We start from the raw sequence: 144179 nt of genomic DNA, 5'->3' as shown, positions 1-144179 counted from the left end.
CTCCAAATGGAAGCAATTGCCAGGTGCTACACATGGATGGCTGAACCAGATCAGAAATGTCAGGATCTCTCGCTGGTCAGAGTGACCCTGAGAAAAGTTGGAAAGTCTCTTTTCCCAGCCCGGCATCTGAAGAAAGAGCCAAAACTCTTCATTTCTCAGTCTCAAGGTTATTTATTGTTCCTTATCTATAAAATTCCTTCCCCTGTCTTGCCAAGGTCTGCTCAGCAGGACAGACAGAGGCACTCTGCCTGCCCTGAGGTGGTGTTGTGTCTTTATACTAAAAACTACGTGTACAATGTTTACAGTTACTTTCCAATACCGATCACCTGTGTTAGACAGTGAGCTTCTCTCTAAACCAATCTAAAAATGCCAACATCACAGTAGAAGATGGAGGCCAAGAAGAAGAAGGAGAAAGGCTGGACACGCCCAGATCCCTCCATCTTGCCCCCTGAACCCCCATTTTAGAAACCCCAAAATCTACTTTTCGACTCCATGATAACTTCACTATTATTCTACTTAAACTGTTGTGGCTTGCAGATCTTCATATAAGGTTGGTAACTTGCTCCAGGGGTCATAATCAAAACCACAGGCATTTTGGGCTCTGTGCCAGGGTCTCTGAGACCCCTGGCAGAGGTCTTGGCTGCTCAGGACAGCCAGAGGGATGTCCTGAGGGGTCCTGACACAGAAATAGGCTCTAAAGCCTGTAGAGACCTCACAACTGAGAGAGCTTGGGACCAGGTTTTTGTCATTATACCAGTGGCAGAAGGACTCACAGCACTTTGTGATCATCTGGTCATGAAGAAAGGACCATCCCCCAGCACTGCTGCTGTTTGGGGTCACTGATGGCAGGCAGATGGATTTCAGAAACCCTCTCCCAGGCCTGGACCCTGTGATTCAGTCACCAGCTGATGCTGCAGCAGCCGTGCCAGCCCCGTAAGCCCCGGAGGCATGTCCCCTCCATGCCAGCAGTGTGTCTGTGTGACACCCAGCCCTGCCCTGCCCTGCCTCTCATATCACAGCCCTGAAATACCTGCTGAGCACCACCAGCACCAGCAAATCCACGTCAGTTCCCACACTGGTTTACACCAGCAGCACAAACTCAGGCTTTGAGCACAATCCTGAGGTATTCTGGAACTTTGCCATCAGCAATGTCTAAAGCTCCCTCACCCAGTTATTCTTCCCAAATTCAGGAGAGAAATCACAGCCCATCATCACCCCTCTTTCTACCTACCCATCATCATCCAAATTTGACTTTGTTAGCATCCTTCCCCAGGCATGTTCAGGTTGCTGTTGCCTTTCTCCCCCTTACACACCAAACAACCTGGCAGGTCCAGATCAGGTTCAGGCAGGGGTCTCTCTAAACTCACTGTGCTGGGTTTTGGCACAGGCAGCCAAACTACCCTGATGAATTCCAGGGCTGTCTTGGTTTGTAACACCTGATTGCTCCTGTTCCAGGCCATCACTGCTGGCCAGCATCTCCAGACTGTGCTACAAGGTTTGTCCCTGGGGGACATCTGAAGAGCAGCTGCTCCCCTGTTCATCCCTCTCCTCCCAGAGCACCATGGCATGACCAGGTCCAACACAGATGGAAAGGCTGCCCTGCCCCTGGGCTTTAAATAAACCTTGGGTCTCAGTGTCATGGAGCCCTGCTTGGGATCTTCATACAGTGAAACAGACAAGTGCAATCAATCAAAGAAACAAGAAATACTGTGTACAGCAAAAAGTTTCATTTTCTACAAACAACACCTTAAAGGTGAAGCTCAGTTCTTACCAGACACCCAGAGAAAGATGAGTTGTTGTTCCTCTCCTGTGTTAGGAATGGTAACAGGTCTTCATATTCATAAAATTTAGGGAACTCAGCATTTCTGAGGTCCCTGAAATTTTGTACCATTTGGTCAAATGAGTTAAAGATCTGAAGGGGACGGAGTGATAATATGAGCACATAGTATCCCTTGCATAGTGGCCATTTAGCCTGAGTCACAAACACCTTTCCTGCAACTTCTGCTCCTCTGTGAGAGCTGAGGGCAGGACAGCAGCACTTGTGCCACCTGGATCTTTCATGGTGGGAAGTTTTCCCATGTGCTGAGCAAGAGCTCAGCAAAGTGTGTGTGACAGAGCTCTCTGGGGCATCTCTCTGTGGGCATGAATTCATCTCTGGTTTTTCCCTGCTGGCCCGCTAACACCAGGGGGACAGTTCACAACCAGGAGCTCCCATTCACTGCTGCACAAGAAGTAACATCCTGCAAAGCCTGGGGGGGTCCATTCAGACTTCAAACCACCACCACAGGGCCTCCAAGAGATCCTCTGATAAAGCCCTTGGTCACTGTGGCTTAGTGGTTCTCATGAATATAAAACTGCTCTCCTTTCCTGTTTTCAGTTTTCTGGCTCTCACAGTAAGAGCAGAGGTTCAAAAGGCATGCAGGAGAGCACCCCAAAAACCTGAGGTTTGTTTCCTCATTTTTTGTTTCAGTATCAGAAATGCATATGAATTTGCAAGTGGTTGGCTGATTCATGTTTTCACAAGGATATCTTTTCCTTCCTGAGCATTCCCACCTTCCCCAGATATGGGTCACACCTCTCAGAAACACCCTTAAGGAAATGCAGCTCATTGCAACCTCCTTCAGCTGGAATATCTCAGACTGGCTCTTAAGAGATAGCAAACAATGCCAGCAAAGTCCTTTTCAAGTGATACAACTGCATCAGCACTGGGACATTTGCCAGCACAGATATTTTCTGGCAACAGAAGAGTGAAAACCCAACCAGCATAACAGCACTGGCAAAACAGCAGGACAGACCATCACACCCCTGAAAACATCCATCTCCTCTGTGCCCCTTCCCCTGGCCCCATTTTCCCCCACCATCACTTACACACAGTTTGGGGTCTGCCCAGGAAGGGGAGGGAAGCACTGCTATCTCCTCATGTAGATAAAATGTCTCATGCAAACAAGCCCAAGGGGTCTGTGGGAGGTGTGGGCTGTCTGCTGCAAGACAATTCATTCACTCATCAGCTCACTGAGCCCCTAACCATCTCCTCAGATCTGATCTGACTACAAAGGCTTTATTTCCAAGGGGAAAGCTTTGAATGATCTCTGTGCAAGAAGAGATGCCATGTTGGCACTGAGAGCTGCAGCGCTGCTGCTCGGTCTGTGGGGCACTGCTGAAGGCACTGAGAGCCAGCGTGGCTGCAGCCCTGTCCCTTTAATGAGCAGGGAACTTCATGGGGGGGTTGGGGCTATTTCATCAATAACATTTGCCCCCCTACCTCCTGCCTGTGAAAAAAAAGGAGAGAAGTTCAGTTCTGGACTCTGCACTGATGCAACTGTAAAATTACGGTTTAAAAAAAGCTCAGAAAGGGGAAGCTGAGGGGCTGTTTCAGCAGCAGCCATAGTCCAGCCTTGCTGCAGTGACCCAGGTGGGCTCCCCTGGGTGTTGCAGCTTCTGTCATGATGCTTTGGCAGAGCACAGAGCTCAGGGAGGCTTGGCACAGCCTGGATGCAACTTCCAGAGCCTCTGCAGGCTCACGCCTTGGCTCTCCTTTTAGCAGCCAGCACATGGTGCAGCCTGACAGTGCCTGGAAGGAGCCTGTGCCACACATGCATGCAAGCAAACTGAGGAACAGGTAGGAAAAACAAAGTGTAGGAAGTCACATCTCTGCTGGCATGCAGGTGAATCCTCATGATAGACTCTAATCCTTCTTGTTAACATACCTAAATTTCTTACTGCCGTTTAGCAAGTTGATGCTATTTGGACAAAATGCCACAATCAACATATAAGTTGGCAGGCACTGCAAATTGAAAAGGCTTTGAATAATGTCGTTCCAATTCCTGGCTTGAAAGCTTATAGCTTACAAACAACATAACATGCAACAACATTGTGTATTGATTTCATTAAATAATAGCATCGGGTGGGGGGGGGAATTGCTCTGAATAGCAGCTTTTAGGAAAATCACTTTATAGTCCGTAGCATCTGATAAGAAACAGTGCTAGCAATCGAGACCAAGGGGAGAAAGAGCTGAATCAGAGGCCCTCGGGATGCAGTGCCAGTCTCTGCTGCAAGGGTGTGGGAATCCTGCAGCAAATTTTACTAATTCTCCTCCAGCCCTGCAGTAGCAGCATGTGACTGCAATCCCCCAGCCCGGCTCGGCCCTGCGTGCCCAGGGAGAGCTGCTGGAATCCTGCATGGCTAGGCACAGCACCAACCCTGCCCAGCAGCGCCTGGGCTCATGGCAGGGCGTGCCACAATTCATTCTGCCAGAGTAAAACACTTCAGACTAGAAGGAGAGAGATTTAGAACAGATGTTAGGAGGAAATTCTTCACTGCGAGGGTGGTGAGGCACTCGCACAGGGTACCCAGAGAAGCTGGGCTGCTCCAGCCCTGGAGTTGTTGAAGCCCAGGTTGGATGGGGCTTTGAGAAACCTGGAAAAGTGCTCTTCAAGGTCCCCTCCACCCCAAGCCATTCCATGATTCTATAATTCAGATAGGGGCTAGAGCAGCACTGCTGGGGTTTTACCAGGACAGCTAGACCAGACTATCAGCAAAAGGTCTTAGGTGCAGGTGCTGGTCATCTGCAAAAGTGAATTTCTGACAGATAAATGTACCCAACAACTCCTCTGCTCCCCTTACCCCAAACAAGCCCCAGCAGGAAAAATGCTGCCTAGTGCATATCCAAATGGCATTTTCCATCACTTCTATCTCCATTACCTGCTGGATCTCATAACATTTCCACTGGGCTGGCTCTGTGGGGATAAGGCCAGAGCCTGGCCTCCAGTAAGACAAGTGGGAAAAGCCTCAAAAATGGACGAATTAGTTCGTGCTCAGAGCAGCACGAGCTGTGTTGGGTCTGTGAGGCAGCCATTTGACCTCACCATTACGTTTCCATCAGGTGACACCAGTGCCCCTGCCAGGGGGGATCCCAGTTAATGGGGCTTGTCACCTCCCCGTCCCTGGCTCCTCTCATTCACAGCAGTCTGTAAAGGCACAGACCTTGCCAGCCAGAAGCACACTATTAGTAGCACAAGCAGTGGCACTGTTATTATTAGCCAGTCTTGTATTTATTTTTTAGGAAGTTCTACTGCTGGACTGCAGACCTGCCTGCAATGCTCTTCCAAGGGGGGGCTGGGGAGGGCAGACTCCCCGGCACCAAACCCATCATTAATCTATTTTGAAAACAAGATTGTGTTTTCCAAATAGCACTGCATGACTCGCTCCCATTCTGCCAACACATTTTTATGGTGGTTTGGGATTTTTAGGGGGTTTCTTGGTGATGGGGGAGGAGCTTAATGACTGATAAGTGCACTAGCCTGCTTGCAGCCAGCCTGGAATAGAGCCTGTGCCCCTCACCCTGGGCTGCTGAGGGAGTAAAGCCCTCCTGCATGGGGTGGGCAGCAGAAATCCCCTTCCCAGGCCCTGGCTGTAATCCATCCAGATGCAGATGTGCCCATTGCAATTGCAGCAGCATCTGGAGGCAGCAGCATCACTGGCCACGCAGCAGTGCAGGGGTCCCACCTGTCTGTCTGTCTGTCCCTGCTGGGACTGAGGATGAGGCTGCATGCCAGAGCCGCTCTGAAGGGTTTGCAGTGCCTGAGCACGCAGCGCTGCTCCACATGCCGAGATTTGCCTGCACCTCAGTGCACAGCAGCTCAGGATGGCTCAGAGAGCTGGTTGGGGGTCCCAGCTGCTGCTGTTAAAGGAGATGTGTGCTGTCCCGATGGGAAGGATCGGGAGGGACGGGCACAGACCACGGGCTGTGCAGTGAACGCAGCACGGAAAGTGAAACTCCGCATTTTAGCTCATGGCTCCGGACCCCTTTGGGGAATTCCCGGCATTCAAGAGCTGTTTGCTGCCTCCGGGGTGCCCTGGGGAGCCTCGGGGCAATTACAAAGGAGCGTGGTGAAGCACAAATCCTGAATTCTCCCTGGGAGAGGGGAGGCAGCCGGGTCTGCAGCGAGGGCTGGAGGAGCCCAGGGTGAGCCCAGGGTGAGCTCAGGGAGAGCTCCTGCTCCATCCCTGCCCTCCGAGGATTCCCGTGCCCAGGGAGAGCTCAGGGAGAGCTCAGGGAGAGCTCCTGCTCCTTCCCTGCCCTCCGAGGATTCCCGTGCCCAGGGAGAGCTCAGGGAGAGCTCAGGGAGAGCTCCTGCTCCGTCCCTGCCTCCAGCCTGCCCTAGGATGTGTATCACACCCCAGCAAGTGCTGGCAGAGGTGAGCACACGCCTACAGCTCAGGAAACAGAAGTTCTGCTTCCAGCAGCACCTTTGCCTCCTGATGATCCTGTACAAGGCTCCCGGCTCCCTGCCTCAGTTTCCCCTCTCTGTAAAACGGGCTGGCAGCCACTCCTGGTGAGCTCTGAGACCGGCAGGGAGGGGAGGCCCTACAAGAGCCATCACCCGGCTCTGCCCTGGAGAGAGGCAGGGAGAGGGAGGGGGAGATGTAGATGTGCCAGCTCTGTAGCAGGAGCAGCAGAAAGGGCCTTAGAACATGGGGTTTCCATAACATCAATTTTAAAAAACGAGGAAACCTGGGTGAAGGGGAAGAAATTAAGAAAGGCAGGTGGGAAACCAGGTGGCTGGTGAAGTCACACAACTCGGGAAACTGAGGCAGAGACAAGCTTCACTCGGGAATCAATTCAGTGACAGTGAAAAGCCTTCTCAGCAGAGGCTCTCATCTCCACTTGAGACTCAGACATTCCTGGCAATGAGAATTCCATATGCTACTTCTAAATATTGCAGGAAGTCCCAGCTGCTGCAAGGAAAGGAGTCTTCCCCCCAGGACAGAGCCGGGCCGGCTCAGGAGAACGTGAGTGTGCTGCAAAACCAACCTCTGAGAGAGGCCACTGGGTGCTTTGCTGATTTAGAGCAGCATTGTGCTTATTCATCTTTGTGCAGTGTCCCCTGTGATTGCACACGGCTGCGTGCAATGCTGGGCAAGTTGGGAGAAATTCAATTATATTGATTTACGGAAGAAAGCGACAATAACAAATGGAATGGGTGGTTGCTATTCCATATTTTATCATGAGCCATTAAGACTTCGGGTTCTAATATCCTCTGCCTTTAGAATGAAATTAAAACAATCATTTTCAGGATGAGGTGCTTCTCCATGCAGAGCCTGGAGCTGCCGGCTAACCAAGCATTGACACACATCAGTCAAGACCTCCTCAACCCTGGGTGCCCCCAGGGACTTGCTGGAAATCAGTTGGAGAAGGTTCCTCTCAGTAAAGGTGCCAAGCAGGTTGCTCACTCATATTGCACACCCAGTCATGGGCTGCATAAATGCACAGAGGGAATCTGAGGCTGTTTAATGTCCATGCTTCAGACCTACCTTCTACTTGCTGTTTAGGACAGCAGGGTCTACAGCAGGGAAACGGAAAACTCAAAGTTTAGCTGAAGCAAGTAGAGAATTGTACTGTAGCATGTTCCAGCTCCCAATGACCAAAGCCTGATTGATTTTAGGGGACACTTGGGGGGAAAAAATAGATTTTTTGAGAAGGGTAACAAAACCAGTCACCCAGAACTTGAGGCTACCAGCTGAGAAATGCCTGGTGTCTCCCACTGCTGGATACACATATCACTAGAGGCAGCTTGATGTGCTGCTGCTCTGACACCAGGTGTAATCCCACAAGGAATAAATCCCTGAGCCTCTCCTGACCAGCTTTCCTCCTCTGCCTCATCTCTCATCAGGTTTAGCAGTACCATGATGGCCCAGATGGAAAACAAAGTGCAAGTGATTCTCCAAAGCTCCTCCTTTCGGCAAGCACGGTGTGAAACCACTTCATGGATCGGTGTGCTGCCAGTGGAGGAGTTTTCCTCTCCAACATTCAGGTTCTGCTGGGGACACACAGCCAGGCAGCTGCCCTGTCTTGCAATGGCTGAAAACATTTGTTCTTTTTATGGGCAAGGGCTAAAAGGCTGTTGAGACACATTCCAGCATTGTAATGTTGCTCTGAATAGAAAACAATAGAACAAAACTCTGGTTTCATGAAGTAGAGCATATTTATGTTAATTGTGGTTTAGAAGCTCTGCTCAGGACTTGAGTGAGTGACCATTTGTTTGCAACATCTTAAGCTACCACTGCAAGCAGTTTATGGCAATTTAACAGAGTATTTATAGCCAAGGTTAATAATTTCCCTGCAGTTTTTCTTTGCTCCTTGCCACCACCTGACACCTTGAATGGCTCCTGCCCACCCACTGCCTCACTGAGCAGCAATGTGCTGCCAAAAAGGCACTGAGGCCTCTTCCAGCTCACCTCGTCCCAGCTGAGTGATGGGAGCCACTTCTCTGACCCAAAGCACAGCCCCTGATGCTGTCAGTGCTGAGGGCTTCCCAAAAGCCACCCTTAATAAACGCCACAGCAGCCTGCACACCCCCTCAGGGGGCTGGTGGGGCTCTGGTGCAGCTCCCACAGGACAAGAGGAAGACTCTGAAGGCACCCAGCCTTCCTCCAGTGAACAGAGCAGGGTGCTGCCACAGCTCACAGCTGTCTGGCTCTCCTCCAGGCGATGCTTGCTTGCTTTTCACAAGCAAGCCACCCACAGCCAGGTCCTGCCACAGGGGCTTTCCCCAGCACTGCTTTCTGCACAAACCCCAGAGGCAGCTCGTGCTCCAAAACCTGGGGTGGGTGGAAAGTGACCATGGGCACTGCCCAGAGCTCTGCTCCTCAACAACCGCCCAAGGGCTTGTGGCTTCTACCAGCAAAGTCCTGGCTCTGGATGGGGAGAGCCCTGAGGGCAGCTACCTCCATCAGGCGGATGGGTGGATGGATGCATGGATGGATGGATGGATGGATGGATGGATGGATGGATGGATGGATGGATGGATGATGGATGGGTGGATGGATGGATGGATGGATGGATGGATGGATGGATGGATGGATGGATGGATGGATGGATGATGGGTGGGTGGATGGATGGATGGATGGATGGATGGATGGATGGATGGATGGATGGATGGATGGATGGATGGATGGATGGATGGATGGATGGATGGATGGATGGATGGATGATGGGTGGGTGGATGGATGGATGGATGGATGGATGGATGGATGGATGGATGATGGGTGGGTGGATGGATGGATGGATGGATGGATGGATGGATGGATGGATGGATGGATGAATGGATGGGTGGATGGATGGATGATTGGGTGGGTGGATGGATGGATGGATGGATGGATGGATGGATGGATGGATGGATAGGTGGATGGATGGATGATGGATGGATGGATGGATGGATGGATGGATGGATGGATGGATGGATGGATGAATGGATAGGTGGATGGATGGATGATGGGTGGGTGGATGGATGGATGGATGGATGGATGGATGGATGGATGGATGGATAGGTGGATGGATGGATGATGGATGGATGGATGGATGGATGCATGGATGCATGGATGGATGGATGGATGGATGAATGGATAGGTGGATGGATGGATGGATGGATGGATGGATGGATGGATGGATGGATGATGGATGGATGGATAGGTGGATGATGGATGGATGGATGGATGGATGCATGGATGCATGGATGGATGGATGGATGGATGAATGGATGGGTGGATGGATGGATGGATGGATGGATGGATGGATGGATGGATGGATGGATGGATGGATGGATGGATGCCCTGCAGGGCACCTCACTGAGGGCTCTCTCTGTCCCATCCTGAGCCTGAAGCTCTCTCCTCTCACCCCTTCAGGCATCTCTGGGGAGAGAGGACCTGATGTTTGGGTGGGGGCCAGGCAGGTGGGAGGGGGCTCTGGGGCATCCCTGGGGTGCAGGGCAGAGGTGTGAGGGGAAGCAGCAGCTGCACGCCTTCCCTAGGGAGCAGAGAGCTTAGCTGCAAGTTTCAGTGCCAGTTTCAAAGGCAATGCTTCTCACAATTAACCCTCTGACCTCCCTGCACGCCCTGGCAGGGTCAGACAGGGTAGGTTGCTCAGCTGGGCTTTGTACATCTCTGAGGGGAGAGATGCTGTGCTCTCTCTGAGGGCCTTGTTCACATGTTTGCCACTGGTAACATCCATAACATCCAGGCAGGCTGGAATTTAATCTCAGTCAATATCTGAAAATGTCATCAAAGCTGGAGCAGAGCTGGTCTCTCTCACCCTTAGCCCAAGTCTCCTCTGCTTCTGTGTAAAGCTGTCACCCTCTGCTCCTTGGGAGCCTGCAGCAGGACAGAGGGGCACCAGGACAGACAGTCTCTCAGCCAGACCTACTCCCCTCTCTGAGCTCACCATCCACGTGACAATTCACAGAGTCAAATATTCTACCTCTTGCCATTTAACCTTTTTGGGCAGAGTTAATTTGCAGAGGCAGATTGTGAGCTCTGTGGGACAGAAACCACATTTTTCTACTGAGTTGTACATAGTAACAGTTTCTATGTAATATTCCATAGAAATAATAGTCTTTATAAGACAGGCTAAATATAACAGCTCTAATGAAGTTACCTCTGGTCTTAAACATAACATGCCACCTTTCCAGCCTGCAGGGCTTCAGCACACACATTGTTCCCCTTTAGCAAAAATAGGGGAGTAGGATGGTTGTTTTTCTGTCCTCAGGCAGCTTTACCTGCTTGCTTTTTGCCTGCAAGCTGCTTAAACACATCCTTTAGTTTCTAAATATCACATGGTGACCCTCAGGACATGCCACATTTCTCTTTTGCCTCCTCCTCCTGCCCAGGCCGTTTCCCAGCCCTGTCCCACCACTCCATGACCTCCTCATCCTCACCCCTGCCACTGCCTTTCTTGGCATCTCCATCCCTCACTACTTCCCAGCACTACCCAAATCTCAGCAGAAAACAGCTCTGCCACTTTTTGCTGCGCTCTTTTTTTTTTTTTAATTTCCTGTGAGTATACCTAAAAACAAGGAGATAACTCTTCTATGAAAGAAAACAAAATCATCCCCCAACCTCAGGAAAAACAAAATGAAGCCTTTTCTGGTTAGCTTGAGCAGAATTGAAACTTCCCTCTAAAAGCTGTCAGCATAATAGCTTCAAAACTAAGGAAACTAATGACTTCAGCTGATGAATTAGGCAGCTCGGGTTGATTGCTACTTGTGAGTTACATGGAATCACACACAGTGCAGCAACACAGCCATCCAGGCTAAAAACATCCACAGCCATCTCCAGGGCTGCAGACAGTAATGGAAGACAAGGGATTCCTTCCTGGCCCGAATTGGGAGTGCCTTGGATCGCTGCACCCTAAAGATGTGAAGTTATTAGATGTGTTTGTTGGGACCATGTGCTCCCCGTGGCAGGGGAGGCTGCCTGCCGTGGCTGGGTGTCTGCAGCTGCTTCTCTGGAACCCCAGTCACAGTTGGCTGCTGGTCCAGAACTGAGAAGTGAAAGACACCCAAATGAAATGTTGTCAGCTCAGGCTTTGGCAATTCACTCATGGCCTGCCTTGCTTCAAATCACTCACAACTTCTGCTGCACATGCAGGGGAAAAGAGCACTCCAGAAGTTACAGATGCTCTACAGATACACAAAACCAAACAGTGGCTCAGCTAAAATTGAGTGTAGATGTGGGGAGGTGGGGCAGGAGGGAGAGCTCAGTATTCCTATTATGCATTTCAGGCTCACAGATAATGAGTCTCATTTTCCTTTCCCACCATTTGCATTCTCGCCCACTGCAGGCAGAGTTTGGAGAACCCAAACAAGCAAAGAGTGCCCAGATGATGTGCCAGTGCAGATGCAGTGGTGGCACTTGCTGTATGCACACAAGTGCCTTCAGTGTGTAAAACTGACTCCATGCTCCTGTAAAACAAGCCAGACACCCTGTCCCACACTCCTCCATGGGAGCAGGTACAGCTCTGGCTGTACCTACAGAACTCTGTCCATTCTATGGGTAAAGAAGGGACATTCCTTATTTGTACCCAAAGATGGGCTGGATGAAACAGGAAAGCAGTTCCCTTAAAGTTCCCATTTTTCATTCCCTGCAAGGCCAGGCCCAGGTAAGAGGTCTCTGTTCTGTGGATCCCTGTGTGCCATGGGGGTGTCCTGCACCCTGCCAGGCTGCCCAGGAGCAGAGACAGGAGACCTCAGAGCCTCCAGCCACCCCAATGAGTTCAGCACCTGCAGGGCACAGTGCCCTCCCCACTGCTTACCCCAGCCAGGAGGTCACTCTCTTTGGCACCAGTGACAAACACAAGTCACTGCCAAAAGCCCTGTGGCTGAGGTTGTTTTGTGCAGCCCCTGTGACTCCCTTTGAAAGGGGAACCCAGCAGGGAGGGGGTTAATGCCACTGGTCACTGGCTGGCTCCTGAAGGGTGTCCCAGAGGGCAGGGGGGTTACCTGCTGTAGGCTGACCCTGGCTGGGCACCAGGTGCCCACTCAGTCACTCTATCACTCCCTTTGCCACTGGGACAGGGGACAGAATAAGATGGACAATGACCAGCAGGGTGAGATAAGGCAGTTTTATCTCAGCAAAAGGAAACAAGAGGAGATCTGTGCCTGCAGGAGCTGAAGAGGAAAAAGGTCAGTGTGTACTTCCCATCAGCTGTGATGTTCAGACACTTCCTGGGAAGCAGGAATCAGCACACAAAACAGTTCCTCTGGAAGGCAAACACTGAAAACTCACTGAAATGAAACTCATTGAAATCCCCCCTTCCTCCTGTCTCCCTTAGCTTATATCTCTGAGCTGACATCTTACAGTGTGGAATATCCCTTTGGCTAATTTGGGTCTGCTGGGCTGGTTGTGTCCCCTCCCAGGATCTTGCCCACTGCCATTCCCTTTGGTGGGAGAAGGAATGCTAGAAGGACACAAGGACACTGGGCTGCTGTCATCAACACCATGCAGCTACCAGTGCAAAGCACAGCCCTGGGAGCGCTGTGAGCTCTGCCTCAGTCAAATCCAAACAGCTGCCTCATGGGATCCCAGCTTGGGATGTTCAAGTTACAAGTAGCAGGTCAGTTTAGGGAGCTAGACCTGGAGCTCTGTGCTTGCAGGAGCTTGAGATGCTCTTCTGAGCATGACACTGTCACGAGGAACAGCCACCTACCAGGCCCAAGGTCTCCAGGCTGGGGCTGTAACTTGACTCCAAAAAACCCAAAAACCCATGTAATGTTCTCATTTTCTGTTTTACCGCTCAAGAAATGCTGAGTTCTCTCATGTGGCCAGCAGCACCCAGCTGTCACTGCTGAGCAAAGGCAGCCACAGCCACCCTGGCACAGCAGGCTGGGAGTGTGGCCACAGCCAGGGCAAGAGCTGCACCAGCAGGACTGTGGAGAGGCAGCATCTTCCTTCTGCTTTGCTTTCTGTTCAGTGTTTTCTCCTTTTATCACTTTCATTCCTTCCCTAATCTTTTCCTGCTGTTGTCTTCCTCCTCTCTCCTTGATCTGAACCCACCCATGGTTCCTACCAAAGCCAGTGGATTCAGCCTCCCAGCACTGATCCAAGCTGATTCTCTCAGGCAAGGATCATCAGCTCCCACCAAGGCTGCTCCCCAATCTCTGCACTTCATTTCCCCCACAGATTTTCCCTCCCCAGTCCCCAGAGCCCCCAGCTGTCTGGGTGGGGTTGGATTTGGGAACTGCGAGCAGATGCCCATGGGGCAGAGGACAGCCTTTGGCTGGATCACTGGAGCAGAGCTCAGTGGCTGCCTGAGCTTTGATGCCAGCTCTGTGGGTCCCCCCTGGGTGCACATGGCCCATCCCTCTGTCCAGCTGGGCTGGACCCACAGCTCTCCCCTGCCAAGCTCTGCTCACACCATCACCCCCTGCTCAAGAGTCAAACCATGCTCAAAGTCAAATGACATTCACAGTGATTGGCACCTATGTCCTTCATTCCCACTCTGTTTCACTGTGGCACAGTGAGAAAACACTCCTCAGGTTCAGCTTAGTGCAAGAAATTCTTTCATTAAAGGGCAGGGGTTTCTTTCACCAGAAACCCCTGCCCTTATCCATGGTGCTTATGCAGCACAGGACTCGGCACTAATCCAACCTGCAGCCACCAACAAACCAAATTTGTTGCTAACAAACATGCAGAAATGCCTGGCAGCTGATGCATCCATGACCTTGTCTCTGGCATCACAAGGAATTGCTGTTTTCCCTTTAGCTGATGCCTTCTGTTCCATTTCCCAGGACGTTGAACAATCAATCATGAGGTGGGGAGGGAAGAGGGGAAGGAAGGAGCTGCAGGACATTTCCAGCCCAAGTGAAAAGCATCAGGACAACAGTCTGGCACCGAGTCATTCTACAGAAAAATTAGCAACGATCCCCACTGCAACAGGAACAGGAGCTGGCTGGATATTTGTCAGGGTTTTGGCATGTGTGGGTTGGGGTTGGTTGGGGTTTTTTGCTTTTACACAAATTAATTTAGAAATTGAATGCAGAGGTGCCTCTGTTATAGTAGCTCAGCTCAGAAAAATGTCGATTTGCAGTTTTTGTGAGAGTTTAGGTGATAATGTTCCTCTTGCTTTCGCTGTAGCAGTTCATTTCTACAGCATGGACACACCAGTTTCCTTGCTCTTTGCTCATTTGTGAGGAATATATGTCAGCTATATATATGTTGTTTGTTTTCTGTGTTTGTATTTCAGACCTCCTTTTTTCCCTCTTCAGGCAATCCTTATTGACAGACTAATAAATATTACAGCCTCTCTTTCCTGTGGATTAGGAGGGCTGCAACTCTCAGTTCAAATGCTCAGAATAAGCCATTTTTTCACTGCACATAACAGGGGAGGGGAACAAAAAGCATCATAAGGCACGAGGGCAATCAGGCAGGGGCACACAAAACACTCTGTGGCAGCTCTGGATTTACACTGTACCTGTTCCTGAAAGCTTCATTTGTCATTTCAGGGTTTTGTATAGCAGAGGATCCAGCTGCAGGCTTGAATCACTGTATTCCCATCTGGGCAGCTCACAGAAATCATCCAGGAGGAAAGACAGACAGCAGGCACCACAGGGTTTGTTGTTTGCAGCAGGCCAGCTAAGAATGGGTGCAGAACACCAGTGTGCCTGCATTTCTGAGCACACAGAGCTGGGGCTGAGGTTCCTGAGTCACAGGCAATCTTCTGGTCTTCTCAAGCACCCAAATATGTCAGGATGCCACAGCCTCACCTGCTGTCCCAGAGCCAGTGCTGCATTAGTTAATCCCATGCTGCAGTGTGGGACAATTCAGGGAAAGCCACACCAGATGTGCAGGCAGGATTTACATCACTGATGCAAATTATTATGGCTGCAAAATTCAATGCTCTAGGAGAGGCCAAGGCATTGGCACTTACTAAAATCACTGCTTTTCCTCAAAAAAAAAAATTGTTCCTTCCCTTTCCTGCAGGGAAATTACCCACAGGCTCATGGAGCTTTGAGAGCACAGGGAATCAAATGGATAAAACTGACAGGAGTAAAGGAGAAATGAGATATGAAATTAAATAATGGATTATAACACTTGTCTCTTGTCTGTAAGAATTTGGAAAATAAGAGACAGGAAGGTGCCCAGCACCAGAAATACCATCAATAAAAGCTCATGCAAGATTTTATTTTTATGAAGACATGCTCCAAAGGAAGACAAGCAAAGCATGGCTCTAAAACAAATATAATTTTTCACAGTCAAAAAAGATTAGTCTTGCTCAATAGTCTACAGCTAAGTGGGAAGAGCTGGTAATTAGGTGACACTAAAAAAGAAAGAGAACACTGCAGTCTCACAGAAAAATGTTTGGGGGATATCACTCTCATATAAAGACAGACATTTCTGAGGTCTGAGATGGGAGATTAACATCTAACTCAGTATACTGAAATGCCTAGTTTGACAGTAGGTTATAAGGGCTGTCAGGGACACTAGAGTGGAAAAGATCCTGCTGAAAAAAGCCCAGTAAGGATTCCCTATTGCTGAGAATCACAGCTGCAAATCCTGGCCAGAAACCCATGGTGGACTGAGTGAGTACATCCCAGCACCAGGGGCTGGTGCAGAAGCAGAACTGCAAACCCAAGAGAAGATTTGCAAAGCCCAAAGTGTCTTTGAGAAAGGGTGAAAGTGCACGTGGGCTTCTGCAGCTCTGCAGCTCTGCCAAGAGCCCAGTGCAGACCCTTGGAGCTGCCCCAAAGCCACCAGGAGCACCAGGAGCAGGTGGCCCCAGCACAGAGGGGAGCAGGGGAACCACTGCAGGGATCTCTCCAGAAGTCAAAGCTCTCAGTGAGTGAAACACCAGGGTGAGGGCCTCTTATCACCTGGATACCCCTGTGAGTGGGTAAAGGCTCAGTACAAGGGCTGGAAAGAAAATGTGATTGAGCTCATTGCTGAACTCAGCTGGCACAGTTGGAAATAATTTCTGTCATAGGCAGAAGGAAGCTAGAGGTCTGAGGAAGACAAAATGTTGAGCAGTTTGTTTCAAGTAGAAAGTTTCTATCCCAGAGCTGAAAACGTACGAAGGTTCAGCACCTGGACTCCTCTCCCCCAGCCTGGATGGAAACGTGAGTCTGCACTGACTGTCCAGCACCCCTCATGGGTTAAGGGAATAGGCATTTTTGGGATGCAGTCCAGCTCCCCTAGGTTAGAGATCTAACTCAGGAGAGCATAAGTTGTGTCCTAGAAGAGGATATTTTTCTTCATCAGATCAAAAGGGAGCCTTTACAACACAGGTAAACACGAGTTGGTCACATGAATGATATGGTCTACACAGGAGTTGGTCACCATCATCTGAAACCAGGATGGGATTCATCTCACCTAACTGAAGAAAATTTCCTATCACAGTACAGGAGCTTGCAGAGAAAAAATAAAGAGAAGCAGAACCAAACAAGGGAACAAAAACAAGATAAAAGCCCAATTCCCAGCAGCAGGTAAAGACAATGTAGAAAGAAATACCTCTAAAGTTAAATGAAAAAGAGACAGAATAAAAGAAAAACTTAAGCTAGTGTTTCTGAACATGCTGGAGGAAGCCAGATTCACAGGCCAAGGCTGGCAAAGACCTGCTTATTCTGGGAAAATATATATATTGATTTTGGATCATTGTCCTTAACATCCCAAAATAGTGTGATTAAAGATTACAAAACAGTAACCATGTGTCGAAAGTGTATGTGCCAGTCACAGCAGAACAGCCATGGAAACAACAGATAAACAAAGCTCAGCTCGTCTGTTACAACTTCAATTGTTCCAGGAGGGGAATTATTGTGAATAAAATCCTCTGAGCCCAAAGCGATTTGGCTCAGTCTGGGATCTCAGCTTATCTACCTCAAGGGAAGCAATGCCTGCTGTCCCAGAACACAGAAATGTGTTCTGAGGTGTTCCTCTGCGTGCTGGGGCAATCCCACCCCCTCTAAAGGGATTACCAGAGGGGCCAGGCCAGTAAGAGAGCAGCAAACCCTGATCGGGTCGATGCAGGGACAAGGGAAAGGGCAGCTCTGGCTCTCTGGGATGGAGAGTGGGGCTGGCCAGGCTCGTGGCACCTGGAGGGGCACCGAGGGGGCAGCACAGGGACACCTGGGGTGCACAGGGGTGAGGAGGCCAGCCCTGAGAACATCCAAGTCCTGCTGAATTGCTTGTTCAATGCAAGTCTGTCCTTCTGTCCCTCCGAACAGTGGGGCTGAACTGCAGTGTCCCAGAGCAACCCAGCCAGGGCAGTTTTGGGAACAGCTTGGGTCTGCAGCCAGGGACAAGCAGAAGATGCTTTTCTTCAGCTGGCAGGAGGATTTTTTTAGATTTATCTCCTACACTGTGAGATGCATCCAAGTCATTATTCCAGTCAGGCATTATTCCCCCTCCTCCTACACACACAGCCTGAGCAGCAGCCAGAGCTGGGCACCCCCAGCCAGCCCTGTGGCTCCATCCCAGCTCCCTGCAGGGGGAGCAGGCTGCTCCCAGGGCATCCAGCTCTGGCCCTGGGGCTGCAGCTCCTCTGGCTCTCCCGGGGCTCCTCTGCATCCAGAGCTCTGCAGCCTCAGGCTCTGCTGCAAGCTTGATGTTCATGTTTGGAAAGCAGGAATTTTTAGCCCCTGGCACAGGCACAAGAAAGAATGGAGAAGGGAGAGGATGATGGAGAAGAATTTGACGCTGCTCTGAGCACAGTGAAAACTATAGAAAGAAAAAATAATCCTGCAGAGGTAGAAAAACTGATTTACAGCTGAGCTCATTCTTAGAGTGGCAGCCACCAACATCTGCTAATGGCAGTGAAAGTCCTCCCACTTTGGCTACACATCAGCTTCTGTATAAACTCATCTCAAGGCTGGCAGGCATTCTGGGATGGCTCTTCCAGTGTGTTTTATTGCTTTGGCTCTTGCAAAGGGAGCAAATTTGTGTTCCTGATGGCCAAGGGCCACACGTAACCTTCAGCCTCCCCTCTCACAGAGATTTGAACCCTCTCTGTCCCACACTGACTCAGGGATGCTGCTCCAGGCTGATGAGTCCTGCCCCAGCACCCACCAAGCCCCTGCCTCCCAGAGCAGGATGACAGCACAGCATCCAACCTTCCTTCACCTGCTCAGGAGCAGGGCTCAGGTACCCAGCCCAGGGCACACAGCAGCCACCAGGGCACTGCCAGCAACTCCTGCTCAGATTCCTCTGCAAAGGACCCAAGATGCTAATGGGTTTTAATTTTCCATGAATTTGCAAAAGCAGTATCCTGTAAAGCTGCAGATGATTGTTCATGCTTCCTCACCTAGTCTAACATTTATTATATTTTTCAAACAGACATTAGTATTAATTTAATCTTGATTTTTTTTTTCCTGAAGCAGGCTATAATTAAATATGCTTTTCCCTGTGACATTTGCTGGGATATAGTGAGGCCAGGGCATTTTTAAAGACTCATTCAATATAACTAGCATTTCAATTAGTGTAAGCACATGAAGTAAACATTTAAAAAAACCAGCCTAGTCATTTGAACTCATCCACATGGGACAATTTTATTTTTAATTGACTGCAGTTTTTTTATTTTTTCAAAGGATAGGAAGTCTGATTGAGCGCTGGAAGTCCTAGCAGAGTGTGCATGCTAAAGCATGCTGAATTACATCTCATTTTCTCCTCAGAGCTGTCATTTATTTTCCTTTCCACAACTGAAGCTTCATGTTGACACTTAATCTCTGTGTTCCTGCCCTTGCTTGGGGAGGTTTTCATATAGGAAATTTCCTACTGAGCAGCAGTGTTTCACTGAAGAAAGCTTCTCTTTTGGTCCATCCCATCAACATGCCTGAGCATTGACTGGGAAAAGCATGAGTAATATTTTCAATGGCTTACCCTTCCTCTTTAAAAACTGTAACAGAGAAATATGGTATTCATCTCATTCCTCTATTTAAGGGAACATCTCTTAAAAAATACAATAAAGGCCTCCTTTGGGAGTTCACAGGTCCCAGCTACCTACTGAGAAGTAGGTTATTAAAGCAGGAGTGACATCTCAGTGTGTATCAGTGCAGCATCACACACAGACCCCTGACCCTGCTCGGGGTGCTGGGCAGAGGCAGCAGCACTCTGCAGCAGGAGCAGCCAGCGAGCCTTTAATAAGTTGTCTCCAATTACCATAGGAGACATTAAGGAAAGAGACATTTAATTACAGTTCTCTGTTAGAGGGAAAAAAATAAAAACCAAACCCGAGCATCATTTTAACCCATCTCCCAGAAGCATGGGAAAGGAAGGCCTCCTCCCCTGTGCCAGGTCTCCCTTCTGTGCCACGGTGACCCAGGGTCACTGGGAAAGGACACCAGTGACTCCTGGAGAGCAACAGGGAAGGCTTCACTTTTCCAACCCACTATAAAGGCAGCTGCAATACAGCACTGGAGAGGTTCTCCTGCTTGGAGAAGGCTCCCTGTGACCCTGCAAGCACCTGATGTTTTAGGGGTGGCATATTTGTGAGAGAGCTCCACACTTGTGGGCTTGTCCCAGGAGCCACAGGGAGAAACTCTGGCTGAAGCTGAAGGGACAGGCCTGGGGAAAAGGTGACCCTGATCTTTCCCTGCAGAAGCAGAGACCTGGGGGTTACAGGGCAAGGGGGGCCTGTCCCTGAAGCGACTGCTCACAGGCACCTGCAGGAGGCTCCCACCCTGGCAGCAGCAGCTCATCCTCGAGCAAACCAACTGGGCTGCAGTGAATTGGGCAGGGCTTGGCTCCAGTTCTCCCCAAGACCTGGAGAAACATGGGGAGAGACAGCACTCAGGAAGAAACTCAGCACCTGCACCATTTCTCTTCCCAACAATACTGCTGCCATACCAAAATGAAGCACGATTACAAAAGCCAGCAGTGTTTCTACAAATAAAGAAATACCAGTAAATGCCTCCATATGAAATGCAGCATTTTATCTAACGCTCCCAATTGAGCTAAACTCTGCGCTGCTCACTCTGCCATTCCCAGGAAAAGCACAGTGCATCTCCAATTGATTTACCCTTATTACTCATTTTGTACTGGGCTTTGCAAATTCCTCTCCCAGCACAGCGCAGAATTTTTCTCCTTTGCTGACAAATGGCAGCTGGCTGACTCCAATAAATCCCACTTGGTCACTACCAAGTATCTCCATAATCATTCCTCCTAACCCAGCGGGTGAAACACTGCATTAGTGGGAGACAATTTCAGCAGTTGCCTTTGTCCTTCCTCTAGCCTCTTTCACAGATCCCAGAGCTTTCCCTTATTTCAGATGCTGGAGATGCTTTCCTCAACTTAGGTGCAGGAGGAGATTTCAATGCCATCTCTTTAGAAAAGCTCAACCCAGAATCATCAGCCGCTTCCAAGGGGAACAGAACATCCCTCTGCCCTTTTCCCATTTCACACAGAGGTGCTTGGCTTGAGCTGGAACCCAAGGGACCCCATGGTTGGAAGAAGATTTGTGAGCAGTTTAGCACCGTGTTTGGTTTTGTGCTGCCAGCTCCTACACACTGACAAGTGTCCTTAACATGACACTTCTGGGGCTGCCATTTCCTGCCCAACAGGAAAACTGCTGACCCAGGGGCTCTACTAATTTATCCCTGGCCATGCTCAATATTTGCTGACAAGACCCCAGAGGGAGGGTCCAGGCTTCCTTTTCCTGGGTGTGAATAACTCACCTCCCCCTTTTCTTTTGACTGAACTTGCAGCACGGGAATACCAGATATAAACAGGGTAGAAGGAGCAAGATGACGAGTTAAACATGGAAGCAGACCTGCCTGCCATGCCAGTGAAGCTCCTCCACTGGCAAACCACTTCCCCACCTCTCCCTGTGGCAGCAGAGAGGTGGCACAGGAGGGCACTAGAGGGAGTGCAGAGCTGTGAGCTGTGTCTGGAGAGAAAGGTGACATCCAGAAAGCTCCCTGCTGCAGGAAGAGTGGCACTCCTGGCTCACTAAGCCACTGGAGCCAACCCCATACCCCTCCCAGAGGAGCCTCCATCCACCTCCCTGCCCCTGGGCTGGTTTTGCCTCGAGATCCTCGTGCCCCCCAGGCCTCCCAAGGAAACCACGTTGTTTTTTTTTTTCAGGAACACCTGGGGCCTTGCCTGGACTTTGCCAATTAGAGGCAGAGTTGCACAGATTGCAGAACTGCTCTCATTTTGTATTTCATTTTTTCATTTAGATTAGTTCAGGGATCAAAAAATGAATGAGCTTAGCTCAAGTCCCACAAGCCTGCTTTTCCTCCAGGCAGCCAAACACGCTGCTTGACTTGCTAGGCAAACATTTAATCACTCTCTGCACCCAGCATCCTCTGTCACACAGGAGGAGGGCTCTGCCTGAGCTCCTCAAAGAGGCAAAGCAGCCACACAATTATTTCCCAAGCAAGCTGTGGCCAAGGCACGAGGACAAACACAAAGAAAGGAAATCACCTTTTGGGAAGAAGAAACCTTGGACTGGGTTAAATGGATTTCTTGACTTCCAGAGCATCTTCAATGCAGCCATGAAACAGGAACCAGGGAACTGCCTGTCTGATAATTCATCCCAGGAAACACAGGAGAAGGGAGATTCACCTCTGCAGGTCACCAGTGCCAAATACCATGAGTTGTGTGGAGGACATTTAAATTCTGTAAAATCCTCCCTCCAATGAGAGCAGCAGCAAACTCACACTACTTGGTTTATCCAAAGTAAGACAGGGGTAGCTGCCCCCTCATTTACAAGTAGCAGGCTGGGAAGAAGTGGCTGATCAGTGTTTTTAACCTGGCAGAAGGCGATGCAATGAGATATGCTAAGTAGAAAACAAAAAAGATGCTGGGCAAATTAAGGCAGCAAAGGTAACAAAATTGAAGCCACTTGCTTAGGGACCTTGTGAATTCATCATTGCTTGAAGTCAAACCTGGGCATCATTCCAAGAGCTACGTTACTGCTCGAGAATAAATTACAGGTGTGACAGAGCTGATGTTCTGGAAGCACAGAGATATGGTAAAGGCCGTGGAAACAGCCACATCGAGCGGATGCTATTCGGAATAAATTGGCATTGCTCACCTGATGGGAGCTGCTGAAGTCTGTGGGAGAGGAAAGGGGAGACAGGCATAATTAGGGCAAGCTCCCACAATTGCCTGTACAGATGGCCCATCCACCTGAGGCATCTCCTCCCAAAGAGAACAGCACTGCTTGGCCTGGCAGGCTGGATGGAGCCTTTGAGGTAAATAGCAGCGGTGCTGGGCTTGGGAGAGCACTCCTCACTCGGGTACCAAAAGCCAAACACTCCTCCCTTAGGTACCAAATGCCAAACACCTGCTCCACATGCACCACCTGCTCCCTCTGCTGACCTGGGCAAATGGGGACCTGCTTTGTGGGACCCTCTGCCCCCACCTGAGCATGTTGGGCTGGCATCCAACACCTGCAACCTACCATGTTATATGTGAAGGCAGCTGCATGTTTAGAACCCCACTCCTTGGTCTCCAGCCTTCCAAACCTACAAGAAGCCATCCCACTTGATCATTTATCACTAGACATGTGGGTCCCTCATGCATCCCAGCACAGCTTATGCCTCCCCTTCAAATTATATTCATCTGGACTTTTTTTCAGAGAAATCCCCCAAATAAATCATTAGTGATTCATAACTTAGTGAAACAGTCCCCAATCCTTCAGAATAGGTATTGCTTAGGCTGTCATTTGACAGGATTAATCACTTTCCAGGGCCACTGGGAACACTTTCCCCATCCCTGCCCCCTCAGAGCTTTGCTGACTCTGGCTAGGTACAGGCTGGAAGTGCCTCCTGGCACTCCTGCATTGAACACAGGCTCTGTCGAGAAAGAGTTTCTATACAAAGATAATCAAACTCAAAGTTTCACAGCAATAAAGAATGTGGCACATCTGTCACTCAGCTCTGCTAATGATTAATTCCCTCTGCTGCCTCATTTCCAGAAGTTCATCAAGAGCCGATTTCTAGCCCTACCACACAGCCTGGGCTGAAGCATCCACCTGTTCACCCTCCCTGGCCAAAAAACCATCTCCTGCAAAAATTCAGTCCAGGGCTCCAAGCTGCTCCCTGCTCCAGGGGCACAGCCTCCACTCAGTGCCTCCTTTCCATCCCCCAAGGACTCACACCACCTCCCTCCAGCCCCTTGCTGTTCCTGCCATCACCCTCTGCAGCCTCAGCCTCACCACTGGACAAGAGTTGGATCTTTTGCCAGCAGACTTCAGTAGCTTTGAATGGCCAGAGTAATGCAGATTCATGCCAAGCTTCCCACATGGAAGGCCTCCTCATAAGGGGGGCCAGGAAGGAGTGCAGAGGAAATGCAAGGACACATCCATGCCCCTTCCTCCTCTAGGGTTGACAATTTCTTCCCTAGTTCTGCTGCAGGTGCTATGCAAGGCAGCAGCCTGCACACACTGCCCAGCTTCCAGCCACAAACACATGGCTTCCAAAGGCTTCTGTGAGCATTAATCAAACACTTCAGGACACAGTTTTCACATACTAATTTACTTAAATGACATGTTACTTTGTCTTCTCATCTGAGACACCTAAACAGATGAACAGAAATCACAAAGTGAATCTCAAAGGAATAATTAGTACACAAAAAATAAACCAAGCCAAGCTAAAGCCACCCAGGCAAGTGGCCCTTGGGGGTCTGCCTGCAAAACAACTCATTTAGAACAAAACAGTCACACACTGAAGAGATTTGGACACTGTTCTCCGAAGCTCCAGCTATTCTAGGAGAACAACCCGCTATAAAAGGCTGTCATGAAAAAAGGGAACTTGTGATGTGCAGCCAGACTCAGCAGGGAAAACAACCCAAACTTTTCATCCATTACTCAGGAATGGCCTTAGAGACAGGATCATGGCAGCAGTCCCAAGCCCAAACTCCCCCACAGACTGCAATGGGGCTTCCACTGCTCCCAGCATAGGTTCCAGGTACCTTCTGTTGATTTCTAGACACCCACGCTAATCTGCAGCTGGAGCACAGCCCAGCAACCTTGTTGATGTGTATAATATCAAGACATTCTTCATGTGCTCTCCAACTTTACTCTGTGCTTTGATTATGCCTGGTTAGGAATTTCCAGAAAAACCTGCTAAAAATACCATCATTGCCAAGGAGCAAGCCCACCTCAAGGGCAGCATCCTTCTAGTGTCAGAGACCTTCAGCCTTCAGAGAGCAAGTCCACGCTGACATCTCTCTAGAAGCCTCTTGCATCCAGCTAAGGACCCATTCCTCCAGGCTGCTGCACAACCTCAGCCTGTGATGTTCCTCCAACAGGGACATGGAGCTCAGGTCAGCCCCTTCCCACCAGCACTGACTTTTCATGGGGCTTGTCTTACACCAACCAAAAATAACCCTTTGCTATTAGACAAGATCCACCACAAACCTCTTTTACAACACCTTGCTAGATCACACTGCCTATAATGACATCTCTGGGGCTTTTGGTAGCCATGTACCACAAGGATTAATAATTGTCTCTTCCTTAGGTACACAACTGCTTTTCTATTACTGTGAAACATTAGCTAAAGGTTTTACCTCCCAAACACCCACAGGCTGGCAATGCCAGCCCTAACTGGTCATTATTCTAGGACTAATCCATGGGAAGGACACAGCCTAACACTGCCCATCTGCAGATGGCAGCTCACAGATGAGTTAACCCTGCCTTAGGTTTGGCAGAATTAGCAGCAATTATAGTTTTGCTCCACCTCCATGAGCATGTTAGCAACTCACAGCAATGCTCTGAGTCCCCCCAAGCAACCAGCAGCTGTTTGAAGCCTTTAGCAGGTTCTGAATTTTAAAACAAAGACATATTCTCCTGAGGGTTTACAGGCCATTAAGTAAACATTTAACTTTTTAGTAAAATGTAAAAACATTGAAAACCATCTCAATTACTCAGCTTTCATTTATACAGCACTGTGACCTCTCCATCCCAGGAGGCTGTAGAAACAAAACTGAGTTACTAAATGAAAAAACACACCTTTACAAGAAAAAGAGAGATGAGTCCACTGCTTTATGGCAATCTTTAAATGCAAGAACAGCAACAAAAATCACAAACATCCTCTTAGTTTCATTTTACAGATAACTTTTTCTTTTCATAACAGAAGCAAAACATTGCAGAAGGATGGAAAACAGGACCACATTCACTGCCCTCCTGTTAGTACAATTACTAGTGAAATCCTTGAGATCCACCCAGGTCAATCCACCAAATTACCATCTCCAGTGGACAAAGTGAAAAGGAAGATGTTTCATGAATGCAACAGAATTCCCTGCTCTGTGTCTTCAAACAAACAGCCATTTGAGGAGCTGGACATTCTCTCCAGTCAATAAAGCATTGCTGAAGCCTTGCTGCTCCCCAAAGAACACCAACACATCCCCTCATTAGCAAAGCACATCCTTGTCAAGTTTCTGCCTGACCCACACCTAATGAGAAGCTAACAGGTAATAATTTAAAACTAAAACTGCATTTGGTCTAACATTATGAAGTTATTTACTATCCATCCAATCCAACTCTCCCTGCAGACTATGTAAATGCACCTAACAAAATTCGTATTAGGCTCCCTATTTTTTCAATGCCTACAGCAGGGGCTACACCCCCTCATTTGGAGGACTTATGGTTTAAAGCATTAATACAAAAAATACCTTGGGAAATCCAGCAGAAGTTAGGGAGTCATAGGTTATTTTTATATATACATATACACACACAGATACACACACACAAAAAATCAAGTTTTCTCCTCTTATTGTAAGGGATTTTCTCTGCACCTTGAGAGCCAGGCTGGCAGAAGAGGAGTTGGTGTATTTCTCATTCTGGAGGCCCTAGGCAGTGCACGTTTGAGGGAAGAGAAGATGTAAGTCAGTTGATATTTATTATGATCTTTTTTCTTGACACTGAATGCTGAACCACAAATCTGGAGCCCTGGCAGATCCCAGCACTCACTGCTAACAATGCACTAAAATAAAACCATGAGGAAGAGAAGTTTTCCATCCATGCCTTGGGCTAAAGGCATTGTTCACAACAAATTGCTTGACTAGTTTATCTTCCCTGTGTGCATGGAACAGTTCTCTTAAATTATTTTTCTGCTGCTAAATCCCACAGTGGTTCTGGGTCACTCATTGAAAGTCAAAGCAAGAGGCTGCCTGTGATGGAGCACAGGAGCAGGGTATTGTTTGCTTCCCGAGCAAAGCACGGCACTGAACCCACGGCCTCCCCTGATTAATTGCAGAAACTGAAATCTTTATACAAATACTTTTAAAGGATAATTTGTTTAAGCTTAAAAGTTATCTTCTCAGAATATTTGTGCCAGTGAGACTTGACCGTACAGGGGGGAGAACCAGTCACGCAGCAAAAGGGAATTAGCTTAAAGGAGAACATCCAATTGACTGCTTTTGGCTTTGGTTTATTAATAGTTGGTTTTAATTTATTTTTTGGGAGCATTAACAGCACAGCATATTGATAAGAGACACAAAGCTACTTTTGGCATTAGAAAAGCTGCCCCTAAAGTTGTAGTGGAAAGGCTAAACATAGTAGAAAATATACCATTACAACATTTTCAACATTAGCGACACTGCTTCTTCACAGGACACTTCTTACCTGAGCTGTCCCTTCAAGAGAGGTGGGACACAGGGCTCAAAGGAATTGAAATTTGGCCCAGTGGGGTTCCCCATACAATAAATCTACATTTACAGAGCACTCACAAGGTTCCAAGCCACCGGGGAGCTAGTTCTGTAAACAGAGGCGAATTCCAACAAGCAACAAAAATCTGCGATCTTGAGGGCACACTTGTCTAGAAGCTCCAGAAGTTTCCAACCATTCCAGATTCCCCACTGTATCTTGTGTAAAGAACACAATACCCCAGAGGACCTTTCCAAAGCATTGGTATGAGGCTTCAACATTTCTTCGTCCAGCTTCGAGCACGATGCCCACCACTGCAGTGAGGGGTCCAAGTCCTTGTCCCCTCCTGGGTTAAGGCCAGGCAGCCATGGAACAAGTGTGGTTAATGGCCAGCTCCCACACCAGAGCCCGAGCCCTAGGCTCTACCTTGATCTATAATAAGGAAGGGAATAAGCACTTTCAGGATGTAATACATTAGATCAGTTTTCAACACCTAATTTAGGATTAAATTAATTATACCCTAGAAAAGCTTATTTCTCTCTAAGGGATTCTGGACAGCGAGCTCAGGCAGTGATATCCTTATCCACTGATGAATCCTGCACCTTGCCATAGACTAATCAGGCACACGTGGATCTCTGGCAAACCCACTGCACTCATTCTTCTATTTCATTAATTCACTTTCCATTGTGTTTTATTCTAAACCTTGAATACACAAGGCAGCATCAGGAAGACTGCAGCTGCTGAGATCTCCTATTCATCTTTTTCTAATAGAAATCAGCCTGGTTTTGTCACACACACAGTCTCATCTTCCATTTCAAAAGGAAATCCAGGTCTTGCTAAGCCATGGTCTCATGCATTACATGTCAGACACATTAGGTCTGTGCCCCTAAAGTGTGCAGAGAGGGAAAAGCATCTCCCACTTCACATTTTATTGCCATCACTCCACACACTCTCCTGTTGCAAAGTACCTTCATGAAAACAAAGAACACATCCAGAATCAGAACAAACAACGCACCTCTCCCTCACCCTTCTCTCCAGATACAAACTTATCAGTCAGCATGACCTGACTCCCACTTCCTCATCTGCCCAGTGTGAACTCCTTACCTGGTCAATGTTTTTATCCAAATCAGAAAATCCTGCCCTTTAGTGCCCTTGTTAGGCTAGGCTGCAGCCTGCCTCCATATAAACTTCTCCCCATTCAGCAGGGGAAACTTCCAGGTGATTTGTCCATCTATCAAAGTTCAGATCTCCTCTACTCTACTGTCCTCAATAATTCCCTTCTTGATAACCCTAGAAACTTTGTCCTCAATAATTCCCTTCTTGATAATCTTAGAAACTTTGTTCCCATAAAATTTTACAGTGATTCCTCCTTAGTTCTTCTGCAACAAAACAATTTCTCTACCACTCTCAGCAGGCTCTTTGCAGAAATGTTTTTGTTTGATTTTTTTTGTACAAATACATTTTGTTGACTGTTTATTAGAAGCATGACCAGAAATTACATTTGCTTTTACTATTTCAAAGGCTATTTGGTGGCTGAGCCAGAGCATGCTTTAGAAGTGAATAATAGGTTTGATACTTGGTTTTCTCTCTCAAACATCAGTCTGCATCTTTCAGACTGGAAGATGGTTTATGAAATTAAATCCAGGTTTATACTATTACTTCATAAAGCCGATACTTGGGGATCATATTAAGATCTTGGCACACTTAGCAGCACCAAGAGTGAACTCTTCCCTTTCAGCCTGAACTCCAGCTTGTACCACATCATGCCAGGCAGCTCCTGCTCTAAGGGAGAAGTGCTTGGTGCCACCATGTTCAGATTCCAATTTGTTTATGTAGGACAGGCTATAACACAGCATTAACTCAACACTGCATTCCCATTTACAAACACATACCATTACCAGGTACAGGTGCATCACCTGTGTTTCCAAAACCAGTGGCATTATCCCTACTTTACCTTTGCTTCTCAGCCACTTTTTCAGGCAGGGGAAGTCCCCATTTCCTCATCTTTTTGTGCTCCCTGATTGAAAGGAAGGTCCTTCCTTTTTATTTGTTTCTCTTTGTTTTACTTTGGGGTTGGGGGGCACAAGGGCAAGAAAGGTTGGTTTGTATTGAAGATTTAAGTGCTTGGAGTCAAATAACTCCCCTAAGAAAGCAGACTGCTACCTTACAATATTGGTACCATATTCTCTACCAGCAGGAAAATTACAAGGAATGTTTTCCAGTAAGGAAACACCCTCAGCTCTCAAAAATGCTGCTTGTGCTTCCAAAACCCCAAATCAGTCTCTATCCCTACCACTTTGCTTTACAATATAGAAATGCATGACTAATTCCTGCCCTCCATAGGCTGCAGAGCTGGAAACCACCAGTGTCCTGCTGTAGGAGTTCTGCTGCCTTTAACACACATGAGCAAAGCACAGAACTTCTTGTCTCCTGTCCTGTGCTAACTCTGGGCTCCCAGAGCACTGCTGGGAAATCTGCTCAAAGCACTTTCCCCCAAACAGCCCCACAAAATCCTGTCTGTGCTTTTGTGTTTAGTGCTCAGCAGCACTCCAGCATGTGAAGTCAAAAAACATGATCTTGTGAGAATTCTAAGGTGCAAAATTTCCTGGCCTTCTGAGCACCTTCAATAGCAACACTGCACACTGCTCAGCTTTGAGGGCAAGTGTTGCCTTTTCCTATGGATTTAAATGTGTTTCTTTCATGGGAAAGATGACAATCTTGTTAACTTGTACAGCCAAGTGCTTTGTACATGAAGCAAAGGGCCAGCAGTTTATTCTACAGATTCCCCTTATCTGAGGGATGACACTGTCAGGAAAGGGAAACACCTTTTGTATTTCCTGATCAAAATCTGAAAGGTAGGGGGTCAGTTACACATCAGAACCACATTTTACATCAATAACATTTTACTACATATTTTATTACATCAATGGCTTGAAAAAATTTTATTTGATGTCAGCAAACATTGGAAATCATAGAAAAATGAATTATGTAGAATTTCACAAAGGAATTTACCCCACTATAATTCCTCATACAGTAAAATAATCCAAAACCAAATGTTACTTTTCAGTGGCTAAGCAATTTTATAATGCTATGAACATTCATCACAGTAAGTGTGCTGAATAATAGAAAACAGGCAAAAAAGACATTTAAAATATTACTTACAACAGCATTATTACAACATACTTTCTTTAAAATCCCAACGAGTATTTCATCACTTCAAAAGCTATACAGCATTTCCATTATATTTGCAAACTTAACCTTATACATCTTTAAAATCTTGAAAAACTTCTTTTAAGCAATCTATAAGCAGTTAACAAAATTGATAAAATCTACATAATGGAATACTATACACTCCAGTATAAATTTCATTTTAGGAGAATATGAATGTAAACACTCATTATTATACAACATGCATAGACTATACTGACCTTCCATCTTCTGAACTGTAACTTTCACTGCAATTGTGCTTTACTATCAACAGGAAAAGCTGCATTAATCCAGGGAGTGGCAGAAAGTATTTGCTTTAGGGGCATTGCACAAGATCACGAGATTTTGACTTACTGAAGACAAGCTGGAGCTAATAAAATAATTTTTCTCCTTTTTTTTTGTAAAATATCAGCCCACTCATCACTGAATGGGCTATGTACAAATTCATACCAATTTGAAAAATAAACACATCATCAAAAAAAATCTCCTATGATATTTTTGCATTTCATTGACTTGGAGATTTTTGTTCACAAATCCAGTGATCAAGTTAGTGTAATGCACTGTTTGGCTCATATTTGGTGTGCAAGAATACCAACAGCATATTAGCGAATTCACAGAATAAAAACTGAAATTTAAAGTGACAATGAGCATATTTTAATACATAATGTTTCTGATGTATTTGTACAGGAAAGAAAAATGTTTGTCAGGACATTGCTTTAAGAGAGTAAGAGTTTCACTCTTATTTTTAACTATTAAAAAAGTGTTCTAGTGGATATTTATGGGGTCTTCCTGGTTGCAAACTTGTAAAAATATATTAAGAAACCATTATCCCCATAGGTATTAAATATATTGAGACACAACCATTGTGGTTGCACTACCAGGTATGGCTACTACGGTCTTAAGCATCTGATTGTACATTGTTGCTTTACTGTTAAGCACAACTGAGGCATGTATTTTTTTCCCTTGGTTATAAGATTATATTACAAAAATTGATCACTGTTTCAAACCAGTTAAACACGAATATTCAAGTAACAAGGTTGTTTTAATGGTTAAGTGAAAAAAGAAGTTACCTAGCACTTTACACAACTACATAAAAATTAAATAGAACAAATGAAATTTGTTTATGCATATGCAATACACTTTTATATCTTTAAGATTTCTAAAACTAAAACTTAAACTATCATTTTCTTTAACGATACCATATTTTGCACAATAACTTATACTTAGGAGAAATAATTTCCCATTTTCCACAAAATATATATAATTATGACATTCACATCGATAGTTTAAGAAACAAAATTTAAGTGAATATTCTTATTTTATGCAGTTATCTTTGTGGACCCTTCTAGTCAGAATGCAACCAGTTGATGTATCTAATGCTTGACCCATTTAACAAAAGAAAAAGAGGGTCTTCACCTAAACAAGGTCAAACCATTTCAAAAGCTAAAATGATTTTATCGCATTTAAAAACATAGTTCAAGAGAATGTAAAAAACTAAACGTTTAAAATACAGTGCTATTATATTGCATGTATCAACTACAATAAGATAGCAGTAAACTGAAAAATAATGAAACAACTTTTTTCTTCCTAATATCACAAATGATACACATTTCCCCCTACCCCATGGGGATGAAGCCAAAACACAACTTTTCTGATAAGATGGACAGATTTGAGGGCAAAAAACCAATGAGAAGTCCTCACAGGTACCTAAGTCTCCGGCAGAAGCCTGTCCTGATGAGCTCCCCCAGCTGGGATGCAAGCTCCCACACCGGTGAGGACCTCCATGCATTGGTACCAGCAGGAGGTTTAATATTTAATACTAGAGTGTTTCTAAAGAGCAGCATTGCTTTACACCACAACTGTAACTGGATTCACAGTGCTATTTGCCCGGTCTTTATTCCTAATTCACACTGGCTAACTCCTAGCATTCCTTCCCATGAGAGACTCCCAGCTCCAACTGGCACAGGTCTGAAGGAACATTTGAGCCACCAGAGCTGCCAGTTCACAGCAGCAGCTAGGCAATACAGAGGACAGGGAATAGCTCCCTTCCATCCTCCCATCACCTCAGAGGATCTCTCTGGAGCTACTAGACTGGAACTGCTCAGAAACAGCTGCCAAGTGGCTGAAAGGGCCCTTTTGGGGCTCCACCTGCCCTAGGAAATCCCTACCTGCGCTGTGCCTGTGTGTTGCTGCCCAGTTTCTGACAGGGAACTTTCCTCCAAGGGTAAGACCACACCTCAGTGCTACAAGAGGCCACATAACCTGCCTTTCCTGGGGCTGTGACCACATTGCAGGAGGTGCCAGAGCCAGCTCTGTTGCCCAGCATTAGCCTGCCCTGCTCGGGTACAGAGGGCAGAGCCACCATAGCACACAGCACAGCACAGCAGCCAAACCTCAGCACCAAGTCCAGGGCCCAGCCCCAGCTCCACCAACCTCACCCGTGGGCCAGGCCATAGGCTAGCTCATTTCAAGTTGTGTAAGAATGGTGCTGTACATCACTGTGTGCCATCTTGGCCTCAATCCTCTGTACAGGAAGAGAGGCAAGAAAGGTCCTTTTTTCCACCTGCAAAGACATCTGGTGGTTTCTTCCAACATCATTGAATTAACCATTTTTAAATGCTTTGTGACTAGTGTTATTTTGCAGCTTTCCACTGGACAAGAAGTAATACTGCTGCTTCTAGCTTCCCTGGACACTGTCTGCTTGGCACTCAGCAACCACCTTGTTCAAGGTGCAAAGTCCTCCCACAGGACTTGCAAGAACAGTTCCAGTTCAAGCCAGCTAGACAGGCCACAGCACGAGCCATCTGAGCAGAGGGCTGGGATTTGAAAGCTGCATGCACCAAGTATTTGGAAAAGCACCTCTTAGATTTTAAATTGCATATTTTGGTTCAGAACATGACAGCGATGTGTGCTTCAGAAGGGTTAAAATGGCCAATGAAAATTAACCCGGTTCTTCTCCATTACACTTGCAAGAAACCAAAAACTCCTGAAGGCTGAATTTTTGTGCTCCAACCATCATCCAAACTTCCAGTGGGAGAAGCAGTTTGATGTCTTTGGCAAACAGCGCTCTGAAGAGGAATGAGACACTGGGACAGAAAGTGATCTATGGTAGCCAAATGCAAAAAGGCACATATTCCCCAAAAGGAGAGGCACCAGAGAAAGTTGTTTTGACTTAATCCCACAGAGGATCAGGAAAAAGAAAGTTGTGTAGCACTCACTTAACAAGTTACAATGCAAATGCTGAATGCCAGGGGTTAAATAGCGTATCAAACAGTTTCAGGTTAAGTATTCCCTTTTGCACTAAATAAAAGCCATTAAAATATACAGGAATAAAATGCTCAATTAGGGAGCTTTCTATGAAGCAAGAACACACAAATACAGTGGAAAAAATTGCACAAACCAGAAGTGTAATGAGTTACATCTACAACCTTGGACTGACCAAACCTTAGAAATAACATTTCCTATCACTTTGCATTATTCATGATTGCTTGCTAACATGTCCTGCCACTGCAGAACAAACCTGCCACGGCTGGCGTGTGCACAGGCCCCTCCTTTATAGAAAGCTCACTAATCATAGTGTCATCGTAAGAATACACAGGAAGCGGAGACCACGAGGCCATGCAGCAATACATACTTATACCCTAAGGACCAAGTGTTATAAGAACTCCTAACGTGTAGAGTTACTGTGGGGCTGCTAAGGAGCTCCTTGTTTTGCAGGTTGGTCAAAATTTATAGACAGGTGTTACTGGTTCTAGAAGTCCCCATGCTTAAGCATGACGTTGGTGAAATGGAGAGCTGAGCTACCTGGGTGCTTTTGAAAGAAAGTGGAGGCAGTATGGAGGAATGAGGGGAGATTAAGGCAGATGTAGCACAGGACTGGAAGCGTTTGCCTTTTTTTTGGTAATAGCTGCTTGTCCACAGATATGATGCAGATGGCTGTCTGAGGTTTGCTAATACCTGATATCCTGGATAACACAGTAGTCAACACAAATTGTTCTAGGCTACAGCACCTTCTCACGAAGCAGATGCATATCTGACATCAAGAACAGAAGTAGCCTGGAGGGAAGAGGAGAGAAAAAGCAGACATTTAGTTTAAAATGAATACACATAGACTTTCTAGCATCTCCAAACTCCAACCCAAATCTATAGTACTGACAGTGACAAAACATACAACCCTGCCACATGGGGGGAATTCCAACAGCTTTCCCTGTTCTGAGGCACACTGGGATGTGTTGTTGGGAATCTAAACACATATGAATTAAGACTGGAGTTGATGCTGCTTTACAACCAGCAGCCTCACCTCACCCCTTCAAATAAAAGGAACTGTGGCCACTTGCCATGGGAGAGCCCAAAGCCCTCAGAAGCCTGATGAACCCTTCAGGAGGCTGGTGGCCAGACAGCCAAGGCATGCCAGGGAAGAAAGTACCCAAGGGATTTCAGTGTTAGGCCAGCAAAATCTTCTGGCTACTGCTGAGTCCACCTGATTTGACCAGACACTGCCTGTCCCAGTGCCCTCAAGAGCAGGCACCAGCCATGCAGCACTGCACAAGGAGGGACCAGGAACCCTCTCCCAGCCCATGGAGGTCACTTGTGTCACAAGCCCAGTGATGTTTCACCTTGGCCCCAGAACCACTGAGACAGACACCCCGCCAGCACTTTGCTTATGCCACCTCTGAAGGCAGGAGCTCCACATGCACAGCTTTTTTTGGTCTGGTTCCCACTACTCAGCACTTGTCTGCTTCAGAGTGGGCACCTTCCATCACTAATCTCAGGATCACAACTGCTGCTGTAGTAGTCATTTTACCAGACCTTGCTGTCTTGCCTCCATTCTCCCAACTCATTTGGGATCCTCACTGCTCCAGTATCCACCCACCTGGCCACATCAGCCCACTCCAGCTCCTGCTGAAGCCATTGCTTCCCTATGTCAAGTGAGATTCCCCTTTTTGACCTCAGCTTTCAGAAGCAAGGATGTATTTGAAGAGAGAAAGAATCTCAGAGGGCTCAGAGAAGAAAAGCTCTGCATTACCAGCAGAGTATAACATAATTCTACAGGACACAGGAAAAGACAGTGGCAAGAGCCACATATCTTTCAAATTGGTGGCTATGGACTAGCACCAATGCTGGTTTGCTCCATCTCTCAATTCTGGAAGAATGGGACAATTTCACTCACACACACCTGTGAAGGCAAGTGTTCTGAGTTTGGTTTTGTTCATTTCTCATACCTTTGGACTTAGCTCCCAAATATAAGCATCTTTGAATTGCATGTTATTAGGTTTTGTGAAGCAGTGAAGTTCTGCTTTTTGAATGTCCAAGTGATCCAGCCCTAATCAGAGCAACAAAAATATACAGCACATTGAGAAGTCTTTACTCCATGTTCAACCAAGATTTGCCTTATGCTGTTGACTGTGCTTGCATTTACAATGCATTTTTTTCAACAAGTTGTCTTATATTAGGCCAAAGGGAGTACTTGATCAGACTTTTTAACACACAAACCTCTACCATGGTTTTCTTCTACTAGATTAAGTATTAATCTTTATTGTTAATACTAAATTTTTGTAACTAACTTCCATACTTAAACATCCTACAGTCGCTTTGTTAATTTCAAACCTACATGGCCGTTGGAAAAGTGTTAACTCTGAACCTCCATCAAGAAGAGGCTGTTCCTAAAATTTGCCTTTACAGAAATAGTTGTAAACTGAAAGAAACTTTGCCTTTAGGTAGCTCCAGAGTGAAGTTCCACACACTCATGTTGCTTATAGCTTTCTTCCCTTCATTCAAGTGAAACCACTCACCAAAAATGAAAGAGCAAGCTTTGGCTCAAGATTCTATGATCCCACAAAGCCAAACCTAGAAGAGCTGGAAGAACTGAGTGCAGGGAAAAAATCCAAGATAAAGATGCAAGGGGTTTCAGCAGAAAGAGGTATTAAAACATCTATGTTCTGATGAGATACACATACTGTCAGAGGGCTGCAAATTTAATGTTCTCCTTCCACTTTCATACAAGCCTGGATCTCCCAATTCCCCAAATCAGTACTGGAATTGTATACCCAGATGAAGTGAAATATGCACTGACTGAAGATTGACAAAAATGGCTTTTGCAAAGACTACATATATATATATAAATACACACATACATCTATTTGAACTGAGCTCAGATTGGGAATTTGATGTGACTTTTGAATTGGATTTACCTCATCTTCCTCTTCAGACATTTTAGTGGAATTATCAGGAGATTTTACAGGCTTCTGGCTATTGGTTCCATTTGTCTCCTCTTTGCCATGCTCTGCCTCCCACTCCTGTAGGACTTCATCTATGTTGAAACGACGTCGATAATTTACAAAAAAGTTTTTCACTTGCACCACAGATTTGTTTCCAATCACATCAGAGATTGCCTGAAAGTCTCGGCCGTATTTCCTGATTGCTAAAAGCAACAAAAATAAAAACAAAAACTGTGTTATTTCCATAAAGACCAAAAATCAGGCTCAAGACACAACATAAAGATCCAAAGCTGAACTTCTGTCAAGGTTTCAAACCTTCTTCAGATTAATGCAGAATAAAAAAAAAAAGGTTTAAACCGGGAAAGAGACACAGTTAAAACCAGTCCTGGAGAAGAGAATAGAGGTGTAGTAAAAGATGGGTGGAGTCAAATGTACAAGGCCTGTTTAAATCTGGCTGTACTGCTTGAAAAGTTAGACAGACAAAGATGACAGCAGTGACTCCAGCTGAGAGTCACTTTCTGAAAGCTTGGACAAGCAGACACTATTTGCCAACATTCATATGACGCCATTTATGTTGCCCAGGGAGGGAAAGGGGGAAAATTGCATCCCTGCTCAAATACATTCTTTGGGCATTAGTATATGGCAGTGTCCAAGTCCTCCTTCCTTACCTTCTGAAGAGAAACTCAGCTCTGACATGCACCAGGGTTTTGACTATCAACAACTGAAGTACAAATAAACTTGTAGTGCCATACCTTGTACAGCAAGAAGCTGCTCATCTGTGGTCCAACGTGCATTAAATTTCTGGACGACCTAGACAACAACAGCAACAAAAATTCATTTATATACTTTCACTTGTATCTGAGCTCATAAAAACCTCTCAAAATTGCAACAAGGAATTAACTGTTAGTCAAAGTACATCACTAGCATTTATCTTCACAATTAACAAAAGTCAGAAAATGATCTCACCTCTGGAAGTCTGTATTGTTCTATACCACCTTCAAGCTTTTCTTTGAGCGCGCTGTTTGTCTGTTTGATATTCTGAATCTGAAAAGAAAGTTACATCCCTTTAAGAAGGATTAAAAAAAAAAATCTTTGGACAAGCCCTTTTCCAGCAGCCTTGGCAGGAACCTCACAAGCTCAGCCTTCCAGTTTTTCTCACAATCTGCCTTCTCCAAAAAGAAAGCTTGCTATATTGGAATAATGTACAGCAAGAGCAGCTGGCAAATCAGGAGATCCCATTTAATTTATTCTCCACTGTCTACAAGTCATTTGGAGCAAGAACTGCCCCAACTTCCAGGCCTGTATAAAGCCCAGCATAAGAAGACCAAACCCATCTGCAGCAAGCAATGAATCAAAGACTGTTAAAGAGTTCAGCTTCTCCCGGAGTGCCAGGAAAAAGGCTTCAGGCCAAAATACCAATTCTATTAAGTTTAATAAAAAGCTTGAGACAGATCTCTGCTTTAGAAACAGCAAAATGCTCAGATCTAGGCAACAAACTCATGTAGCAAACCTGTATTTACTCACAGATACTTGAAAAACATTTGTTTAAAAGGCAGATCCATCAGGGAAGCAAAAGGTACATAAGGAGTCTGTATGATACCTGTCTAGGAAAGACTAAGCCAAACATCTCTGTGACTTCTAAAAGTACCACATGAAAAGGCAAAGGAAAGAGCTGCTGCAGATGGAAATTGCATACTACTGAAATAAATGTCACCTGAGGAAAGTTACAGTTAAAACTGTAGACAGACTTCTGAACTGCAAGAAAAGCTAGGTGCCAACAAATGTTCCTTCAAGTCCTGCTATGAACTTTCCCTTGTTTTACTTCAGGTCGAAAGGAGGCTTGCCCACAGAACTAAAACCTAAGAGATGTAAAACCCAGAGCTGCATTCAGAGCACAAGGACAGCAGCCTGTCAACATTGTGCATCATCACTGCGCCAGAGCTTTACAGGAATTCCTGCCAGCTTTGCAGGAATTTGCCTGTTTGCAACAGGCACTGCCAGCAAACCCAGCAGTCACTCCTGTGCGATCCCGCTCGTACCTGCCGTTTGATGGAGACCAACTCCATGTCCAGTTGTCTGAGTACAGTGGTAGCAGCTGTGGCATTGGCAGAAACAGCTTCCACATCTTCCTGGGAAAGGAACATTCCTTTGGGAGGTTTCCTCTTTGCTCTGTTCTTGGCCTGTGTACTGTGCTTCTCCTTCTTCACCTGAGGGACAGTTTCAGCAGGTGGCACCTGGCAAACAGCAGTCGGTCATTTTACAAAACCAAGTATCCTTAGAGATCCCTTCCAGCTCACGCCATTCTGTGACTCTGATTTTTCAGCCACAACAACGTCAGTATGCAGACAGGAGGACATTTTTGCTTTAAGTGGCATGTCATACAAACTGTCTTATACAAATTTCTCCTTTCCTTTAGCAGCTTTCAGTGTTTACAGAGATATCGTGGTTGCCTTCTCTGCCCATTCTCATTTTGGGAGACAGATGCCCAGTTTTGCTCTATTAAATGTTCTGGTTATTTTCAAACCTTCAAAACCCTTCTTCTTGTTTTCATCATCAGATCTGAACACACCACCAGAAGGAAACAAAGTGAAGTGTGGAAACAGAAAGAACACAACTAAAACAGTTTACTGAGAGTTGTTTTACTACCTGACAGACACAGGAAGGAATAAATCAAAGGATAAAGGAGTGAGGTGACAACAGGGTAATTCTTAGATTGTTACACCATTTCTTGGAAGCCAGGTTTTCTTGCATAGCACTTGAATATCAACTGTTCCATCAAAATGGTGCAGTTTTACCTAAAATAAATTTTAAGTCTTTTTTTTTTGAAAAAGGAGTATTTCAAAGAGCACTTGCCATTTTTATCCTTTATGTCTAAAGCAAAGACAAGTAGATTAGCCAGGACACTTACTACAGATCCTTCATGAGCACAGCTGATTCTAAGACAGCAAAACCATTTCTTGCAGAAGTTATACTCAACAATCAACTCATACTTAAGATTTTTTACCCTCCCCAGTGACTGGAGCCTGGCCAAGAACACAGAACAGAAGAGTGGCAAGGAGAGAAAAAGCAGAGGGGAGGCAGTACATATGAATCCTCTGCTTGATCACTGCAAGCTTTAAACACATTGGCTTCACTTGGTGCTATTGTTTTCCTCCTAATGTGCAGCTACATGGAGTTTCTACACAGTTTTTGGCATTTGCCCATTAGTATTGAATGCTTGCATTTGAAACCACACGAAGCTGGGCACCAAACCCCAAGTAGGTATGAGGTTCTGACTCCCAAAGGACTCCAGCACAGCTGCCACAGATAAAAGCTTTCACCCTCCTCATGGGCACAATGGCCAGAGCCCCACAGCAGCAGCAGCAATGCGGACAGTTGCCTGCTCTCAACTTTTTTCTTCCATCCATTGGTGCACAGTATTCCACGAGATCTAATGCCTAGGGCAAGCCCAGAGGCAAGAGGTAACTCAGGGGTATCCCTCCTGCAATGGCCAATGTCTCTTTGCAGACAGGAAAGCAGGTGGTGAGCAGGAGAAACCAGACTGGCTTAGCTATGAACAAGTGAAGTAAGCTCTGCTCTCTGCTTCAGAAGGGAGCACTTTGATAACTGAGCCAGGTAAATTATTCAGCATGGATAGACATTTCAGATCCACTCATATTTCATCTACATACACTGCTTCCCAGGACTACACAGCAATGCCTCACTGCAGGTTCAGCCTGTCTGCTGACCAACAGGCAATGCCTGCAGTGCAAACATCCCAGAAGCTTCAACATTAAAGAAAAATGAAAGCAGTTTCAAATTACTGTTTTACACAGTTCAAAAAATGCAAAGCTCTTTTGTGCTGCAGACAAGAACCAGAGCTCCAGCAGAACAATTTCTGACAGCTCCAAATGCCTCTAGGCCCCAGGAAAAATTGGAACATCTAGTCTGTCCTGGAAACTCTTCTTTCCTGGCCACACACATTTCTCTTGAGAATTAAACCAATTTTTGAAAACCAGAGAGAATTAAAATGCAGGGATTTAGAAGGGATTTAGCAGTGCTCCTGTTTATTTAGATATTGCCACTGCTATCCAGCACACTTCAGTCTTACAAACTCCTTAATACAATGTTCCCTTCCTCAGATTTCACTGTGTAAAAAGGAAATAAAGCTATCTCAAGCTACATAGAAACAGAGCATGAAGTGGGAGGCACTTTCAGGAACAAGGAAGATACAGAGGAAGCAGGTCTAGGTCATGACCTCAGTATTACAGAGTCGCTATGCAAGGAAATCCAAACAGTTGCACTAACAATTAAATTAAAAAAAAAAAAAAAGGAAAAAGGATTCTTCTTCCAATGATCCTCAAAGGAGGAAACAGATGAACACCACCACTTCAGATACTCTGAGAAATCCCAGTATTACTGGGTAAGTCAGAGAGCAACCAACAGGTCTCAGAGCTGAAAGAACATCTCTGCAGATCTGGGACAGGGAGGTTCCTTCCAGTAAGAGTCCCGGGCTGCTGGCACATCACAGCCCCTGCATGTCTGACCACATCATTACAGAAACCTAATGACCAAGGACAAACTTGTCCCCTCCTGGTTACCTGCTCTCTCTCTCAAGGCATTTCAAATAAGCCCTAAATTCAGGTACTGTAAAATCAGAATCACTGAATCCTTAAGTTGGAGAAGGCCTCCAAGATCATGGAGTCCAATTTTTGACCAAACACTTATCAACTAAACCACAGCACTAACTGCCCTGTCCAGTCATTTCTTGAACACCTCCAGGGATGGTGACTCTGCTATGTTCCCAGGCAGCCCCTTTCAGTGCTTGACCACCCTTTCAGTGAAAAAATTATTTCTGATGTCCAATCTGAATCCCCCTTAAGGACATTTTCTCTCATTGCGTCCCTGGATGCCTGGGACCAACCTCCACCTTGCCAAAATCTTCTCTCAGGCAGCTGCAGAGAGTGATAGAGGTCTCCCCTGAGACTCCTCCTCTCCAGAATGAACAAGCACAGCTGAACTCTGAACAGGCTGTGAAGGCTGTCAGCCCCATTTTGTCCTCCAGCACAATCCTGTCCTGAAAAGTCCCCACAAGGCTGCCATGGCACACACAGCCAGATTGAATACACTGCATGAGTTTCAGATTGGTTTGAGCGCCATGGCCTGTACCAGTGTGACAAGGAGGGCACAAAGCCTCCTCCCACACTAAGATTTTCTGCAAAAATGTCTTCATGGTAACTGTCCAAACCAGACATCTGATCTGGTTTGGCCTTACATGCAGCCAAGTTGGTGAAGAGCTACCTTTCTTCCCTCTTCTGCAGCAAGTTCAGGACATGTCAGCATTGGTTGGGAAGGAAGAAATAATAAAGGGGGTTGAAGAGAGTTCTTTTACAGATGCAAGCTTTTGAAGAGCTTACAGAAAAATCTTAACTGTAAATTCATTAAAATAATGGGAAATGGGACAATAGCATTATTTACAAAACACTAGAGAGCTGCAAGTACACAGCTGGAACTTAGCCAAGTGAGAATCCTTCCTGTCTGAGTGTTGCTGAGGCTTCTGAGAACTCAGTTTCTTGTAAGGATTAATATAAATGGCTTCACATCCACTCTGCCCCTAGGAAGACATCAGGAACATGCTGGTTCCATCAGTGGAAACAACAGCAAAACTTTCCTGGAAAGTCTAGAGAGCACCCTCACGTGGGTGAAGAGTAGATGGAATGTTGTGATTTTTCAGTTATTTCCATGCAAAATTATTTGTTGGAGGAATTAATCTCACTGAGAGTGACTGACAAAACCATTACTCTGGAACCTTTTTATGACTGTGTGGGATCCTGTCTTTAAATACATCTAGTGGATTTTCCCTAAATATAATCTTTTAAAAAATGAAGAAGTAGAATGACTGGGAGAGAGAGACTGGGAGAGAAATCAGGCTAGAAAAACCAGGAAAGGGAGCTAACTTCAAGGAAAGAAGGTCTTAATCATCTTCCTGTAACTCACACATTCAACCCACACTGCTGCTGAACAAGGTGTTTTTATTTAGTAACAGGTAACCTGCAGGTTATGCACATGGAGATTAAATATATGATCTCCTGCAGGGCATCACAGGCTGGGTTTTCAGAACTGTGGTATTTGTGTAGCTATTTTCATCCAGAATTCTATGCCCACAGAAAATGAAGTACTTGAAGTGAAACACAAGTACTACATTTTGAGCTGATGTAACAACAGGTTAAGGTCACCCTGCCAGACAAAATTAACTAGGCACAAAAGCTTTCTCCTTTACTTTTCACCAGTACAGCTGCAATCCTGGTGCTGCTGAAGTGACAAGGATTGCTGGGGAATTCAATACATCAGGAATGTACCTTAGAGACTAACCTGTACATAAATGCACTTTTGTTGGTCTACCTAGAACAAAAGGACGGATCCCCCCTCCACCAAGCCATCTCCATAGGGGCTTGTGCTTCTACTCCCTCTCCATGCAGTTAGGTTGATTTAAACCACTGAGGGTGGTTTAAGCTAACACAGACAAAGAGAAGACAAAAGAGACTGGAAACAATCACATAGTACATTAGCATGGGATAGTGAAGTGTTAAATTTTCCCAGCTCTATTCATAACAACTTCTTTATCTATACTTGTCTTGATCTATGAATAATTCTGAAGACAATTCTTTTCTTGTATGACAACTAGACAAAGTACTGAAGAAAATTAGATACTGTCATGAAGTAGCTAGTAAATAAAACACTTTAATTTGTACAAGAGTAAGAAACAGAATTATACCTCCTTTTTGCTCTCCTTGTTTTGTTCAACTTCAATGTCAATAGGGTTATTTCCATTTGCTTCCTCCATTTCATCCTCACTGGAAGACAAAAGCAAACAGTACTGTATTAGTTTGTGAGGCTCTCTTTTTCTATAAACAGCATGCTAAAACAAAAGCATGAATGCCACAGCAAACCCAAAACCTCTCCTTAGTTTTATTCCCAGGATGTGGGTTTTTTGGGGGGATTGGTGTTGATTTTATTTGGTATCAGTTTAAGTCAATAAATTCTTAATTCTGAGGATAGTGCATAGAGGGACACTTCTCAGCGTACTTAGGCAAAATAAATCTACACAAATGAAGGCAAAAGACATGAAATTAATTCCACAAGTTATCTTTCAAAGAACATGGGACACCAAGCATTTTTACTTTAGGCAAACTGAGACAGAAAGAAAGACTTAAAAATACAGCAAGTAGCTAAAACACAGATTTCATGAAACTCCTTAATATTTAGCAAAACAGAGATGCACAAGATGAACTCCCTCAAGAACAAGCATAAAAAATGCTTGGTTTTTTTTTTTTTTTTCAGTGACAGCCTCACATTTTATTCTCCCCTGGAAAAGCAAAAGATGTTATCAGTTACAGAGTAATAATAGGCATGAAATTGAGGCCATATTGAAAGCAACCTTGGCATACCTGTCCAGTCTGGCTTAGGTGGAATTTTAATCAGACATCAAATCAAATGTGTTTTCATGATTTAGAATTTTGTACTGTACACAACCAAAGTAAATTGCATTGGCCATTTGAAATGATGCCCAGAAACAGAAGAAATAAGCTGATGTAATCAAAGCATTTTTATTAATCAAAAAATTAACCTATTTTGTCATACCAAACTTCATAGCTGGTGCAGATATGTCCCAGCTCCAGGACACGGCATGGCTGTGCTCACAGGGAGGAGGAGCCAGCAGGCACAGCATGTGCTGCTGAGCTTGGCTGTGGCATCAGCTCTCACCTGGCCATGTCCCTGCTACAGCCACATCCCAAGGAGGAATGGGCTGCCATCCTTCTCCACAAGAGCAGGCACTTGTACAAACCACTTCTGCTCTCCCAAGCCACCTGGCTCAGCAGCTGATTGACAATTTAGTTTGGGTAATGATGATTCCAGGGAATCCACTCCCAAGCATCCCTTCCCAGAGCTGCACACAAAGTCCCTCACATACAACTTAGAACAAGTGCTGAAAACCTGGTCCCAAATGCACTGAGAGCTGTGTTAGTGGCAATCTGAGGGGTTGGGGAATTTCCCTGCCTAGCCACAAAAGGGATATAGAGGTATTTGAGTGAGGTACCTCAGACTGCCTCTTCTCTTAACCCCAAAAGAACTTCTTTGTGTTCTCACCTAGGTTCAGATTTCAGCCTTTTCACAACAGTCTTTGCTGTGCTGATAGTTTGTTCTTGTATTCTATTCTAGCAAGTGCCCCTAGACATGAGCTGAATTAAAGCCCACCTCCTCAATTCTGCAGCTGTAGACACCGATTGCCATAACCAAAGAACACTTCTGAAGCTCTGCCAACACCAAATGGCACAGTACAACCTGAAAATCCAGGCACCCTAAACTCACCCAGAGTGGATTCCACACCCTGCATGGCTGCACTGACAAATCCTTTGAGGGTGCAGGGGTTTGACTATTTTACATAATGGAGGGGAAGAACAGAAATCAAACATCAAGCTGACAGCCTGGTGCTTAGCTTCCTGCAGATGTAAACCAAGTTAAGCACTCCCAATCCAGCTGCCCTCCTCAAAGGTTACAAAATTACAGCACATGGCAGCCCACACAGTTCTTTCCCATTCACCAGATGGTCTGAGGTGCTACTTTTCCTAGCAAACAGGCACAGGTACTGAAATGTGTGTTTCTAAACTCCAGTAATTTCATTTGTGAGCACAGAACAAAAAGAGAGATGAGTATTAAAAGACCTTAAACTACATGGTACAAGACAAACACACACTCCATATAAAAGATCCCCCCCTCCAATCAATAACTTCAATCAATAACTAGTAGGAAAGCTGAAAAACTAAACAAACAAAAAGCCCCAACAATCAGGATGGGGAGCAGAAAAATAGACAGTCTTTGCAGAGAAGAGAAAATAATGGAAAAAGAGACAGGTCAAAGAAAGCCAACCAAATACTGGACAAGCTGGCTGTCAGTATTCTCCCTGGCCCTGCCTGCTAAGCAAGTATTGCTGACCTAATGGAGAGATGGGAGAGGCTAAGTGAGTCATTGGTATAGCACAGCTCAACCCTAGAAACACATTTCTTCCCCCTTCCCAAACAAGAGTTGCTCACATGCAGTGGAGCCAGCAAACAGTCAATGGGAAATGCAACAAGCCCTCTGAGGGGAAAGGTGTTTGCAGAATTTTGCCCAATTATGTCAGAAGTCTTCCAAAGGCAGGCACACTTAAAGTCTGGTTTGCAATTGCAAACCTTAATTGCATTTTAGAGCAGGTTGAGAAGGCACCTGCATCAAGCAGTTGGAGTTGCTGCTGTTCAGAGTGGTTGTTTTTGCCACAGTCACGTGAAACCTCTGCATTTCTGAGGCTCTTTCAGCTCCAGAGCTAGGTGAATTGACAGTAACTGTACAGATACTTACACTGCTGACCTGCCTTCAAGGGCTTGCATGGCTATCCAGGAGGGTGAGCTTGCAGAAAAGGCATGACTCAAGCTCATTTGCTAAATCTCAGTGTCTAATGACCTCCTGAACACCACCAGCCTCACCCAAACGCCAAAGCACCCAGCACTCCCTGGAACAGCTCAGCCAGAGAGCTCATCCTAAGTTCCCCTGTGCTACCCTCTTCTCAGTCACTCAAAATCAGACCCTTAACTTCATCTTTCTCAGGAAACAGAGCTTGGTCTGGCAGCCTTTTTTTGGTCACAGTTTTCTAAGAGGCAGGAGGAAGAGTCTGTGTGTGTACAGTCACAGGCTCAGAGGGCTCCTGCACTGGAGCCTGTTTCCTGTAGCAGGTGCACGTTCTCACTCTGCTGAGCATCACGTGGAGGAAATAAAGGCAGACTTCAGCTCTTTCATTAATTCCTTTTACTGTCCTTCTTATCAGCTTATCAGCTTTTCTGGTTCTGCTGACAACAGTGCCAATCAGATTGTAAACAGATTTAATTTCAATTTTCCAACCCTCAAGCAGTATCACAGAAAAAGTTCTAGAATGGTGGGACTGTAACCAGGGCACTGGAGGGCAATCAGGAACTGCAGTGTCAAAAAGGGAACACAGCTAACTGCCAACTGCCTTTTGCTTTTAAGCAAAGCAAAACATAGCAGGGAAGAAGGGTGGGGAAAGGTGTGGTACCAGGAAACATTTTGGGGAAAATCCTACATCTGGTTTCTTACAAGCTAACAGGAATTTCTGGGACAGACTAAAGAAATCAGTGTGTGCAATACATGACCTTTCTGCTTGCAAACCTACCTTTCCTCACGTTCCCTTTTTTGCTTACGAGCATGACGGTCCATCACACTGGTTTTAGTCCTTGTCTTCTTCCAGGAGTAGTAAAATTTCACCAGGCTGGCTATTGATTTGTCAGGAAGCTGTAAATTAAACATGTATTCTTTTATATGTTTATATGTAAAGTATCCCCAGAAGTTCACAAACAATTGGTCTGTTTTTCCAAGGAACATCAGACCTCTTAACATTGGATTCTCTCAAAGGCTCAAGCAAGGCAGTTCTGTAACCTTTCCAGAAATGTTCTATGGGGGAGCATTTCAGGTTAGTGCCTACTATTTAGGACATCAAGGTCTCCAAAGAGCATCTCAGCAAGCTTCCACTCACCAGTCAAGCAGCTGGTTCCCTCCAGAATAGGGCAACACAGCAAGAGCAAATCTGAAATGAGGCCTCAAAACTGAGGTAACAGTTTTAAAGCCAGAACAGACCTAAAACAGTTTTAAAGCCAACACAGAGACATGTAAACAATCACAGAAACTCCTGAATTGCAAACATCCCAAGCATGTCTTTCATGTTTGGTTAAATAGGTTTATTCACACCATTCACATGACAAAGTCTATTCAAAGGTCTCAAAAAGGATCTTTTCAAAAGGTGAAATGCTACTGAGGGTGAACTGAGGGTACAGGAAAATGGAAATTTTTTTTGTTCTCTTACACATTCTAACTAGGAATGAAAAGTCTGCCTCCAAAAAGCACAGAACTACATTAAGACTAATTCTCTACTTTTGAGGCACTCTACATGGATGCTCTTACACAGGACTTTTAAAAGGTGAAAGTCCAGTCTTTTCTGATGAATAAAACATTTTTTACTTAAGTGTCTGATTCAGTTTGGAGGGCAGAGCAGGTGAGGAGGAAAACAAAACTCTGAGCAAGAGTCAGATATCTTTCACTCAAATACTGCTGTTTAAGTCTTCACCTGAGACAAGCCTGGTTCTCAAACTGCAGACTGACTTTAGGTTCTAATAACAGATCACACCAGCATTCCCACTCTGGCCCACAGCTGCACACAGGCAGAAATCCACAGGTGCTAAGTCAATGTTGTGTTGCCAACAGCCATGCAACAGGCTGGTGTTCTTAAAGAGTTCCACAGAACCAAATCAGGGACAAGGCTGCTCATGACAAACATCCACTTGGCTATAAACCGGTACTAAGAGTGCCAAAATATCAGAACCAGCTCTGATAAATACTATAACTTGCCTTTCATTCTCTGGCTTTGGAGATTTCTCCCCTCAGTTCCAGTCTGCAGGGGTACTAATGGGGCAGCATCTATAAACCAAAAACTAACATGCTCCTGAGCCATTGATTCCTGTCCCCTGCTACACACAAAGCTTCATGCCATTTAATTCCTTTCATGCAGAATCGCTTTCCTGGGAGTAACAGTAAAAAAATATCATTACCTAGGGAACAGTGCATGAGCTTGGCATCCCTGTATTGGAATGAACTTCACTCAGGGACAGAGCCATGCTTCTGCACATAAACCAAATTGAGAATTTCTTGCTTTGGCAGTTAACCGACCAACAGGACGGGCTTTATGTTCTTTTTTCCCCAGGACATTCCCCTGCCCTATTTTGCCTTCTATAGAAGAACTCAGGAATAAAGCAGCTCCACTCTTCAACAGTTCCATCACCTGACCCAAGGAATGGGAGACCCTAGGACTCCAAGAATATTTGGAAATCAATGTCAGTGAAGGACAAGGAACATCAAGGAAGACATGATGAAAACAAGCCTCTTTCTGCCATCCTTTTGAAAAGGGACCTTCATCCTTGGAAGGCAAGTCACCTTTTGCTTTTCAGCAGGATCAGCAATACAGACTTGTGTCACATGTACTTTAAAGAGGCTCAACACTGCAACAGCCTAGGCTCACTTCAAAGGGTCACAGACAGTGGAACTGGGTCCTGCTGGAACACTCAAGAGACTACTTTACTGAAGGAGAGCAAAGAACAAAGTCTAGTTCCCACCTAGGTGATGAACCACTTGAAAACACTCAAGATACAATTAATAAAAATTTTTACAACCCATCCTCTCCCTCTTTCAAAAGAAAACTGCACATTCCGTAGCACTTTCCTTTCAGGCAGAAACCTATCCCTGAAGTTTTCAATCATACATCTAAAACATATCATTACCAACCTAAAGCAAAGGACTGAAGCTTGCAAGGATGTATAAGCCTCCATCACAGCATCTGCTGACAGTCCCAAATCACATTAAGCACAGACTTCATCATTCAATAAAATTAATTCCTAAAAATCAGACTGTAAGAAAGGAAATCAACTTTGCACAGAGATGATCTTTACTGTATATGTGTGGGCATGTCTACAGATCATGCCTGAACTGCAGCTGAGACAAACACTACCATAGCACACAGGGGACTGAAAACTGTAATTTCCAACCAAAAAAAAAAAAATCACACAGTCATAGTTTATCCTGAACCAGTAAAGCACTTCAGGAAAACACTTCTACAGAGACTCTGGGAATAATATTGTTTCTTTCTATTCATGGCAGCATTCTCCCTCTAACATCCCCTTTGGCCTGTTCTCTCTCAAGAGCATTAGACACACATTCAGCACAAACAGCACTGAAGACAACAGTCTGTTCTGCTTTCCCACTCCTGCAACACCACTTACCATCTGCTGGATCCTGTGAAAGGTTTTCCCATGGAAACTGAAGGCCTGTTCAAACAAGACCTTGTCTTCCACTGTCCACTCATCTGGGAATGGAGTAAAGTTTGGCAAATCTGCCAAAGACTTCTCAATGTTGTGCTTGTGCCAAAACAGCATCCCAAGAGCCTAGAAATAACACAGACACCAAGGTGACAATTGTAATCAAAAGAAGCATTACTGGAAGACGGAAAGGGAGAGCTATGACATTTTTCTCAGGCAACATGTTCAACATAATTTTAATTCTCAGCTACATCAGGTGCTTTTCTGAGTGCAAGAAACCTGGAGTCCTAGGCTGTGAAGACCAGCCTGAAGTTTATCAAAACGACACAGGTCATCACGTAATAAAAGATTAGCAACAGAAAGGTGGGAGAAAAAACTTAAGAAATTACTTCAGCTTTACTGATCATGGTATGCACAGATAACCTGAGCAAAGGCTTGGGAAGTCTACCTGAAAGAGACTGGAGGCAGCTTCTTTCCTGTGCTGGACTCCACTTCCTGGCAATTAGAAGGATGGTTTCTTTGACTGGGGGTTTTTATAATTGTTTATGGGGTTCCTTCTGAGGGGGACTGGGAAAAGAGAAGAGAATGAAACAAGAACTGGAAGAAGGAAAGGCAGAGAACATGCATCACCTTGACTTACTGCTAAAAAGTCCCTGGCCAAAGGAGGAATAAATCTCACACATTCTGGGGGCTGCTCTTTCGTTCCCTTGAGAGAACAAGGGAACAAAATGAGAGACCTCATTTTGCTGTTGCAGTCTCTGCTTCTCAGTTCCAAAGTGCCTGTGCTGCACTTCACCACCTGCAAACCCTTCCCCTTCTGCTGTCTCTGAGACACTCATGCACAGCCCCCCTCTCCCAGAGCTCCACAACCCCTGTGTGTTATGACACAACACTACCTCTGGCATGCCAGCAAAAAAACAAGTCATTTTGGGAAGGCCTGACTCTGCAGAGCTAAAAACCAGCCTTTCACAATTGCTGTGAAGTGAAAACAATCCCTAACATGCTGAGTAAAACGTAAGAGTAACCCTCTCATCATATGCAAACTCAGCTCAGGTTTCACAGCCATACGTACCCTTATCTAGTAGTTTCACCCTGGCTGCCCAGCGTTACAAAATCCCTCCAAAATCGGGGTTTCCCCATTACTTTGCTATGCAAAAAAGTAGTTCCTTTATGGGATCTCACACCCCTGAGATTCTGCACAGAGCATGCATATAAATGTTAGTGTTATCCAAGATCTTGGCCAGATCCTACTGGACTCAGTGCTGCCTGGACACCTTCTCCTCCCTTCTGCCATCACACAGAACAGGTAGCAATCTCAGTTGTAGCACGGTCACTTGGTCTGTCACAGAAGCCACACAGCCATTCTGGCAAGGATGGGTCAAAGAAACTATTGTGCAGCCATGAAGGACTGAGTTTCCCCTCCCCTGACAATCTCATTCAGCTTCAAATATGAGATCTACCCAACATCCCTATGAGGAAACAAGGGATAAACAAGGAGCGAGACATTTTGGGAGGGCAGGGTAGCATTATATAGCACTGTGGTGTTAGTGAGGACTGAGGGAAGAGCTGCTTATATAAAGCAAGAGGTAAACAAGAAGATTTCCCTTATAGGCTTGTTTAAGAGGAGATCAGTATTCATCTTCCACCTGTGCTGCCCTGGAAGAACTCTGCACTCACACACAGGTGAGCACAGGGCCTTCCCAGGCTCCTTTGTCCCAGGGTGTCTGACAAAGGCTGGCAGGAAAGGCCAGGTCACAGCCAGATATACTGTGGTGCTTCTAAAAGTCTGTGACTACCACAGCACAGCACAACAGCCCACAGCTGAAGTGCCTGCCCTGCCAGAGCTCACTGGCCTGTGGGGAGCCTGCCCTTTGCCTGCCCTGGCTGCAGGGACTCCCAGCAGCACAGCCCTGAGCCTCCAGCCATGATCCAAGAGCAGCAGAGCCAACAGCAGGGCACTGAGCCACGGGCAAGGGGAGTGAAAGGACAGGGATGGGAGCTGGGCTGGCACGGATCGGGCAGCTGGACAGGAACCCTGCCGGGCACAGCAGCACCAGCCAGCACACAGCCCAGCAGCCTGCCAGCAGCCCCCACCTCCTGCAGCAGACTGGCACATCTCAGCCTTTAAAGAGATGCATTGGGCAGTGGGCACAGGTGGCAAAAAGGCAAACTCTGTATGATTGTCAGGCAAGCCCCCTGGACAGAGGAGCAAAGTGACCACCTGTCAGGGGAATGCACATGTGGGACAGGGCGGCCTTGGCCAGCAGAGCCCAGAGACAGTGGCCAACTGCTAAAGTGAGCTTTTACTGGCTTCCAGGGAGTCTGCATCAGCTTGTCCAGTTACTCAGCCAACAGCCACTCTGATGATACCTGCTGAAGACAGGGTTTCCCTTGGTGACACAAATAATCATCCTGATTTGAAAGCCTTGACACTTGTCCCTGTAATACAAAATGAACGTGTGCTTTCCAGAGCAACACAAGCTAGATCCTCTCCAGTTATTTCCTGAAAATGCCCAGCACAGCTCTCTAGGAAATCCCAAAGGACATGGCAAACATGTTTAACTCCAGAGTACTATGTGAGAGTGCTACAGAAGGAATGAGAAAATTTTTAGGAGCAGGGACACTTTTACAAGCTGCTCAGTCACTTTACGTTCTGATGTGGCAAGTCATGCAACTTCTGTACACAGAGGGGGAGAGAAAAATGAAGAAAAAGACTCAAAGGAATGAGTGGGAGGTCTGTATTTTCAACATTAAAATTAATGCAAATCTCTGTTAGCTAAATTTAAGTTTTTCAAACCACAAGAATTCAGTGGATTTTTTTTAAATCACAAGCTTCATTTTCATCATTCTTCTGTATCAGTCTTTCCAAACAACACTTCTCCACTAAAATAATAAAACCAATTTCTACTATTCCAAGACCATCTCTCTTGAAAAATGTTATCCACAATAACCAATACTAGAGTATACCAATATCAGCTGAAGAGAGTTACCACCTTTATCTTCATTTTAAGTTCACAGCCTCCTGATGCCTTTACATTCATTTTGTTGCTGTTTTCTGCTCTTAGAAACTACAATTATCAAGCCTGATCATTCCTGGTTTTGCCAGAAATTTTGCTGGCTATCTCAACCTCAGTTTTCTTGTTCAGCAAGAAGTCTTTTTGAGCATGAGTATCAACCACTGAAAGTCTGACTCAAGGATGACAGCAGAATCATTTACATAGAAGCCCTTTCCCATCCCACCATTTGTTTCTATGCTCACAGCCTCTGTCTGAACAATTTCATAAACTTTCAGGTTTTTGTACTTGTAGAGACAGTATGTGATTTGCCAATACACTGAGTTGTGAGATTCCCTGCCTTCCCTTTCCGAGCAAGTGAGTGCATGAGGAAACTCCACAGAATTCAGAAAAGTTTCCCAGGCACAGATCTACTCATCTCCCCAGCATGTTTTGAAATCACTGTCAGTTAACACAGGAAAGATTAGTACACAATCCTAGACCACAGGGAATAAAGGAGAGGTCTGTTCCTCACACCAGGGTTTCCAGCCCTAGGTTACAGGTCATGGCTAAGGTCAGTGGCCACTGGCAGTCATCCCCTGTTTACTGCACTAACAGCCAAGGTGCTCATCTGTGAAATGCAAAATGATTTGCAGCACAGTTTTAAGGTAAATAACTGTGGGTATCAGTTTGCCTCAGAAAAGCACATGATGGTTCAATAGCTCATTAATAACTGGCAAGACATCCATGAAGCAGAGACGGAGCAGTCAGCTGGAAACTGCAGTGCAATCAGGCAGCTGTCCAAAGATAAGCCAATCTTTTTAACATTTTTAGGGGGTCTGAAAGTGCTCAAGAAGCAGTCACCAGAAGAAGCATAATACTCATGACCAGACTCCATTAGAAATGATAATGGTTTTGTTTTTCTTCTTTTGACTCTTGATGTAAAACTAGAGGTAAACTCTGTATCCACAGAGTACAGGCTACTATTAGGAACAGTCAGTTTTGGGACAAGTAGTAGAGGAGAAAACATAGAAGGTACAGAAAGAAGCAGTTCTAGGCAGTTGCTTGAAGTCATGTTTGAATGCTTGCTGAAAAATATTTTAAAATAAAGTATTCAGAGGTTTGTTACCTGCTCCATATTGTATCCATGCTTCTCTTTAGCAATGGCAATATATTCATCCACTGAAAAACAAAGAGAAGGTGTAAGTGCATTTCATATAATGATCTCATCTCCCCTTCGCTTTTCCAGTCTAAAACCCAGATCTGCAGCTCTGACTTCAGCCCTCCACAGAGAACTCTCATGAACAGCTCCTGTTTCCAACAATTCAGGAACAGAAGGCAAGGTAAGAAAAACAAGCCACCTGACAAACTATGTATTTTCCTTAAGCCTATATGGTCCGTGATATCCAATCCAATTCCAGTACTTCTGAAACACAGCCTCTGGTATTTCAGTACTTGTTCATCAAAACTGTAGACATGACTCTGTCAGCTGCTTTTTGGGGTGTGTGTTTATTTTGTGGTGGGTTTTTTATTGGTTGGTTCACTGGTTGGTGGTGATTTTTTTAATAGACCCAAAGTAGTTGTTTTCTTAAGGAAAAACATCCCCAGACACAATCCATACCTTCCAATACTGCCAGAATCCTAGTGTTGCACAACCACTGCAGACACCTTAGTAAATTTTTCAATTCTTAGGTCTCAGCAATTTTTATCTTGGACCAAACCCTATGCTCTTGTATCATCATGACCCATGAGCTTTTAATCTTTACAATGTGAACGTGCACTGAGAAGTTATATTTTGTATAGATGCTACTAAACCAAATGTCTTCACCCAGAGTGACTGAGCCCACATTATGTCCAACAGCACCCATTTGAGAGGAATGGATCAAAGTTAGTAACAGTGGCGGTGTTGTGAAGTCTGTGCCCTTGTGTCTGATCATTATTAACCACACTGTAATGACAGTAACACCCTTGAAAACAGATTAATCTAAAAGGTGAGGCTCCTGCTTCACCTTTTACAGGTTGCCTGTATGGTCCCCAGCAACACGCTAGTAGTACCCTCACCTAAAACTGATACACACAGCAAAAGTTTTCATCCTTATACAAAAATCAGACTTCACAATGAGTCACATAGCAATGAACTCAAAAATTATTCCCCCTTCTTTTTCTACAGATACCCAGGGAGGGATGAAAGCAAGTTACAGTGCTGAGCATCAGACTTATGGAGAGCGTGCGCAGCAAGGAAATGGTTCTGTGCACTCTGCAGCTAAGGAAGCCACATTTCCCACAGTCTGGACCTCAAATGTGCTTCTTGCCTATTTTCTACCTTTATGAATACTCTTATGGAATAGCACAGTATTCTTTAAAGCTTTTTCATAAAGCTGGGACAGCCCTCGATTATTCCTTCAGCTTATTAACCAAGCTATAAGCTCAAAAGGTACTGGGAAAACAGAAAGGATAAATCAGAAAACGCACAGCAGGAGAGCAGCAGCCTCTTATTTTCAACTTGTCATTAATAAGAAGAATTTAGATCCAGGTACTTAAAGTAGACATCTCATCTTTAGACTAGCCAATGTGACATGTGACAGACCTTCACATGAAAAGTACAAAAACTTTGCATTATTTTTCACAAAAAGATGTTGGAAAAGACGGACTTGTTAAGTGCCCTGCAAAAGTACATAAGAATATTAATACAGCCACATGTTGTGCCAGGAAAAGAGCATGCTATAAACACAGGCACAGCTCCACATGAGCAAGGACATTCCATAAGGTTCTTGTCCTTCCAGGCTCCCACCAGCACACCACGGCAACTCCCAACAGGCTGAGAAACGTGTTCACTGCTCCACGTTCTAGACCCACTCAGTGAAAGTTTTATTAGCCTGTTGGAAAAAGGTTTAGCCACAACCATTCATTTGCACTGCTACAACACAAACACATCTGTCTCTCTAAGTCAACAAATTATTTCTAAGAACCACATTGAACTGAGATGAAAATCATCCATTCTTGCAAACAACCTTTTCTTGCACAAGGGAAACATAATAAAATAGTTGCAAAGGCAGTGGAGGTGCTTGGGACAATGACCAACTTCCTAGGCTGAATTTGCCGCATTGCCTAATAGAACATCCTGAGGGCTACCAATGCCTAGTACAAACCCTGAAAATCAGCTTCACCACAGGAAAAAAAAACAACTTGCAAAACCACATCACAAGCAGAGAACATGATCCAGAAGAGACATACAGGGTAAAGAGGGGCAGAGAAGGGAACTGCCTCGTATACACACCATCCCTTCCCTCCACATGCCCAATGGGGCAGGGAACCTCAGTAGGATGGGGGGCAGAACAGCAACTTCAGGTGCTTCCAGAGTTACAAAACCACATTGAAAGCAAAGGCTGCCAGGAAACCCTACATGCAGCATTTCCCTGTAGTTCAGCTAAATGCTCTCTGCTTCCTTAAAAAACAGGTATTGCACATGCAGTGTTATATATTTTGTTTAAGGAGGACGTGAAGGAAGGAGGAGGGAAAGGAGCTGAATTCTCTCAAGTCCAAGGCTGAATTAAGCTCCTGAATGCTAAGTACTACTGCATTAACTACCCTGCTTTCACTGTGGAAAGATCTACAGCTCCTCATTTGACTTCAGCACCTGATCCTTTAATACATACAGAGAAGAGATGAGGTCGTTCTCCTTTCCAGCGTATTATCTTTCTTATGCCTGATGTTGTTAAGTAATGAAAACATACTTGCTCCCCAAAAAATCATTACAGCATTTTCTCTCCTAACTTAAACAACAATATTAGCAAGGTCCCCACATAGCAATATAATTTCTCTTCAAACCAGGCAATACACCACTGAGCCAAACAGTAGATTATGAGTGACTAGACAACATGAAAGTAAGCTTTCAGGAAAAGATGCTTTTACTGTCACGGTAGGTTCTGTAATGCCTCAGTATCAGATCTCATTGTTACAGTGGAGGAAGAGAAAAGAAGAATAAGAAAAAGGCAATAAGGCAGTAAACCGACTATGAGCACACAGCAGTAGTACTCCTAAACACTAAAAGAGCATGTGTGGGCGAAGGACAGACAAGGAGTACACCACCGTGCTCTCCTCTTGGCTTGTTTCCTGCCTGCTTACTGCCCCTCCTGCTCGTCATTTCTTGGCTAATTGTGAGCTCACTCACTCTGATGCTGGCACCAGAGGAATGACAGCCCCTTGAGCAATCCTTCCGATTGCTCTTTCTTTACCTTCCCCCTCCATATGAAGTAAGCAAGGAAGAGCACGGCACCAGCTGAGTCACAGGATCCCTTCAGCCTCCGATACCAGTAGAGCCTGGAATTGCCACAAGCTCAATGCTTTACATGCCACACCAGATAAAGTGTCCTGTTCCATCCCTGCCTTCCCTGTGCACCTCTAGCAAGCACAGGCAGCGGGCACGTGGAGTTGTGCTCGCTGTGTTTCAGTGGCATTCATTCAGTCACGCTCAGTGTGTAACCCAGCAATCTGCTTGGACATCACAGCTCACAGCCACAGGAGCCTGGGGCAGAGCCCTGCTTACACCACAGAGACAGCTTGCCAGCACAGCTCTGAGCCGCCTTCCAGAAGAGAACAAGCAAGAGGAGCAGAGCAATCCCAGCTCACTTCCCCCAGCAGAAAATACACCACCAAGCACTCTTCCTACCAGCTTAACTTTTTCCTCAACAGGGTAGGTAAGAGTATCCTCATCTCCCACCCAACTCATTTCCCTACACCAAGAAAGATATTTCAACACAGAAAAGGCCAAAAATACAATGAAACTTGAATAGAGACAGTTGTGTGACAGGAGATGCATTGCTCCTGTGAAGGCTCTTGTTGCTACTAGAAACCAGATGGGAGGAGGGACAGAGAACAGAACCATAAAATGTATTTCTTCACCTACTTGGCTACACTTCTCTTATGTGCATTTTAGCTGTGTTGGGGTGAGCAGGATCCCTCTGTCCACCCCACACCCAAAATGGAGTGAGCATTGGCCCAAAGAGCCCCTTCCTACAGCCAGTCATGCTCAGGAAAGCAGGAGTAGCACAAAAGGCAGGGATGCAAAGGGAACAGAGCCTCACATACACACTGTCACCAGCAAAGAGGGCACAGAGTGCTCAGATGCTAAAAGACATCTCCCAAATAAGAGATAACTGAAGGACCCTGGGTGTAGCACTAAGACAGCCAAAGAGGTAAGGGAAATGGAAGGGAGCGGCAAAGGAAGCACAGAAAGACGTTTCCTGCCCTCTAGAGAGGGGAGTTTGACCAAAATGGTGCCCTTAACCCCCTGAATTGTTTTCCTGTTCCCAGCCAGCCTTCTCATAAAGATCTGCCTTTTGCTAACTCACCTCCCTGCAAAAATTCCTCACCAGAGGCAAAAGAAAGAGGAACCTCTTGGCTGACACAGGGAAGGAGGAAAAAGACCAAACAACTGCATTGCTGATTTTCAGTCCTACATCCTTGAACAGCGAACTGAGACGTAAAACATGAGCATTTGTTTCAGGAAGGCGGGAGAACTGTGAAAAGAGAAATGCCTGAAAAGAATGACTCCCCTTATCACCATTTGATCACATTTCAATCTCTGAGTGGGTCCTTCTGGAGAATTTCTCCCTCCACCCAAATTGCTTGTCAATGACCCCACAAGAATCACATTGTGTTCAGCAGACTCAGTGACCCCAAGGCAGGTTTGCAGCATGAGTGAGTGTGCTAAAGCCTATAGAAAGCAACAGGAATGCAGAGGTAGAGCTGTTGCTGCAACCTCAGTTCACCCCTATTACTAGGGTACTGCAGGAGCTCTGAACACTTTGCATATTACGTGATGCAATACCCTGGCAGAAGAGGGTGAAATGAGGACAAAAGCAGCATCCTTTGCAGCCTCAGTAATGTGCTTCACGGGGTTTGATCAATGCTGGAACCTGCAAGGAATTCTGGATGTTGCCATACATCTTTCCCTCCCCTCCATCTCCCCTGAGAACAGGAAAAAAAAATGAAAGAAAAAAAAAAGAGAGAGAGTCAAGACTAAAATAAATCTATACTATATAAAAAAAACAAGGACATGTAGACACGTGAAACTTTTCCAAATTCCAAAACACAATTATGACGGTACGCAAACAACGGAGCAGTTTTCGCCTCGCCTATAAAACCGAGCAGCTGCATTGCCGTGCCGCTGCCCTGGCAATGGCACCCGTGGAACGCTCCTGCCACCTCGTGGTCCCAGCTCGGCAGAGAAAGCTGCCAAAAGCACGCCAGCCTGCTCAACTGGCTCCCCAAAGTTAGCTGCAACTGGAAACGGGAAGCAGGCAAAGATCCTGAACAAAATCACTTGAATGAAACTAAACCCCACCTGATCTTAGAGGTCGTTCTAACCTTAATTACTCTGTGCTTCTATTCCAAAGGTTCTTATGCCTTGGAAAAGCTATTTTCTCTTCTTGGTAAGATGTGATGTAACAGGCAGGAGAAGAGAGGGAGACAGAGCACAGAGGTGTTTTGTGTCCTGTGCTGACCCACCTGGGCAGGCATAGAGCCTCCTTTAACATCTTTTATAAGAACAGAGAGTGTTAGTTACACAGACACAAAGGCCACTCAAAAACCTCTTCACACAACTGAAGGCACAAGAGGATTTGGGCTTCAACTCCACTGCATCTGCAGCAGGTGAGGATAAAGTCTGAATGCAACTGCAAGGCAAAGGAAAAGTTACCCCTTACCAGGAGAAACTTACTTGGATAGGACCAAGAGAAAATCTGCTGCAGCAGGGCACGGCAACTTGAGTCATGGGACTCCACAGTATCTATCAACCTCCCACCCAGTCACTCCCTGTTGCTCAGATTTTACTTCTGTATCATCTCTTGTCCACGTACCAAGGGCCACAGGGTGCCAGTGCATTAGAAGTCTCCTATGGCAGCAGGAGCAGACTAAGCACTCCTACCCTCCATCCACCCCTTTCCACTTGTGAGCACAAGCACCTGCCTGGAATGCCAGGGAAGCAGACTGGCAAACTGTGCCACCCAAAAGCTCTTTCCCAGCACAACGGTTTCCTCACCCAAGCATGCAGTTAAAGGCATACAAGCACTGAGTGGTGGCTGGCAGTATGGAGATGCTCTGACCTCCGAGGGGCAGTCCTGGACTGTCCTGCCACCAGCCCTACCCACACAGGCTGCCCCTTTGTCCTGTGCCAGCTCTGCAGCCACTCAAGCACCACGAGAGCTGAAAGCTACTCACAGAAGTTTTATATGGCCGTGTACCATATAAAAATCTCTTTTATTGGGAGGTTGCACAAGCCTGAGAAATGATGAGCCCTCCTAGTTTCAGCAAGGAATGAGACTGACTCAAGCCAAAAGTGAGACTCATTCCTTGCCCCGCACAGCACAGTGGCAGGGATGAGCAGGCAGGTAGGAACAGGTCTACATAAACTTACACTGGTGAGGAAAAATCTGTTCACAGAACCACACCTGGAGCACAGAAACTGCAGCCTGAGAGAGAACAAATCAAGGGATAAAATAGAGTGCCCCACTGCTGGGAGATTTATCCCTTTAAAAACCCTAATACCTACTGAGAGTTTCCTTTGTCACACAAAGGCAATCAGTCCCCAAGCAGTGCACACTAATAAACTAAAAAGAAACACTGTATTTCCTACCTCCTTTTTTAATATTTTTAATTCTGCTCTTTGCATGGCCTGCACCTAAGGACAAGTTCAAAGCTGAAACCTCAGTGATGGTTAAAGACACCACTCATCTGCCTTTAGATTTTGCTACACCAGCTAGAAAGCTGTAATACAAACACTATGTACTGACTAATTAGCATCATTTTTGTGGCTTGCCAAAACTATTAAACTTTTTATCAGGAAAGGCCTTTTGTTAGTACACATGTAACTTTTAAAGCCTTTACCAATGCATGTTCCTTTCTGAAGCTGCACCATGCTGACACCATCACACCATGAAGTCTCAACAGACTGCATGCACACAGGGCAGTGTGTTAATGAGGACTGCCAGAAGGACAGCCAGATGGGTGATGCTCTCTGCTGCTGCTGCTCTCCTTCAGAAAGGCCATGTGGATGCCCATGGTAAGGACATCCACAGAGGATCCTCTGGGAAAAAAGACTGCTTCTTACACATCCATCACATTCAACCTACAGTCAGAACTTTGCTCTGCCATAGCAAATGAGTTAGCTTTAGCATAGCTTGCCATAGCAAATCAACACCACTTTACTGGAGGGATGACACAGGTTTAAGTATCTACAGAGCCCTGGGTGAGCCCTGGGTACCACAAACCCAGATGTTGCCAGATGTGCTATAGAAAAGGATGAGAGAGATCTGACAGGGCAGTAACAAAGAGGAAATATTGTCTTTGGGAACAAGAACAGAACAAGGAAGAGCCAAATGAGATAACCATGGGACCTAAACTGTGACCATATGAGATGCGAGCATGGCTATCATTTAGCACTGCAAGCCTGATCCTAAATCAGACACAGACACTGGACTGTATTAAATGTAATTATCGGAGCCATTGATATTGAGCTTAAAGCCCATGTGAGAAACAGAACACATTAGCTTCTGGCAGGGAGAAAACATTCATTCCCATGTACAACAACAAATTACAGACAGGATAAATGCATACAGAAAACACTGGAACAACAAAGTGAGTTTATGGCAGAATAACTCTTTGCATTATTCAGTACAGTGCTCTCAATTCAGTCCGAGAAGCCCTAAAGCCAGATTTATTCTGCTGTTAAACTTTGGCTTGAGTTCACTCCACTGGGAGGTCACAGCCTAGGATTATACACTTCAACTACAGGCAGCAACACACCCAAGCAACTCAAGTAACAACTTGAGCATTATCAATACAGTTGTGGCAAGAGGTAGATTATTTTTAAAAAATCGTATTGTTCAGTGCAGGGATTCTAACTTGGGTTAGAAGAAACTCCTTTGCACAGATTTTTGTATAGAAATTATCATGCTCACTTCTTGAGAATGCCTGATCCAGTGAATGCTTTCCAAAAGCCATATTTGCTAATTTGAAAACAAACAAACAAACAAACACCCCAACAAACAAACACCACCACACCAATCTGACACACACTAATGACACAATCAGTAGGGGAGGCCACAGAGTCAGGTTACTAGCAATCCCATACAAGGTTTCAATACCCTGCCTAGGAACATTCTCAGCTCTTCCTCCACATCATGCTTTATACATACATGGAAATTCTTGGTCTGCAAAACAGTCAGCAGGAATACCATAAAGCTTGAGTAACCTGCTGCCAACCAGCTTCAGAAGCCACCAAGGAATATCCAGACTGAAAACACTCTATAGAGGGTGAAACCTTCCACAAGGTCCATTTTCCGACCTCGAAGAGATTTTGAAAGCTCCTAAAACCCAGAACTATTACATTCTCTGCTGTTGGAGGAATGCAGACTAATGAAAGCCCTGTATCAGAGCCAGGCTTCCTAAAGAGCATGTGTAACTCCACTTCCCCACAAGACAGGGTCTTTGTGCAGCATGAGGGAACATGCACAAGGGGCATGCAGGAGCAGAACAGCCATCAGGTTAAATTACAGCTCATTATTATTGTTACTGATAATAAGGCCTGTGACAAGAAAGGAGTAGGCACGCTGACTCCCTTTATATTGGACACAAAAGCAAAAGAAATTATCAATTTGTCCCATGGCTACCTCCTTGAGGGATGCCACTTGGGCAGAAAGGAAGCATCAGGCAAGCCAGCAGCCAGCAAGAGGAAGGAGACAAGTCTGAGTCACACAGTTGCTGCCCTCAACAGATGTGGATCACCCCACCACAGACAGGTCAGCCTTTGGGAGACACTAACATTCAGTGCATCCCTTCTTGCACTTATCTGCTTCCTATAGGCTTAGAAGCAGAAGAGGCGCAAAGCTGTGTCTGACCTCTAAGAAGTCCATGCAGAAAGGCAGCAAAGTTCTACAGCCAGATCTTGAATGACATCATCCTTACAGCAGCCTCTAAACCAAAGCAGTGGTGTTGTGTTGAGGGATATTAAGGTAATAAAATACTGCCAAATTAAGTCGTTTTAGAAAAAATCAAGTTACAGATTCATACAGCACATGCTGAAACCTGGACTGCATGAAGGCTCTCGGCCCTCAAGGCTGACCCTAAGACACTCTGTGGAAAAGCCTGTGATAAATCAATGTTACTAAAACAGACCCTGGAATATCAGTGGTGGGTTACCACGGTTTTAGTCAGGAGTTAGAAACCCAGTTCTTACTGAGAAGTTATTATGTACTTATATTACCACTAATGCTTGCAGTGCTAGAAAATTCACTACAACCCTACCACACGAAGCACATGAACAGGGAAGTAACTTAAGGTAGAGTGCAAAAGTAAGAGTACAGGAAAATTAAGTAGTAGGAGTGGCTCCTAATTAGAGCAAATGATGCCACAGCAAACACATAACGATGAGGGAAGCTCTGGCACATGTCCTGGAGAAAGCCAAGCTGCTTTGCCTCCTGCACTAGCAGGTCTGTAAAGGTCACACTTGGCAGCATATGAACTCATCATAGCAAGCTGTTAGGGCTATGACCTCCTCAAGCATTCCTCCATGAAGACATCTCCCACAAGAGCTCCTACCTGCCTGTGCACAGCTTCCATCACATACCTATAAACATGCACTTGCTGACTAATTTTGCTCTAAGGAAAAAATTAAACAAAAAAACATAGAAAGTTACCCTCAGCTTTCTGACCCTTCCTATTTTCTGCTCACAGCTACCATAAGAGACCAGAGAAAACAACCCAGTCCTCTGCAATGCCCCATGCCATTCCCATCAGGGCTGGAGCACGCTCAGCCTGTCCCAGGGCTGGGCCAAGCAGCGTGAAGCAGCTGCAGCTCCTCCTTCTCGTCATACTGGTCCTACAACTCACACAGCGCCCATCGGGCTGGCTAAGGCTGCTCCCAAACGAATTTCAGACCAAGGCTCCCTGCCAGGTAACTCTTAACACAGCCACCATCACTCCATTACATCCACGTCATCCTGTCTCTAAACTTCTCTCAGGAAAAAGCTTCCTCTGAGCCCAGCACCGGCTCAATCCCGCAGCAGCAGCAGCATTTCAAAGTGGGTCAGCCTGACACGATCAGAGAAGGCCTGGATCACACTGCAGGGAAAAGGAGGCACTAACAGGTGGCACGAGAGAACAAGGCACATGAAGAAACTGGTGATTGCCTCCCCCCTCCTAGCACAGCAGCAAGAATTCCTCCAGGAAAACACAGCTACCTTAGATAAGACATCCTTTTCCTGGATAGTCTCCAACACATTCTCATCTTCAGACTTTTTTTTTGTTGTTTATGGGCTTAGGGAAAAAAAAAAGCAAAACAAACCAAACAACAAAACAAACCACAACAACACAATCCACTGTACCTTTGTTACAATCCATCCAAATACGCACCCTAGCTCTCTCAAACTAAATTGCTCTCCTGACTCCACTACTGTGAAAGGGTTAAACATTCATCTTAATTTAAATATGCATTCAGGATGCAGATACATCAACCTGCAGCAATAACGATGAAAGAACTGCTCTGAGATTTCCACACAGAGCTGCAACAGCAACTAGCACAGCAGATGACAAACAAAGGGGAAACTGCAGCTAAGTTTGAGGCAACTCAGCCGTTTCAGGGATACACCCACAGCCTTCGAATGCTGGTTATCATCTTTTTGCTATTCATAATATGCTACTATAAGCATCAAAAGTTGACTTAGTTAAAACTAAAAATTGCATTCCTTCACCTTTGTCTTTTGAGCATTTTCTGAAGTGTAGTGACTGCAGCTGCTGGGAAAAGTGTCCATGACATTTATATTATTTCTATTCTATTTCTATTTTATATTATTCATTTATATTATTTCTACAGCTAAATTCAAGCAGAACCTTAAATTAAACACTAATTCTTTCATTTCTGAATTCATGGAAATGCATTCTTCAGCTACTGTATTTACATCCAAGCTTCACAGCTGCCAGTTTCACTGCATGATATGAAATTTGGATTAGGGATAAACATAAACCCAATTCTGCTTCTACATTAATCCTTTTTGCTGCCACTGGGACAGACAACAAACTGATATTTCTAGGTAAGGAGCACACACAAACAGCACAAACCTAAGTTTGGATTTTTTTGCCATCTTTATTTGAGCAACAAAAGGTCAGCATGTACCTTCAGGAGACAATCACAGCTCCTGAAGTCCACTCCTTAGAGACCTAGCAGCTCTTTTTTCAGTACTCATACTTTTACTACTACCAAAAAAACAAGGAAACCAATACATCAACAAGTAAAAGCTTGGACACAAACAAGCAGAAAAATCCCAAAACAGAAGCACAATAGACACACATCTTCCTCCACAACCTCCCACAGCCCTCAGCCAACTACAAAAAAACTCCCAAGTATAACCTTAGCTGAGAGTTCAACAATACTTTTTTCCCTCTGGTAGCAAAGCCCAAGCAGCTCCTACTCTCCCATCCCTGGCCAAGGCAGCTGCACTTTCACTGAGCATCAACACAACCTTTTGTGGAGCCACAAACCAGGTCACGACAGAGGATGGAGGGGAGAGCAGATTCAAAATAAAACAACAATTTCAACTGTTTCAAGGACCCTGATTAGGGCATGATGGAGAGGAGGGACTTAAGAACAGCTTTTCTGATGCATACAAGACTGTATCCTCTGCCTCACTGCTGCTGCCTGAGGAAGGGTGCCTGTGTGCTGGGGAGGACGTGGCTCTCAAATATCCCTGAAGGAATATTCCCTTCCATTTTAAATGCATCCTGTAAATAGGGGCTTTATTTTCTAAAAGGGAGATTTTAAGATCAGCACTTTCCCCAGTCTACACTCTCCCATTTGTGGTTTTCTGCTCATATTTATTTATTGCACTCTACACCCCATGGAAAATGAGAGCTAATGACAATAGTGACAGAGTCACATGTTCACAGAATTCACAGGACTAAATAAGTAAGCCAGGGTAAAAGGCTATGTCCAAACATAAGCTCTTCTTAAAACAGCTATGGCCCAGATACACACTGAGAACAGAGACCGGCTACACAAACCATGACCAGACACATGCAGTAAACCTTAGAAGACATTTTCATATTCTTTATTCTGATAGTCATTTTAAATTAGAGAATAGACAAAATAGATTCCCAAGCTGGCTCAACATTCTCTTTGGAAGAAAAACTAGAGTAATCCAGAGTCCATTTTATGCAAAGATTAACCCTTGAACTAAAGCAAGAGACAGACTCTGGCCACCTAAACCTGCAACCTGCCCTCAGAAATTCTGGCATTCACCATCACAACACAGAGGAGCTACCAAAACTCACTGGCACCCTTAGAAGGCTGCTGACACACTAAGGACTAGGGCACACTTAAAAAATGTTGTTGGGACATGGGCTTGTCAAATCCTGAATGCCAGCTCATAACTTCTTAGGGTGGAGCACCACACACTCCCAAACAGTTACCCAGCCTGTGGCACAGTTAACTAAACCTTGCCCATCCAAACACCACAGGGTTAATATCTTTAGTAACCATAGCAACCAGCACTTCTTCCTCCATCAGAGCCTCAGCTGGCACATTACTGCCTTCCCAGCATCAGGTTTTGCAGCACATTTAGGGACTGCTCCCTTTCCCCCAGCCACAGGGTGTGGCCAGGCACATTAGGAGGATGTTGGAGCACTGAGCTGTTTCACCTAATTCTGGCATTTCTCTGTCCCTATGTCTCCTGGGTCTTTCCATTTCCCCTCCACAGAGGGAAGGAGGATGTGTGAATTCCCCCCATGTGCACCAAGGCAGGCATAATGTAAAGCAGGGAGCCAGCTGCAGCCTCAAAAGAGGAGATATCACAGGATAACACAGGAAGGGACTGGTGAATGCTGAAGTTGGCAATGCCAATCAGCCATCAGGTCAAAAGGAAGCAGCACTGCAAGACCAGAAGATCCAGCTGCCATCCATGATCCAGTGTCCCACAGGTATTAGGAACAGTGTTTGCCTGCTCACTGACACCCCATAAACTGTAAATCCACTGGAGATATCCACCAAGATATCAGTGAGAAAACAAAACTCCCATCTAGCAGCACAAATATTCTGTCAAGAAGAGAGACAAAAAAATTAGTTTCAAAGCAGAGCTTATCACTAGCAAAACAATACATCTTTTCTTCTTGTGTGCACCTCTGAACTGCACATGCAGAAAAGGAATAATCACATCCTACCCCTCTCTCCTGGTGTCCATGCCTCACTCCTGGGCAGCTGCTGCATGCCAACACCTGCTCATTTCTACACCAACCCAAAGTCATTTATTTGGTTCCACTCACTGGTGTGCTTGGCACAGAGAGACACACTGCTGTTTTATTAATAGCTTCATGCTGGCCCAGCTCGATCCTGTGCAGGGTTTCCACAGCATCATTACAATGCATTTTTCACTATCTCCCCTCCTCCTTCACCACATGCCACTCCAAGAGAGCAGATGCCTGTCTTCCACCTAGCTGTTCCTGCTCCTCAATGTCACCTTGCTCAAGGCATCATTCTTCCTCCTGTGTCCTTCCCCACCCTCTGTGACAGAGTCCCAGCACAGCCAGAACAGCTGCCCTCCACGGCACCAAGTCCACAGAGCCTGTTGGGTCTCACTTGGACAGCAAGCTCTTTGTGAGAGGTGTGACCCAGCCACAGCACCGGGTATTTGGAGCAGAACTAGAAGGGGAGCAGCTATTTTAAGTCCAAATGTTCAGTTACTATATAGTGACATTTCTTTCTTTCATCTTCAAAAGAGAAAGGACAAACTTCTAGTTTTGGGCTAACTTTGTGACTACTATGGTGGCACTGCTATGCAAGTGACCCCTCAAAGGCACAAGTCTGGCAGTAGATATGGACCATGTTGGCAGCATTCAACTTTGGTATTAATATGGGCAAGGCAGTAAGTGTCTGTACCCAGGATTAATGGTTAGCAAGGCAAAGGATAAAAAAAAAAAAACCAGCAATATGCCAACACATACTTTTGCTTTCATGTTCTCTATACATTCATCACTTCCTGAGATCCAGGTAAAAGGCTTCTCCAGTGTGATTAAAACATTTCTTCAGCACACAGGGTGCATGGGACCCCAACAAGCTTTTAACTAATTGTGCGAGCCTGGAGCATCAGGTGTGCAGATACCCACCAGGTCTTGGCTGACACACTGGTCTTTCTGGGATTCATTTCAGCAGCTTACAGGAGACCCTCCCACAACCTCCAACAGTTTAGCCAGCCCTCTGCCAAACCCATCAGGTGCACTGCTCTGAGCACTGTCACAGATCTGCTCAGTGCTTTTTAGCACAGATTCCCCTTTAACAAGGGTGGAATGCACTGATTGCACAGAACTCTCCTGCTCACAAGAGCTACAGTTCACTCTGAGGAAGAGCTAAATGTGCTGCTTCCATCTTCTTGCTGAACCCCAGCCACAGGAACAGAGAAGAGCTCTGTGATTCTCAGGCACAGGATGGATTCAAGGCTTTCGAGTACAAACCAAAGTAATCACAGGTACCAATGTGTGCTGATTGGAAGGATTTGTTCACCCACACTTCAGCCTGAGGAGCAGCATTGAAATGGATGTGCTAGCTGGGACTCACTAATGTACAGCCCAAGGGGCTACACCAACCTCCTGGAGACCACAGGAGAACTCCTTCCACCTGCAATTTCACATTGCCGCAAATTATCTCCCCCACCAAGGAAAATACATCACCAAAATCCATGGTTTAAAAAGGCATCAAGAAATACAAGAATCCATCACTTCCCTGGATAACTTCCAGTAGTCAATCTCCAAAAAAAACCTCCACACACTCGGACATTTCATTTCAAACTGTGTGGGTGTATTTTGCAGCCATCTATTTGTATTATGTGCGTCTCTTATTATGTCAAAATTTCTCTTTGAGAGAATAATTGACAATAGTCCCCTTTCAATCTCTTTTCAGTAAGCTAAACAGATGGAGTTTGCTTCAGCTTCTGTTTCCAAATTGTTCCAGCAGCTCCTGTCTCCACCCTTTTCTCAGTTTTTAAACACTAAGGCAAGGTTCATTCCCCTGAACGCTGCTGGGTGGAGAGGCAGCTAACTGTTCAGTGACTACCTCACTCATTACACCCACACCATCTTCTGGGTCAAGCAGGACACTGGGAAGCTTTGCTGAATTACCTGCCCACTGTTTCCCCAAGATTGCTCTCTAAGCCATTTCCTTCCAAACCCCAGGCTGGATGTAGAAAGCCAGAGATTTCAGCACTGAGATTCACAACCCTGCAGTTGGGTCATTAAGAGCCCACTGCATTGGCAGCAGTCCAAGTAAGGAAAAGACCCAAAGCACTCTACAAGACTGTCAGTAGCATTAATTTTATTTACCATTCTGTCAGTCTACAGGCTCATCCACAATTCCATATCAATTCCCACATCACTGATGGAAATGCTGATCATCATCAGTCCTCTCACACATCCCCCTGGATGTCATTTAACTCGGATTCGCTATCAACGATGCCAAGACTCGTCAGTGAACCTGAGAGACACTGGAGAGACCTCCTGTCTCCTGATGTTCTTTCACCATAAACCATAAAGCAGATTAGAGAACTCTGCTTGTGATACATTTAGTAAGTGCTCTACAGCCATTGCAGAGTACTGGTGTTCTGGAGGAAGTTCCCATCCTTTGCAAGGAAGGGAATCAGGCTCTCATGCAATCAGTGCCTAACAGCTCTCTTGAATACATTAGAGCAATAAACTTATTTCTACCAATCAACCCATTTCTCGTTTCAAAAAAACCAAAGCTCCTACCTTCAGCAGCGTTTGTTTTTCGCAGCTCATTTTTAAGAAGTGCCAGATAGAGACAGGAATACCTGATTCCTTTCAAAAGGATCAGCTCAGATTGACACAAAACAAAGCTATGACCAACCAGCCCCGCCCCGTTCTCTCATTCCCTGCACAGCTGCCCTCTTCCCATGCCACCTCTCACCTCTCACAATGCTCCTTTGGATTTTTACTATTACTAGATATCTAATTTCTTAACTCCATCCCTCTGTATCAAACAGGCACCTGGGAGGTATTTTTTGTGCCATGTATGGTGCACTAACCTCATACTTCACTTCCCCAAACTCCAAATGAGTATTGCTATTTTTTTTGCTGTACCTCTTTTATAAGGTGAACTCACTGGTGAGTCTTATACTCTTACTAAAATATTCAATATTTTGAGAAATTAATTCTAGCCCCCGTCTTATATTCACATTGTTTTCCCCAACTCTTTTACTGTACTAACAGACAACTGCCACCTAGTTTTTATTTATTATTTAATTACCTCTTATGTTCATGACATCTTCTTAGCATGACATCTTCTTAGCATCTAAGAAGATGTCATGAACATCTATGAGTATATTTCTCATCCTCATAGAGCCTAGAGAGGATGAGAAATATACTCATCCTCTCTAGGCACTCTGAGTATATTTCTGTGCCAACTACCACAGAATACTCAGTTAAGGATTATTTTACTCAATTCCTCCTTTTCCTTCTGCATTCTGTCTTCCCTCTTCAAGAAACCAGTTTCCTATCGGGCAGGAGCTAAAGGTTCCAAAGTTGAGCTGAGAGTCAAAAGACATTCAGACTTGAGAGGCAGCTACAGGAATCCTGTGTCACAGACAGCCTATGAACACTCACTCTTCTGGGTGGTGGCAACTATTTCTTGCTGTTATACCTTTTAAGAGGTTTCTAATAACTGTCAAATACATTCCTCTCCTCATCAGTCTTATTTATTTCAGCACCCAATAGCCAGCAGGGAGCAGACAAGGAGAGAAGGCAAATATGATCCTTCCAAAGCCCTTTTTATCTGCAGATCAGTACCATCATCATTCTGTAACTTAAGGGGTAACTTGCCCAGTGGAACAAATGCCCCAGGGCAGAGCACAGGCCCTTCATGACAGAACCAGCTGGTGCACAGTCTCTGCTGCCTTAATTTGCAAATGCCACTACATCTTCACATGTGCCTTATCATGCATCCCAGGCCTTGGGTCTACAGGAAAATCAGGTATTCACTTAATAGTGCCACCACAAAAACTGCAGAGGAACAGGAATGCATGATTCTCATTCTTGGCCCCCGAAATCAGAAAGGATAAAATTTAAAAAAAAAAAACCCCAAGGTATAAGCACAAAGTCAATATAAGCTCTTTTCAGCTCCCTCCCCCAAAAGCGCTTAGGTTTAGCTACTGCATTCAAACAGCAGCCCTTTAATCAAGGAGCCCTACTTATTCATGAGGAGAACTGTAGCTAGACAAGCCTTTCAAACACTGGTTCTGCCATCTGGCAGCAGCACTGAGACTTGTTCCCAGACACACACAGAGTGCTGTTAATTGCCCTCACGTGGACTTGCAAGGCACTGCAATTGTTCTGGAATTTAAAACCTCCATGGGCTCCAGATGTGGATTTGTCTTTGTAGAGGAAAAGGTACTACTAATTACCAAATATTTCCCGGACCCCCAGGCCCCAAGCACTTTTCATTTTGCTCTCCCCCCGTTATTTTTGTGGTCTTCTACAGCACCAACAGCAAAAAAAAAAAAAAAAAAAGCCCATTGTGTAGGTCTGCAGATGAGCAGCTTAAAGAATTCATACCATGGAATAGTATTTGTCACATTTCTCTTGCTTTCCCTGTCCCCGTGGATTTGACACTGAGCAGCTGCCCAGTGGAGAACAAAGATCATCTGGGGATTGCTTTGTAGGCTTTCCTTTTTTCAAATTAATTTTAATTCATAATGGAAAGGTCACAGACATAAGCTCTCTACCAAAAGTGGCAACTTTGCATTCTTGAAGTGATACACGTAAGGAAAGAAGGGAATAAAAGTAGTGGAAGAGACTTACATTTTGCTTCAGACAGATTCTGGTTAGGTGACCAGACCAGCATGCCGAGATTCTCTCTCTCCTGACTTCGCCTTGCAAGTTTGGCTTAAGAGAAAACAGACACAAACCAAGTTACAGAGAACGTAATTTCAGATGCAAAATGGATACAAAAGCGACTTATCACACATCTGCAACTTTTAATCAAGATATAAAACCCATCCACAAAGTTAAAACCCCATCTTCTCATTCAGACCTGAGGCTTTTCCTTGTTTCTTCAAATGCATCACCCTCTAAATAACATGACAGATACTGCACACTCTCATGCAGTACACTAAGCAGCATACGTTAGATCTAAATTAAAAGTTAATTAATGTTTCTCTTCCAGCACACTTGATTATTTTTCTTCCAGCCATCATTAAATGAAAAAGGGAGGAGCTAGGCTCAGGCAGCAGGCTCCAAGCTCTGGACATCATGAGACTGCAGAGTGCACACAGATTAACCCTTCAGGGTAGGCACATGCATAAAACCTCCCACACAACACTTCTGAGCACCTCCTGCACTGTCCCAGCAGCCCCTCTGTGCCTCCATGCCCCATACAATCAGGAATGCCCACCCAGGTGACACTGGGTCCCTCAGGTCACAGTCAGGACCCAGTCTCAACTGCTCCAGAGAAATCCAAATGCATCCACACCCACACTGAGACACGAACTCACACTCTGACAACCAGTCTGTTTTTAACCAGCTTAACACCTGGCTGGCAGCAGAGCTCTGAAAATCCCAAGTGAAGATCTACAGCTGCACATAGTTCAAAAAAGCAACTTCAAACTAAGGTATGGTTCAAGAGCAAGCTCTTATCAATTCTGATGATGTTCGGTCACAAGCAGTCAAAAGAGGAGGAGGAGGAAGAGGACGAGAAGAGGAAAAAAAGGACCTCCCTCCTTTGACTCCTTTGAGTCAGCACACACACGGCCAGCCCAACCACCCGCCCTGGCAGAGAGAAACTTGCAAATCTTGTTATAAATGAGTACCTGCAGTACTATTTCCACTACAAAATGCCACATAACGCTCAAGTTTTATGCAATATTTCAACACGATGCTATTTTCTCTGTGCTGTGCAATTAAGACATATAACCACCACTTCATGATGCATTAAAACAGGTCAGAAAAGATCTAGTAACACAAAGTTACATTACAGTACTATGAACACTCATGGTTTCCACCACTGTTTTTAACCTGAAATCTGCTCAGCTAAGAACAGTCAGGATTCAGATGACCAAAATATTTTAACATTAAATTTAAAGTACAAATAGCACGTATTAAAAATAACCACCTGTCAGCAACATATTTACACTGAACTAGCAGGTTTCTTTCATAACAGACGCCATGATTATCTTTCACTCAGGTTTTTGGGAAGGTTTGGGAAGGTTTCATGTTGTTTTAGGATGGTTAGCAACTGCACATACAAGATATTTTGCATGCTCTGCATGCTCATTACTTCCTAAACTAGGCAAAAAAAAAAGGAGTGAGAAGAGACAACATCCTCTGTTGGCAAGAGATGGGAGGTGAAGACCAGACACAGAACACAAAGAGTGTCTGAAATTAAAATTACAAGTCTTGAAACATTTGGCATTAAATTTTACCTTCTTCCTCATTTCAAGTCTAGGCTGGAATGCAAAGAAGGAGTCAACCCTAAGCCTCCCCTTTATCAAATTTTTCTCTTCAGTCTCCTTATCCAGGACGGCCTGTTCTACTGAAGTCTAACATGGGCTTCATAGAACAGAAGAGTAAGAATTCTCTCTCCTTACTTTAACCTTACTGAAAAGCACATTCTTATCTCATAAAAATACTCAAAGACAGTAATCATCAGTCAGGTCTCCAAGAATTTAAACACTTCCATCCAAATCCCAACACACCCCCAGTATCCGCTGCAGCTCAGGAGCCTGATGCCCAAACACTGACAAGTGAGGTGGGACACCAGAGAATGGCAGCCTGCCTTTAGCAGAGAACCCACCTCGATCAGGAAAAGGAAAGTTTTCTCCCAGTTTAGCAGCCTGAACCTGCTCTGCTCTGGGACACATCAGGTGCACATGCCAGCCCAGCTGCCTGTCAGGAGCAGTGCTCCATTAGCTCAGCTCACCCACACTAGGTAGGGTGAAGTTTCACCCTCCGTGGTTAAAAGCCCAAGTCAGGCTTTGGGGCATTGCAGAGGGAGCCCCCACAGCCCTTCCAGGCTGTGACTTGAACCAGCCCTGGGAGGTGATACCCAGAGCGGGGAGGTGCTGCAGGACCTCACAGCACCCAAAAGCAGCGTGGCCAAATGTGTTCCTCATGCTGCTCACAGCTCCACAACAGGAACGCAGGAACCCCTCTGCCAAGGAAATGCCGTGGGTTAGGAGCTACCTCCTTCCAGCCAGGCATTCCCTCCCTGGGCATCACACACAGAGGTGCCTGCAGATGCTGGGCTTCATGCCACCCTCAGGACCCCCTTCTGCCCAATCCCCACAGCCCAGTGCCAGTTCCTCTCTCCAGCCCTTCTGTAGCACCAACCAGCCAAGTTACACTGGGCTCATGAATGGATGTGAAGCAGCACCTCCAGTGTTCCTGCAACTTGTCCCCTGCTCCACCTCTCCACCCAAGCCCACACCTATCCACCCTCAGGCCTCATTCCTTGACAGTCCAAGGCACACAGTAGGGTTATGCTGAAACTCATGCTTTTCTGCTAAGGGCAGAAGCACCTAAAGGCCAACACACATAGAAAGATGGGAGTGGGGATGTGCCTCAAGCATCCATAAAGGCTGATTCTCCCTCCCTACATTCCAAGATGCTTGCCAGGTCCTTCACCTTCTGGCACCACATCCTCCCCAGCACCCCTTCTCGAGCCCACAGCCCCACATTTACTGTGCCTCATATGTAAGGCAGAAATGACAGGCATTCTTCCAGTACAGCGCTGACCCCACCATAAATATACACAGCATAAGTACTCTTACTGCATGATGTACCAACAAAAAGCTTAAGAGCTTGCTCAGAATTTGGAATCACACTGAAATGAAATGACTGCTTCAGAGCAACAGCCACGAGAGCAGAAGAGGGGCCTCAGAGCAGAGTGGCTGTTCCATCCCTTTATAGCACCATTCCAAGCACAGCTGCAATGCTCACCAACACTGCCCCATGCTTCTGAACAAGGACTACCAGGACGAATTCTGACGCTCTGCACTTCACTAGATAAGATAAAGATAATTCAATTTAATCTGTTGCATATTTCATGTAAAAATAGCCACGTAAGAAGTGCAAGGGTTACTCTTTTTTTAGGAGAGCAGATCAATTTAGGATCAATGAGGTTTGCTTGTTTAAGCAACTGCAGTTAAACCAGTGCAACCTGTGCTTAGAGAAGCTGTATAGTGGCAGACAAGAAGATCTGACATTTCAGGTAATCCTGCACTTTCATCTAGCTACCCACCAGGTATTTGTAAAGTCTCTACCACAGCTATTAGCTCCAGGTCAGTTTTGTGGGAGTGAACACACTGTAACCACTTTCCCACTGCTGGCTTTCCCATTTGTCCCAAGTCTGTCAGGAATCATGGTTGCTTCCTCCAAGAGGAAAACTTTCTACTAACAAGCAGCACACCCTAAATTTTGTTCCACTATCAGAATTCACAGAGAATGCAAACTTCCAATGCCTTTACCCAGGCAGAGAATGCAGCCCCAACCAGGCACAGTATCATGTTGCTTTTTCCACAGCAATTACCACATCTCTGTCTTTTCTTACCACTAGAATACAACCCTACTCCACAGACTGTACACTAAAACTCAGGAGAGAACCAATCCAGCTTAAAATTTACTTTGAGAAGAAAATGTTATTTTAAAAGTTCGTCCCATTTTACAGATGTGGTTTACTGCACAAGCCCAAAAAGTTCTACTGTGGAAGGGAGGAAATGAAGCAGAGCAGAAGACATATATATCAATATTATTCTAATGTATTGTGGGGGCTTTTGGGTTCCTCCCCCCAGAGTTGTGAGGACACATCTCAAAACCAGTGTGCAGAAATACCTTGATTTGCATAGGAGAGAAATGACACAGCCCCTTAATTTCCCATCACTTCTACCCAAAGACTGAGGCTCTCCATCCCTGGGGGCTCCCTGAGCTAATGCACAGGCCTGGCACATGCAAGAGCAGCACACTGCAAGATTTGGAACCCTGATCCACAGCAGCTAAGGCTCTCCTCACCTCTACCCAGGAGCTGTCAAGCCAGGACATCTGCTAGGGAAAGGAAACAGGGATTTCTCCAAACAGGAGCTACCAAAAGTCACTGTAACAGTGTACATCCATCAAGTCCCCCCTAGAGGTCAGAGAGTACCTTCCCTGTCCTTCTGACCCCTCCCAAATTTCAAGTTAGCCATGGAAAAAGTGGTATCAGAAGGAAATAATCAGAAAGTTCAAGAGTACACTGCAAAAGAGCATTGTTTCCCCTTCCACCATCTACTTGACAAATCAAAGCAGGGGATCTACCTGAGCTTTAAAAAAATAAAAGTAATCCAACAAAAAAGCCATTAGCTTTAACTCAATACCAGTTCCTGGATTTCTACCACATATATTTAGAGACAAGAACAAGAGTAAGGAAGCAGGGACAGCCAGGATACCTCCCTCACCCACAGCACCAGTTTAAACCACCTTAAGGACCACGGGTGCAATGGACACCATACACAAGGAGCGTGCAGGAAGGCAAAACACTGCCTGCAAGCAAGAGCCCAGCACTGAGCAGCTCCAGCCTGACACATCACATTTTATTTTTCTTCTCTAAGTTAGAGAAGAAACATGCCAGAATAAACTCAGTAGGAGCAGAGGCCTCTCAAAGAGCCACCAATCACTCTGTCATCTGTTATTTTGCTTCTGTGCAAGGCAGCAGTGCCAGCTCCCACTCAAGTTCCTGCACTTGAGGGACCTGCTCCGTCTCACCGCTCTCCCCAAGGATGCTGCATGATCCAACCACAGCTGTGAGCCATTCAGGAGCTTTACATTTCCTCTGGACACCTGGACTGACCCCCCTGGAGAAATGATACTCACCTCCTGCAGATGACAAGACACATTTTGCTCCTTGTTGCATCCATCCTGCCCAAGTCAAAGTGAGGCTTGGGCAGGATGCCTCCAGCCTTTTTCCTCCTCCGTAACCCTCTCAGTAGTCTCTGATGTTTTTGCTGTTGCTGTTTGCACAAGGCATTTCAGAGCTATTGAAACCCTCTGGATTTCAAAGCAAAGCACAGTAACACATGACTCTGTGAGGGTACTGCAACACACACCATGAAGAGTGGGACCTTGCTCTAGTCAGCTGCTTCTGTTATTTAGAATAAGGTAACTCAGAAGAGTAGGTCCACAGTCAGGTGCTGGATACAAACACATCCTTCTGTACCTTCTCTGGGAAGCAAACGTGAGCCTTAAACCAAAATTTAAAAGCACTTGCCATAAAACTACAGGCAATTCTTCAGGCACTGATCTTTTGCAAAACAACAGGTAAGAATATACTTCCAGATCTGAACAATGTCTTCCATGAAGTTAATGAAGGTTATACAACAACTGAAACACCCAAGGTGAAGGATGGCAAGATTCCCACCTACAAAAGCCACTGCTTTACTAACAGCACTTACTGATCTCCCCCAACTGGTACTAACTCATTTTTAAATCACACATTGCAGACCTTAAAAGAAGTGTAAGAAATACCTCTTCCTTTTAATATGCAACCCTGAGCATTATATATAAAACATGCATTGTGTAATATCCAAAGGTGAATAGATGCTTTTATTGTTTGGAAGAGCTGGAGCTGCCATACAATAACTTAGCTGCTGAATGCTTCTTAAAGCAGTTTTGGATCAAGTCTAATGTATTTACATCTAGTGAAGTGAGATTAAACAAGTGCTTCGACTCCCAACCCTGCATTTTCTTTATCAATGCAGAACTTAAATTTATTGCATAGTGTAAAATTCCCTGTTTACAGTACCCATGATGGCTGTTAAACAAAATAAGACAAGGGAGGCACAGGCTCCGATAGTACAAAAAAAACTCTCTTATGGGTTCACTGGTATTACTCAAGCTCACAGTGTAATTGTAAATGCACAGCTGTGGTGCAACAGCACACCACCTATGTGACACAAGAGAATTCAAACAAAATTCAGAGTCGGAAGAAAAGCTTTTTCCACCTTCCTTCCCCACTACTGGCACTAGTGTCCCAAGCAGCAACTCAAAGACATTTGAAGAACTTCGCCGCTCATCTCCACTTCCTCCTGCATGTGACTTCTCCCTGAGTCAGCAGATAATGCTTGTGATCCCCTTTCATTCGTGTTTTCCAAGGACTGCCTAGTCATAGCAGCTGGTACTTCATCAAAATACCATCACTGAACAGACTATAGCAGCATTAAATGAAACAGAACTGGAATCCTGCAAACTGAGAAACATTTTTTAATTAAAAACCTATAAATGAAGCAGCAGTTAGCTCTTCCTATACATGACTACACCCGGCTGGCACTATAATCTATATGCAAATAAAGTTCTGAGGGCATTTTTGTATCTGCCTAGGGAGATAAAAGCAACTATTTGGGTTTCTATACAGAGCAGCAGCACTGGAAACATGGGGTGAAGAGCATTACTGCCTCAAAGTGACTGTAGGTTCTGTGCTACAAAACCCCACAGTATCATGTTACAACTGTGAACAAAATATTGCGTTAAAAATTACCCAGTTAAAGATTAATCACCCAGCAATGATTACAAAGGTCACTTTGCAGTGATAAAAATTATTACCATTAGAAGACCTAAAAGAGAAAAAGCATAGATAGCAATAGTTGCCTTTTCTCTAAAGTAATCAAGTTCAACCCATCCTAAGTTTAAACTTTGCATCTTTATACTATTATTTTCAAACCTTTTAAGAACACATCTGATCCAAGATGCCTTTCCAGTTTAACACCCAGCAGTAACACAAAAGCTGTGCCCTACATTCTGCCAATAGCCCAGGCCAGACCGAACAATAAAGCCAGAACAGATGTTGAGGCCTTGCCTTGTATTTTCTTCTTGAATAATATGAGTCTGCTCATTCTCTCCTGCAAGCAGGTGGCACCAATGTGCAGCCATAGATGAGGTCTGAATAACTATACAAGCAAACAGCCTTTCAATATGCACTTCAAGTGTGCAAAATTTTCTACACCCATACAATTCCAACCTGAGCTCTTCAGTGAGTTCTGCACACATAAGCCCTGCAATCCATACATGAGCAGGAAGCACATTACCCCACCAGGAGCATGAATATAGCCCTGCACATGCTTAGCATTGAGCAGCACACCTCTGCTAATCACAACAGGCTTTTGTCTAGACATGGCTGGGGTTTTGTACTGAAAGCTGAAAGGGTTAGGGTTTTTTTAAAGAGAAAGTATAAAATTAAGAGGACAGAAAATGCACATTTGATCAAGATTTTATCAGACATCTCTTGCAAGCCTTTTAAAAACACCATCCACTTTTTTTTTTTTAAGGAGGACAGCTGCTAACTATACCACAGCAATCCTGAATGCACAGCCAGAAAGCAGCAATCAGAACAAAGCCAAAGCCTGCAGCACTCGTGTCACACTGAGCTGATGAGGCTCACCTGCCCTCCCATGCACATGTCTCCCTGATCCATGGCTGCTGTTCTCCCCAGAACTGACCCAACAAGATGACATTTCTTTCCTTCCTTCCTTTTTTCCTTTCCACACTATTCCCCTTCCAGTCTCATTCAGGTGACCAAAAAGTTACACAGGAATGCCTACATGCACTCAAGTTAAGATACACATACAGAATTGAATACACAGAAAAGGAACAACAATAACACAGCAGTTTCCTCAAGTGCAAGGTCTTGTGCTGCTGACAAACATCTACACACTGCTAAATCTATTTGAAGCCAAAGAACCTACTGATGAGGAAGCAAAGATAAGGCAAACAAATCCTCTTTCCATCACAGATCTTGGTTCTGCTGCCTCCCCTGATCTTTGACAATCAGCAACTCCTACATGCACAGCTCCACATTCATACAGCCTCCCAATTCTTTACTAAGCTAGCCCTCAGCTCTTCCCACCCACTGAACATGGTCCTCTCTTGTGTTCCCTTAAGAACAAGAGCAGCTGCTTGGGCCAGTCCTGCCCATTATTCACAGGCAGCACTTAGGAATAACAAGACCAGGACCAACAGAGAGACTTCCTGAGCCTGGTACTGTATCTGCATCACTGGATTTAATGGCCCTTCATGGAAAGAGGGAGTAAAAAAAAAAAAAAAATCCATCAAATAGACTAATCCTTTTTGAACCCATTTGTAATTTTGGCATCTACAACATCCTGTGGCAGAGTGCTTCAATTTAATTATATGTTTGTTGTCTGAAGGAGAACAAAGAAAGCCCATGCACACATTCCCTTCTCTACTCTGAAGCTGCTACCCAGTCATTTCATTTGGTAGCTCCATTTCCTGCCTTATGAGAAGCAGAGAATAACTGTGCCCTGTTCACCTCATTTGTGCCTCTTGTTGTTTTACAGATCTCCTACTACACATTCTCAGTCATCTGCTTTCCAAGAGAGACAGTCCAGGCTTTTCTGCTTCTCCCTCATATGGCGATGGGAAACAAGAACAATTCCTGTACTTTAGTTATCTTACAGCTCTCAGCAGCATGTACACATGGGGGAGGGATGGGAATGGGACACAACCAGAACTGTACACAGTGTTCAAAGAGAGGGTACAACATAGGATTTATAAAACATGCCATAATGAGGTGTTATTTTGTTCTCAGACACTTTCACAACAGCTTTTAACAATACACTTGCTTTTCCATTATTACCATTGAGTTGATGCAAAAAAACACTGTCTACCAAGATCTTTATCTGGAAAGGCAATACCAGATTTAAAGACCACTGCTGTACAAACAGTTATGGTCAGTTTAGAGACCACTACTGTACACATACAGTTAAGGGCTGTTCCACCCTACCCTCCCCCTCAGTATTGGTTAGCACATAACAAGTGCCACCTGTCATAAGACTGAACACGTTGCCCATTCCCTCCATCCAGCAGATGCCCACACTCCCTCCCCCCTGCTGCCCCCTCCTCCCATTCATATACTGTTTTCTGACAAGAGGACAATCCAGCTGTTAGTAGTAAAAATAAGGTGAGAAACAGAAATAACAAGATACATAATTTGAAATGGGGAATACACAAGTGCTGCTTTACTTGGAGAGTGACAAGTGCAGAGTGACTCCTCTCCAACCCTCAGGTACAGGACACCCTTGGCTTCCTAAGGCTTCTTTCCTTGGGAAAAGTGGCACAAGGAGCAAGAAGCCAACAGAAAAGTTTCTCAGACCTTGCATCTCCCCCTCTTCCCTTTCCTGTTAGACAGCAATGCTGCCTAGACCACCCATTCAAGTAGTCTCCATTGCTCAACCCAGGCCACCCTTTTCCATTCCCTGGCAAGACATACAGGCAGCATTTTACTCATCTTTCCCACACATTAAGAACCAGCTGGCCTGTTTCTATTGCCCAATGCAAGAAGAAACTAAAGAAGTCTCAAGTGCTCACTAAGCACAAACTACTTTTTGGTATTTTTAGCAACACCTCTTCCCTTCCCACCCATCAAAAGTTCATGACAGCCTTCTTTTCAGATAGCTTAAACTGATTAGTGGAAGTAACAAGTGGCTAGGAACCTAGCACCAGTGACATAAAATGTAGATTCCTGGCGAACAGAGTGACTGGTTGCTTTTTTTTTCCACTTCCAAAAACTGTGCCAGGATGACAGTCAGGAACAGATCCGACTAACTAGAACCCAGTCTCCAAAGAATACGGGATGTGGGCACCTCTCATCCTCACCCTACACCTCAGGAGATCAGAATACATTTAAAAAAACTAATGACCAGCGATTCTCAATGGCTTACAAAATAAGGGTGCTGGGCACACATGTTACTGCTTGGCAAGACAGTACAGTGAAGGACAAGCAGACAGGACAGACTCATGTCTGCATCCAGATAAGAGTCCACCCAAAAGAACAACTGAGAGAAATTCCATGTTACTCTGCTCTTCCAGTACCAAATAATTTTACACAGTCAAATGAACCAACAGTCAGCTCTCAAAAGACAGTAAAGGTTTGTCACATTATTATTCTTTAAAACCTGGGTCAAACACCAACACTTTTCAAGGCCAAAGGCAGGAAAATCCATCACACAACAGCGGCAAACACATCTTCAAAACTCAGCTGAGCGCTCTGCACAGGCTGGACATCCATCAAGGAAGGCCCCACCACGGCACCTCCCTGATGGAGACAGTGCCCTCCAGGAGCAGCAGAATCAGGCCCTGCCAGCATGCCCAGGAGAGGCCACACCTCAGTGCTGAAGTCACCTAAACTATCCCATTTCTACCCAAAGCTGGTTTTATAGAGGTGGCCTCGCTGGCAGAGCTGTGGAGACAGCAGCCTCTGAAAAGGGGACACGGTGTCCTCTCCCAGCACAGCCACCTCCAGAAACAGGTACCTGTCCTCAGGCCAACGCCAGCATACAAGAAGCTTATACATCAAATCCCACCCAGCACTGAGTCATGCACGATGTGGTGAGCAACTGCAATCAACAGGCTGCAAGCATGCCCAGTTTAACCCACACAAATCCGACTTCTAAACGTCTGTGACAGTTGCATATCCTCCTCTCACCCCCATCCATGACACTCTTCCAGGTCCTTATCCTCACAGCACCCCTACCAGCAGATGAGAGCTTTTATCAACACACACACACGCAAAGCTGACTGCCGGGCTCGCAGAGGCTGAGTGAGGTTTCCCCAACCCCATATAAGAGCCCTAACTGTGGCTCATCCTCCCTCATCACCCCACTCTCAGAAATGCTAAAATCAAATAGGGACCCACAGATAACACATTTGTGATATTTCAAACCAGACCTTGAAAACTCAGTCTGCTTCCAGCTCTCCTCAGAGATGACTGGTGCATTCATTAGCCCACAAGCTCCCCAAGGTACAGACAGTCCCTCTCCTTTTGTCTGCATGGGGCCCACCTCCACAGGGTGCTGTAAGGATAATATTCATACCCAAAAACACAAAGTCAGATTTAACATGCCCTTGAAATGCAGGCGGCTCCCGGATCACAATTTTCCAACAGATTTCACAAGTTAGTTTGTTTTTTCCCCATTTCTGCCAAACTCAGAGGCGCAGTACTGACTATAATTAAAACATAGCTAACAACCATGGCATCCTCGTTTTAACATTCAACTTTTAGTAAAAGACTATCCAAAACAACTTATCTGGTTTCTCTCCTTCTCCCGCCTTCAAAGAATCTCAGAACTAGTTTGTCCTGCATCTACATTAATAATCAGAGCAAGAACGCCGTGTGATAACAGGAGAGGCTAAGCAATCCATCACAGCTGCACACCAAGCACTGCCTTGCACTCACCCTGCAGATTCCCACTTCGTGCTGAGCCTAGCTGATCCTAAAAGGTGCCAAGTAACAGTGAGCCAAGCCCTGGAGACACAGGGCTCTGGGCATTAAGCAGCAGCAAGTACACTTGCAGCCCAGAGGAACAAAACAGGGGCAGAGCTCTGCAAAGGCGCTGGATTTTCCTGAGCTGCCTCTGCTTTAGGATTACAAACGCTCCTTCTGCAGTGCCAGCATTTGCATACCACAGCATATTTACAAAGAAATCAATCGGGACACAAGCCCAGAGGTGAACACGGAGAAGAGGGAGGCCCACAGCACTCGGGGCAGCCTGCAGAAAAGCTCGTGGCTTTCTGCTCAGTCGCTTCAGGGAAGAGCAAACCGGCAGTGAAATAACAGGCAGGATCCCCTTCCCCACCCTGCTTAACAAAGAGCACACAAGTTTCAGGCGCAGGGCCCTACAGGCTCTCAAACGCAGCCACCACGTGGTGAGCGAGCATCAGGAGCAGAGCTCACACAAAGAGCCCAGAAGCAGCAGGAGACGGGGGAGAGGGCTGGGAAAGCCTCGGCAGCCAGGAGGCAGACGGGGGAAGGGGAGAGGCAGGCTCCTTCCCCAGCCGTGGCCAGCAGGAAGCGAGCACAAAGGGGACAGCGAGGCCAGGCAGATAAGGAGAAGCCCGCGGAATGCCAGGCTGGCAGTGCAGATAAACTGAGGAGCCAGGACGCTGCTGGAAGGAGCCGAGTGTGGTTTGGTGGAGAGCTGAAGGAGGAACCCGGCTTGGCACTGGAGGCAGGGGAAAGGTTTGCACAGCACTCACCTGTGCCAGAGCATGTCGCTCGCACGCTGCAGCACAGCACACACAGCTACAAAATTAACTTCATTTTACTGTGTTGGGGGCCATTAGTCTTTCCAATCCGAGGAGTGAGACCCTATTCAGCACAAAAAGGCGTCTTTATTGAGGCCAAAAATTCTTGTATTCTCCAATTTGGAATATCTTTTAGGCATAATGTATGTTCAGGCCAAAATAACCCCTCTCTCCTTTTCTTCCAAAAACCATCATCATCATGAAAGCAACTAGATCATCCCTGCATATGTTAAGAGCCCAGAGGTCTTATTTTCCCTTTCCACAAATTAGAGAATGGAAAAAGCAACAGCAGCAAAAAAAGTAGTGGCCATTCCCAAGCAGCTGTTTGAGAGGAATACAGATGTGCCTCCCTGCACATCAGTTATGCTGCCCCAACTGCTCTCAATAAACTCAGTGTGGCTTCCCAGTTTATTTGCTTCACCCAGTGACTACTGGGTAACTCCACAAAAGCAACCAGTGACCTCCATGCTGCACCATATTGAGCTCCAGACACCTAAAGAGGCATTAGGCAATTGTCCCTGTCCTCCTACCTTCAGTGCTACCACCCTGGCCACTGGAACAGATTCCATATTAACACCTTCTGAGCATCAGCGACCCAAAGCAGTTCATTGTTCTGCCACCAGTTTGCTTCAAATCCCAACCTCAGTTCCCCCCAGCTTGTACAGAAGTGCTTAATGGGGCTTGTACACATGAAAGCAGAAGTTAAAAAAAAAAGCGCAGCAACAAGAACAAGGCAGCAAGGGAAACAAAACACGCAGGGACATAAAGAGGACAGAGAGCCTCAGGGGAGGGCCAGTACTTAGAGTTACTAGAGACTGAGAAGCTAAACCATGCTAAGGTTGCTGGGTCTTCAAAGGGGGAAAAAGTCTGCAGAGCATCTTTGAGAACACAACAGCCATAGAGGTGCATATGCAGGCTGGAGCACAGAATAGCTGAGACATACTGGCACCAGAGAAGAAAGCAGACTGTCAAAACTACAAGACAAGACAGGCCAGTGAATACATATCATTTACCTGTAGCAAGGGGCTCTGCCAAGCATTCTGAGACACTTCTATACTCCTCAGCAGAAGAGCTGTGTCCTCTTCACTTCTGTCCTGGCCTGCATTTTCTCTGTAACTTTCCCAGCACTATCTATTGCTTTTACTGAAAGATGACCATTTTCCCTGACATCTGATTTTCACAGGCTGCTCTTTCAATAAAATACTTTAAAGCACAGACTACAAGAACAGGTACCATGAAACAGGTTGTAGCAACCTCTATTCTTAGTTCAGCTGAGCTCTGATCTGTGACCAGGAGCTGCAGGTACTGCTGCAACCCGTGCATTTGAAAGTCTTTAGTCTTCTGCTCTGTGTCACCACCCAAATAAAAATTGCTACAAGTCCAGTTATATCTATGTTGAAAGGCAAGAGTAAGTGTCAAAATAATTCAGGGTACATTGGTTCCACATACTTCTACTCTTCCTTCTACCTCAGAAAATCCTTCAGTCTCACCTCCCCCCTTGCACACACACAACCCCTCAGCAAGAGCTTTGCACACATTAAACCAACGCTTGTTAGCATAGCCAGGGACCCTGCTGAGAGCCTCAGCTCCCTTAAGACTCCAATTGGTCTGACTTTCTAACAACAAAACTATTTGTAGTCAGATATTTATTATACTGGCAGTGATTCTTGGTATAATTACTAATACCTAGCCTGGATAGACAACAGCAAAGGTGGAAGAGCCCATAGCCTGTAAAAAATACTCAGGAGTAAACCAGCCTCACCAAACAAAACAACTAAAGCTCTTTTCCTGTACCAGATTTCTGCAGCATGGTTTTACTGAGCAGAACAGCAAGAACACCTTCCTCTACTTGTTCCTAAGATCCCACCCAAGTGATGCCCACAGAAGGCACTCTTTGGCTGTACTGGCCCCAAATGCAAGACTCCAAACCTGCCTTTGTTAACATTTCCTACACCTCTACTGCTGCATGAGGGCATCCAGCTGCAACACTAACATGCTGACCCTCCCACACCTCCACAGACAGCTCTCCACTGTCCTGCAACAGCTGTGGGAGCTTCCTGCAGGAGAAGATACACCAGGTGCTCTGTGCAAGACACAGAAGGAGCAGGGAAATGGGATTCCTTGAAGCCCAAGACATATACCATCATTCAGTAGGAACATGGTCTAAGTTTTCTCAGCAGCTGAATGCTAGATCTTTGCATCCAGATATTTTTCTGGTATATTAGAAATACATTACATAAGACTCAAACACCATATATACGTGTGTTTTATAGATATATGTGTATGTATATATATATATAGAGTATATATACACACACTTTCAATATTACATAGGACTCAAACACAAACGTTTCTGCTCCAGCAAGGCCTCAACACCAGTAATGCTTGCAAGATTATTGGCACAAGGCAGGGAGACAGAAAAACCCCTGACAATTCCCAGAAATACAGGATATTCTTTTCCTCCAGGTCATGATTATCAGAGGTACCAGAACAGGTATTCAGGCTGGTAAGGCGCATGCTTGATCAACTCACATGGCCTCCAGAAAAACAGTCCCAACAACAGTCTGAGACCTGTAACCACCTTCGGCACAGTACCTCAGACTGCCAAACTGCTGACAGCTGGGCCCTGCCTGTTTCCCTGCCCCCACAGAGAAAGACAGAAGAAAGCTGCTTACAACACTCCATAAAAAACCACTTTCTCGTAGCAGCGTTCCAGGTCCACTGCCAGCTGTTCCAGACTTGCAGAACAGGACAATCCCACGGCATCTGATGCTGTCCTGAACCAGAGGCATCAACTTGCATGCAGGAGAGTTTAGGTGTTTGTTGCTGCTGAGTTTGGTCTAAATCTGCAAACAGAGTCCCCTCCAAAAGCTTCTGTTTCTCCTTCTTCCCCCTACCTCACTCCCCCGCCCCTAGACACAACAGTTTGACTACATGTACGAACAGGTTCATCAAAAGACATGATCAGTGCAAGAACAGTTCAACAAGTCCCAGAACCCTGGCATGTCCCCTGACAACCTCAGCAGCTCCTTATGCAACTACCCCGTCAGTATGCAGAAGAGTCACATGAGACAAGCACAGATCCTGGGAGAGCAGGTTTTAAGTTATTCCTGCACAAGAAAAAGGAGTGATAATTAAGCAATGTCTAGTAAGATTCCTGGACACTCTTTGACAGTCCTTCCTCCCTTGACTAGAGCAGTACACCAAGAAAACTACACTCCCTTTTACACGGTTTGTTTAAATATCAGTGCTATCTCCACCAGAGAACTCTGCAGCAATTTCTAGGAAAGATGACACCAGAGCACAGTTTCCACATCCCTGGCTTAGTGCCCTTGAACAGTTCTTTCTGTGCAGAGTCGGCAAGGTTGAAAACTTGTTTCCGTCTGACACTGACTCACGATGCAGCCTCCCCTCCCTTGCAGCCTAACCACGAGCAGAGCCCTGCTCAAGTCCCAATGTCCGCAGGAACACAGGAACTACACATTTTTTCACCAAGCCTCACTTTGCTCAGTTGATGCTACTGAAAAGTTAAAGCTTTCACAAAGGTTCTCCTTTGCCTCTCAATGCCTAGAACTGGAGGTCATGTGGCAGCAGGCTCAGCGAGTGCCCTGCAGCTCAGGCTCTGTGTAAGGCAAGGGCAGCGCCTTTGCTCTGCTGCTCACCCCCTGCAAGGAAACATTTCCCCTGCAGGAGCAGGGCACAGACAAAAGGCACAGGAAACATACCAGGCATGGTATGTAGGAACAAAATGTAAACATTTGTCTCTTACAGCCATCTCCCGACAGAATACTGCCCAGCGCACACATGTTAGGTGGTCAGTTGTTGCTCCCTCGTCAAGTTTATGATCTGTCATGTCCAAGTGTGCTCTGTGATGCTGGCACCTTCCAGAACAGGGAACTCAGTTAATTGTAGCAGCCAAGGACGTGCTACCAATACCACTAGGAAAGCAGATTTTTGTGCTTTCAGAAGCAATTCCTCTGCTGTTCGTACAGAACCATCAATTTTGACCACTAAAACCTTGCCACAAGGGGATGAACTACCTTTTTTTTTTTTTTAATAGAGGCAGCAATTACCCTCCCTAGTTTTGCCAGTTAGCTATCCTAAGAATCTTCCAGGCTTCTTGGCTCTCCTGCATAAAAACTGAAACTATGGCACATTCCTACCACTTCTGCTGTTATTAAAAAATGTTGTGAGGTTCCCTGGTTCCTCCCATTTCTTTTGGGTGATTTCAGTATCATTCTCAGCACTGCCACTAAAAGTACCACTTGGGATCTGAAAGGGGAACTTCCCCAGCATCTAAATTCTGGCAGAACAATGTACATATGTAGAGGATAGAAGGAATGGTTGGGGCATGTGCTGTCTCCTTACGTCATCATGTAAAGACAATCAGTCTTGTTCCCCTCATGTGTCATCCAGAGGTGTAATTATTTCTGGAAGTTTGGAAACATGGGGAGTGAAAACTACTTTTTTCTTTCTACCTTTCACAGAAGTTTTCAAAGGAATCAGCTGTAAGAACTTGGAACTTCACTGTCTCATTTAGGAATGAGAAACATGTCATGCTTATTTGAGTTAGCTTATAAATTTCCACCAGGTATGCTTTCAAATAAAGCTCTTTAATACAGGGTACATTTGTCACTGTTCAGAGGTGAGACTAGAACATCACAGCACACTGCAGTAATAAATGTATTTGTTGCCAGTTGGTGAATCTCTAAAATGAGACAAAGGAGGGACAAAAAGTGTCAGAAATAGGAAGTATCAATATTGTTAACTCAAACAGAAGGTTAAATATCCTGGGGGCTCTGAAATGGTACATAAATAAAGACCTGGTGTCATAATGCAAACATAAAGAAACAAGCACAACATCTCAGTCTGCATGGAAGTGTCCTTCACTGTGACATGAAAACATCAAGGACAAAAAGTAAATCTGATCCCATGTTATCACTAATTAAATTCATATGTACCAATTTTCTTTTTTTAAATGAAACATACATTCAAATTCATTAGTGACAGAAAACATTATGAATAACTTAATTTCAACCGTCATTTCCATTTTAAAGCTTTTCACTTTTAATCTTAAATGTATCTCTTCTGATTTTTCCACAATGGGCATGGTGAGAGAGGAAAGTGGACTCAGAGCTTATAAATTACTCTCTTTCCCTGTCGAGTCTTCACATCAAATACATAACATCCATGACTTTTCCATTATTAAGAGGTATTTCATGTACTGAATCTTGCCTAGAGAAGTATCTGGCCTTCATGAAACACAATGCCATCATCCATTAATCAGTCCTAGGTGTCTTTTACTTCCAGTTATAAGGATATGTGTTAGTCTGACCTTCTGACTTTGAGCCCAGAGTTCGCAAGACACCCATAAAACCATTTTATTCATTTATTAAAACAAACAATTAACCCAAGGGTATTATTATTTTCTTCTCATAGACCTAAAAGATCTGATCCTTGGAATGGGACTCTCTACATTTCATTACTGATTCATGAAGAGCTACCCTGCTAAGTTGCTTTGTGGCCAGAAGCCCCATGTTTTCTCCTCTGAAGCAGCACTACAAACAAAAGCTTAGATCACCTGCTAGAATGCTTATGCAGTGCAGTTCTGAAGAAAAAGCTGTATAAAAATGGATTTATTTCTGACTACCATAGGAAGTGACTGAGCATGGAACTAGGATGCTATTGGAAAACCATGTTTTGTTCCCTGGAGCAGAAGTAAGTCATTTTACCTCAGTGCCTCAATTTGCTCCTGCCTTCAACACTGGTGATACTCAGCACTTTGCAGACATGCATGCTGAGGGCCAGAAAGCCTAAGGGCCATGATCAGGACATTCCACACTCCAGGGCAAAAAGAATTCCTGCACTTCCACAGCCAGGCAAGGACTGATCTTGGGGGATTTCTCACAATGCAGTTCAAAGCGAGAAGACCACAGAAAGTCAATTCCAGTTACCTCCTGGTGGCCACAGCATCCATCACACCCAAAGAATGAATCAGCCCCTGTTAACAGCTCACCAACACAGGCAGATCACTGGGCCTGCTGAAGAACAACTTCCTCAGTAGACTCAACTACAAAAATGTCTTTTCTGAGGTGAAAGGAAAAAAACAACAAACAAAAAGGTAGAGTCCTGCAGGAGTGCTATTGCGCTTTGAAGTCACATCCCCAGTTATGGCTAATTTTTCCAGTACAGACACCACCAGCAGTTGCATATCTGGTTCCCGTGCTAATGAGAGCAGACACCAGGGTCAGGCCAGTGAACTGGGCAAGTCTCTTGGAAGCTTTGTCCCTTTTGCTTCAGACAAAGGCCTTTCCAGGGACCCACATATCATAAAATGGCTCCCAGCCAGAGGGGGCAAAACAAAAACAAAACCAGTCACTTCAGCCAGACAAAAGAAAGGTGTCTTTGGGCTCACAGCCTCAGAACGGAGTCTAGTAGGAAATGAAAAGCCTTGACTACCTAGGAAAGTCCACAGGTACCCAAATATTACTTAAGGTTGCACAAAACCCCCTTCTAAATAAGAGACCCCATAAGGAAATGAAAAGGAAGGAAGACAAAAGCAAGCTATTTAAAAGTGACTGGACTTCCTCTGTGAGGGTTATAAAGCCTTAACTACAACAGATTAAATTCACAGCCTAGTTCAGCTCTCACAGGAGAAGATTTCTAGTATAGACCAAGAGTTAGAACCGCATGCAGATCTGCAGCCAGAGATGTGCTACACAGCTCAAGCTTTACTTAAACTACTACAAGAATATAGCAGGACAGTGATACCCATATACCTGAGCTACCAACAGGAGTTCATTAAGTTCTTTCTTACACCCAGGAGTCTCACTGCACAGTACAGTTAACTTACCTGTAGCTGCTAAGCCAAGCTAGGACAGTTATGACATAACTCAAATCTCTGTACATACAGGAGATGAGAGCAAGTTAAACTGGTGAAAAAGGAGCCTCACCACACTATGCCCACTCTAGCACTGCAGGGAGATTGCTCCATGGTTATACTGGCATGATTGTGTCAATACAGCAGCAGAACTTCACCAGGAAGCCAGAATCCTCTGTGTCCTTTGGGTGTGCTCCTCAGAAGCTGCTGAACTAAACCTTCCTTTCCTACAGTCAGGTCAAAACAGACAGCAACCTTCAGGCTGAGTCCAAAGATGCTGTGACATTCTGCAATGTCTTTACATATGGTATCTTTGGAGGGAATACTGCCAAAATACAACAGAAGGACAAGGCAGGACCAATCCCACCCTCCCTCAAATCCCATATTTCTCCATAATGAAACTTGATAAATTATTATATGCCAAGAGAAAGTCCAGCCCTAGCTCAGGATGACTGATGGAAAAGGAATTTAACTCTGTCTGGTAAAGTGTTGGATGGAAAAAAATCTGAACCACCCAGTTATTTACAGCATTGCAGACTTCCTGTTTTGATGCAAGTCAGCAAGATCATCTGGAAAACCCAGGAACAAAGAGCAGTAGTTAAGGGTGATAAGTTAGTTACAGAGAAGCTAATGATCTATCTCTGTTAAGACTTCAGAACAGAGGAAACTGCATCTATGCCTCTCCTTTTCTAGCACTATTTCAAAAACTAATGCACAGGCAAAAGAATTAATAAAGAAGTAATAAAGTAATGAACTAGGTACCAGTCATAACAAAGGAGACTATCCCTGCCTTTGGAGTTTCAGATGCAGTTCTCCTCCCCTGCTTCCCCGTCCATCCTTCTGTATGTGCCTGAATAAACATCAGGTTATTCCAACCAGGCACTGCCACTCTGTGGTTCCAAGTGCAGAACACCTTTGGGAGGCAAGTGGGCAGAAGTGACTCTGAAAAGTTCAGAACAGTCTTACCTCCCCACCAGGTGAACTGCCTGAAAAAGATCTGCTATTGAAGCAAAAAACTAAACAAATGAAGACATGACATTTAGGTTCTAGCAATCTTTTTGTTCTTGTCATAAAAGCTCTTAGACTACTAAAAAACATTTTAACATATCACTAGGCTTTAATCAAGTCTCTTGCCAACTTAGGATTGTAGTGAATCACAGGTGATAGGATAAGACAATATCGTGGATTAAAACTAGCTACGTAAAAGTGATAGGACGGGGAAAAAAACCACAATTCTTTCACATCATAAATTGGAAAAGAGGATAAATGGCAATACAAGGCCCAGCCTGCAGTCCTCCAACCCACAGAGACTTGTTCCACTGACCTAGCTGGGCTCTGGGTTATGGCATTTACACTCTGAAGTTCATGGATTCACTCCATAGCAGTTAAGTACAAAAGCATCCCCGGAGCATTCCCACTATGTACCCTGCTATATTGGCAGAGCTGTGCTCCGTACAGTTAATCACCTCCCAGCAAGTTCTGCTGCAGAAGGGTGTGATTTGCTGGTCACACAGCACCTACATGGGGGATTTCTGATTGCCAGCAGATGATTCATACTTTTACCTCAATATAAACTAACAGTGTATCCCACCATCGCAAGCCTGCACACAGTCAGTAACTCCAAAAATTTTTAAAGCTGTAATTGACAAAGCCGTGAGGAAAGACCTTTGCATGGTGACAGAATCAGTCACAGTGTCACTTAAGAATGATGTGCCTCAAGGACTGCTCTCAAAATACTAGCAACATTGCTCCCTGCTTCCCTGAAAGCACCTCTACAGCAGAACGTGGTGCTGCACACCTCTCTCTTCCAAGGCCCTAGAAAAATTACTGAGAAAGATCATTCACTTAAATGCATAAAATTTCACAGAGCTGAGAAGACGCAAGCAGCAGGCAGCCAGACTTCCAGCAACTGCTCCTGCACCCGGAGGCTCCATCCGGGATCCTCTGCACACACTGTGCCAAGCAGGGACCAAGCCAGCACAACACACTTCAGACTTGCTGCTTAGCCCACCAGTGTTCAAACTCTGACAATTCAAAAGCAAGTTTCCAGGAATAAGTAGCGGGGATTTTTGTCACTAGATGGATGGATAACTTTTGTTAGCGTGCTAAACATACCCTGCAAAAAGTCTTCTGATAACCAAGGAACAGCTACAGACCAATCTGTCTGATACATGAAATGCCCTGCATAGCTAGGAATGCACCTTACAGAAATACAATTGCCAGAACCCTTGAGTGCATACTTAGCAAGCAGGTTGATGAGCCAGAGTTTGTTTCATTCTTCTCTCTGCAAGCCATTCTCACAGGTACTGATTAGGACAATGTCTGCTTGGCTGCAGGATCTAGGAGAAGCTCTTCTAGCTACTCTGACCTCTTGCCCTCTTCTTGGCTCACCTGTGTGCCCATCTGTCAGAACACACGTCAAACTCCAGCCTGATGTAATTGGTCATAGCCTTGGAGCAGCTCCTGCTTGTCCATGTCATGACAGCATCTCTTCATGGTAAAGTAGGTCACCAGGAGGCCTTGAACCCTGAGAGGGGCCTCCTTAAATTATGCTTCAGCATCAGAGTAACAAGAGCTTATTCCCCTCAGGATGCCCTAAGGCTCCATTATAACTGAACCCAGGAAGATAATTTCACTATCCAATAGACCGCGGTTTTCGCAGACCACAGCAGACACATTCAGGACCTGCTTTTAATCTCTCCCTTCCCAGAGCCAACTGAACACGAGTTCTGTTAAAGTTTGCAAATAACAGGCGTGCTGTGCAGACACACCTTGCACAGAGTGGGCTGGAACAAACCTGAGATGCACTACCAAGGACTCCTGATGAACATGGCAGGCACCCAGCACCCTCTGGCTACCTTGCACATGGCCGAGTGACAAATGCTGTGGTGTCTCTGTAGACCAGCTGTCCCCTCATCACTTCCTAGGGGGTAGTTCTGTAGTTGTCACTCAATGAAGGTTCTGAATTCATTTCCTGTTTTACACCATCACGGGGAGAATCAGCATAGCTCAGAGGCATAAGACAATGAACGGTGTGACTGATGCAGAGGGTGTTTATTTAGGCAGGCAGCTAGAGAGAAATCTGGAAGAACTGAACATGCTTCTATTAGCATCACTTGGCATTCCCTTCTCCAGTTTTTGCAGTAGATCAGACTACTGAGTGCTGGAAATTCTGGGCTTTAGGCACTTGCTTGAATCCAGTCTGCCAGAACACTTACCTGAAGAGTTTCCCTATCTTCTCTGATACCTTGGTATTCCCCTCACAGATTTCCAGGGCAGAGGTCTCCAGATTTTCAGAAACTCTCTTCTGTGACTATTTCACAAACAAGAAGCATGGAACACAAATTGCCAGGAAACACCCTTCAAAACCTTTGTGTAAGGGGTGAGCAGGTTTCTCCTGAATCAGTGAAACCCCCTGGCTCCAGGCCTGCGGCTGCTCTACGATGCCAGGCTGCACCCACAGAAGTGACATTCAGAAAGAGGGACAACACCAAAGCAGTCAGACCTGAGAACTCCCCCAACTTCAGTGGTTCCTGGGAGCAGTTTTTCTCTCATGAGCAAGCAAGAGAGGCAGCACCATGAACTACAAAGTTAAGCTAACCCAGAGAGATGTGCCCATACAAGAGCAGCACTGGACAGTGCAGGGAATCTGCACTCCAGATTACAGGCAGGGGGAAGGAGTTAAACTTTGAGACGTGTCAAGGATTCTCATAAGGCACAGAACAGGTCTGGCACAACAGAGTCTAAACCCAACACACATTTACTGCTTATGTATTTCTCCTCCTTCCAAGCAGCCTGAAGGGGAAATGTGTAAATTTAGCCTCTGCTTTCCCTGGTAGAGACATCTCTCCCTCTCGCCCAGTGCACAAATGCAAGCTCCTCCCAGAGGTAGCCAGGCAAGCCAAGCACTGCTGCACCTGCTTTGCTTAGCAATAAAGCCAGATGAAGCACACTGTCTCCATAAGGAATTCACAGTGGAATTAGTTAGTGCACCTTAGTTAGCCTGCAGCCAGAAACACTTCTGACTTTTGGAAGACAGATTACAAAGGAACATTTCTTCCTGTTCTACCTCCAGAAGGTGTATTAGTCTATTGTGGTCGGACCAGACCTCAGATGCATCAGTTCTGCTCCAATGACAGACCACAAACACTGACATCTCCTCTTCCCATGTTACTTGTTACCAAATCAGATGGGGAATTCCAACCCTGCCTCATAAAGTACAAACTCTTCCCAGGCTGCTGTTTTCTTCTCTGATGTTTCTACATTCACACACATTTGTCCACTCCACTCTCATCCCCACAATGAACAACACAGGTAGTTTTAACATAAAATGGAGAAAGCTAAAAGGTTCAGCTTTCTGCCCAAGGTCACACTGGAAGTCAAGCAATGAGTTTCCTATGGTGAAACACCTGTCATCATTTCCACCAAGTGGCAATGATTCTCACGTGTCAGGATTTCAGGTGACTTTGCTTAATGAAACCAAGCTCTTCTTGGAGTGCTCTCCCTGCCACCACCTCTTACTTTCAGATCTTCTTTGCTGCAGGGCAGAGTACTCTAAACAAAGTTTACCTTCTCTTATTAAGGGAAGATTTGTCTGATGTCCCATCTGAAAAATCAACTGGAGGATACTTTTTCAGAATAAGGTTTTAAACCACTGAGTCAAAAGGAGGAAGGGGAAGAAACACCATCACATTATCTGTATACCACACTGGCTCACCTCCCAGCTGATTTCTCATTCATTCAAGTCCAGCCTCCATTGTACAAAGAGCAGTGACCCAGCTGGGGGCTAAGAGAATGCAAAACTTAAGAACCTGATGAATACTTAGCTGTGGAAAGCATACAGGCAGAGTAGAGGTACTAATTACTCATCTTATTACCCAGATTAACTGTATTCTGAAAGTTCTGTCCTGAATAGGAACAGTTTCTACTTTTCCTGTGGCACACAAATGTCCCAAGCTCCTCTATGTGGGCTGAAGTTAAGTACCAAGAGCTGTAAATGCTGCAGGCAAGAGCATTTATTTTCCCCAATCCCAGCACAAGCTCATACTCTGACAGTCCAAATGACTGAAAGAGGGGAACAGGTTATTTTTCTTCCCTTGCCACTGCCCACCTCTTGTTCCTACACATCTAAGGCCTGGAAGGAACCTATCAGTCAGCTTCAGTTATCAGTCAAGCCACTGGCAGTGGTCAGATGTGCCCGAGAGCCCTCCAGAGGCTTGTGTCACATCCCAGCATCCTACGTGTGCTTTCCCCCATCACTGCCAATTAGTCAGACATCTATACAGAAGGGCCATTTTTGGTGTGCTGACAGCTTCCCCTGTCCAGCTCATTCCAGGCTCTGTCCAGGATCATTACTTCATCCTCTCCCTCACTTCACTAACACTCTAGCTGTGCCTGGCCATGACCAAAGACTATTTATTTATGGCCATTTGGAGGCATTATTCCCACCACTTCCAGTGCTAGCCCATGGTCCTACTCCACTCAGCTGTAGTTGCATGGAGGTAGCTCACTGCAATGCAAGTTAAATAGCCACTTAAACATCTGTTTTAACAAGAAAAGCTTTGTCATCCTACAGCTGTGCGACACCAATGCATCTGTGAAACAACAGGGTGTGTCTGTACCAAAATCCAAGTACAACAGGGGTCTCATGCCTGTATAGCAATGGCACTAAGTGCCTGTTCTTACTGAAGAACATCTGATGAAATTCACACCAGAGTGACCATCTGCTGCATCAAGGACACCCCAATGGCAAAGGAGGGTCCTGGGCTGGACATGTGCCATGGGGACAGTGCACAAGTGACTGACTGCTTGTTTTCCAGAAGGGGTAGATCTGTCAAACAGCCTAAGAACAGGAACTAACATGACTCAAGATCTGAGTTAGACAAAGCCGTCCCAGCCTCTTAGAGGTCCAGAAATGTGGATGAAAACAGTATTTCCAGCAAATATTTCCATCATATCTCCAAAAAAGATACAGTGCTTTGTGCTGCTCAGGCATGAAGCAAGGTGTCTGTAAAGAAGGGAGGTTAGAGGTGGAAAGAGAGAAAGCTTAAGGGCTCCTTAAGCCAAACAAATGGAGTAAAACACAGAGGTGGAAGAAAAGGACCTCTACTGCAAAACTCAAGCCTGAACAGAAGTAACAAGACTTCAGAAATGCACTCAGAGCTGAATCCAGACTCAAGAGCCTGCAAAGCACATGTCTTGCAACTTTACTCAGCTGAATGCTGTGCCAAGAGCTGGCCTGCATGGTGACTTACAGTGTTTGGCTCTTCCTGCATCTGGCTCGGGCACATTCCCTGGAGCCAGCAGTTCATTTGGCTCACTCACACTTCCAGCAGCCTGCCACAATCCAGGGAATCACACACAGACCCCATGTCCTGACAGCAGTACAAAGGGACACTGCCTGGCTTCAAAGGACAGGCAGGACAACCAACAGGAGAGTAAAATACACTGGCAGGACAGTAGAAACACACAGTTGCAATCCCCCACACACCTTTTCACAGGCTATGGCAAACAAGTCATGAGCTCCATGGTGACCAAGACCAGCTCAGCAGGGCCACGTAAATAGTGCTGTGGAGGACATCATACTGCTGATGGTCACGGGAAATCACAGTGCCAGCAACAACAGCAGGTGCCAAACACAACACATACCCCACTACTTAAGCCCTCAACTTCTAAGCACACTGCTTCTGGAAAGGGTAAAACAGAAGTCACAGCAAAGAGGACCTCCAGCTGAATGGCCAGATCAGCTGCAGGTCTGGCAGAGGGCATGTGAGCAGAGAAAGCCACAAGTCTCCTTGCCTGGGAGGAAAGCAAGCAAGGACAGGCCTGGCTCTCCCATCACCAGGCAAGCTGCCTCTTTGCTCAGGGTGCCAGGGCAGTACCCAGCCATGTATGTAAGCCTCTAATACAGACAAGAGCTGCTGCAGGCAGAAGTAGCAGCTCAGCTCAAGACTGAGCTAGTTCAAGACTGTCATCAGTGTAGCTTCCCTTCCAACACCACCCCACTAGCCTTGGCTTTCTGATGTCAGAAATTCAATTCAAGATCACATTCTACAAAGTTCAGGAAAGTGGATTTGCACTCACCTGAACTGAGAAGTGTGTGTTTAATCTATCAAATCACAAAACAACAGAAAGAATAGCCAAGTATCTTCAGAAGAGGACACTAAAAACATGAGATATTTTTTAACTTATATTTTGCCCAGTGTCACTTTCCAGCTGATCTTGGTTTTCTTCCTCCTTCTATTAGCCATCTCCCATCTTAGACACTTAAGTTTCCAGCTCTGCTGACCTCACAAGTTCTTCTCACATCATTCTTGAATCTTCACCGATTTCTCTCTCCCTACAGTTGCCCTCCAGGACTACAAAATCTTGCCAAAATGCAGAAGATAAAACACATTGTTGTTGTCAAGTCAGCTTGTCCTTTTAACATATGGCACACAGAGTTTTGTTTCATCTCAAACTCAAAGCAATGAAGTTTAGCAGTCAGCTCTCATTACAGTATTGCAGGAGGAGAAATTTTAGGCTCATTAGAAAACAGTGCATTGAAATTTCTGTATGAAAATCATGAACACTGGAAGTAACTTAAAAAAAATCAAAGGCAACAGAAAGACACATTTCATACAGCCTGAAAGCGATTCTGCCATTTGTTTTAAGCTTTCCAGTAACATAAACATGGCCTTTGAGTTAGCATTTCATTTCAAACCACTTTAGAAATATGTGACTGCTCTGTGATTGTTCTTTTGTTGTGGACATTTTTACTGGAAAAAGTAAACCTGGATACATATGTTCTCTAAGTCAGTGGCCACTGATTCCCTAAAACAAAGGGCAAAAAACCCAAGGGCATCAAAATATGCTTTTAATTACTTTTACACTATTGATGAGAATGAGGTATTTACTCCCTACTGCATAATCTCCATGTGTCAGGGACTGTACAACTCACCAGGATGTTCTGTTTCAAACTTGTTTAAAAATGCTTTTGTATTTTGACCAAGTTCTCCACCAAGCCCACACAACAGTTACTAATCAAACAGGGGGAACGTGACATGCAATAGAATTGTTTTGCCGAAATTCACTACAACTGTCATTCCTAAAGTTTCCAGGTACTTCCTGAAAACATCCCCTTCCCTCCATTCCTATGAGATGCAGAGATTGATGAAATACACCTCTGCAAAGGAAACTCCAGAGGTAAGCCCTGCTCAGATCTTGGCTACAGCTTCGCTTAGTCACAAAGTGAATTTTAGTTAGAGCGAATATGCCCATAAAGATAGGGAAAGATGGATTTCTTTTGAAGGCAGTATCCCATATCAAATCTGTTTCCACCTAGAGCACAGCTACTTAGAACATTTTGTTCAAACTGAAAAATTTCCAGCCCTTTGATTACAAAGGCAACCTGCCAAGTAAGAGTATAAAATTAGCACATTAGTGCAGTAGTGTCTTCCTTAGTTTGGATGCAGCTTCAGTGCCTCAACTGCATGCCATGGTTTTACTGGGGTAAAACTGAGCTAAGAGGAACTAGATTCATTCTTCTCTACTCCAGAGGCTGAGAATCACTTTTACAGCAGTGAAATACAGATATCAAGCTAGATTATGTCTACTGATGAACAACTAAGAGCAGAACAGCACTAAGAGTGCAAAGACAATCCTAGCACACAAGGAGAGCCCTGCTGCAAGAGCCAACAAGCACCAGGGTAAGCAGCAGCACCCGACCCTGGCAGCCCTTCCTGCTGCAGGGCATATTGCAGCACAGGTGTTTCCCACTGTGGCTTGCAAGTGCCAAGTCCATTTTTCAAACCCTGGTTGTAACTGCTGCTGACTTTAGAAACATAAGCTATTTTTAAAATGCATCATCGAAAAAAGGTTAAATACAACTTTTTTCCTTTTATTCTCATGTTTGACAAACATTTCAGCAGGCATCTATACAACTTAAGCAAGCTGTGGGTGTGCACCTGCTCCAAGCTTTGTCCCAGTCCTGGCTGCATGAATTAAATCCACTGCCTATATTAATATACAAACAATGTCTCCTACCCCATCACATCTCCTCATACCTCCCCCCACCCAGCAGACACTGAAATCATTTCACAAGCACCACTCCTGCACCCAGTGGTTTCCTTCTCTCCAGCTGAAGGATGTGGCTGCTGTGACAGAGGTACTGCTGTGGGCAACACAGTGAAGGGAGTGATAAGCAGACAGGACAGCATACCACCAAACTGAGCTGGAGGTGGCTGCTCCAAGAGGAGCCAGTGTGGGCTCCCAGAGCCTCTTTCACAAGGGCTCAGCTAAGAGGGCATCAAACAGAACCCTGCCCAGCAAGTGTCTGAGCAACAAGGACTGCATCTAAACATCTAACTCTCCAAAAGCTCATTTATTTGCTTTTATGGTCTCTAAAAATATTATTAGGGGTTCAAGAAGTTCTGTCTTTATTTTTCCTCCATCCTTCAAAATAACTTCAGCAAGATGAGTACAATAAACAACATGAATCTGCCTAACATAACTACTCACACACACACTTTGAACAGCTTTAGCATTTATAAATGTTTTCCCAATCTCCATCCTTTCAAACCAGCAGTGGTCAGTTTCAGGTTGCCATCTCCACTCTGCACCAGTACAATGATGTTCCCCAGCCACTAGCTGCACCAGATCTCCAAAACTGCAAGACCTTCCAACTCCAATAATCTTTGCATCTGCTCCAGTAGAAAAAGTAATTTTTCACCCAAATCTACAAATACACTCCTAAACCCTTGCCAAATTTTCAGCCTGCTGGCAGAATGGCTGGATTTGTGCCTGCCCTGTTTGCACCACAAGGACTGCACCTGACTTGTGTGTGGAGGACAGCTTGCTGTTTCACCTGAAACTGCCCAAGAAAAGAAACGGATCCCATGCACTCACAATCCAGGCAAATCTTGGGGGAGAATCATCTTAAAAACCAAACCAAGAGGACTAAAAATCCATCCAAAATATAGAAAGAGCTAGAGCACAACGCAGCAGTTTCCCAGAGAGCAGTCCCACTTCTCAGAGCCAGTACACACAGGAAGAAATTATTTGCCAAGCAACTCAGCTCTTGGGCTGAAATCCAGAGGACAGCTCTGAAAAATCACCCTTCCACCACCAAGTTCCCACCAGCAAGCCTCTCTCCCAAGTTATCTGATACTTGTATAAAGCTGAGCAGGAGAAGAGAGGTGCTGAGAAGTTCAGATAAGATCCAGCTGTACCCTCGGAGCCTCCGCTCAGCACACGCAGCGATGAGCCCGAGGCTGAGACTACAGCCAAGAGAAAAGCTCCTGCATTTCCTCACTGCCTGCAGATTTGAGTCAGCCAGCAACCTCAGGCTTTGCTTTATTCACAGAACAGGCAAGGAGACCTCCCCTCTCCCTCCAAATTCATAGGACAGACTTCAGAGCTACTCTCAGCAGCTCAGCCTCAGTGCTCAGCAGGCAGGGGCCAGCTCAAGGCTCCAGACAAGCACTGAGCCAGGCCCAGGGCAGCCCTGGCTGAAGGGAAGATCAGCTCTCTCACCTCTCTTGCACAGCTGCCTGCTCACAGCACAACGGTTCAGAAGAGTGACATGACTGGCCAAAGTGACAAATACTCCACCAGCTAAAGTGGGGGGGAGCATTTGCTCCTACAAGAACAAGTGGCTTCTACAGGAGAAGCTGAGGCAGAAATTCTTCAGTGATGAAACAAAAGCCTTAAGGAGCCTGAAAAGGCAAGAACATCACTGCTACACAAATGCTTGAAAAGCAGGCAGACACTATGTCCAGAGAGGCATGCAAGTTAGAAAAGAGGTTAAGGGACAGATTTCTGATATATTTTCCTCTCTTACGGAGCAAAATGATAATAAAGTAAAAATCATGACCACTTTCTTCCAGCCTGAGGGAACACAACTACAATGAAGATCAGACTTGGCTGTCTCTCCTGGATGAACAAAGTACCAAGAAAGAGGACTCAGGAGCACAGAGATGAGCACAGAAATCCAAGCAGGGCTGGGTTAGTAAGCGGGTGGAGAATCTGTAAACTGTAGTAAAACTCTAATGGAAGTTGGAGAACCACAAATAGCACTCAGGAAACAAAAAAAAGGGGCTGAGACATACTAAAGGAAAGAAATCTTTTCTTGTAGGAGTTGACTGCAGAAGTGTTTGGGGCAAATTAAACAGGTAGGCTTCCTCCCCAGAAGCAGGTAATTTATGGAAGGACAAACAAGGACAACTGCAGTTTGTTAGGGTGGTCAGTAAGAAAAGGTATAGCAGTGAGCCAAGATGCAATGAGAAAACAACTTCAAAGCAATTGCTGTGGGAGGTTAAATTAGGTAAGAGTGTATTTTGCTAAGAAAGAAAAAGAGCAGGTGGTAATTGGGAGCATCTCTATAAATGGCCTTCTTCCAACAGGAATGACAGTTACTGCAGAGCAAATGCTTATAAAATAAAAAAGATCCATTTAAACCAGTGGCCAGAGCATAACTAATTACTGCTGTGATACAGGAAGCCAACAGCTGCAGGGACAAAGACATGCTGGAGCTCAGCCCTCAAGTAGCATAGAGTGGCTATCCCCCTCTGAAAGTTTGGGTCTCCAGTTCCCTCTGGGCCCCATAATGTGCAACACATCCTTCGTCACACATTGACAACGAAAATAACTTGAGGAAACAGGCTGCCCTTGTTTCTTGAACATAAAATGTTAAAACACAAGCTTGGGACAGAACAGCTTATCAACAAGTTAAAAGGTCTACACCAGCTAATGCAGCACACAGAGCACCTATGCTAACAGTGTCCAAAAGCAGCGTGATTTTTGCAGGTGTTTACCTTGCCTTAGTCATAATTTTAATTTTTACAGACAGAGTTTAAAAGTGATCTTGTGATATTTTAAGCCCATGACCTTTGTTTAGAGCGTATGTCACTTGTAGCAGTACCTATTTTAATGCAGGCTAAAACTTTTAGACTGAGCGGCACAAAGGTTTTGCATTGGGAGGCAACATGGCTTTCCTCCACAGCACTTGGTTTTTTACAAAAGGTTGTGTCAAAACCTACCTGCTGAAACTGCCACCCCCCCAGCCACCACCTACTCATGATTCAGATGTAACAGAGGGGTTTCCCCCAAGGCTGGCTGGTGTCAGGGGACTCTTCTGGGGCTGGCTTCATTCTGCCAGCCTAAACAAAGACCCAAAGTTAGGAGTAAGCCCAGTTATCTTCCCCCACAGAAGTGGCAGAATATCTGGAGTGGGTTTTTTTGTTGTTGTTAAGACTACTTAATCCACACATTGAGCTGGGTCTGCCTAGCAACAAGTTAGAGTTTTAAACTTGTATCATCCTACTTGTGTTCCCATGGCTACTGTCACGAACAGTGCAGTAGCAGCTGCACAAATCAGCACAAGGGTCCCAGGAGGGACATCTTTAAGATTCCCAGACAGAAAACAATACTGAGAAAGTACAAATGCTACACCTGGTATGCCTGCCTGCCTTCACAGTCCTATCTATACTCCTCCCAGAAGCACCTACACCAGCTCCCTCCTAAGGATGGAGCCAAAGGAATAGATGCACACACTGCTATCACTTGAACGTTTTACATTCTTTAGAACAAAAAAGCTTGGGTTGCAGATGTGACACTTTTAGCTTCTCACCCAGCTGTTAGCAACCTAAATGCAGAACTGCACAACTCCAGCCAACAGCACCTGCTGCATGGGGCAGTGGGCTCTCAGCACAGGGTGGGAGGAGAAAAATTCCCCCCATCTTCATTTACACAGGGCCAAAACTCAAACCAGTGTTACTGATGAGAACAGGGGACAAGTTAGATACCCAAGGAAGGTGGGAAGTCAGAGGAAAGAGAAAAAACTCCTTGCATTTCAATGCAAAGAACTGGTACAAAAACAATCCTGTTACATAGACCAAATCTTCCCAGTCCTGTCAACTCAGTTCTCCCAGAGAGAAGGTGATTTCCTACTCAAGGGAGGTTTTTCTTAAGTCTTTATCCATCCCCAAGCCCTGTGTAGAACTGGAATCTCTCTGTACCCTCTCCAGGGACCAACAGGCACTGTACCTCTGCATGCAAGCCTTGTTTATCCAAATTCCTTAGAGATTTCTGAACCCAGAAGCCACAACTACGATTACACATTTGTTATGCTGTGCTTTCACATCAGGGTTACAAAGTCTAGAAGGACACCAATTCAAGGTCATGTACCCTAGTAATTATTCTCAATACCAAGCTTTCAAATCAAAGTCTCTCTATGAACTAAAATCTGATAAACCAACTTGATAAAACATCCAGTCATCTAAAAGTATATGCACAAGCTATCATGGCAGGTTATCCCAGATACCTACAGAGAGCAGAACTGAAAAGCTGCAATAGACAGTCATGTGGCTACTCCTCTAATTAGACAACTGCACTGCAAAAGCAAGCTCTCTCAGGTTAGTATTTGTGAAATCCATCCAGGTGAAGAACACTGAGTTAGGGGAGGGAGCAAGAAAGGTTAAATAACTTTAAGGACAAAAACTCACAACCTGAAACTCCTGCCCCTAAAAGGGCAGGGGTATTTTTCCAGAGACACACCTAGTCACACACACAGAGTACCTATGAGACCCTACTGATGTCCCCTAAACATACCTGCACAATAGAGGTGAAGGGCCGAAGGGGGGAGAACAGACTAGAATTGTTTCATGAGAGGGGATTTTTGCCATTTTATCACACTACTGCAGCCTCCTCCCCCCAGAGAGGCAACATTTACCAATACTTCCTTTATGAAGTTAAAAGAGCAAACTGCTGCATAAAGCTGAATTTCTGACGATACTTGGAAAGGTAGGCTAAACTCTCTGGTTTAATCCCAAAATCTTACATGAGAAGTACAGAAAATTTACTGAGTTTGACACCTACAATACTTAAAGCCAGTGCTCATCACAATCAGTTGCTTTTCAAAACAATGTGAGGAGCACAAAAGCATCCCAATTCTCCAGTATGCCGGAGAAACTTTCACTGCCTTCACTAAGGCTGAACACATCCTCTTGCACTTTCAGAAAGCACAAAGTCATCAAAACTTACATATGGAACAGTAAATTAAAGGCTTGAAAATTTTAAAGAAACAGACACCTAATCAAGCATTCCTTAAAAAATGCTTTTTAAGATCAAGTTTAGCTTACAAATCAACTTTGTGTTTTCAAGAACTGAACTTCAAACTGCTCTTTCAAGTTTAAACACCTAATGTGGGCTTGCTCATCTTGTTACACTGCCAAGCCTAAGGCTCAAACAACAAGGTCACCCAGGGCAGAAAGAGGTACAGACTTGCAAGGAAAGGGGCATACTCTACCTAGCCCAAAGTTCTTGTTTTTTATTTACTCTCTACACTCAGCTGCTAGTCACCATGTTTCAATCCTACCTTACACTTGGCATGGGTAAGGCAAGCAGAACCAGAACCACAACCAGAAATTGCCCTGTCCGAGGGAAGCAGGTACTAGCACTAACCACAAGCTTCTGAGGAGGCAGTTACCTCAGATTTACCTTCCTGCCACATCTTAGGAATTGCATATTGAAGTTACAACACATTTAAATACATACATATGGCCAGCAGAGCACTGTCATCCCCACTCCTCTGCAGGTATGTGACAGGGCTAGAGCCCACTGTAAGCCGCATTACAGAGTGTGCCTTGATCACAGAGGCAAAGATTTCCGAGCTAATTATAATGACTAATCACAGGGAGCTCTAAGCCTTCACTTGGCCAAGTCACAGACCTAACTAGGGCTGAAAACAAGAGTTTTAACAGCACCTCATTAAGCAGCAGGAACCAGCTATGAAGAACAAAGCAGTCACTCTACCTGGTATTAATTCCAGTCCAGCCATTAATACATTTGTCAGTACATGAGACAGCTATTACCTCCACATACAAACACTGCATGTGCCAGCCAGGGAAGGAAGCCACAGGCTCTGGCTACACCGAGATTTGTTTGTTTACAACAGCATTAAGGTTTGAGAAGGATGTTCTCAGTGCTGTTTGAATAATGAGAAAGCTCCAAAGCCGTGCCTTGAAACATGTCTGAGTGGGAGCTGTGCTCACCTCTAGAGCCTCTGCACCCCTTCACAGGACGAGTGAACAGGCTGGGTAAAAGCTGATTCTGGGCAATGGCGACTCAAAACCAGTCTCCCCTCAGGCAAGCAGCCCACAGGTGGAAAAGATATGGCACCAAATCAACAGCTGTACTCCTGCTGAGGTACCAGAGGTACGGATAACAGTTTCCAACTTGAGCACTACTCACCTTTTTCCCCAGAGTGGATGTTAAAAACAGAGGATTAGCTTAAGTGTCAGCATCTACAAGTCAGCTTCAGTCTGTAGCAGCAGGACTGCAGCCTTTCCTGCCCCGGAGATTGGACCAGCAGTATGTACCACTGGCAGAAAAAGATGAGACAGACTCTCCCACACACCAGCAGAGTTGTCAGCCCAGTAAGGAGACAGCAGGAGTCACCTTCCCCCTTCCCCAGGGCTGCTGGACACCAGCCTGACCCTTTGACTGTACCTAAATTCCTGCAGTGCTGAAACAAAAACCCAAGGGCTTGGCAACAGCTTCTGGTGGAGCAGCTCGAGGTTGAGGACCTTTTCATCTGCTCTGCACTACAGCACATTCACAGAGGCTGTGACCTCTGAGAAGGAGGGCAAGACAAATATAGCCCATGAGGAAGTATGGCACTGAGCAGACTACAGCTGGGGGAAAAGCTCCTCTTCTCCCACCAGAGTTTAAATTTTCCAGTACCTAAATTTTTCACCACCTAATTCTGAAAACACTCTGGTTGGGCATGATGCACATCTCTTCAAACAACAGTGAAGGACCCAAGGTGTGTGTGGCTTACCAAGACACCAGGCAGCCTCTGTCAGTCCAAACACCCTAGGCATTAGTACATTATGGTTTGATATTTCTGATTAGATCAAACACCCTCTTAACTCTTCCTTCTTTTCCAAAGGGACTGTTGTGCTGAGTTCCTGCCTGCTGAGTTTAACACACAGTCATTTCAAGAGATGAGATAGCTCTCCAGCATACCAGTATTTCCAGTTTCAGGAGTTTGGTTTTGAATTTTCCACTTGCTTAGATGGAGCTCCCGAAGTCTCACCTAAAAAGCACTCTTTTTTTCTCATCCCTTTTCTGATGAGTCCATTCAGCAAAACACCATTTTTTCCACACCCACTGGGTACTCACACAACTTGCAAACTATTAAGACTGCGAGGCACAGGACTAGCTGCAAAGAAAGAACCAGAAAAAGTAGGCTGGGAGCTGGATTTGTCAAGTGTAAGTCATAAGGGGCTTATAATAACCTCTTGTTAAAAGGTTACAGTCCTGACTCTGTGGGTCAATAGGTGCCTCTGCCCAGAACCCCTTGAAGTAGCTGATGATACAACCTAATAAAACATGGCCTTTACAACCACCAGAGAAATACAACAGTTCTAGGGGAATCAGACACCCAGGGGCTGTCCCAATATTATACTTTCAATCTTTGAACCTAAATAGGCAGAGAGTAGGCACATTTTAACAGCCAGAGTTGGATGGATGTATTAGCTTCCTCCCCTAGGAAATGGCCATGCCACCACTTCCACACAGTGATCAGGCACTCCAGATATATGACAGAAGTGACTGTCTTGGTTGGTTTTTTTTAAACTCTTAGACACAACAACACTGATAAGGTTTCTCACTATAGTGAAAGAAGTCGCTGGGTCCTTTTTTTTTCCCCTTCAATTTCTTAGTAATGCTGAAACAACAGAGTCTTGGTCACTGGCCTGGGAACACCAAGTGTTTGTGCAGGAGTACACAGATTGCAGCTAATAGTGTGGACCAGAGAACAAGTTCCTCAAGGATTAGTGACATTGTGGCACTGAGCACCTTCCAGCAGGCTTTTCTGAACTGAGGGGTGGCATTTCCCTCCACCATTTTTACTGTCACAGTACAAAACCAAAAAACTTGGAAAACAGCAAACCTGCAAACAGGGGACTGAAGTCTCACAGCTGACATACATCCCACAAGATGCATTTCCACAAGATGCTGTTGAGTCAAACCTGCTGTTCCTCATCTGTTTCTACTGGAAAGAGCCCCAGAAGCTGCTTTCCAAAGATGACCAGCACAACCAATGTCCAAAGATACAAGATGCGGCTTGTATTTTCACTGCCATTGCAACAAATAAGGAAATCTAAAGTTGCAATGCTACGAAGGACAAAAAAAAAAAAGTTCATCTGCCTTCAATACCAGTCAAAATTTGGGAGTAACTGTTCTCTTCAGGGAGTTATTTAACACTCCTCAAAATTATGGAAGCTTTAATCGTTAGTGAAATTCACTGGCTGTGTTAAAGTGCTCGCTAATGTTTTCTTCCTCCTATTTTCAGTGTTCCAATAGCATAAATTAATAAGCAACAAATAAAACAGTCAAGTACAATATCAGTGCTTCCCCATATGAAAGATTTTTATTTAGCTTTAGGATATGCAATGTTTCCTTCCACTGAATTTTTCCATTAACAGGACATGTGGGTTTCATTTGTATGGATTAAAAGAACCATAATAGTTTGCCTCTTCAAAATCTTCCGTGTCTGTTTCAGAACTCACAAGAAATGCTGACCTACTAATATCAGCCTTTGTTTAACACACAGAATTTTGGGCTGGCATACAATTGATTCTGAGCTCTAATAAGAGAAGAAATAGCAGACACAATAGCAATTGTGCAATTTTTCATATTGTATCTGTGAACTCAAGGCTGAACAGTGAAACACAGGTGAAGTGCAAGTTTTACTGAGTCCAGTGAGCTCTGGCACAGGATTTTCAGCCCAAGAAGTTTCACCTATTCTTTTCCCAACTGAATTGGCTTGTTTAATACACACATTGCCTCTGCAAAAGCCTTGCCTTTACTGTACAGCTACTCTTATTATACAAATAACAATAAAGGTGTAAGTACTGTAACAACAATCATAGAGCTGTAAGTTTTTGAGATAACAAAAGAAGCAGGATCAATGTAGAGAGAACATACTTTCCCAAAATAAGGGGAGATTGGGATAGGTCAAAAGGATGGCAACATTAACTTCGGCAAAGCACCTACAGGCTCTGCCAGCTGATGGAATAGGCCTTGCCACTGCAAAGAGACTTACTAAAGGAGCTGTGAGTAAGAACCACCTCCTACAGAGGATCCCAGCCACAAGCATTTTTACAGTCAAAGAATCACATCAGGCCTTCCTTGGCCACCCCCACCACAGCAAGGTTTAGCCACAAGGAATATTTTAAACTTACACCAAGGTATTTCAATTCAGAATGTGAACTTGTCATTTTCTGGTTTCTGGAACTGTCATTTTCTTTCAAGGATGAAGGAAAAACAAAGCAGCAGCTTTGTTAACCCTTTTCCTCATACTCTGGTAAAGCAAGGGAGAGACAAGAACTTTCTATCCTTCCCCATGCCAAGAAGATGATGATGAAGTCCCTTCCCTTTCTAAACTTAGACAACCAGTGAGAACACTCTCTTCACTTACAGACCATACCATGCAATAGTTTTTTGCTCTTCTCGACTATTTACCTCATGATACCGAGATTAACATCCCACCACTGCCTTGTTCTAGCTCTCTTTTCTCCTGCAGCTGCACAGAAAAGGATTTCAGATCTTTCAAAGCTTTCTAATTTCACTGCTCTTTGCAGCAGCTCCCATGTGGCTGAGAAGTGAAACAAAATGAAATGCTTTCTCTGCCCCTCTGCATGGGGACAGAGGAACACCCACGTAAAATGCTGATGTTAGAATAAGCAGTTACAGATATACCTCAGCCAAAGGTATAACTGAACATTAAGTTTAAAAAAAGAAATATACACAAGGCCTGGTCTGTGTGATTTTCCCCTCAGCACAGTCAGAGCAGCACCAGCACTCCACATTTTGCCAGCCAGCTAACCTGAAGGTAAAAGCTTCCACAACTCAAAAACAAATAACTTTCAAGCTTTAGGATCTTTTGGTAAACCAATCACTAAAACTTTCAGTGAGAAATAGACACAGCATCTGTGCACTCTGGTAACACTATTCCATAAATTTAACTTCTGACATTACCAGCGAGACAGGACAACTTAACAGTTTTAGTCAAAAGGTCTAAGTGTAGCATTTTTGGCTTATTTAGGGTTTTCTTTCTTAAAGAGGGAAACAAAAGAAACACGACAAATGAACTTAATGTAGCTTTTAGCCTTTAAGACCAAGAAGAGATGACAAAAATCAGGCAACAACGTGGCATTGCAAAATGATTCCTGGGTAATTCCACAACACAGGAAAAAAACTCTTCCATACACAAGCAGATAAAAGTTCATTCCAAACTTCATAACTAAAAGGTTTACTTTTCAGAAACAGAAAAAACCACCCAGAGGCCAGTAAAGGAGGATCTGATGTCCATTCAGGTCATCAGAAGACTGATCATTTACTTTGGGTGAGCCAACTATGAGCTTGCTGTACACTGTGAACTCAAACACAATCACCTGCTGATCCCATCTTAAGGTACAAATTACTCAGAAAAAAAATTGTTTCTTCAGTTCACACACTTCCCCCTCCCTTCCACTCCACACAGCACAGAAAGCAATAACCTTTGTATAGGTCACTGTATGTCTGTAAGTTTAAACCAGAACAACGTACATGTGAGTACAAAACAGAGAGGAGGCAGCTCACAATATTTCCCCCCCTCCACCTATTATGTTCAATAAATGAATTGTTCAAAAGAGCATAATTCACCAGGGTGACCATAAAGCCCAAGTATTGTTGCGATACGTGGCTGATAAGTCAGTGTGATGCACGTTGTGTGCTACAGAAATGCTGCGTTTGACCTACAGATCGAAAACCAGTGTCAACTGCTGCCTAGCTAACAGCTCCCCCTTCCTCCCCCTCCCTCCTCCTCCTCCTCCCTTGTCCGCCCCCTTTTTCCTCCTGGTCAACCAAGAAATGGACCTCCCTTGTATCTTATTTTGTCAAGAAGAGGAAGGGGGGAAGGAGTGGGGAAAAATTATTATGTAAATGAATACAAGTAATAGTGAACTTAAGAAAAAAAAATCCTCTTTGCCCTCCCCCCACCCTGAGATCTTAACAGTTAGGAATGGACATATATATTGAATAATAAAAAAGGCATCCAGCACAGTCTGAGGATGACCCACTATAAATCTTTTTCCTGAGTCCACACAACAGTAACTCTCAGGATTATTCGATAAGGAGACACTGTGGCTTTCCACACCATTCTTTTTGTTTTAGTGTGAGAGGTGCGGAGGATTCAATTAAGTTTGGGCTGGGCAAAGGGACAACTCCAAACGCTAGGATCTCCAGACAGAAGGAGGGTTTTCACTAGCTACAACCTCCACTTACAAAGGAACAATACCAAAAAAGAAAAAAAGCTTAGATTTCAAACTAAAGAGGTCAACAGCCTGTCTTTCAATACACGGAGATACATCAGTACCACCGTGCTTCCAGCACCTGCCTTTCAGCACAGCTCCAATTCCTTTGTTTGCTCAAAATTTGCTTCCATACCACTTTAAATTAGCTTACAAAGAATTGAAGCAGAATAGCTGGAACGTTGAACAATTTTTTTTTTGAGGACAGAGGCAAACAGCTTCTTAGGAAGAGAGAAAATTAAAACACAGACCTAAGTCACTTCTAAATACCTTCGAAAAAAATTATAATTATAACTTGATGTCTTTTAGTTCCACCCCTATCACTGAAACCACAGAAACACGAGTTCATGAGAGGATGGAACAAAAAAAAAAAAAAGAAAAAACAAACAAAAAACCCCGAACAAAAAAAAAAAAAGGAAAAAGAAAGAAAGAAGAAGAAGAAGAAAAAAAACCCACCCAACTGCCATCTCCTGCCTCCTCCAGCCCTGCCAGCTTCCCTGTTCCTCCCTGCCTGCAAAGCGCCCTCTGGAAAGCATCGAGACTTCTTTTATCAACCGTGTGCGCTGGGGAAGGGGGGAGGAAGGGGGGGTCCTTGTTCTTGCTCTGGCTCTTTGAGAGTGCAATTAGGGGCAGATTATTTTTGGACCCGATGAGGGGGGAGGGGGTGGAGGGGGTCGTACCCCACTCATCGGGGGACCGAGGGTCCAAAGCGCTGGATGAGGAGGAGGAGTTGCCCCCCTTGAAAGATAATAAAGACTTACCGGGGTCGAAATCAGGGACCACCGCCTGGTACTGCGGCCCGACCCTCATTCCGCCGCCAGCTGAGGGAGGCAGAGGGAGAAGCGTTACCCGCGTGGGCCCGAGCGGCCCCTATTACCAACCCCCCCCAAAAAACGCACCCCGCACCCGCTCCTCACCGTGCTCCTCATCGCTGGACGAGCCCGAGCTCCCCTCCTCCCAGGAGTTCACGCTGCTGTTGCCGTTGGGGGCGGCGGATAAACTTTTGCTGCCGCCGTTGTTGTTATTATTCGCCCCGGCGGCGTTCTGGTTCCTGCCCCGCCGTTTCCCCGAGACCTCCGGGCCCTTCTCGATCATGGCTGGCATTTAGGGGAGGAAGGGGAGGGGGGGTGTGGAGAAGAAGGGAAGGGAGGGGGAAAGAAGATCAGAGTTTAAAAACTGCGGGGGGGGGGCTGTGGGAGGCGCCAAGGGCGGGCGGGAGCCGGGGCGGGCCGGGCCGGTGCGCGGCGGTGGCGGCGCTGCTACATCCCCCACCGCGATCGCCCCGAACTTTGAGGCTCATCCCAGCCCTGCGCTGGGACTCCGCTCAACCTGCGCTGCTGCCCGCGGCCAGCCCCGCCTCACCCCGCTCCTGCCTCTTCCCATTGGCCAAACCTACATTTTGGGAGGCCATCCCGCCCGCCCATTGGCCGGCGCCGCCTGTCCATCGCGGCGGCCCGGCGCTTCCGTTCGCTGGCGCGGTGGAGGCGGACCGGGGGCCGTGTGTGTGCGGGTTCCGCGATCTCTCCGCGATCTCTCCGCCCAGCGATACCTCTGCTCCGCGCTCCTCGGCTGCGAGCGGAGCGGAGCGGGAGGCGGGGCTTTACCCCCCGCAGGGGAGCCCCTCCCCGGCCGCTCCCCCGGCTCGGCCCCGGTTCCACCGCCCCGCCGGGAACTCGGACCCGGGAGGAACGTGGCGAGGGACTACTTTGCCCCCCCGCCTCCCCCGTGGCGGAAGGTTACGGCGTAGTTTGAATGAGATTCCATACAAAGCTCAGTTGCCCGCGGGAGAGCTGAGCCCGGCATGGTTTGGGTTTGTGCTTGCTCTGCCCGGGACGGCTCCCGCCGGCAGCAGCGGCCAGAGTCCCAAGAGGGGATGGGGGTCCCGGCGGCCAGGAGTGGCCTGAGGAGAGCAGGGGCGCAGCCCGACCGAAGCGGTGCCGAGAGTGCGGGACAGCGCCGGGGTCGGAGAGAGCCGGGGCAGCGGCGGCAGCCAGCCGGGGAGCGGCAGCGCACGGACGGGTCCGCGGCGCTGCCCCGTCAGCAGGGCGCTGCCGGCTGCCCCCTGGGCAGAGCCGCCCGCCGGGGGCACCGCACGGTGCCCGAGGAGCCGCCTTCGCCCTCGCCCCGGGCGCCGCCCCGGGTCCGCCCAAGTAACTCCGTGGCTCCCCGTCGGCCCCTTGTGCCGAGCCGGGTCCGCGCTCGGGGCCCGGCGGATCCCGCGCCCCACGCGGCCCCGGGGCGGAGCCAGCCCCGAGCCCTCCCGGGGGGCGGCCGCGTCCCACGCTCCGTGCCTTCCCCGCCGTGACCCGGCTGCGGGGCGAGCTGCGGAACAAAAGCGGCGGCGCCGCCGCGTTCCCGTCCCTCGGCACGCGAGGCTCCTGTCGGGAAAACCTGCACGGCGTGGGGGAGAACTACTGGGGGGAAAGGGGGCGTCCAGCCCCGCCGTAGCCAAAATGGGCAACCGAAGTGTGTCCAGACCGCACGCTGTTATTTGCGACTCGAGCTGTACATCAGGCTGAGGCAGCACAATGCACGGGCATGGAAAACAGCTTGTGGGGTGTGTCTGCTATTTTCATTCAAATTAACTTCAGTAGCAAGTTTTTTTTTTTTTTTATTGGCCTGAGCAATTAAAAGTGCCATTTGACTAGCAGCGGTTATCTCGTATCAGCCAAACTGTCCCCAGCCACTCCCCGCCTCCCTCTGCCATTTTAATCCAAGAGAATTTGCACAGGGGGAGGGGGAAAGAGCTGCCGGGGGACGGCCGTCGTCTCCAGCCCTGGCCTTACCCTTCCTTCTCTATCTTGTGCCTAAGATTATCAAAATTATTTCACTTCCAGGGAGTAGTTTGGAAAGGGTCCTTAATATTCACGCATTATTTTTCTCCATTAAAATTAAGAAAATAAATACCTTGTTGAGGTGTGTGGTAGTTTGCTTCAGCATACTGTGGTCTTTACAGTATCTCCTTTCCCATCTTCACTCGGTATGTGTGTTGTGTGTACATACTGATAGGCAGTCAGTTTCCTTTGTTCACACACGCATGTACCTGTGAGCATTTATTCACCCCAGTTATTTACCACTGAAAAAATAAGCTTATTTTCACTACATAAAAATAAGTACATATATAAAAAGAACTTTTTGCTAGCTCACAAAACTAAAATTTATGATGGTAGCTCTTGATCCCACATTCTTTGAAAATACCAGTTCTAAATTAGTGCAGTAATTAGTGATGCTCTTAAAACCCAGCACTGACAGCCACAAATATTTCCCATTGCAAAGTGTATTAGTTCTGTAGTAGAGAATACATTCTCATGGTAGACAGGAATGCAAACATGGCTGAGTGTTGATTATCTTGCTCCTCTGTATTTGAGGATTTCTACTCCAGAAATGCAAGGGCAGGGAGGGAACATCTGATCTTTCATTTTAAAATGAGCTTTGAAGGTCCCAGTACTGAAGGGGAAAAAAAAAAAAGGTCACCCAAGACTTAGGCTGAAACATACCTGAACCTGAACTTGAACTTGAACCCGAGACCACAGATGACATTTGGAAACGTGTGTACAGCTTAGGCTGAGACACACACGTGTGCACAGTTTTGCAAATCTGGGCCTAATTTTGGTCTTCCTTCACTTCCTCTTCCTCCCTCCCTCCTCCTCTCTTCATGGCCATTACCCACTTAGGCCCCAGGATTAAAATCTTAAATCAGTCATCTCAATTATTTACAACACAATTTCCTTCACTTGAACTGTTGAGACAGCCTTTACTGCGGGCCCTTCACTGCGGTGTGCCTGTCCCGAGCCTGTCCCGAGCCTGCCTGCAGCGGGGTCAGCAGCTCCATCCTGTCCCACGGGCTGGGAAGCAGCACATTCCCTGCTCCCCAGCTCTTGGGGGATGCCAGCCCTGCCTGAGCCGTGCCCCAGGCCAGCCGGGCACGCTCTGCCCCTCCTGCCCTCTTGCCAGGCTGCTCCTTGGCCCCAGCAGGCGATAAGCGGCTGTCTAGGAGCAGCAGCGGGGCCATGCCTCTGCCCGGGCTGCCAAGGGCTGCTGTGCGCCCTGTGCATGTGTGTGTGCCCTGTGCGTGTGTGTGTGTGTGTGTGCCCTGTGCATGTGTGTGTGCCCTGGCGTTGTTTTTTTTTTTTTGTGTCCTTGCATTTTTCCCTTGTTTTTTTTTTTTTTTTTGCCTGTGATGTGTGTGTGCCTGTGTGTGTGTTGTGTGTGTGTGTGTGTGCCCTGTGCATGTGTGTGTGCCCTGTGTGTGTGTGTGTGTGTGTGTGTGTGTGTGTGCCCTGTGCATGTGTGTGTGTGCCCTGTGCATGTGTGTGTGCCCTGTGCGTGTGTGTGTGCCCTGTGTGTGTGTGTGTGTGTGTGTGTGTGCCCTGTGTTGTGCCCCGTGTGTGTGTGCATGTGTGTGTGTGCCCTGTGCATGTGTGTGTGTGTGCCCTGTGCGTGTGTGTGTGCCCTGTGCTGCGTGTGTGTGTGTGTGTGTGTGTGTGTGTGTGTGTGCCGTGTGTGTGTGTGTGTGTGTGTGTGAGCCCTGTGTGTGTGCCCTGTGTGTGTGTGTGAGTGTGCGTGTGTGTGTGTGTGCCCTGTGTGTGTGTGTGTGCCCTGTGTGTGTGTGCGCCCTGTGTGTGTGCCCTGTGTGTGTTGTGTGTGTGTGTGTGTGTGTGCCCTGTGCATCCCCAGAGCAGGAAGTCTCCTCGTTGTCACCGTCACAGCCCGTCTGCACCTGTCACAGCTGTTGTCCCAGGCCAACAACACCCTCTTCATCCACAGCAGGGCTGCTCTTCATTTTCCAGCCTTTCTGCAGAAATTCATGAGCCCTGAATATAACATCTCTGATGCTGATGGAGCTCTTTGTTTCTAACCATTGAGTAAATTCTTCCTGTTTGTTTCTGCTTTCTGAACAGTGGTGTTGAGTTTCTTTATGCTTAAGCTAAAAGCCTGAATTTTTGGGAGTGTCCCAAAACAGCACGACAGATTTTGGTGTTGTTCTTGAAGGAAACTTTGAAAAATTGTTTTCTGGCCATAAAGAAAACTCTTTGCAGAGTGTAAGCAAGTGTGTACACGGACACTGTGCACAAAATACAGAATTGTGTTTTATTTTTTAGCAGCAACAGTGAATACACTTTATGCAGCCTCTAATGCCAAAAGAGCAACAAATTATCCTCTGGCTCACAGCACTTGCTCTGGAGAAAACCTGTGTTAATGCTTCATTATTTTTAAGTTCTGCAAAGTGGGACAGATGGGGAGGAAACCCTTTGAGCACTAAGAGAGCCTCTGATAGGTACAGGGTCTTGTTTACCTGGATCAAAACTTCATTTAGACACATCAGGCCAGGATCCCACACGTGACTGCACACACCTGTATGTCCTGCTCAGGCTCCTCAAGAGGAATTTCGTGTATGATCTGCAGCAGACTCAGTTATATAAAGCAGGGATTGTATCTTCCTTGCACCTGAGCTTGGCTGCAACTTCTGGACAATACTGTAATGTAGTGGTTAACCTGCTCACCTGTTTAGATATTAGAGCAAAAGGAGTGGGGGAAAAAAGTCTCTTCCTTATGAAGACAGTGTCACTGTTGTGCATATACTGTGGCCTAACAGGTTGGACCAGCCAGGACTGTCATATTAAAAATTTCTTGAAATTTGTCTCTTTGTTAAGGGAAAAGCACCTCTCCTTGCCAATTTTTAAAGGAAAACTTTTCTTATTGTCATTAACCCTGTGAGTCCCACAAATAAAATACAGATGAAGTAGAAATGCAGCCAGGATGCCCAACAACTGAGCAACTTTTATTCCTGGATGAAAAGAAGAGTGTCTTCTGCCTCTTTTTTGGCCTCCTTCCTGGCCAGGTGAGTGTTTCAAGCCTTTTCCCAGGACAGCACTGCTTAAGTGGGTCCTTGGGGCTGCTAGCTCTTGCAACAAAGTGTTAGGAGAGTTAAACCCCTTCCCATTAGCTGGAGTTGTAGGAAGCAGCTCTCTCACCTCCTTCCTAATGTATTTTCCTTGAAAACAGATGCACAAAAAATGCTTACCCCAGTGAGAACGTTCCTGTGTGTTTACACAAGTATATATGTATGTATGTATATATATACATGTAGCTGGTTACCAGTAGTAAAAGGACAATTAATCATGCTCTAGACTGACTGTTTTTAATACTGAGAGGCTATTAATCAGGAAAATGTTACCCTTTGAACAAGATGTTTATACAGTCAACACTATGGGTTGTTTTCTTTCCCCTGGTGCTAAGCTGCCTGCAAATGCAGAGAGGAAATCAGGTTTATTATCTCTTGCTTTAGGACTTGGTGCTCCAAGTTCAACAACAATTTTGGCTGGAATTTGGAAGGAATGCACATGAGATGATGCCAGGTTCTCTTGGGTATCAAGGGGACTTGGGTGTTCAACTCCCAAATCTCCGGAAGCATTTATGTGCCTAAAAGACATAAACAGGCATGATGTGCAAGTTTCAAAAGCACCTCCTTTTGCTGAAAAAAAAAAACCCAAGGGGAATCTAATTTCATTTTAATGTGACTAAAAGACTTTTAAAATCTGTCCCTAAATCTCTTGTGGGCCTTTGGAAGTTTGTCCTTGGAGCCTTTCAGCCTAAAAGTTGCTTTTAGAGAAGGAATTATATAGTAAATTTTAATCCAAACTTTTATTTCCCATTGGAAAGAATGGCTCATATCCTGTAGTGAGTGGGAGGCCAGTGGAAAAAATCAAGGGGGGAAACTGTGGTGGGAGTGAGAGGGTGCAGAGCTGGGGCTGGATCAGCAGTGGGAGGCAGGAAAGGGCTGCTGGCAGCTGCAGGGTGAGCATGGCAGGAGCAGGAGAGCCACTGCAGCTGAGGAAACACGGTCTTGGCCTGGAGCAGGGCTCCAGGCTGGCCCAGAGGGGAGCCACTAAGAGATGACCTGGGAGGAAGGAGAGGATGAGACTGAAATCCTGCACAGGCAGAGGCTGGTGATGCCAGGAGAGCAGTGGGATGAGAGCACAGGACAATCTCGTGGGCAGAGCTGCAGAGAACTCCCTGTCTGTCCCCAGCAAAGCGTGGATGCAGCCCCCAGTGGGTTTTTCAGCATTTGTGCTAGGAGATATTTCACAGCTTGTGAAGCTGATAGGAACAGGAGTCACCCATCTGTACATGCTACTGTGACTACCCCCTCTGCAGAGTTTTGGCTCCTTTTTGGCAGGGGCATACAGCTTTCCCTGCCACCCTATGTTGCCCTCACAGGACTCCACTTCCTCCCTTTCCTCCTGGGAGCTCCTCTCAGTGAATTGAACTTGAAGCTGTTGAGGAGCCCTGCTGCCCCTCAGCTGCCCCACTGCCCAGCCAGCAGTGCTCCAGGGCTGGGCACCCTGGGCAGGGCAGCCCCTCTCTGTCCCCCACCCTGCACCTCTGATCAGCCCTGGGGAAGAGCTCAGGAGGAGAAAATGGGAAATCACAGCAGTGAGGGGACGTGAGACAGGCCCTGGTGGTACCTCCATAGCTGGTGCCTTCTCCCAAAAAACAAACCTTGAGTGAGGTGGGACAGGCATCTTCCCTTCCCTGAGGATGAGGCACGCAGCAAAATCAGAGTAGAAATCCTCAGATAGCTGATGGGTTTGCTTCACTCAGTTCTGTGCTTAAGTTAATCTCCATATCTGATGAGAAACACACTGTGTGAAGAGATTCATCACTCCTTAAAAAAACATATGGGGGAAAAAATTTCCTTTTAGGGAGCCACTTAATCGTAGGGATGATTGCAGTTAACACAGCACTTAACCTGGGAATATGCCACTCTCTTTTTATAGACTTCCATTTCACTTGTCTCTGGGGCAGCCAGTGAGCAATGCTAGTGTGTGAAGGGAGATGGAATTGCAGGGGACAGCTGCCATCATTTTTAGGGTGCCTGAGAGTCAAATAACATAATTCTTCTCACAGGAGATTTTGAACAAGAAATGCACACAATCTATTTGGGGAGCTCTCTGTTGCAAGACCTAGTGGGACAAGAATTGAGCTTTAACAGCAGATACCCATTGGAAGAGCTTGGCAAGGAATACAATCCCTTGCATTTCAGTGTTTAAATCAAACTTTTTTTTTTTTTAATTGTGCAAGGGAAGAAGTTCCCCCAGGAGCCCGTGCAGTACCGTGGCATTACCTTTGAAGGACTCTGCTATGTCAAGGGTAACAAACTATGAGAAACACCGCATGGATCCAGCAGGAAAACTCCCCTATGCCAGCCCCTCCAGTGGCCCATGTCACTGCAGTCCAGGGTGGGAGCAGAAAAGACTGCCCAGAGAGAGGTGTCCCAGAGAGAGGTGTCCCACCTTTGCCCCATGTCACGCAGCCCCTCCCTGCACCCTCCCACGGAGATGCTGGTGCCCAGGGCTCTGAGCACAGCAAAGTCCCTCAGCCAGGTGGTCTCCTGCCTCCCTGGGAGTCCTCCATGTGTCCTGCTGTCTTGCTGCTATCCTGGTAATCCCAGCAATGGGGAAGAGAAGTCCAGCTGAGAGGCAGCTGCTTGCTCCTGAAATCATACCAAAAAATCCCTGCATTGGCTTTCTGCCAACACAGCCCCCTTTACTCCACCACTCAGCCAATCTCTTCCCATGACACAGGGGATCCTAGGGAAATGCAGCCAGGGCTGTCCTACAGGGCCTCTGAGCACTGGCATTCCCAGGGGAAAGGGAACTATTAGAATTAATCTGAAACTCCCTTCAAAACTCACAGTTGTCATATGTCCAAGCAAACTGTTGTAACAGAGTAAAAATGTGCAGGTTGGTATGTCCATACATGCACATGAGAGTGAAGAAAATCATCTTATTTATTGTATGTGGGGATTGCTCTGCTGAAATCTCTGGAAATTCCCTTTGTGGTAAAACCAGTAGAAGGCTCAGGCCCAGCTTCTGGGAGCACATCCCTAAGGCAGCACAGCTCAACAGGACTCTAGTGCCAGCTTTTGACTGTACACTTTCTCTTCATTCAGCCTAAATATATTCTGGAAATGTCAAATGCTAGTGATCTCAGAGGGAGGAGAGAGAAATACAGGTTAGGTCCTTACTGGTATTTGTCTAAAGAAAACCCTCGACACATGAAAATCCAGAAAAGAAATTTTTAAAAAATCAGTGGAACCTCTCTGTTTGGTGTCAAGTGAGGCACTAATCATGAACCAAAAGAAACCAAAATAAATTTTCTAAAAAGCCATGACCTAGTACCTCTTAAAATCACAATTAAAAAAAAACAAAACAAAAAAAAACCCAAATAAAAGCTCCATTCCTATTTGCCCCAAGCTTTCCCCTTATTAAGCATGGAACACACCAAATACAGATTCATTTCCCCTGCCCAGCAGCACTGAGCACAGGAGATGGATGGTTTTTCATTGGTACCCTCTTACAGCCACCGCCCCTCTGGGATTCCTCTGATGACACCAGAAATCTTGCACCAAACTCAGATATCAGACCAAATCTTTATTCTGTGGTCTTCCTCTTCTCAGTTACATTGCTGTAAATCAAAGGTTTAAACTGATCCCAACATGTTCAGTGGCACTGGAAGGCTCTGGATTAATATCAAGCAAAGGCATCTGTCTCCTGCTGTTTCTGTGTCTGTGGTATCAATAGTGATTTTGAAAATTATTATTTCCATACAGTCTATAATGACTTAGAAGGAACAGTTACAGCCTCTTGTGCAAATGTGAATAATACTTGCTTTTTAAAAATGTGGATTTTTCATACGACAGGAACTAATGGCCCTTTCAGAACAGTTATGGTCTATCTTGTCAATTTGGTTTCTATTCATGCATGCTAAGTGAATTTTTATAGCTAAACTAGGAGTCCTTAAAAAGGGGCCTTATACTGGAAATGCAGATGTGACTTACTGTGAGTTGTGCTAGGAGATCATCCCTGCCCCTGGGGAGCCAGAGCCAGTAATCAGAATTCCCTTTTCCTGTGCACATAACACGACTGGCAGGCACTCTTTCATCTGCACTGAGGCAGGAAGGAGAGGCAGAATTAGCCCCTCATTACAATAATGTTTCTCACACTTTCTCCAGCTACTCTCTGCAGGCATTAGTAAAGGGGGCCTGGCTGCCAGAAATGCTGAAAACCTACATCTCCAGTTAAAAGAAACCAGAGAGCAGGGTGCTCAGTGGCTCTGGAAAATCAGAGCCACAGAGCTTTAAACAAATTCTTTTATGCTCTTAAAAATATAAATATATGGACTCACCTTAACTTTACTCTCTACTGTGAGTGCTTTGTGGAAAGGAAATTGTGTATTTTCCAGACTGATTTCTCTTACAGCTTCACTGTAAACTGTACTGCATCCATACATCAATATATTTACCTGTCTGCTTCACAGCTGGAAAGAAAATGAAGCCATCTCAATCACCTTCACATTCAGCAATAGAGAAACCTGATTTTTTCCCCTCACTCAATGCCAATTAAAATGCGAAATGCGGATAATCTGATCTCCACTAAATATTCCAATCCCCTCCATAGCACAGAGTGGATGCACCTCCATCCTCAGTGGCAACCTGAACCTTTTCTAAGACTGGAAAAAGCAAAAGAACAGAGGCTGTACAGTCTTATTACTTATTTATTTAAAATGTTGTAGCCGTGCCTCCCTTCATCTCTTGGCTCCTTACCCAAAACCTGTGTAATGAGCAACATCACAGGGCCTGACTACAGCAGACACGACCTCCACCAAAATGAATGCCTGCCACAGCACATCCAGGCAATACCCACCTCTCCAGAAAAAGGCACACCTCTGACAATGTCTTCCCAAGGGATTTCTCACAGATCCCATGCCTTAGTGGAGTAGGAGCCATCCCCAGCCCAGCTTCTAATCCTGTCTCCATTGCTGCACCGAGGGCTGAACCACCTTGTCCTGCTGGTGGAGGCTCTCCCCTGGAAAGGCACAGAGCCAAAGCTGGCATGAACTGATCAGATATGTACAAAGGGAAATCTTGACAGCATCTGTGAACAGAGTTTAAGAGAAAGGAACAAAATAATACCACATATGTTAACAGACTGAAATGGTAGCTATGGTGACCACGGACAGACAAAGAACAAACCATTTTGACTGAATTCAGCCAATTCTTTCTGACAACAAACTCTAAGTATAAAGCAAACTTTTAAAAATCTCTAATGAAATCATTATACCAAATCCATTCAGCTCTGTTTGGCTTGTTTGCTTTCTAAATTTCCATTGCAGCTATTACATTAAACCTATTAATCATTGATGTAGTCAAACAATTTCCACCGACTAAAAATGGGGATTTTCTCACTGTAAAAAAAAAAAAAAAAAAAAAAAGAAGTAAAAAAAATTAATTTATTGCATTTTCAAGGAAAAAATAAAAGCAAGGAATAGTTATTGTAAAATGGCAGACATTCATAATTCAGGGCATTTTCTTGTGCATGAGAGAGTGTCTGGGTTTTGTAGAATATGGGCTTGTTTATAAAAGTTGGATTACTTTGCCTATCCTGATATGCATCGTAGCTATGAAAAATGACTGTCCTGTTTGTTGTGTATCACAGGGTCAAATGTCTCAGTGTCTCTTTCCTCCAGTGTGCCACGGAGCTGGAGCTCTCCCATTGAGGGCTGGCCAGTTGTGCCTAAGGGAACTGAGCTGAGGACAAGGTGGGAGAGGCAGAGCCGAGCTATGGAGGAGCAGAAGAGCTGCCTGCTAGGAGCCATTGCTGCAAACAGGCAGGCAATGGGGAGGGTTACTCCAGAGCCAGCACAGCATGAGGCTGCTCCAAGTGCTGTGCAGCTGCTCTCTTGCTTGCAAACTCCCCTCCAGGAGGCTGGCAGGGACCAGAGGAGCCCCCTCAGTGAATGTCAGGCTGGAGGCTCCAGCACATGGCCTGCCGTGGAGCATCTGGGCACACCTCCATGGAGACCCCAGTGCCTGCTCAGTTTCAGTCTGGAGACTGCTCCAGCGCTCCTGAAACACGAGGTGCTGCCCCTCCGCCCTGTCCCTGCCCCCAGCTGCGCTCACTGGGGAAAATCTCAGAGCACAACACAAAATCTCACTTCTAACCTGTGGCAAAGCTGCTGTCATTTCCCTGGGTGAGGGCTTAATATTTAACTCGGTGTGCTCGGTCCCTTTGCGGGCTGCACAGTTCCTAATATGAATTTGTACTGTAGCTGTGCTTTTGATGTTCCAGGAGCAGTAACTTCAGCTTTCTGCAGTGCACAGACACTCTCAACTCCACTCTCACATTTCCATCTGCACAAGCTCATCGTTCTTTAAAGAACAAAACAAACCTAAAAAGCAAACTCACACGAAGTGCCCACCATTCTAACGCTGCTGTCTTTTATCTGTGTGCTGACAGAGGCTCTGGCTCAGACTTCTGCCAATTAAATTAAGTTCCCAGCTATGCCATTGCTGCCTGCGTGACCACGGGCACTTTCCCCAGCTGGCTCTGCAGCAGGACCGAGTTTATGGCCTTTCCTTTCTGCTGAGCCTGGCCCTTCCCTGTGCTCTCCACCCACACTCTTGGCTTTCGCTCTTGCCAGCGCCCAGGGCAGGTCCTTGGGGACTGGGCTGGCTCTGTTGGGTCCCCAGAGAGCAGAGCTGAGCCAGGGTGAGCACATGAGGGATAGCAGGGCTGAACCAAAGTGAGGACATGTGGGATAGCAGAGCTGAGCCAGGGTGAGCACATGTGGGATAGCAGACCTGAGCCAGGGTGAGCACATGTGGGATAGCAGAGCTGAGCCAGGGTGAGCACATGAGGGATAGCAGAGCTGCCAGGGTGAGCACATGTGGGAGAGCAGAGCTGAGCCAGGGTGAGCACACGTGGGATAGCAGACCTGAGCCAGGGTGAGCACATGAGGGAGAGCAGAGCTGAACCAGGGTGAGCACATGTGGGATAGCAGGGCTGAACCAGGGTGAGCACATGTGGGATAGCAGACCTGAACCAAGTGAGCACATGAGGGATAGCAGAGCTGAGCCAGGGTGAGCACATGTGGGATAGCAGAGCTGAACCAAGTGAGCACATGACGGATAGCAGAGCTGAGCCAGGGTGAGCACATGTGGGATAGCAGAGCTGAACCAAGTGAGCACATGTGGGATAGCAGAGCTGAGCCAGGGTGAGCACGTGGGAGAGCAGAGCTGAACAAGGGTGAGCACATGTGGGAGAGCAGACCTGAACCAAGGTGAGCACATGAGGGATAGCAGAGCTGAGCCAGGGTGAGCACATGTGCTCCTGTGCTTTGAACAGGGACACAGGGCAACCAGCATTCTGTCCTGCACAGACGTGACCTGCTCAAGACGTTTGCTTTTGCTGCACCTTAAGTGTGACAAGGAGAACATGGATGGGGGGAAGAGGGCAAGAAATAAGCATGTTTTCTTTCGGTATTGCCGGCAAACAGTAAAGAAACAGTTACTTTAATTTTATGTGCAGTAAACCCTCACTAGATGGCTCCTCACAGCAAGTAAATATATTCCCCACAGAAGGAACACTAGTGTGGCACTCTGTGTGAGAGCAGAGACAGCGTGTTGCTGGCTGGGCTGTGTGGCTGGCTGAGTGCTTTGCATGGAAAAGCAGGATATAACACGGGGGTGTGGGTGAGCAAGGGAGCGCTCACACGAATTACGAATGACACCACTCTGCCAGTCGTGAACTGTGAGTCACATGGGCACCGGTGTCTCAGGCACATCAAAAATGCAACTTGCCCTTTTGTGTAGGATTTTCTGTGAATTTGTTTCACATTCAACTCTCTAATTCAGAACGCAGAACTGGGCTGCGGTCAAGGGTACCAGCAGTGGAGATCCTGCAGCGGAAACAGCTGATCCCAGCGGCCAAGGTAACAGATGGTATTAAAGCTGAACCCCCTAATGTCATGTAATCACTCCTAAAAAAAAAAAGCAATGCTTGCTTCTGAAATGCCCCCCCATTACCATCACGAGAACATGTTATTTATAATGTGTGTATTGGCAGGATGTTCTGGGCAGAAGAGCAAAAAGAAATGAGCTGTCATCTGCAGTTAACCTCTCATTCATACATCACTGTGCATTCAGTGGTTCAAGGTTATGCAAGCTGATTGTGCCCTCATTAACGAGCAGTGTTAATTGGTGTCTATCCTGCTTTGAGATAAACATGTATATTATGTGTTAAAAGTACTGCAGGCTGTGAAGGAGCTGTATGGTATACAAATGTATAGGGCCCCACACAGGGAGTTGCAGGGAGAGGCTGTGAAATGCTGGGACTGATTTAAATCCACCAGCGATTCCAGTCTGTGCAGCCCACGTCCCTGCAAGACAGCCTGGTGCTGGCTCGAGGGCCAAGTGACTTCTGCTGGCAGAACTCTGCCACTGTGTGTGCCCCCAGCTCCCCACTCTGGCTCTTGTTGCAGCCCTGAGCACTCTGCCTACAGCCCACTTTTCAAGGTGAATTAGCAGTGGTTTCAGTTTCCCTTAAGCCCCGAGGCTGCAGCCTCTGGCCATCAGCAGCTCATAGGTGGTTTGACCACCAGTGCACCAGGACAAACAGACACAGAGGAAGGTGCTCTCCATCTCCACATAAACTGCCCCTGCTCCGGAGTCAGATGCAGTGGAGCCAGGTCAGCTCCTGGTCTCTGTGTCAGCAGCCCTTAGGGCTTTATCTGGCCTCTTTTCTCTCACATTTCCCTCTGCTCATGTGCTGGCATGGTGCTAACTCCATCATGTACCCACGAGTCTCACCTGTCCCGGTGAGGGACAGAAAACAACGTTTGACACTGTGTCAATCTTGCACATCATGAAAAGACCTTTTATTTCTTCCCTGAGAGCTGCTGAAAATCAGCACAGATAAACACCCTGGTCCAGGTCATAATCAACACACAACATTGATGAAAATATTACTTAAATTAGAGAATTATGGCAATTACATTAAACAACGTATATTGTATTACGTTATAGAATATTATAAATGCTCAAAAGAATTGAGTTACATGTCTCATAAGCAAGCACAAGCCATTCCAGGCCAATGCAAGAATTAACCAATAAAGTAATACTTGATCATCTAATTAATGGAGATGTTATCTGCCCAGAACAAGCAGGTCTTAGAGCTTTTAGGCTGTTAAACACTTTGTCTCAATGCTTAAAAGCAGTAGCACCCACCAGACCTTTTCTCAGTAGCATGCAGTCGTTTACTTCAGGCCTTGAAGGCTGGATTAAGAGTGGAGATATTGTTTGCTTTAAATTATACACACAAATTTTATTGCCATTCCTTCTGCCACTAACAAGCTATTTAATAAATGTCAAAGTGGCAGAGCTCACCGACTGCAAAAGTGAAAGGGTCAAATCTGTGAATCCAGAAATAATACTGAGATTTTCCTCTCCTTTCATGAAATGTACTTGCAGCACACAGCATTGAAGTGCTTCCAACTTTCATAGCAACAAGGAGAAGCAGCTCATGAGTCAGCCCAAAGAGGAAATATGTCATTAGCCAGGGAGTTTTCAACATATGCAAAACCATCGACACGTCTGTGGCATCCAGGGAGGAATTTTTATAATATTCCTTGTAGTCAGCAGTTTATTGCCAGAGCTGTGGGTGTGGCCAGGTATCTCAGTGGCTGATGCTGTGATTGCCCCCAGACTCACTGAGCATTTCACTCCACAGCTCTCATGCTCCTCCTTTTCAAGACAGGAAACAGATGAGACATACTTGTTTTTGATAACTGCTGGAAAGACCCAACTAAGTCCTGGTGGTTGTACCTTGAGTTCCTCTTCATCCTTCATCTTGTGCTCACAGCACCAAGGAAGGGGTAGGGCTCTTATCTCAGCTTTCTGCAGTTCCAGCCCTTCTGGAACTGAATGAAAATAAACACAAAGAAAAAAATAATCAGCTTCCTACATTTTCTTGCCTGTGTAAATTATGCATCACACTCATTATAGGAAAAAGGAAGACGCAGATTTGGAAATCAGTTGTGAGTTTCTCCATATTTCTTAAAATTATGCAAGTGTTACAGCTGCATACACAGGGGACTTTCTTTTTTCATGCAGCTTTACACTAAAATAAAGGCCTCAGTTGTTCTAGTTGGTGATTAGGCTCAATATTATGCCTCTGGGAATGGGAAGCACAGGGACTCAGAGGAACAGAAAACTTAATGAATTCTTTATTTGAAGAGGAAAAAATTTTCAAAATGTTTTCCAGAGCTCACAGGAGAGATTCAGAGGCTCCTCCCTCTTCAGGAAAATGCAGCTCTTCCAGGTGAAAAAATTAGCCCTTGTCTGCTCTCAGCTGCCCCTCACCAAAGGTTCCTTGCCCTCAGAGCCCAAGCTGAGCTGTACAAATTCTCCCACTGGCTCAAATGAAGTCACCAACTGGATCTTTTCACTAATATGGCTCACACTGGCACATCTCCCTGCAGGACTTGGGACTCATAGCAGAATGACTCAGAAACCAATCTTGAGTTGCATAACAAGCTCCAGGAAGACAAGGAATACAATCAGTGAATTTGCATATACTCACTTTGGAGGGGGCTTGCAAGTGGTCCATGAGCCAGGCTTAGCAGGCCCCTAATTTGGACAGGCTCCTGCATCCAGGTCTGACCCAAGAACATCAGACCTCAAAGTGGAAAGCACTGCACCACGGGACAAAGGGACAGCAACCCTGCTCAGCAGGAGCAAATGGGAAATATCCTTCTCTGGAAACACCTTTGGATAATGGGGGCTTTCCTGATGTTGGCGTGGGTTGGTTTTGGATTTTTTTTTTCCAAATTTGAATATTTTATGTAATAGATTAAATAAAAACAAACCCCAATCTCAGGATTGCTTGCAGAGCAAACTGGACAGCTGGCAGAGCATCAGTGAGGCAGGGCAGCAAATCCCCACTGTCACCCTGAGGCAGAGCCTCCTGGTGCTGCTGGGTCTGTGACACCTGCCTGGGGACAGCACCAGAGAGGCCACAAACCATGACAGTGAGACACCACTGGAGCTGTGGGCCAGCCTCAGCTCCCAGCAGTCCAGCTAAGGAATGTCCTGCACCCAGGGACTGCCACTGCTGCTGCTGGGACAGAGCACTGCAGCACTGAGGGATCGTGTTTGACAGCAGCACCCATGGGCTCCTGCCGAAGGCAACCCTGCTTCCAGCCCTGTCTACAGCAGAAGGTGAAGACACAAAGGTAGAAGCTGCCCACTGTCTTATTTTATCCCAGATCAGATGACCCTAAATCAATGAGCTGTGCCTGATGCTTCTGAGTGCACTCAAGCCTGCACATAAAAGAGGACTGTTGCAAAATACTGAGAATAGTAGAAGTGGTCACCCAGTGTATCCAGGCTGCTAAGAAAGCTCTTTTAATTAAATCAAACACAGAGCACAAGAATAATGCTCACATCATACATGATGGTGTCTCCTGGGCTGCCTTATACTGAGATGAAAAAGAAGAAATTACCCATGCAAAACCCACATCATCCATAATCTGCAATGCATTTGGCCAGCCTTAATTCAAACCATGTGTGTTTGGCTTTAAAACCAGCATCAGCAGGACTCAGCCAGCCTGTGCGCCATCCTGCCTGCCCTGGATTCCCTGTTTCTCTCTCATATTCAGCATTTCTTTCCATGTTCACAGCTGAATCACTCTTGCATCAGTAGCATCACCATGGGCAGTGCTCCTTCTCCAGGGCAGCCAAGTGGCAAGACCCCCAATCCAATCCTGCTCTGCTCGAGCCCTCAGCAGCACAGGATCTCTTCTAGAATACTGTGTCAGATTCCTGCAGGGCCCTCTGCAACTTTTTTTTTTTTTAATCCTAAATTAAAACTTAAGCTTCAAAGGCAGAGATCTAGGGGGGTCTCTTCATGCAGACACTGTATTTCCTGGAACAGATCCTTTAATTTTGTGGTGAGCTGGAGTTGAAGAAATTTGTATTCAAATCCTTATTTAGGCTCTAATGCTCTTTAGTATTGGATATAGGGATTTTAGACTGGAAATGGCACTTTTGACTTTACTATCACCCCAAACAGACAATCACATTTTAAGCTGCTATTTCTTTTCCAGCCTCCTTACACTGTTCTTCACACTCTCCCAGAAACTGTAATTATTCTGCCACATCTATTCGACTATTAAAATTTATTCTGTTCTATGTTCTTCCCTCATTTTCTTCACAAGTCTTACACCATCAAATAAAATCAAGGTTTTCATTTGTAAAGTGGTTATCAGCAGCTCAGCTTTTACTTACAGTTCTTTGAACAGGCCACAGGGATGGTAGCTGGGTAGAAATGTAATGCAGTAGCATACACTGTGGTGTAACCTCCAAGCATCACTTTCTGTGGGGTGTCCCACAATACCTTCTCCTTTTGGTGGGGGTTAGCCCTAGAGATGAGAACAGTACTGGTTCTAATAATTTTGCTGGACATTAAAAATAGGCATGATCTAGTTGGTGTTGATGGCACTCATGCCAGCTCACCTCAGCGTTTGCAATCCTGCCTGAACATTTGTAATCTCCATGGGTCCTTGCAGAACAGCCCTCACTCAGGGATCTCTCAGGGTTTTACAAGCTCATGTTGTGCTTTGCCTAAAATCCACAGGGATGGAGAGCACTGGGCTAGTGCTGAGGCAGGGCAGGTGCAAGACCACGTCCCTCTAAAACCACAGTGACTGAAACTCCTTCTGAAGGATTGAATGCATTTAAAATCTCACCTATGCCCAAAAAAATATTAATATTTTGTGAATATAAACAAAATATTTGTTTGAATCTCCCAGTTTATTCCCAGATTTGCTCATCTTTTTTGCATTGGTGGCTTTAGGAGCAGCAGCTTTTGTAGCTGTCCAGCAAAGGATTCATTCTCGAGTGTCCTTTGCATGCAGCTGAGCCTGTGGTGTCCACAGAGTGCTATGTGCCTCCTCCACTCTCAAATGTGCAGATTTTTTCCTCAAATGTTCACACCTAAGCTGGGATGCATGGGTAGGGCCTCCCACTCACCAACACTTAATTCCCAGGCCTGGGGCTTGGGAGAGTTTTGTTTCATAGGCTGGTATTGCTCCTGCTCTTAAAAAAAAACAAAAACAAACAAAACCCAACAAATCCCACATTAAGGATGAGCTTGAAACTTTCTGTACATTCCCTTTACAGAAAACAGAGACTCCAAAAAAAATTGGGGAAGGAGGGTGAAAATCAGATGTCATTCCCAAAAGGCAACAAGACAACATCCATTTATATAGTCTCACATTCCCTCATCTAAAAATCAATAACACCCCCAAATAAATAAAAGAGGCATACCCATTCAGTAGATCTGGGGAATACTGCTAAAAAGGAGTTAGGAATATTATTTCATATCCTCAGCATATGGATGTGCATTGCTCTGGGAGCAGCTCTCCATGAGCACTCCAGCTAACAAGCGTGCTGCAGAGCAATCTGAGCAGCAAATTTTAAAAGAAGGCTCAGAAAATATTCCCCAGAAGACAACTTGGAATAACTAATCATAAAAAGCTTCACACTGGACAGCTAATTTAGGAGCTCTGATCATCCTTTCAGTAGCTGGAAATATAACACTGGATGTGCTTGTCCAGTCAGAACAGATGCGTGTGACTCAGAGCCACCGCTCGGGAAGCTCACCCTGCACTCAGAGGCAGAACTGGCTCAGAAAAGTCCTAAGTGAGAGCAAGAGATGTGTGTGTGTGTGTGTGTGTGTGTGTGTGTGAGTCAGGGGCTTCCCTCCAGCACATTATTTACTGTGAATTACTTAGGCAGCCCCAGATTTTATTTGATAATTTTTCCCTTGATGTGCTCCATAGAAAGGCAGTGTTAGCATTAACCAAAGCTAATCCACGGCGCTGCTGGGAAGGGGATTATTTTGCCAATGATTGGTTTCTTTAAACATGGACTTGTGATCAAAGCAATATGGTTCTGATTTTTTTCCTCTATTTTTTAGCTTTGTAGTGTGGTCCTTCTAAATAGTAAGTTACTGCTATAAGCACGCTGTGAATTTCCAATATAGCAAAGCTTTAATAATTTGCAGCCATAATTGTTCCTGCTTCAGTCTCCAATTCAATTTGGTGTGGAATTCCCATCTCCCAACACAAAGCTTAACTCAATGGTATCTGTGTGAGACAGACTATGAAACTAGTCTGGTATAATGGATTTCATTAAGGGATAGGCAAATTATTTTCATCTGTAATCTATTTTAAATGGAAAAAAGAGCTTTGAATAAATATTTTTCCTTCAAAACTTATTAATTTCTGTGGGGAAAAAGAGGCATGGTTATTGCTGCTTATTTTTTCCTTTGTTTTCATAAAGGGTTTGAAAATTATGTTCTGGTTGAATTATTTATTTGGTTGAAATAACAAATATTTAAGCCAGGGGTGGAAACAACATCTTTTTATTTTACCAAAGCGTCAAACTCTGCAAGGAGCTTTCACTTCTTTGTCTGCCCATCTGTAACCTCTCCTGATGCTAAAATCCCAGCTCAAGGACTGACATAACAAGCATCACCCATCTCCAGACCTCAGTAGCTATTTCTCTGTCTGTGTGTAGATTTAGTAGCCTCAAATAATTTTTTTAGTCCAGCCTGAAAGTAGAAAAGTGTGAAATTTTAGCACAGATATCTGTTTTTAAGAGGGAGCCTGTGTTGGCACAAGACCATTAACCCTAACCTGAACATGCACAGACTAATTCCACAGGTAAGTGGAAAGTCTTATTCAAGCCCTGCACATGGCAGTAAATTACTCCCTTGATGAATAAAAGCCATTACTTAGTATTTAGCATCATAGCAAGAAGCCTCTTCGGCCTGTTCCTAACAGAGATGTTACAGTTAATTTAGTGTAAAATTATCACCTGCTGTACAATAAAACAACAAACTGCAGTCAAATAATCTCTTAATAAATGAAAATGTGTAATAAACTGTGTCAGCACCACAGAGACTTGGCAAGGCTGAATACCCTAAAGGTACCAATCCAAACAAATTCACCATACAATATATGGCCTATGTCATTTCTGGTTCTTATCAGAGATGATTCATCTGGGAATCCCTGGCACTAAGTTTTACCTCTAAAGGCCAGGCAGTTATTACAATGATATAATTTCTGCCACATTAATTAAATATAATGCCTGTAAGCCCCTTTATAGGGGTCTATAAATTTGTTGCAAACATATGCTGTAGATGGGCAAATGTAATCTACAAATGTAATAAACGTTCAGTCAGCTTCCTCTCCTTGCAGAGCTGGGAGAGGTCAAATTATCACAGTGCCAGAAAAACCACAGATACCCAAAGGTAAACCTAAGCTTGCTTCTGTCACACATTATGATAAATAAATACACACACACACACACACACACACACATATATATATACACACACATATATATGAGTATATGTATGACCTGTGTCTGTGCCAGAGAGGGAGGCAGCACGAGCACAGGGAGCATGAGTTGGTGGCAGCAGGCAGGAGGACATGCAACTGCCCTCACTGCCTGCCAGCTGCCAGATCCAGTGTTGGTGAACATCAGCAAAGGGCCACCAAGTCACTGCAGCTCAGCACAATCCTTCTGCTGGCCTCTTCCAACTGCAGGGGAGCCATGGTTGTGTTAAATTGCCTAAAGTCTGTATTTGCTGGAGATTCAAATGCTCACTTTACCCAGTAGGAGAAAGAAATAAGAGGGGAGGACAAAGAGGAAAGCGAAGCCAAGGGAACAAAAGTTGGGTAACACTTTTTGCAGTCAGCCAGACCCAGACTTTGAGCAGCATCAACAGACTTTCTGAGGCATCACATGATCCCAGAAGGATCTCTCTGTCTGTAAGGCTTGTGACTGTACAATTTGACTGTATGATCCTATTCTGTCAATGAAAGGGACAGACCACTGCCTGCATTTGTGTTCCTGCTGCTGTCATCAGGGCAGCCACTGAGTCCCCCATTCCAAACAAGATCTCCAGCCTCAGCACGTCCCTTTCTTTGTACTATGAAAATGGCTGTTTATATGATTACTATTGCTACTGGCACTTCAGTTTGATGTGAAATTAAATGCTTGGTCTGGTACGGAACCATGATTTTCAGGTTTTTAATTAAAATTAGTAAAGATTGAGTAAAAACAGAAGAAAAGTTTGAAGTTTGAAAGTCTGAAATTTTTAGAAAAACAGAGAACTGTTCAGCTTTACTTTGCTTTACCTTTCAGCTGTTTCAATGTCATTAAATTTTGCATTTTTTGTGGAGGAAACCCAGCCACTCCAGTAATGAGTTGTAAAGCTAAGAAAAATAAACAAGAAGAGTTTCACTTAGCTTTTATCTGTTGCCAGATCAGATGTGCCTTTTGCCTGAAGTGCAGTTACATTATGGCAGAGATGCCCATTGAAGGAGGATTTTCCCATAACACCCATGGCCACTGCCATCCCTTAAGTCCTCAGACAGGATTCACTCCACTCACCTGGGATCATCTTGCTTTCAGTTTTGCCCTGTCCTGGATTTTGCCTTCCCCCATCAAAGGCAGAGCCATGTTCGCACAATGGTTCCTTTTGCAGCAAGGGCAAGCAGCATGGGCAGCAAACCAGCCCCCCTATGCTGCAGGACAGCTGCAAAGGTGGGGGGATCCCCCCAAAACAGGGGGAATGTGACTCCACCCAGGAGTGATTCCCCCTTGGCTGTGGAGTCCTGCCCTGGGGGCTGGAATGTGCAGGAGCACACCATGCTCACATCCCTGACCTCACAGCACTTACTGTGCCTTCCCCATGCAGGACACAAGCAGAAAGGTGATGCTTTGACTTTTTGGGGTCACTCCTGACTTACACCACCACCACAGCTGACTTAGAGATTCCTACAGGAGTGGCACTTGCATTTGGTTCCACACTATTACTTGGGTGGTGACAAGAGGCAGCATTTGGGCCTGTATTATGGTGTCATCGTTTTGATAAAGATTTCTGTTTAACAGACATCTTCCCCCTCTCTGCTGGGTGCAAACCTCACATAGAACCAAAATCTGTCCAGAAGTGCATTAAAATGCAAAACTATTTCTGCTTCACAGAAGAACCCTTTCCATTGGCACCTCTGATAGACCACAAGGGTAATTCTCATTCTATTTTACAAAATCCCCCATTACAGTAAGGAGAAGAGAGGCAGGGGGATGTTTAAAGAGATGTGGAAGCTGTTAAACATTTTCACCAGGTCTGTTAGAAATTTACATCAAGAACACAAAGTTGCCAAAACCACACATACACCAAAGAATTCCTACAACTGAGTTTCCAGGCCAACAAGTGCTGTTCTGCATGTGCCCAGCCATCAGGTATAAGCAGAGCCTGCACTGCCAAGGCAGTTTCTTCAATCATACCCAGGTTCCTGTGCCTATAGTACTGCTGTACAAACTGGGGGAGAAGAGCTGCTGAGCCCTCTAGACATGATTTCACCCATGTTACTGGAATTATAGAGGGTCAATATTGCAGAAAGAAGGAAACAAACAAGAGAAACCTGCCTGCTCCCTGGTCTTAGCTGTGCCCAGCAGCAGAGATGGTCCCACCACAGCCATGTCTGCGTGGTCTGGGCTTTTCAAGGTGTGTGTATCTTTCCTGGCTGTGTGGTTTGGGCATGGCAGATGCCCACAGGGGCTCAGCATCCTGAGCAATGCACACCAGCATAGTTCAACAGCAGTGGCTCCAAAGGGAGAGTGAAAAAGGTTATTGCTCAGTAATTAAAACTGAGTTCTCATAGCTGAAACATGGAGCAAGAGAAGCAGCAGCTAAGGTTTATCTTCTTGGGGTGCAGCTGTGAAGGGAGAGCACCACATCACAACATGGCTTTCTGAGCCCTGTGTTGGGGCTGCAGACCCAGGCACAGCCAGTGGCCACAGCCAGCCCTGCAGGAGAAACCCCCAGGAGAGGCCTGGGAATGGGAAACAGCACTGTGGATAAGTTCTGCTCACATGTGCACAAGTTCTGCTCACATGTGCACAGCATGGAGGTAACCCAACAGCAGCATAATCAACAGAGAAACAGCTAAACAGCCACCTCAGGGTTACTCAGAGAGAGAAGAGCTGAGCCCACTTTCACCCTGCTTAGTGGGGAAAAGGAAATCCAATTGCATTCTCTCTGCAACCAACTACTCGGCAGCCTCCTCCTGTTCCTTTGTTCTTTTGTTGTTCACTATGGACCTTGGTCTTTTTCTTGCTCTGACTATCTGGGTTTTCCTCTCAGTGTAACCAAGCACACAGCTATCCTGAAACCATTTTCTCCTCTTCTTGGAGAAGAGAAATATTAAAGCACAGGTTTTCCTCCCTCAGTTCAACTCACCTCTCTACTTTCCACAGATGCTATTTCCCCTAACCTTATATTTCTTCTGCTGAAAAAGTCCCTCAAAATAACTAATCCTCCTGCCTTCCTTCTCTGCCTCCCACCTCCTGTTTCCCCATCCCTGCTCCTCTCCTGTTTCTGGTTTCTTCCCTTTCATCTGGTTTCTCTCCACCAGCTGGTCTCTACATACACACAGCTCTCCCCTCCCTTCCCAGTCTCTCTTCACCCTATTAGCATTTTTTCACTTGTGCTAATTAGGCCCTCGGTTAACATCTTTTTCTGCCTGCCTTCCCATGACTTCTTAGCCCCCTATTCCTGGCATTTTCCCTTCCAGGACTGCCTTTAATGCCCTCCTGGGATCAAGAGGCTGCTCAGTGCATCCAGAGATCTGTGTGGGCTCTGGCAATCCCTGTTAAAATACCCTTGCTGAGAAAGCTGCCCAGTCTGCATCCCCACACTGCTGCCCTGCACAGCTCAGCACCAGCGAGGAGCCACTGTGGTGATGATCACCCCAACCAGGGCTCCCTCCCTCAATTAAGAGCAGGTCAGGTCATTACCAGCAGGTCAGGCCAACACCAGCTCTGAGCACAGCCAGGCTGGGTGCTCTCCTCCCCCAGAGTCCCCAGTTCCACATGAAAACTCCTCCACTGCAGTACTAAACCACAACCAGCACCACTCCAAGAAGGGCTGGGCACCTCTCCCTGTCAGGGGGAACAGGGGAGCTTTCACCTCAGAGCTGATGTCCCTGAGACCTGCCCTCGAGGACATGTGACAGCAGCAGCATGACTTATAAAGAGAGCCTTGCTCTGCATCCTGGTGGCACATTCCCAAGTCTCCAAATAGCACAGGTCACTGACAAATTGTATGATTCAGATGCCAAGCCCTTGGTATCTGGGATGGTTCTAGTTAAGAATTGGAGAAAAGACGGGTTGTGGCTTCTAAGGAGTCCAGCCCATTGCTGGGAGAGGTCAGAGGGGTTTTGGTCTGTGTGTGCTTTTGTCAAAGCTGGACTGGAAGAAAGTTTCTTCTCCCAAAAATGCCTTTGAACTGCTTTTCCCAAGGGTATTTTTCTCAGCACAGGATCCTCAGGCAAAGAGTTCTGCAGCTGTCAGAAAACAAAATGCCTGCAAAAAAACCAATCCAGCTCAGTGTATTTTGTTTCACATCACTGTCATTCTTCCTCCTGATCATCACTGTTTGCCAGTGCAACCAAAGCCCTACTACTGGACTAGACCCTGTGCTGAACATGGGAAGATGAACTCTCTGGTACAAGGGGAATCATCTAGACAATCAGCTCCTGTTTGGAAATCATTTAGAACAAGAAAAGCAGATTTTTTTAAAACGTTGAAAACATTGAACCATTTTATCTGGCAGTAGCAGTGTGGCTCATACACATAATCCACCTGAGGACACAGGAAGGGAACACAAACACTAGGTTTTGGCCAGCACTGCCTGTGACACCCAGACATTGCCACTTTCCAGGCTGCCCTAAAGGCTGCAGGGAAGAGCAGGTATCCTCTTATAGGAGTAACTGAGGAACTGGGTGTTGAGACACATAACCACACGGCCAACTCTACCCAATCATCACCCAAAGCCCACAGGGAACAGCCCTGGCAGAAAGATTTGCCCCAGCTCATCACAGCCCCTCCTCAAACCACAAGGAGCCCACAAGGAGCCAGTGGGACCAAAACCCAGGGAAGGGCTCTGCTGAACACCCATGGGAGCTGGCACAGGAACACTGCTGTCCCTCCCCAGCCCTGCAGGGCCTTTCCAAGGACAAGGAGTCACCACAGCTGCATCTCTGCACTGCAGCTCTCCCCGCTTGGAGGAACACCCGTTTGGGATGTGTCTGACCCCACATGAACCTTCTCCCTCCTTCCCCTGCCAACTGCAAATGCGTCACTGAGGGATATTGCCAGAGCCAGCCCCGGTGAGGAGTCGGGTGCTTTTTATTGCAAAACGGATGAAAATGAGGCAGTCTGCACACAAAACTGTATCCAAAGTATTTTGACAGGGAGAAAGTCATTCCCATTTTTTGCATCTAACAGATTTTATTTTATATTAAACTAAAAATTTCAGTTTATTTTGAATTTTCTTTCTCTCTCTCCCCCCCCTTGGATTTAGAAGCTGTGTTAGCAAATGCCACAATACAACAGCAGTGCCATAAGCTCCCAAACAGCCTCCTTGCTGACCTCAAGCACAGGCATTGAATGAAGGATTCCTTTAAATTGCTCTGTTTTTCCCTTTGCCTCCCACTCTCTACTCCCCAGGACATAGCTTCCCCTGGGACTGCTGAGCAAACACAATCCATCTCCTCTTCCACAAATACTGAACTTATGATTCTGATAGGGATAGATCCTCCAGGCTTGGGCTGCACCCCTTCAGCTGCCTCTGGGTTTGTGAAGGCTGAGGATCATATCAGCTCCTCCCCAGGACAGGGTCAGTGATGTATACCTCAGCAAAGCTTTGCCTGGGCTGGGTAACCCAGCACATTGGCAGTCCCCTGGAATTTGCATTCCTGCCCACCTAAAATATTGTCCCTTTGCAGTATTTGCCAGCTGCAGGGTGGAACAGGCCTTGCTCACTCCAGTCATGGCATCACCCTCTCCAGGTGTGAACACCAGCAGGCCCCACAGTCCAGAACTGTCCTGGTCAGGTACTACACAGGGGGCCTGGATTCCCCTGAGCACTGCAGCTGGCTGGGAGCTACGTGCCAGGGCCATGCCAGCTGGGGGAAGATGGGTAATTTTCAGTGAACCATGAGGCTGGAGCAGCCCTGACAAACTCTATCTGATCGTGCATCAAGCCAGCCCATACAGTTTACTTGTCAGAATGTTTTAAGCCCCTGTGGATGTGCAGCAGGAGCTCCTGCTGTACCACTGCTCTGTAGCAAGGGGGTTGTGACAGCAGTGATCCAGGCTCCAGGAGCAGCTATTCACTGCTCTGGCAAACCAAGCTCATGGCTCTCCTCTCATCCAGCTCCTGGTGCTGGGGTCAGACAAATCTGCATCACGGCACAAAAGAACAAGCAGCAGCATATTTTAACTGTGCTGGTTAATAAACAGTAGCAGCAACTCTGCCCAGCCAAAAAGGGAGAATTCTAAGGCAGCAACAGGCTCCAGATAGGATTAACAGCACATATTCTGGAGATGAGGTGCAAGAGGATGCAGTAGAGACCAGACCAGCAGTGCTTTCCTGCTAACAGCAGTGATTCATCCAAGAGAGCTAACCAAGTAAAGTTTTCCCAGACAAACAGAACAAGGTTTGTTCATGTAAGTCATTCTAAAACAGCTGGCTTTTAGTTTTCCATTGAGCATCAGCCATTTCTTTCTCCACTCTTTCCAGGAAAGCCTTTAGAAAGGTTGAGGGGGAAGAAGGAGGGATGACAAGAGAAGGCTGTTCAAGAATGCCTGCAAGTTAATAAAAAGACAGTGTGGAATGTTCTTCTGTGACAAAATGGGAGCATCTGATTCCACACCACTTTCTTGCTTTATTGATTTTAAGAGGTTTGGGTATATTCCCATTTGGCCATATTTCCAGACAGCTGTAGTGTGAGTTTTACACACCCTCTCCCTGAGCCCGGCCTAAACTTCCCCCCACCTCTGCATGGACATTGCTCTCAGGGAGATGCAGGCAATGCACAGCTTCCCTTCCCATCCCTACTCCCAGGGCTGGGTGAGGGGCTGGCAGCACTTTTAGAGCTCCAAGGGCCAGAGCTGACCTGGGGCAGGTGTCACTCAGAAGGGTTTAAGGGATGGAAGCTCCAAAGGTCCAGGCATCATGAGACAACTTATCCCAGTCCTGGAGTGTTGAAGATTGCATGCAAGACGTTTTCCATTACCATCTGTATGGCTGATTACCTTGTCAAGTGAGCAGTTTGCCTTATCTCTCTCTTTGAATGACCACATTCACACCTTCCTCGGGAGGGGACCTCTGCTGATAACAGACTATTGAATATCAGTGCATGACTGATAAGAACTATAACATCCCATTGTGAGATGCTCCGCCCAGAGGGAGGAGCCAAGCACTGCTACCCCGATATACTCTCAGATTTTGACACTCCAACACAGCTTTTCTCCACGAGATTCCCCAGAGGAACAGCAGCTGCCTTTTCCTCCTGGATCTTCAGAGGAAGACTACATCCTTCTCTACAGAACCTCCCTGCTCCAACAGAACCACACCTGATACTTCAGAGGACTGCAGCCACGTTTTCAATCGGACTGCCACCAACACCCTGACCAACAGGGTGTCAGGTTGGGTTCTGACTCTGTCAGTGTTGTTCTAGTGGACTGCATTGTTTATTTTATTCTTTTTATTTCTTCCCTATTAAAGAACTGTTATTTCCTGCTCCCATATTTTTGCCTGAGAGCCTCTTAAATTATAGCAATTCGGAGGGGTGGGGAGGGTTTACATTCTCCATTTCAGGGGAGGCTCCTGCCTTCCTTAGCAGACTCCTGTCTTTCCAAACCAAGACATGGAGAAAAAAGGACAAACCCTGGCCACTCCACCACCAGTCCTACAATGGAAGTGAACATTTAAAAGTGCTTGTTTGCAGCACCCTAAATAGAAAAAAATATGTATTTGCCCTCATCATAGGCTTTGCTTTGTGAAGGGAAGGAAATGGGTTTTCAGGGGCTTTTTATACCTTTGTGGGCTTCCACTACAAAAACAAAAGGAGGTTACAAGAGCTCTGTTTTCACCATCAGCAGTAAAATGTTGCACAGCTATGAAGCTGAACCTGAGATTATAAAGTAAAACTAAGTTGAAATTTAGTACTTTTGCCTTAGGTCAAAAAGTTGCATTTTCAGTGGAACCTTAATTACTTCTTCCAGCTGTAGGTCTTAAATAAGCCTGTCTGTCAAAAGCTCACAGATTGGGTTGAAGTGGAAATTTCTGTGTAACCAAATTTGGAGCAGATGAAATTAAAGAAAAATAAACCACAGAAGAAAAACAAACTGACATGATGTACTGAGCTGGAATTAATTTTGATTTCTTGACAGCCTTCTGGAAGGGGTCACCAAGTCCCATATGCCCAAGGTGTTGGGCAGGAGGAGAGGATAGCCACAACAGTGTTCGTGCAGTGAAAACACCTACCAAAGTTGAAGAAAGCCTAGAATAACTAAAGTCAAACTTCATTAGGTCATTCCTCAGTACAGCTGCATTTTATCATCTCCCAAGGTCAGTTTTCATGTGTGGGAGTGTCAAAGTCAGCAATTCACATTTTTTATTGATATGCCACCTTGCAGCAGGTTCCATGCTAAATTTAATGGGTGCAATTTCCAGCAGGGCAGGCAGCTGCTGTGGTGTTGTCTCCCCCACGGGGAGCCCGTAGTCCTGGCTGTGTCTACTCCAGAAGCCAGCTTAGGGCAGAGGCAGGGCCACCGTAGGCTCAAGAGCCTTATGGCCACCAAGAGCTGTAGTAGGGTCCCACAGCCCCTCCAGCATGGCTCATGCTGCTCCACAGCCTTCCCTGGGGACAATGAGCAGCCCAGCATGGGCAGCCTAAAGCAGGGTGGACAGAGCAGTAAGAATGCCAAGAGTCGCTGTTGGGGCATTAGTCTGCTGCCAAAGCATATCCCCCTGAACCTTCTAAGGACAATTGGCCTTAAACCCCAAATCCACATTTAGAGTAGGTCTAGACTCCCTCAGGTCATCTTCTTCCTTTCTTTTTCCCTAAAGACATGGAATGTGTTGTTCAGCCACTGTAACAGTTGGGTCAGCATTTGGCCTGGAGGAGAATGACCCTCTGCAGAGGAAAGGCCATGGGAGCAATCAGCTTGGAGCCAACAACCCATATCCAAAGGTGTGGGCACTTCATAGCTACACCTCACAGCTGCTGGCCAGCTGCCACAGCTGCTTGCCAATGCTGGCCTCACCTCTGGCAAAGCCTGGAGCTTTTCCTCAGTGAAGGAACCCAGGCACGCACCCCTCCCCAGCCAGCTCTCTACCCCACACTCAGTCTGGTCACTGGTCTGCAGCTTTCCCCTGCCTCCATTTCAGTCTGGGTCCACTCCTGCTCATTCTGTTGTGCCTGATCACGTGTAAGGAAGCACAGATAATCAGATAATCACCACATTCAAAAAACAAAAACGAAAAAAGAAACTCAGGACTCCCAGGAGAAGCCACACTCTATCACACAATGTCTCAAAGCAGAGTGATGCTACAACAAACCTTACCCAGACCAGGAAAGGAAACTGATCCCCTGCTATCGACAATATAGTGAGTAAAATTCAATCTCCCAGACCCTACGAAAACAAAGGGCTCCCTGCACCCATCTCCCCCCCACCCCAGTAAGAACAGGCAACTTGCGACAGCCTCACCTCCCACCACACTGGCCTGTGCTCCAAGCACAGAACAATCATCCCTGATATCTCCTGAAGGCGATGTGTCCAGGGCAGGCTCCTCTGCCCGCAGTAGGAACGTGCTCGTACGCGTCCTCCATCCCCCGCCCACGCCTTGGCTTTGCCATCTCAGCAGTGCCCGGCAGTCCCTGGCGCTTTACCCCCTTTTCGGTGACATTCACTGAGTGTCAGGCCCGTCCCGTCTCTGCCCTGGGTTGGCAGCGAACAGGAGATGCTCAGGCCCCAGCACTGGGGTCCCATTCAGGGGTGACCGAGCCCTCGCTCGGCCCCAGGCCGGGCCATCCCACCCCGAGGTGCAGCCGCGCCGCTCCCGGCCCGGCTCGCCCCGTCCCCACACAGAACACATTGCCCTCTAGTGGAGCTGGAGGCACAAAAAGCCTTCAGCAGCGGCCATAAGGACTGGGGAAATTAACACAAAAAAAAAAAAAAAAAATCCAGCAGATCAGCCCCTATCCAGGCTCCTCCCTGGCCTGCGGAGCCGCTCTCTGGGAACAGCCGGGCCCAGCACCGCAGCGGGGCCTGCAGCGCGGGGCCGCGGGGGGACGAAGCCCCCGGCCGTGCAGTGAAAAATACACAGCCAAGTGCTCAAGTGCTCGCTGCCCTGAAAAGCAACGAGCCATGGTGCAGCTCCCAGCCATTCCACAGGACAAGGCCAGGACATTGCACAAAGCGTTTGGTTCCCCTCACACCCAAGGCTGGAGCCTGGGCTATCAAAGGCTGCTGCACTTCGGGTGAAAAAGCCGCAGGAGATGTCCCTCCGTCCGGGAGAGAGGGAGGGTTTTAACCTGGCAGTTACCGAACTCTAAAGTGCAGGGGCTTTTTGGGAGGCAAACACTCCAAATATTTAGCTGGGGTGGTGGGTTCAAAGGGATGGGAACAAAGCAATGGCTCCAAGCTGCTCCAGCCTCCCAGCCAGCCACTGCATCGCTGAGGAGAGAGGGATCGATCATCCCCCTTAGAACAGGATTTCAGAGCATCTTGCAGGACCTGTGAACTATCAGGACAGCAGCTCATCTCTTCCAAAGGAGGGCAGCCGGCACTGGGAGGTGGCAAAGAGGCCGTGGTTCAGTCCTGGGGCGCAGGCACCCTCAAAGCCTGGGGGAGGCTGGAGCAGCCCCGAGCAGCGATTTCAGCTTGAATCCTTACCAGCTCCTACAGGATAGAGCCACAAGAGAAGCTTCCCAGGAAGACACAAAAAGCCAAGACGCATCACTAACTGCTATGAAAGCTGCCCAACTTCCCAAGGGCTTGGTTTTCCTTGGCAACCTGACTCCAAATCCAGTAAGGGAGGATCAGTGCAAGACCTGGCTTGCTCATTACATTAACTCCAAGGAACAAGCCAGACTCTTGACTGGGCTTGATAGAAAACTAACACAAATGAGAGGAGAATTGAACTTTCAAACCACTCCTCCACGTAAAAATAGTTAAAGGTAAAAGAAACATGGCTATTTTTGGATTACAGGTCAGCACAGACAGTCCTGCGCCTCTGCTCCATAGAAGCATTCACCCACCCCAGGATGCCAACAGTCACATCAGGAGCTCGAGGCCACTCTGGGCCAGGGTATCGTCCCAGTTATCTTTGGAAAGATGGCCCAACCAGACTACTTTGGGCCTCTTGCAGCCCCTCCTCGAGTGCTATCCAGCAACTTGTGTCTAAAGTTTCTGTTGCTCTGTGGTTTGCAGGGCTGGACAGCTGCCACTGCATGACGGCACCGCCGAGTCATCTAGCTGGAGCATTTGCTGAGGGGAAGCTCATCCAGGCTCGGATGCTGCAGGGACTGTGTCACTCTTGGACACTCATAACCCCATTCTCAGTAAAGGCATCCTCCGCACTCTTCCTGAGGTGATTCTGGGCACCACTGGCCACTAGGCAAGGAAAGGTTTGTGGGTGGGAGCATGTGGATCCTCATGTCTCCTGGGAGTGTCACCTGGTTGGGATACAGGTCAGATTGCTGCACCCGAGCAGGGCATGAAGGCAGGGACCCATATACAGAGCAAAAGTCTTCTCCCTCTCTTGATCCACCTCAACCAGGAAGGTTCATGCCCTCCCATTAGCTGACAGCCCTCCATGAAGGAGTTTCACCAACATTCAATGAGGGTCAGCTGCTTTCTGGGTTTGATTTCTCTGTCTGTATTCCTTGCATCCATGATTCAGGTATAAAAGCCATGCAGGTAAGGTCCTGGTGCATTTTCTATTTGAGACCGGGCAAGAAAGAAAACGAAAAGGAGGTCAGTGTACAAGAGGTGCTTTTCCTCCAAGCCTGGTCAGTGGGTAACAGCCAGTCCCTGCTGAGAGAAGAATCATGGAGACAAACAGCAAGCACTCAGTTTTGCCCTGAAAACAGGGAGCAGATGCTGTGCAAGACACTGGACCGAAGTGCACAATGCCCTTTAGCTGGGCAGTGGGATGCAGCTGATCACTCACCTTTGGTGAGGATATACTCTTGGGCTCTACAGGACATTTCACATGCCTCTCACACACAGGCCCATTAGTCAGATCTTTCTCTTCCCCACTCTTCCAGTTTTATTCCTATCCTTTACTCACACATCCACCCAGATCCTCCCATCACCCAACAAACACCCACCCAGCAATAGCTTGTTTCAGTCACACGATGGTCCCCACTGCTGGGCCCAGCACTGCTCTTGCTGAGTGAGGGGGAAAGCAAAGAACCTTCTTCCCCCTCAGGCAAGTCCATCCAGGGGAGGAACAGCACCAACCTCTCCCCATCTGCACCCCTCCTCCCCCAGTCCTTTCGTTCCAACTCCTTCACTTAACTCAGGTCAGAGCTGCTGTGCTCTGCGTGCTCCTCCATTGCCCAGGGATGAACATATTGAAAAATTACTATATTTTACAACATATCCAAATAATAAAGAATAAATAATCCCTGATCTGCTCAGCCATTCTGCTAGAGCCAAATGGGGACAGAACTTACCTTCAAAAGTCCTGAGACACAGCATCTCAAGCGCAAGATTTTTAAGAGGCCTGAATAGACAGAGATGAAATTCAGCAGATTTGTGTTTTTTGGGACATTGAATCTAAATTTGGAATCAGGCAGTTGCCTTCCTGTTAGCCCTTAGCTGTCCACTTTCCCAGAAGTAGCTGCCTGTGTTTCCAAGACATTTGGCAACTTTTCTGCCTCTCACGTCATGACAACTTCCATTGTT

General features: G+C 45.9%; 1 protein-coding gene across 1 annotated transcript; it reads right to left on the bottom strand.

The window, feature by feature from the left end:
- Nucleotides 1–29314: 29314 nt before the first annotated feature.
- RCOR1 (REST corepressor 1) lies at nt 29315–111833 on the bottom strand. The gene is made up of 12 exons (XM_030948539.1): nt 111409–111833; nt 111253–111312; nt 71015–71098; nt 53292–53344; nt 49134–49295; nt 46481–46599; nt 43034–43112; nt 38319–38513; nt 37246–37323; nt 37032–37089; nt 36253–36482; nt 29315–34117 (listed from the first exon to the last, which is right to left on the bottom strand). Exons 1-12 carry the CDS (start codon nt 111593–111595, stop codon nt 34076–34078), a joined length of 1347 nt encoding a protein of 448 aa, XP_030804399.1. The 5' UTR covers nt 111596–111833; the 3' UTR covers nt 29315–34075.
- Between the last annotated feature and the right edge of the window lie 32346 nt (nt 111834–144179).

The sequence above is a fragment of the Camarhynchus parvulus genome, chromosome 5 (genome assembly GCF_901933205.1).
Source record: "Camarhynchus parvulus chromosome 5, STF_HiC, whole genome shotgun sequence".
NCBI classification, from domain to species: Eukaryota; Metazoa; Chordata; class Aves; order Passeriformes; family Thraupidae; genus Camarhynchus; species Camarhynchus parvulus.
The sequence above is the reverse complement of the archived record's forward strand: the minus strand, read 5'-3'. Positions and strand labels throughout refer to the sequence as shown.

Excerpts from the sequence above, each read along its gene's own strand:
- RCOR1 (XM_030948539.1), bottom strand. The coding sequence starts at position 111,595 with ATGCCAGCCATGATCGAGAAGGGCCCGGAGGTCTCGGGGAAACGGCGG. Across the intron at positions 71,099-111,252 it reads GGTCCCTGATTTCGACCCCG|CCAAACTTGCAAGGCGAAGT; the intron begins GTAAGTCTTTAT and ends TTTTCTCTTAAG. Across the intron at positions 49,296-53,291 it reads ATGGATACAATATGGAGCAG|GCTCTTGGGATGCTGTTTTG; the intron begins GTAACAAACCTC and ends TGTTATTTCTAG.